At 32.8% G+C, this 112596-nt stretch overlaps 5 protein-coding genes across 6 annotated transcripts; 3 read left to right on the forward strand and 2 right to left on the reverse strand.

Annotated features, from left to right (window-relative positions):
* Positions 1–6052: 6052 nt before the first annotated feature.
* LOC114347513 (inactive selenide, water dikinase-like protein) lies at positions 6053–22206 on the reverse strand. Its single transcript, XM_028298210.2, has 2 exons — positions 21789–22206; positions 6053–7334 (listed from the first exon to the last, which is right to left on the reverse strand). Exons 1-2 carry the CDS (start codon positions 22089–22091, stop codon positions 6417–6419), a joined length of 1221 nt encoding a protein of 406 aa, XP_028154011.1. The 5' UTR covers positions 22092–22206; the 3' UTR covers positions 6053–6416.
* Positions 22207–22795: 589 nt separating this feature from the next.
* On the forward strand, positions 22796–67637 carry LOC114347497 (mitotic spindle assembly checkpoint protein MAD1). Of its 2 annotated transcripts, none has more exons than XM_028298201.2 (7): positions 22796–23460; positions 24589–24805; positions 35756–35892; positions 39504–39686; positions 40589–40780; positions 48915–49248; positions 66833–67637. In XM_028298201.2, exons 1-7 carry the CDS (start codon positions 23017–23019, stop codon positions 67528–67530), a joined length of 2205 nt encoding a protein of 734 aa, XP_028154002.1. In that variant the 5' UTR covers positions 22796–23016; the 3' UTR covers positions 67531–67637. The 2 variants fall into 2 exon arrangements, with proteins under 2 accessions (XP_028154002.1, XP_028153995.1); XM_028298194.2 differs by having other exon boundaries at positions 22798–23460; positions 66830–67637.
* A 6331-nt stretch (positions 67638–73968) lies between these two features.
* Positions 73969–77310, forward strand: LOC126883831 (uncharacterized). The gene has a single exon (XM_050649506.1). It carries the CDS (start codon positions 73969–73971, stop codon positions 77308–77310), a length of 3342 nt encoding a protein of 1113 aa, XP_050505463.1.
* Positions 77311–78226: 916 nt separating this feature from the next.
* On the reverse strand, positions 78227–79747 carry LOC126883832 (matrix metalloproteinase-18-like). The gene has a single exon (XM_050649507.1). It carries the CDS (start codon positions 79745–79747, stop codon positions 78227–78229), a length of 1521 nt encoding a protein of 506 aa, XP_050505464.1.
* A 6953-nt stretch (positions 79748–86700) lies between these two features.
* Positions 86701–87957, forward strand: LOC126883833 (uncharacterized). Its single transcript, XM_050649508.1, has one exon. The coding sequence runs from the start codon at positions 86701–86703 to the stop codon at positions 87955–87957; it is 1257 nt and encodes a 418-aa protein (XP_050505465.1).
* Positions 87958–112596: the final 24639 nt, after the last annotated feature.

Genomic DNA, 112596 nt, shown 5'->3' on the forward strand with positions numbered 1-112596 from the left:
GTGTGACACTATATGAATTTTGCAAAGTAGAATAGGGAAATTGCTAAATTTGTTTTAGCACTTATAGTTTATGGAAACAATATGTTTTTTGTAAACATGTGGACGACGACCATGGATGTAGATGCATATTTCATATGCATCTGTAGATGTAATAATAGGATTTCGATTTTAAATTCAGCAAAATATGTTTAAGCAAGGCGAAAACCTCGCGTTTCTTGGGAAAAATATTCCCATGAGATCTTTTTGCGTAATCAGTTTCATGAGATACCGCAGAATAAGATAAGACCCAAAAGGTTATAATAAAGATATTAAAAATGACTGTTAACAGAAAAAAATACTGAAAACTATTTCACACCAAAACTAGTTCGTCTCTGTCTTGCTAAGAGAGCCGTCGATTTATTGCATTTCGATTTAATGTACATGATTCAGCTCCATAGCAAAGCACACTGTGTACATAACATTTAATTAGCCTTATTCTGAGGGCCAGTATCAGATCTTTGTTGCATAAAATCTTTTTTATTTTCACGAAGTCGGCACGTGCTTTTTCAATTCTCTCTCTTATTTCTGCAGTCTAATCGTTATTTTCTGTGATTATCGTTCACAAGTAAGTATATTTTTTACTCTCTCAGACTGCTGGCCGTCTATAGTTAATATTTCATTTGTATTGTTTTTCTTGCTATTTTTCATAAATTTGGGTTTTTTGATGTTAAGAGAGAGTCCGTATTCTCCACTACATATATCTTAATATTTTGTTCATTATTATTTCTAAGTCTTCCAAGTTGTCTGATATTATGACTGTATCGTCGGCATGCCTAATGTTATTAATTAAATTTCCATTCACTTTTATGCCGACTGTCTCGTTTACCAAAGCTTCTTGTGTGATTTCTTCAGAATAAGCACTAAACAATAACGGCGACAGTATGTAACCTTGCCTGGCCCCTCTCCTTATCTCCATTTCTTCTGACACTTCTGTTCCAAATTACACATTTGATCGTTGGCTGTAGTATAAATGGTATAGTTTATTACTAACGTTATTATTATGGTATCGTTTATTACTAACGAGGAAGTTATAAATGCTAAATCAAATGAAAAATGGAAAATATAGAGACGACGGAATAACAAAAGAGATGATTAGAGATGGAGGTCAAACTACCTTGGAGGCAGTTAAAATCCTTGGCAAAATTGTTTTGTTGCGAAGATTGAACACATTGTTTGAAAAACGTTAATATGTATCTATACACTTGACAAAACGTATGTTTGGTCGTACGTTTTGCATGACACACAAAACGTACAATAAGACGTAGCGTGAAAACGACCCTTTTTAGACATACATTTTTCCATAAACCTCTCGAAAGCAGAATTGGTATTTACTGCATCATCGTTGATTTGTATCGGGCACACTGAAAAATCGCATGACTTGTTTTGAATTCTCTCAGAACTTAAATTTAATCCAAGATCAGTAGGTCTCATAGTATGATCTATCTGATAAGATGTACCTTGTACATATTTATTATCATCATTACTATTAATATTATCACCCAAATTACGTTGATTTAAAAAAAATAATCAATTATATTGCGACATTTCAATTTTTTACTTTTTAAGTTCTCGGTAGAAGCTTCTGATTCCTTTCGTTTATCGTTTCTTTGACATCTTATAACTCTTCGTAAATCACAAACTATATTAATATAAAAAAAGAAGAATAAACTCAAAATACTATTAATCACGCTAACAATGTACAGCTGGTTCCAAAAAAAACTGATACGACTCTTAAAGCGTATATAGGGCTTTTCATTCACAGTCATTTGTTTCGAGCTTCTGTCATGTGTCACATAATATTAATATATCTACGTCATACGTTATTGGTGTATACAATAATACAAATCCCAGACGTATGGCGTAGATATATTAATATTATGTGACACATGACAGAAGCTCGAAACAAATGACAATCGATGAAAAGTCCTATTGTAGAAAATTGAGCAGTGTACTTTCTTCTTCTTTTTGTTTTTGGTCTCGATGCAAGGCAGTTACCAGCACGATTTATAGGCGATCTTGATGTAGTCTGGCTCTAAGCCATATCAAAATCGCTAACTATGTTCTTGTAAAAAGGTTTTGATGAGGTGTGATATAATAATTATGAGTTTAGTTATATTTAATTTATTATATTTTGATGGATAAATACTTATTATTTACATACTGTCACTGTCAATGCCAAATCTTAAAATTTGTCAGATAACTTCAACCTCAAAAAATGGCTGTTTGTTTGTTTATTTTATTATTTGTCTGTCATAATAAATATAATATAATGTCAGACCAATCATACACTGCTCAAAGTAATCAAATCTTACTAAGTATCTAAGAATCTTACAAAGAGTCGTATCAGTTTTTTTAGGAACCAGCTGTACAAACTAAGATCTGCACGAATCAGTATTAGAGATGTTATTTGCATCGATAACCAAAATACACTCCAATCAGTTATCTGCAAACAATTTTATAATAATTATACGTGGAGATGCTTAGTATGCGTTCACAGAATATAGGATTACATATATTTTTTTTAAATATGCTTATTGTGATTATTTTTATTTCTTAATTTATAAGGATTATAAATTACTCATTTCAAAATACACTGGCGTCACTGGCCCGTTTTGGCCAAGTCCCATACTAATAAAATATATTTATATGTAATTCATAATTCATATAATATTGTAATTTTAAAACATGTATAATTATCCATTTGACAAAATAAATGAATGTTTTTATAATCTTTATATTATAATAAAAAAATGTGTGTGTACTTTGTACGCACGTAAGAAGTTATACTTCTAAATATGATTTCAATGAAATAAATATACTTTCGGACAGTTTATTTGCATTTTATTTAAAGATTAAATTAATTTTTACTTACTACTTTCCAAACAGTTTTATTAAAACAATACCAAAAATTAAAAAAAGATTAGAAAACACCAGGATTCGAACCGGGGTCCTCTTGATCTCCAGTCGAACGCTCTACCGCTGAGCTATACCCTTTTAATTATCCAGGCTACAAGATTTCTCAGACATAGTGACAAACAGACATATTACTTATTATCTTATTCCCGAGGTAGACAAGTCCAAATACACAAAAATTGTAATAATAGTTATTTATGATATAAATGTTAAAAGTACAATTTTAAGGCACGTATGTGAAAGTTTCGTGTGAAAGATTCGCTTCGCTCATTCTGCAATTCACATGAGTGCCTTAAAAATGTACTTTTTAACACGTACCTATATCATACAATACTTTTTCTACAAACGTCTTATATATGAACAATTATAATTTATTCATTCTCAATTACAGGACAATACCTACAAAAACTTTTACTTGAACTTGACTGACATTCCATTTTTATATTTTTCTTGACATTACATCAAAACTGCCTATACTGTCAATACGTAAATCAGAATAACATCTACTTTTATTTTTGTATATTCTAACAAATTTTAATAGTTTTTTTCTACAAACGTGTTAAAAATGCAATACAGTTTAAATTAAATTTTAAAAAGCCTTTTAAACCACCCACCTTTTTCAAATTGCGCAAGTTGTATTATTAATATCTATTAATGTTAATAATGAAATATAAATATTTTGACGTTTCACAATTTGACAATTCACTTTTAACTGCAGTGCCTTAAAATTTTTAAAGCACCGGTGCTTTAAAGTAGCATTTTTAACGCTCCTATGGAGTGCTATAAATTGTATTTTTAACACGTTTGTAGAAAAATATATTTAAAAACACTAATATATTCTTTCCACACCTTTTCTGGACTGATAAATACATAAATTAAAACATTTAGTAACGAACTCCATACTGCCTGTGTGCGCATACGCGCAGATTAATAAAATTTCACCCTCAATGAAATCGCGCCTAAAGAAGTATAACTTCAAAAATAAATCACTTGGGTTGAGAGTTGGGGCCGATCGCCCCCCTGGATCCGCCACTGATAGGACACGTGCCACGACAAAACAACTAAAGGTGGACGAGAAACATTTTAGATTGGAGACCACGCGAGCATAGTCGTAGCAGAGGAAGACCACAAAAACGATGGCTAGATGACTCCAAAGCAAAAGTGGGGAGAAACTGGTACCAAATAGCACAAAACAGAGAAGAGTGAAGAACTCATGGGAGGCCTTTGTCCAGGAGTGGATGCAAACAGGCTAAAGAAGAAGTTATTGTTTTCTTTAGGGACATTTACTTAACAAGCTACATGTTTTTATGGATTCGGCTGCCTCTAGAGATGAATATTCTCGGGATGAATACAGTCACTTAACTTCCACAATATTATTGTCACCTACTGACCCGTCCGGAGAAGCTCATAAAAACCCATAACCTTTTTTAAACACAGAAACAATCCACACTGCTTTATTTACTATAATTTTTATTTTGATAGCAATTTCTGGCTCTTCTTCGTTTCTTATCAGATAAAACAATTGTTCCAGATATCGTTATCGCGTTTCCTCTTTTTACTTTTTTTATCGATGATTATTCTGCCGCGCCGTTTTCATTTTCTAATATTCCATACTCTTTCTCTTCCTGCTCTTAAAGAAACTGTTTATTAGATTTTTTTCTTTCTCATTTAATTTATACCGATCCAGATTAGCTCCATATATAAGTTCTAAGTTCTACTTCCATCAGACTAATCAATACGTTTATTTAACATACCTATTATTAAGTGACAACACATTTTTTCTTTTGTCTTCGCTAATATTTATTTATTTCTGTTGTTTTTGTACAGAGAATAAATCAATATAGATGTAAGATTTTTAAAATTGATTGTTACCTATTATTCCTTGTATATTGATCCTTTTTTTATTTTTAATGTGAAGGTGAAAATATTTTTAACCTCTCCTCAATTAATTTTAGAAGTGGTTATTTACGCTTACTTCATATCTATTTACATATCGTCCAATTGTTTTCTCCTAAATTTAGCTCACCACAAATGCAAAAAGTAATGAACAATGAAAATTTTAAAAATAAAGTAATAATTTCAATTAAAATCTTTAATAAACATAAAAGTGCGACAAAAGAGAAATACCATGGATGGTAGTTATTAGAAACACTATTTGACAAATGAAGACTATGCTCCAATTCCAATTTAAAATATAGTCAAATACAAAGCTTCAGAGATACGTGAAGAAATACAAAGAAAAAAGACAACTTTATGGTACTTAAAAACATTAAAATGCCAATTGCCAACTCGGGTTTAATCGAAACAGAAAGTACCGGCCCTAAATATATCAAAATCTAATACGGCCAAGGGGACTGAAAATATTTCAACAAAAGTAGTTAAATTAATTTCAGAAGGTCACGTTGATGCGTTATAAATAGACGTTATAGTAGTAGGCTTATATTACCTACTAACATTAAAACATTTTGTTGTACAAAGTAATTGATATGGCAACGCTGTTAGTGTGTGACGCGATTGAAGCAGAAGGCACTGCTATCTATCGAACAAAAATATTACCGATGGTGTAGATGGCGCAATGTCATGGCGGCACAAATTCTTAGCGGCAATTCAAGATATAATTCTTGTTTAACGAGATTTTTCATATGTTTAGGAAAAAATATTCAACATTTTATTGGAAATATTTTCCATTGTTACAGTTTTATATATGTTGTTATTGAAATGTTATCCAATTTCTTACCGGTAGCTTTATTATAAGCCGAAACATATTATTTTTTCCTACTGTGGCAAAACTGTATATTCAAAAATTTTAAAAAAATTCATAAGTATTTCCTAGGATTATATCTTTATGCTGTAAGAAAATTAACAAAATTGTATGTTTAGTTTTCCCGCTTTATACTTGAAAAAAGGAGTTTTTTTGAGTTTTTTCGAAAACGAAAACATGAAGTTTGCTCAAAATTTGTCAAAATACTTCTAGTGATCACATATACCTTCTCAATTTTTTTCAAATTTTTTGAATGTGTAGTTTATTTTTGGGGGGGTTCAGATCAACCTTAACTGTAAGAGTACACTGTATGATTAAAAAGTAACAAAAAAACACAAATTTCTATACTTATATTATATTGGAAAATTATTATACAAAATACCATTAAACATTTCATCTATTACACTAAAATAAAACTCAAAATGCAGATGTCGTAACTCACCAAAGAAACACATGTTCACGAAATTTAAAATACCTATTATAATGAGAAAGACACAAAAAAAGGTTTCATGTTTCATGTGTGATAAACATGATCAAAACAAATAAAATTCTGACATAAACAATACAAAGGATCATTTCAATAAAATGCACAAAGTAATAACGTATTAGATCTACAAAGCTGTTGGGGAATCATACTTAGACTTGTAACTGCCCACAGTATGTCAAAAAATACTTAAAGTTGATTACATATGTATTATTAAATCTACTCTTTAGCTGGGACCTCGATAACTCGAGGTTTGTCAATGATACGAGCAGTTCTGTTGCCTTTCTCGACAATACCAATAATCCATGCTTGATAACCTTCTTGTTTCTCTATATCTTTACAATAGGCAGCAGCTTGCTCACGGGGTAAACATATTAAGAGTCCTCCAGAAGTTTCAGCAGAATGCCCTTGCAATAACTGGAACATATTTCCACATGCTTTAGCTACAGCAGCCATTTTTGCGATGACAGGTAAATTGTGAATGACAAAAGATACTTCGTTTTTCTGGTGAGAGGCCAATGTTTGAGCATGGCCAAGTAGACCAAAACCTGTAATATCAGTAGCTCCGTGAGCGTTGTATTTATGCATCAGTCTACTGGCAATACGGTTGAGGCGAGCCATAGAATCCATAGCACGGTGATAGGCTTTTCTTACATCTTCTTCACTAACAACTAATTTTATTCTATTCCAACGTTCTGGCTGATCCAACCATTGATGGGCGTTGACTGCCACTTGTGTCCCCAAAGGTTTTGTAAGGACCAAAACGTCTCCAACTACTGCATTATCTGGGACAATGTATTCATTTGGCTGACAAACGGTAGTTGCTACTCCACCAATAGTACACCAGGGATTAACAACAGTTTGACCTCCAGTGACAGTTGTGCCTGCTTCAAGAGCTGAGTCTTTAAATCCTCTCATGATCAGAGGAATGACAACATCTCTTTCTTTTTCTGTCATTTTTGTGCTAACTCCCAGTAACATAAGCATATTATCACATTCAGTGACTCCCATCGCATAAAGATCACTTAAAACATTAGCACAAGCAATTTTTCCCATCATGTAGGGGTCATCCACCAATGGATAGAAGAAGTCAGTGGTTTGTACCAAACACAGTCCTCCATGGCGAAGGGGTGTAACCTAAAAAGAACAGATCTCATTAATTTTATTTCAATATTTTCATATCTGACATATTTATTCAGATATTAGAAAAAAGGCATAAGGATTGATTATCAGAAGAAATTTGCTCAATAATTGTCATTTCAGCTGTCACTGGGTACATATTTATTCAGATATTAGAAAAAAGGCATAAGGATTGATTATCAGAAGAAATTTGCTCAATAATTGTCATTTCAGCTGTCACTGGGTACATGTATGTCAGATAAAATTTCATCTGTTATTTTTTAATTGTTGTTGTATACAATATTTTTACGTTGAACTTACGTTTTAACATTGAATGTGTCTCAATAAATTCGATCAACTCATTTTTTGGACGGCTAATACTGAACCACCATATTTTACGCCATTTTTTGCTCCTTTAATCTTACTTCTTAGTTACTTCTAAGTTTATTCTTATTTTTTTTTTCTTTTAGTTTTGGTTGTTCAAATTTGCAGTGTTTGAGTAAATTGTCAAGGACATAGCCCAAAAAAAGAATAAGAAGAATTTGCAGTGTTGCTGGTGCAAATTCTTCTCGTATACATATAACATTTTGAAAGACATTCAAAAATATACATTTGGATTTGTATACGAAATTTTTCATTTGAGTTAACTCATATACGAAAAAATTCAATTGAGTCCAAAAATACGACCCCTGACAAGTACTCCTGGACAGTTAAATCCATGAGGTATAAGAAGCACACACACTCTTGATAAGTTTGTCAGTTCACCATGAATTCTCCAGATTCTCCAGAAGATGATCCGTTTTCTCTCCTAATTTGTTGTAACTTTTGCAAAACTTACAAATGGAAAAAATGCAAACAATGGTGTACACAATGGTTGTCGAAAAGAAATAAATTTGCTAATATCTATTTCCTTAATGAATTAAGATAAGAACCATCGGAGTCAAATATAATGTTTATATGGGATTAAGACACAATAGGGAGCTTGCACATTTTTTTTTATTACATAATAATGTTCAGTTTTGTATAAAAATGAGATTTACAAAATTTCACGCTTCAAAAACTCATAAACTTTAAGAAGTACAAATTTAAAGTCTTTATCTTAAAATAGTTCAAACGACCCGTGACGTCACAGAGTTTAACTATGTGGTTCTGTTTATGGTTATATTTACATATATTCTTCTTCTTCTTTAGTTTATTGGCCTCCACCTACTTGGGTATTTGGCCAGCTCGTCATCGGGAATAAAGGAAAAATATTTATATTCTAATGACATTTATCGTATGTCGTCATAATAATATATACCAGTTTGTTGAGATTGGAGTTTGATACAGTTTTTGAAGGAAAGGAAAGAAGGTTTACTATTGAACATAAAACCATTTTGTAAAAGTACAAATTTTCTATGAATAGTTCAAACAATCAAAGACACTTTTAACGTCACATAACTGTATTTTTTACTGACGTTTATAATGTCTAATTAAAAATTATATATACAGGGTGTTAGTAAATAAGTATGAAAAATTTTAAGGGCTAATTCTACATGAAAAATTAATGCCAGTTTGCTCTATAAACATATGTCCGCAAATGCTTAGTTTCGGAGATACGGGGTGTTGAAATTTTTATTTCAAACTGCCAATTTATTTATTGCTCTAAGACCAGTTGAGCTATGAGAATGAAATTTGGTAAGTTTTAAGAGGTAGTTATTACGAATTTTATGACATACAATTAAGAATTTTGTATTCATCATTGGCGCGCCTACGGGCAATGGTCTGAATTAGTTTAAAGAAAAAAATAGTATGCCACTGAGATATTTCGAATTAGAAATTATTTTTAAATTCCACATCTAATTTATGATAAAAAACCTTTCTTGCCTTTTTTTCATATGATGCACCGTTTTTATGCAGAAAAATAAAACATCTTGGCGCATATTTTTCATTTCTTAATACATCATCAAGAACTATCCAATATAATAATACTAAACTAGAACAATAACAGAAAATATTACTAATACCATTTCAACTAGGTGCAAAGCTGCAAGAAATGTTTAAAATGATCTCCTTTACAGGTAAGAGAAGAATTTTATATTCATCATTGGCGCGCGTACGGGTAATGGTCTGAATTTTTTGAAGAAAAAAATAGTATGCCACTGAGATATGTCAAACTAAAAATCATTTTTGAATTCTTCGTTCAATTGACGACAAAAAATCTTTCTTGCCTTTTTTCATATGCGGCGCCGTTTTTATGCAAAAAAATTAAACATCTTAACGTTTACAAAGTATTTGAACTAAGTTTCTATGCATATGGAAATTACCTCAAATACTTGGTAAGCGTTAAGATGTTTTATTTTTTGTGTAAAAACGGCGCCTCGCATGAAAAAAAGGAAAGAAAGATTTTTTGTCGTAAATTGAACGAGGAATTCAAAAATGATTTTTAGTTTGACATATCTCAGTGGCATACTATTTTTTTCTTAAAAAAATTCAGACCATTACCCGTACGCGCGCCAATGATGAATATAAAATTATTCTGTTATCTGTAAAGGAGATCATTTTAAACATTTCTTGCAGCTTTGCACCTAGTTGAAATCTTATTAGTAATATTTTCTGTTATTGTTCTAGTTTAGTATTATTCTATTGGATAGTTCTTGATGATGTATTAAGAAATGAAAAATACGCGCCAAGATGTTTTATTTTTCTGTATAAAAACGGTGCATCATATGAAAAAAGGCAAGAAAGGTTTTTTATCATAAATTAGACGTGGAATTTAAAAATAATTTTTAATTCGAAATATCTCAGTGGCGTACTATTTTTTTCTTTAAAAAAATTCAGACCATTGCCCGTAGGCGCGCCAATGATGAATACAAAATTCTAAATTGTATGTCAAACAATTCTTAATAACTACCTGCTAAAAGTCACCAAATTTCATTTTCATAGCTCAACTGGTCTTAGAGCAATAAATAAATTGGCAGTTTGAAATAAAAATTTCAACACCCCGTATCTCCGAAACTAAGCATTTGCGGACATATGTTTATAGAGCAAACTGGTATTAATTTTTCATGTAGAATTAGCCCTTAAAATTTTTCATACTTATTTACTAACACCCTGTATATGGATGGCGTTATGCATAACTCGACCAAGCGCCAAAACATAGTTGAGATAAATGGCTTCAAAGTTTTTCGTTTTTTGGTTGCTTAATGGTCGCTTAATGGTAAGTGGATTAATGTCGCTTGGTTTAATTTTGTTTTTCTTAGTAACTGTTAATGTGACAATAACAGGGATTTTTTCCAAGATAGTTTTAGCTATGTGTCACCAGAATCTACTGTTATCTCGATATTAAAGAAATGGCGCTTGGTCGAGTTATGCATAACGCCGTCCATATATACAATTGGTGTAGAATGTAAACATACAACGGCGTGACGTCACGACGCGTTTAGGGGTGGCTGGTATAAGTTTATTTATTTATTTATTTATTTATTTATTTATTCACGGGCAAGCCCTATTCAGATATAAATTTTACAGTGTTCTAAATTATATAACATAATTATACAATTATATAACATTAATGTTAACCAATTATATAACATAAATTATCGTAATATAACATAACAAAGTGGTTTGTGGAAAAATAATTCTATGAGTAATACAGTTACAAAAAAGAATAAGATAACATTAGGTCAGTACAATTACAAACAAAAGATATCACCTAAACCAATTCGGAAATGTTCCAAGGTATAACGGTTTTAAGTTATCTAATACATACAGGTCATGAAACACTAATCACAATACAAAAGCTCTGGCCGAAAATATTAAAAAGTTAGGGAAGAAATTAGGTTTTTAAAGCGGGAAACTGATATATTAAAAATTTCGAGGTTATTTAATGAGTTAGCTAATCGAAGAGTTCTATGAATAAATGTGTTGTAAGAATAATTGAATCTATGAAAAGAGACATAAAAGGTTTGCACCTGCCTAGTCGAACGACTGGGGACAAATAGAGATATTTTGGAGAGAAGTTCGGGGCAGTTACACAGCCCGTTGATAATTTTAAATAAAATAATTAAGTCTCTTTGTTTTCTGCGTACCTCAAGAGGAGGTAAGTTCAGTATGCGGTCTAATACAGAATAGTCATAGTATACATGCATCTTAGTGGCAGTATATCTCAGAAAATTGTGTTGGATAGCCTCAATTTTCAGTTTATGAGTAAAGTAATAGGGGGACCAAATTGTGGAACAGTAATCGAAATGAGATCTAACCAGGGAGAAATAAAGAGATCTAATAGCTGAGATGTTTGTAAAGTCTCTAGTGGTTCTTTTTATAAAGCCAAGCATCTTCATAGACTTCTGTATTGTACTGGAAATGTGTGATTTATAGCTAAGGGCGGAGTCAAGGATCACACCTAGATCCCTAGTTTCAGAGGCAGAATGTAAGGTCAGATTATTTATACTATATTCGAAGATGATTGGATGATGAGTTCGGTGGAAACGAAGAATATGGCATTTGGATGCATTCAAACACATACCATTTTGCACACACCAGTTAGATAGGCGATCAATATCACCTTGTAGACTAAGTGAATCAGCCTCACATGTGATTATTTTAAAACATTTTAAATCATCAGCGAATAACAAAATCATCAGCGAATAACAAAGTTTCACTTACTTGGAAACAGGGTATTAGATCATTGATAAATATATTAAACAACAGAGATGGTATGAGAATAGTGATGATTAACCCTGACAATTTGCGATCTTTGCGTAAGATAGCTCTTGAGCCACTTCAATATAAGGCCATCAACTCCGTATAAATAAAGTTTATGAATCAAGAGCTCATGATTAACTTTGTCGAAAGCTTTGGAAAAGTCAGTATACACAGAGTCAACTTGTAAACCCCTCAAGAGCATCTGTCAAAAAATCAACATATGTTATGAGACCCAATTCTGCTGATTTTTTGGATGTAAATCCAAATTGTTGGGCCCCTATAATTGGCGAGAAGTCATAACTTAAATAATCAGAAATAATGCTCTCAAAAACTTAAGGAATAGCACTAAGAATACAAATGGGACGATAGTTACCTATATCCGATTTTCGACCTGATTTATATATTGGAGTGACATAAGAGTTTTTCCAGTAGTCTGGAAATTCCCCTGTTGATATAGACTTATTAAATATATAAAAAAGTGGGCGCGATAGAATGAAGCTGAATGTTTTAAGGAAAGTGGGGGGAATTCCATCAGGACCAGGACCTTTGTTGGTATTGAGTTCAGACAGTTTTTCGTAGATTTTTGAAATTTCAATGTGATAATTAGACACATTAACCAAAGGTGAAATCTGGGTTACATGCGGATGTAAGGATTGGTTAGTATAGACGGAAGAGAATTGGTTAGCAAAAAGATTAGCAATATCAGTTCCATTGAAGGCAGTACGATCTCCAAGAGTCATTGTATTAGGTATAGCGTTATTTTCCCTTTTACTACTTACAAATTTCCAAAAGGATTTAACGTTATTAACAATAGAATATTCGGTACGTTGAATGTAATCAGCATAACACTGTCTTGATAAAAATTTACATCTAGTTCTTAAGTTACTAAATGCTGGATAACTTTCTGGACACCTTGTGCTCTTATATATCTTGTGCACTGATTTCTTCTCGTGAAGCAACTTCTTCAGCTAAGAGGAGTACCAGCATGGATATTTCTTATCACAGATTTTTTTTAGCGGAACAAAATGATCGATGATGGAATAAAAAATGTCGTAAAATACAGAAACCATGTCAGAGAGCTCTTTTCCTTGAAGTGCACCATCCCAATTAATTGCTTCAAGGGATGAACGAATTGCTGCATAGTCAGCATGAACAAAGTCATAATAATACTCTTCACCAGATGAATGATCATTTGTGATTTTGAGTGGCAAACTGCATTCAAGCGTAGGATGATGTGTGTCCACTGGAATTAAAGTGTCGATAGCCTTCAATACATCAATACCCAATGGAGATAAAATGAGATCAAGCGTAACCCCTCTATCGTTGGTTATTTCGTTGGTCTGGAAGAGATTGAAAAAAGCACAGATATTGGATATAGTTTCAATAGAATCAGCTTCAGATTGTGTAGCTGTAGGCTGAGGAGAAGCAACGGAACAATAATCATCGACATCCCAAACTGCAGATGGAAGATTAAAATCACCCAATAGAAAAAGGTTTGCTCTATCGTATTGCTCGCTTATAGTGATAAGCTGTTCAAAGTACGATTGGCATAAAGTAGCTATGTATTCCTCCTCAATGAAGTATCAGCAGATTGCTTATGTATAAATGAACACTGGCTAGTATCTGAGGAACTATTTTCAATTAAAATTAAGAACTACAGAATTATTTCTGGCTTTGCAAGGACTGTGGGCTCTCATGGGGGTGTAAGTATATATATTAAAGAAACCTTTGATTCTGTTTCATTAAATCTTGAAAGTTTGTCTCTTGAAAAACATTGTGAAATAACAGGTGTACATTTGGTAAAATTTGATATTCAACTTGTCACTGTGTATCGTACCCCAGATGGTGATTTAAATCAATTCTTCAATACAATGTCAAAAGTTTTCAAAAAGTTAAATACAAATAAACCTCTTATTATAACAGGGGATTTCAATGTGCACTTCAATGAAAGGGATATTGCAGCCCTGGATCTGTGCAATTTCTTTAGATCCTATAACCTCAAAAAATCAATAAAATTTAACACCCGTTATAATAGATGTCTTGATAACATATTTACAAATATTAATAGTACCATGTTGCAATCCGAAGCTGTTGATCTTTCACACACTTCAGACCACAAAGGCATATTGTTTAAATGTGAAGTGTCCCAAACTACTTCTAAATCTAGAATAAGCTACAGGCCCATTACAGAGATGGGACTGGCCTCTTTAAATAACAATCTTTGCTTACAAAATTTTGAATTTATTGATAATGAATGTATTGATGTGGACTCAAGGTTTAAAATGTTTATCGATATTTTAACGCAGGCAATAAATCTGTCTTTTCCTGAAAAATCTAGGCTTGTTGAGCAAGGTAAACAATGTAAAAAAAATTCTGGGTTTAATGATGATTTGAAACTTATGAGGGAGAAACTACAATTTTTGACATCTTTAAATAAAAGTGACCCCGTTTTAGTGACAAAGAAAACACTCTCAGAATATAGGAAAAAATACAGACATGCTATACATAAGGCAAAGATTAAATCTAATGATGATTTTATATTAAACTCTAACAACCGTCAACAGGCTATGTGGTCCCTAATAAACTCAAGATGTAAGAATTTACCAATAAAAAATTCATCACTCAATGCAAATAGTTTTAATGATTTCTTCTGTGGTATTGCTGAAAATGTAATAAATACACTTAATCATACTGACCAATCATTCAATACATACCTTAGTTTTATACCACATGCTCCTTCATTCGCCTCTAATCATTGCTCCTTCAGATTTGAGCCAACAAATTTGGAGGAAGTTGTAAAAGCAATTGAAGAATTAAAAAATAGTCAGAGCAAGGACCCGGATGGAATGAACACAAAAATAATCAAGGCAATTAAACACAACATTAGCTTACCTTTAACTAAACTAATAAACTACTCAATTTCATCCTGCATTTTTCCTTCAGTGTTTAAAACTGCGAAAGTCATACCTCTCTTTAAACGTAAAGGTTCGGCTGATGATCATAATAACTTTCGTCCAATTTCTCTTTTGCCAATTCTTTCCAAAGTGTTTGAGAGAATCCTAAAGAAGCAGATCAATGACTATTTTGAATCTAATCGGCTTTTTGCAGTGCAGCAATTTGGATTTAGAAAAAACAAAACAACAACACTTGCTATCGATCATTTTACAGGCAGTATTTTGGAAGGATTTGAAAACTTTCTTGATACCCTTGCCTCGTTCCTTGATCTTACTAAAGCTTTTGATTGTGTCACTCATAGTATTCTTCTTAAAAAATTACATGCCTATAATTTTCATCCTATGTCTATTCAATTGATTGAGTCTTATCTATCAGATAGATTTCAATATGTGTTTTTTAACCAGCTTAAATCTGATAAAAAACCTTTGATGTATGGAGTGCCTCAAGGGTCAGTTCTAGGTCCAATATTATTTCTCATTTATACAAATGACTTGGGATTTTCACAAGAGGGCCCGGTAAGCACAGTCCTATTTGCTGATGATACTACATGCTATCAAAGTTACCACCCTTCCCAAATCAGTGATATTGATCTTGAGACCACAGAGAGCAATTTGTTCCAATGGTTTTTGGCAAATCGTCTCTCTCTCAATAACTCAAAATCACAAACAGTGAACTTTACCCTAAGACATAACACCATTACACATCCCATTTTAACAGATTGTTCACAGGAAGCTAAATTTCTTGGTGTTTATCTTGATCAGGGACTCACTTGGGAACGGCACATACTGAAACTTTCCCAAAAGCTCTCAAGCCAACTCTTTTTATTTAGAAACCTATCTAAGGTTACCTCCGTTCAAACCCTTCTTACATCATATCACAGCAACTTTCACTCACGACTAACTTACGCAATCCTTTCCTGGGGACACTCTTGCCATATAGATAAGGTGTTTGGTCAGCAGAGAAAGTGTATTCGCATAATCACAGGTCAGGGTTATCGGGACGATTGTAGGCAGTCTTTCAGAAACCTGAGGATTCTCACACTACCTTCTGTGTACATTATGCAGTGCCTGTTGTATGTTCATCAAAATGTAGATCTGTATAAAACACAACAGCATACTTATCAGACTAGAAATCATGATGCCCTTGTACCAGACTTCAGTCGACTTGAGAGGACCAGAAATGGAACCAGATACCTAGCATTGAAATTTTATAACTGTATACCAATATCTATTAAAAGTCTTGATTTTAACCAATTTAAGAGACAAATTAAAAATTATCTTCTGATGGGTGCTTTCTACTCATTTGAGGAGTACTTCAGATCTAAATTTTGTTTTGTCCTGTAATTTAATTAGTGTTTAGTTTTTAAATTTTAGTAATAGGTTTTTTTTACTGAAGTACTGTCAACTTTTAATGTAATTTTAGACAATTTTAATTATTGCTGACCTGTAAAAGTACATTTGTACATTATTACCAATAAATACTCTACTCTATAGATTTAGGTGGAAAATATACTGTACCGATTATAGATTTGTTATTAAAGAGAACAAACAACTGTTCAATCGAAGGTTCAGACTGAATTTGATAAGAAGGAATCGAGTTCTTAATGGCAATCAACACTCCCCCACCTCTACTGAAGACACTGGAGTCCTTAGAGCGGTCAGTTCTGTAGATGTTGTAGTTGAGAAGCCCAAGTTCAGCATCCGTAATTTCAGGTGTGAGCCAGGTTTCAGTTAAGATAATGATATCATAGGAACAGTTGCTGACATTCAAGCTGAGGTCAGACAGTTTAGTTCTTAGTCCTCTAACATTTTGGTAATAAAGTATAGGGCTGCCCGGTTTTAGTTTTTTTTTACAGATTTTCGGTGTATTGTTGAAGTACTTAATAGTTAAATTTTGCTCACCAGCCTGTTGACACACTCTAAGTTCGTTTTTCACTGAATCGAGTTGCTTTTACTGATAGGGAGTTTGATCAGATAGGAAAAATATTTTATTTGCCTGGCCTAATTTAACTTTGTTTCTTAAGATTTGATGCACTTCACGAGCCGAGGAAAGAACGACTTTAATTGGTCTATGTCCGTTTTTATTCTTCTTCCCAAAACGAAAGATATGTTTACTGTTGACACTTATCGCACCTTCACTCGCTCCAGATAAAAGTGTTTTTATTTGATTAATATCCTCAGTTAAAGTTGATGGCTCTGGGAGATTGAAGATAAGTAAATTATTTGACCTTTTTTGGCGTTCGTGTAGCTCATTTATGATGTCATCGGTTACTGGAAAGTTATTCTTGTTATCTTTTAGTATCTGGATTTCAGCTTTGAGTAAGGTGACTTCGCACTTCAGGTTTTCAACTTCTCTTAGAATTTTGGGCACACTTTTGAATGACAGTCGGCAATCAGAACAAAAGTAGAACAGCGTTCTCTTCTGGATTACAACAGCTCGAAGTTCAGAAGCACTTAAGCCAGTACATCCTTCGGTCGGATGAAGAATAATATGACAGCTGTCACAAGCCACTGATTTATCACTGATATCTTCATTGCACTTTGAACACTTATTTGCAGCCATAATGCCAATTTCACTGGGCTAATATAATGTGAGTAGATCAGTGCTAATATTCCTGGACTAATAAACCTATCACCTCAATTAAGTTCTTATCAGTGGGCACTTTTTTGGCTTAATTAGTATCTTTTTATAAGGAGTATACACAATAGATGAAATAATATTATCAAATATTGATTGGACTTGCAAACAAAAACAAGAAAATTAATCACTTCAATGAATGTAGATACATTTGAAGAACAATACCCAAAAAGAACGAAAATTTTGGATAAGTTTAAACCACTTTAAATCCAATAATTCGAGCAGAGATCAAAAAACACTGTTTAACTTGACTAACGACTTCAATGTTGAATTGTTAGTCGTCTTTAGGGGCCAAGCGAAAGACAAACCAAACTTTTTTATCTTTGATACAGGTTCTAAATTATATTCTGTTGTGATTTATACCAATTTTTAATCGAATTTAAAATTGTATGCAAGTTTCCTATTGATTGTAATTGTAATTACATTTTTCATTATTGTTTGACATTTTGATGTCCACTCCAGAAATTGTTTTTAACACATTGAAGGACAGTGCGTCAAATGTATAAGCTACATCAATGGAAATTAGATGTCTATAGACGTTCCACCCGTCAATGTGTTAAAAGAAAAATCATGTTTACAGAACTTTTTAAAATATTGTACAACAGTGTACAAGTTGCTATCACTTGAATCTCTCTTGATTAAAAAGAAAGATCGACAAGTGGGAGCAACTATATCATCTTAAGAAGTCTTAAGAGCAAATACTGAGAGAGAATTTTTGTATTGCATTGTATAATATTACAGATTAACTTTTTGTATAGATAACTTTTTGTATTGCATTTGTTATAGATAACTTTTTGTATTGCTTTGTATAATAATACAGATTATCTTTTTGTATTGTAGATAGTCATAAATTGTTATAAATTTATAGTTCAATATTATTGTAATTGAAAGTGAAACCTCGTATCTCATTTTTTTTTTCGAAAATGACATTTTGGTGTTTTTAGTTTAAAAACCTTGTATCTCACGATTTACAACTGTTAGAAAAAATCCAAATACACTAGACTATTTTCTACAGCCGAAAAAAGAAACCACATATATCAACTGCTCTCTTGATTTAGTGTGAATACCACGTATATTTATAACCAAGACTTTGGTACTAGTTTGGAGTATTTGTTTGAGAGATTCGATTTGGAGAAATGTTTTTTGTGAACAGTCAAAGGTAGTCCTGCGTACAGAAACATTTTATGAACCTTAAATCAAAAGATTTGTACTGTATCAACCTAATATTTGGAGGTGTGCAATATGTTCTGAAAAATGAAAACCTCGTAAATAATAATGAACACAATCTCATTTAAGATCAAAAACACGTATATCAAGATATACGAGGTTATCATGGTTACTTGGGCAAGGGCTCTATATACTGCAAGGATATTTACGTGTTTTTCATAGTTAATATTTGTATTTCCAATTTAATAGCAACATTTAACACTTTTAGCTCTAGGCCAATATCAGATATTTGTCTCAATGTGCTCGAATTAAAAATATGTAGCGGTAATTTTTGTTTTTAGGTTATATTATGCAGAAAATCAGTTTTTTGCCTCCTGTAAAATTGTAGTTTAATGAGATACGAGGTTTTCACACTAAGCCATCGTTTTATATTTCCCCGATTTAAGTTGATATAGGCAACTCAAATTACATGGCTTGTCAAATTTTCCTGCCCATTCTCTGTCTCTCTCTAGGACCTCTCTCTTGTATCGTGGCCACATTAATTTTCTTCGTGCCTATTCCATCCGTATTGACAGTTCATTGGGCTGGCCTAATATTCTGTGGATCATGGGTGCAAAGCCCAAAAAACATAAATAGTTAAATAATAACAATAAAAAAATATAATAATAAAAAAATAGTTTGCAATCCAACACTCTTATAGCGCATGTAAGGAATGCAAGAAGAACAACAAGAAGAAAGAGTTGTAGGTCAGGCCCCTATTCAGGGAGCCCACCTTGTATTCAATGACATTATTATTCTAAGGTACCTAAATGATATAATTTTGAAACAGGCATCATCTAATTAACCCATTCGCTGCGGATTGTGCACCAGCATGTGATATGGTTCAGTTAGGTGCTGTGCAGCAGAATGGCTTCTAGTTGAGTTCTATTCTCTTAGATAAACAGCTAATGGGTTAAGAGCCTTTAACCCTTAACTACAGAGATCCGGTATTTTTTACCGGCGGGCATTACCAAAATGTGGGTTTCGTGGTAACCTCACCACTTACAAGTTCATGTGTCTCTGTACCTCTCGGGTTGTTTGTATAACAATGCTAGACAAAGCGTGTAGGGTGTGTTGTCATTATTTTCTTTTCTAGCATACATCAAAAATCTTAACCGGTAAAAATTACCGGATGTCTGTTTTAAGTAAGTATTTTTATATGAGTACTATATTTGTAAATCTGAAATGTTTATATTATTTTTTTGTGTTTTTAGGGAAAAAAGTAAAGAAATGAACTGTGGAAGTCATCCTGGACCTTCAATGAAGGTTAAATTTGAAGATAAAAATTTTGAGGCCACTTTGCAAAAATGGAATTGCCATTTAATTCTGTGATAATTTTACCCCTTGCATATTTTTTCTCATGCATGTAAAAATTTTCGTAAATGCTATTTTATGTTTCCTTTGACATTCTATGTTACATTTATTTGTTAAAAAAAAGTCTAAATTTTTGTCCCTAGCATTTACGGCCGTTTGTTTCAATAGACCAAAAATGTCACCAAAATTTTCGTTTCAACAGATTATTCTTTAAAAAATCTTGTATTATATCATTAAAATCACTCATTTTACCATTTTTCCCATATCTAGAGACTCCAGAAAAACACATAATGCATATTTTTTTGTTTTTTATTATTAACTTTATATTTTGACTCATAATGACCCATAAAAAATACCAAAAATACCGGGGATCTGTAGTTAGGTGGTAATATTGGGATGTCTGTAGTTAAGGAGGGGGTATGGTTTGAAATCAACATATCAAGCACATTTTTGTGAATTTTTTTCGAAACTATGGTAGAATTATTTTATTTTTAAATTAAATAAACACATTAAGTACAATTCAAAGAATATTTAAGAACAAATTCTATCCAAAATATTGAAAAATAAGCCATTGGCGACAAATTTTGGCAGGCAGCTCAAAAAAAATGGATTTTGCGGTGGACATCAGAACTCATCACTGGATTATACGAAACAAAAAATTCAAAAAGATTTTATTAGGTTATGAGTTTCACGAGGTAACAACGTCGAGTTTTTTTATTTTTAATGATTTTTGAATTTTTGGTATCGCTCAAAAATCAAAAATACGAAATTTTTGATAAAAATTTTGTGAAAACCAACAGATTTAATATTGTTGAACAAAAAATAAGCACAAAACGAAAAATATCTCGACGTTGTTACGTCACGAAATGTCTAAAGAAAATCTGTGCAAAATATCAGGTAGATCGGCCAAGTAGTTTTTCAGTTACAATGTCCACCGCATTTGAAAAAGCAGTTTTGAGAAAAATGCGTTTAAAGTTTTGACAACTGCATCTTCATCTTCTTATTTGTCTGCCAAATCGTAAAGTGATGAACATTGGAATGTTTTTTAAATTGGGGAGTAATCTACAAAAGAGAAGGCGAACAGTTGTTTAACGTTTCTCACTACACTCCGGCGTGCTGGCGCGAAGCCGCGGCAAAGCGAGTCGAAGGTAGGGATATTCAACACCCTGTATCTCTGGTAATTTTACTCCGATTATTTTGAAATTTTCAGAGAGTATTCTTGAAAGTATGCACTTTTATTTGAAATAATAAAAAAAATTAAATAATTCAAATCATACCCCCTCCTTAAGGGTTAATGTTTGTAGTGGAAAATCAAACAAAAAATCAAAAATCTAAACATTTTGACACATATATCAAAATTGTAATATTACAATATGCAATATGGCATTCAAATCATAAAAAAATATATACATTACACTTCTTAAACAAAAATTCTGAAACTATAGAAACGAGTTGATAAAATAAGAGCCAATCAAAACAATGCACTCGTTGTGATAGATGTTGAGCGAGATATTTTTATAAAAATGGAAGCTTATCATGTTGTAAACCATGTAATAATTATATTTCAAGTAAAAAGATCATACTGCATCTGTACAATCATATGTTACTTTGTACTTACTACTCAAGAGACGCAAACATAAATATTGTGTTAGTACAATGACAATGTATTCTTACCGAACAATCAAGGCCGATTCCAATTCGCGGAATTGCCATATGCATAAAGTGAGCATGTTCATGTTCTGCCGAATTATAATCCTGTTGGAGCCCCTCTACAAGTTTGTTAAGTACTTCTTGGGGTACTTTGCATCCACGGCCCTTCAAATCGGCGAATCGCGTCAATCTGAAACTAGCTTCCAAATCATGGGCCAAAGGGTCGAACGGCCGGCGTAATGCTAGAGTGTTGGGATTTCCTCCTAACTCTAGCTGGACAGCCCCAAGAGCATCTTGTTGAACTTGTGTTACTTGATAATCGCCCATACCGGCTTTTCGAATTTTAACGAAAATGCACCCGTACTACCGTGTTAAAAACACTGGCTCACAAGAGCGTTTCTCAAACAATCGCAAGACGCTTATAAAATGGCGACCGCGAAGCTGCTGTACTAAAATCATGGCGCATGACTACACGCGACCAATTTCTTGATTGGTTGAAATTTTGTCTGTTATTATGCAGGAGGTTGTCAAAATTTTTGGTCTCCTCACTATAAAATTACAATATTTCTTTTATTATCAAACATTCAGCTATCAAAATTGATTTCAAATCTAACAAAATTACCATTTGATGTATCTACATAGTTTTGAAGGACAAAATCAAGCGATATTACTTTTAAATATTTATTGATTTTTTCAATGTTTGAATATACTTCAGAAACCCGGGAACATTTACGACTAAACGGATAGTAGTTACAGTGTTGCCAGAATAAATTTTGAATGCTTGGTATGTTTAATTTCTTTCCTAAACCGCCGACATCTTATAGAATTATAAATTTCAGTAATATAATTTAGTAAATAACGTCAGGTAAATGTGACAGTTTTTTGTTTAATAGACATTTTAAGCTCCTATTAAATAAATATTGTGGGTGTACAAAATACGGCAATGGTGCATTTAGTAACTTTTGTTTTATGTGCCTTGTGATTGGTGACAGTGATTTTTTTATTTATCTCTTTCTAACTCTATTTTTATTCTTCTATTTTATTATTTTTGTTGAGAGTTTGTGAATTTTCGAGTTTAGAATTTTTGGCGTATCGAAATCAAACTTGTGTATTGTATTATTTTGTACAATACATGCCAATACTTAAAATTTATTTATATAAGGTAATAAAGCAGTCCTGAATTAACATTTTAGCTTTACGCAAGCAAAAAGCTTGAATAAGTTATATTCCGGTAATCTGTAACAACCTCATTATGAGTGAATATATAGACGATACTATATTAAATATGGTAAAAAACCTTAAATCCACTCGTGACAAATCAAGAAATAATTATGAATTTGCCTCCCTTAAACGCTCACTCAGCTCATCAAACTCGAATGAGAGCAGTATTGAAGAAGCAACCCCAATCAAGAAGATGAAACAAGACCGTAAGTTTGATCTATCCTATGTAGGTTCGCCAAGGGAAATGAACAGATTGAGAGTAGATTTATTAGAAGCCAGAAATATTATTAAGAGCTTAGAGACCCGAGTCACCCACATGCACACTGTAAGACAACAAATGCAGATGATGTTTGAAGATGAAAACAAAACCTTAAAACGCCAATGCGAATATGATAAGAAAACGATTGAGGAATTGGAAAATCAACTACAAACAGTACGAAAAAGAGAAATCGATTTAAAACATGAACTTTCTGAGGTAAGTACATAATACCTAATTTTTAAACACTAATGTAATGCATATTGTTTCATTCTAATATGCTATGCAGAATATATATAAAATATTTATGTATGGTATACACTCTAACGAACACAGGTATTACTAGGTTTCGCAAGAAGTACATTGGGTGTCCCATGAAAATCCTATTGAACTATAACACCTCTATAACAAGGCATATTTGCTTATAATGAGGGAAAGTGAGATTGAAGAACATGTTTCTTTGCCCATTTTGGAGTGCTGATGGCTACAAATATATACCCCAGCTGGCTGTATACAGAGAAGTGCCAGTGAAACAATATTTAGCATCTTATATTGCTCGGAAAGGCTTCAATAAGTCACGTAATGTTTTAGAAAACTAGACTATATTCGTATGTATGCACAATGTTATTGTTGTCTGATATGACAAGATCAGCTTATAACAAGGTAATTAGTCTGCCATTTCAGTTCTCGTTATAGAGGGGGTCTACTGTACTTATATTTTCTTATCTCTCTACTGTACTATTGTCTTCTCTGTCAACCATTTTCCATCTACTTTTTATCGGTTAAAAATGAAGTAACCCTCATCTAAAGCATCATAAAATTGTAGGGTAGGTTGTCCTTTTTTTATTTTATGAAGAATAAAGTGCAATGCATTTCCTTCTTTGTGGCATTGTTCCTTCTAAGAATGTGAGAAAGGCCAATAAAATTATCCCTTCTGTATACAGTTCTGTGACCTTGACAACTGTGTACAGTTCTTTGATTTCATCAGTGCCATCCTAACAGTCAAATTTTCTGTTTCAGAACAGTCTGTTTAAGAAATTTTTGCTACCGTAAAATTGTGTTCGGCTCGTTTTGTTTTTAGATTTTAATTTAGTAATTAGCTTTTTATTTTTTAATACGGCCAGATGTAGTACTAAAAGGAAGTACTACATACTTTCATTTTTGTCTATCTCCTTTATAACGTCACTCTGATATAGCGTCATTTTTTTACTGGACCCTTCAATGACGCTATAAGCAAGTTCCACTGTATTCCTTTACTTACTTCAAAATAGCTAACAATAAGCAAGAAGTTCATTGATGCGCTGCTGGTACATTGATTTCTAATATATTACATACTTTTAATTTTAGAAGAATAAAAAATATGATATGTTGAAAATCACAACAAGTGAAGAAGTTCAGAAACTTGAAAGTAGTCTACTGGATGTAAAAGAAGAGTCAAGGCAAATGGAATCTGAAGAAAATGGTATTGTTCCAACTTTGGAGAGAAAAATTCGGGAATTAGAAACAATGTTGGAGGCAGCAGAAGAAGATGCTGAAGCTCATAAAAAGCTAGCAGATGAATTAGGTAATATTTAAATTTTCTAAATGATTTATAAATAAATCTTCCAGCACTGTACTTTACTATAATATACAGAGTGGGCCAAAGAAAACAGTCCAAATCGATATTTGCAATATTTATTAGATTTTAAGGAAATGAGGAAACAGGTCGATTTTTGATCTAAGGGAGACACATTTTTTACGGTACATACATTTGTCAACTCCCCCTCTTCCATTTCCCCCACCCCTTATTTTTAAATAGGGAATAGGGGTCGTGTGCTAGCTCATTTAAAAGGTTCAATTCTCTATTTATTAATATAAACATTAACATCATTATTTATACAGGGTGTCCAAGAAAAAATATTTTAATTAAATTAATTGACGTAAAAAGTCTAAAAAATTGACTGTCACAAAAGAGAAAAAAATGTTTTTTGATAAATAAACATTGCTTTTCGCTTAATTTCAATGTTCCAGCTGCCACCCATCTGCCTCTTGGTAGGTTGAATATTGAATTTAAGCGAAAAACAATATTTATTTGTCAAATAAACATTTTTCTCTGTTTTCTGTCAGTAGTAGAATGTATTTTCAGTTAAATAAATTGCATACATTCTTCTTTTTGTGTCAATTAATTTAATTCAAAATAATTTTTCTTGGACACCGAGTATAAATAATTATGTCAATGTTAATATTACTGGATAGAGAATTGAATAACCTTTCAAATGAGGTAGCACACGACCCCTATTCCCTATTTAAAAATAAGGAGTGGGGGGAAATGGAAGGTAGGGGGTTGACAAATGACAGATGTATGTACCGTAAAAATATGTCCCCTATTAGATCAAAAATTGACCTGTTTCTTCATTTCCTTAAAATCTAATAAATACTGCCAAATATCGAGGTGGACTGTTTTCTTTGGCCCACTCTGTATATAAGTAAATTACCAGCGAATGGTTCTAATAAGGAAGTTTCAGATTTAAATTAGTGTATATTATTTTTAATAATGTATTCTGTATCTAGGACTATCCTATTTCCTTTTCATTATACAGTGCGTCCATAAAGTAACGCATAAATTCATTATTAGCTAATTTAACAACATTATAAGAAATTCCCGAAACAGGTCGTTTTTCATTTTTAAATTACGATTTTTTTTTATTTTGTTTTTAATTTTTTTTGTTTGATTTAATTTTATTTTTTTTTATTTTGATGTATTTAGGAGAAGGTTTTAAAACAAAATACATAAATTTTTTTTCTTAATTATTTTTGATTTTTTAGAAAATTGCCGTTACATATATGTAACCCTAGGAAGATATAGGAGCAAACATATTTAAAATATTTCCGATTATAAATTTCAAAATAAAAAAACAAATACAACTAGATAAATGAAAAATCATAATCAAGTTATTGTAGATAAAAATCTATGTTGCACTTGATGCACACTCCCACATTGCACTTGCAACCCATGGTATGCACATATGAACTACAGCATTCATCTGCAAAACGTCTCCTTTTTCTTATCAAGAATATAGGTCAGGAGATGATCAATCTGTCATATCTTATATCTACGACTACTTTGGACGAATATGGCCTGCCTGCATCTTTTGGTTTGGTACCATATTTCGTAAGATACGATGTTACTAGATACCTTCGAAATTCTAGTTGTGGCATAGGATCATAGGATCTATTATGTCCAGTTATGTCCAGCTTCAATGTAAATAGACCATTATGTCCATAGTTATGTCCAGCATCAATGTAAATATACACCACCATCATTTTTTAGAGCAAATTCCTACTTGGTATCTAGCTACATTCTGGTCCATAAGATCAACTTCAACTTTCCTTTCACTAGTTTTTTAGCTTTTGCTGATGATCTGGAAGGCTGAGCCTTGTCAATATTATTATATATTTCGAAATCTCTTTCACTATTTCGTAAAACAGGTTCAACAGGTGCTCTTAGCATTCTTTTGGACAGCCTGTGAAAATCATTATATTCTTCATCACCAAACTCCTCGTCTGTAAGCACATTCAATTCTGGGGTTTCAGCACTTATATATAGCATCAACTTCTTAAGTTTCAACTCATCGTCTCCAGTGTTTTTGAAGAGAAAATTCTTTTCTGGAACAAACCATACGTTACAATTCGAAAAGTTCCGATTTTTGCTCCCATATATTCTTAGCGTTACATATATGTAACACCAAAAATTAAAGGTATTTTTACAAAACCAGGATAAAGTTTCTAAAAATTTATATTATCAATAAGAAAAGACACTAATTTATTCTTAATTGAAAACACTTTAAACAAAATATAATAACAAAAGAATAGTAAAAATATACTTAACTTGAGATCCATTTTTACCATAAATAATAAACAACGTCACATAAAACACTCAACTAAATAAACAGGTTAGATCAAATCCTCCAACCAACTCCCGAAAACTAGTAAACAAATGTCCCTTGAAAGACTTGCATCATCATCTAGTTAAAATTAGAATCACTTCCCGAATTTAAGGCTTAAGATTTTAGCGGTTTCTGCGTTACATATGTAACGCTAGGAGCTTAAGGGTTAATTCTCTATTCAGTAATATAAACATTAACATAATTATTTATACAGGGTGTCCAAAAAACATTTTTGTAAATTAAATTAATTTACACAAAAAGAAGAATATATGTAATCTATTTAATTCCAAATACATTTTTAATTCCAAATACATTTTACTACTGTCAGAAAATAGAAAAAAAAAATTCTTTAAAAAATAAACATTGATTTTCGATTAAATGAAATGTTCAAACAGGTGGATGGCAGCTTTAACATTGAATTTAAAGTTGGATTTATAGTTTGACGTAGCGTAGACGTAGACGCAACGGAGACGCACTGGAAAAGATCAACACCGAATTTTGTGTACTCGTGTTTATAGATGAACGCAAGCGCCTGACGGAACGTAAGAGAAACGTAACGTAACATAAGAGATGACCAACTTTCATCTTTTACAGTGCGTTTCTTCCGTCTGGCCAATCATAAGGCAGAATTTTGTTCTGTCACTCAAAGTGGACCCGCCCCGCCCCCTCATTCCTTGTGTTGTGTAAAAAGTTGATTGTCAACATATTCGAATTTTGTTAATTATTTGTTAATACAATGGATGTTAAGTTATTAATTTAATAAAAATATATCATAGAGTCATTTCAATATTTCAGATAAATATGAGTTGTTTATTAGCCTAATTCGTGGTTATCCACACATATTATACGATAGGTAAATCCAATAAACATTTAAAGACCAGGAAATGAAACAAAATAGTTGGAAATCCCACGGCATGCGGCACCAAAGAGCATACTTTCGTTTATTTCCTAATCCATGTAACACACAAAACAGATAAATATTATAATAAATAATAGTATAAGTATAAATAAATAAACACAAAGTTTGTTTACTGTTCGTATAATTTATAGGCTATGTTGTTGAATTAGAATTAAGTCATTGTTTACTCTTTCTACTCATGCGCAAAAATTCCGCTACGTCGATCTATAAATTGACATAATATTTTCTTCCGTCTCCAGTCCGTTTCTTACGTCTACGTCTACGCTACGTCAAACTATAAATCCAACTTTAGGCTATGGGTACATAATTCGCAAATATTTTATGTGTATCCCTACTTTTTTTGTCTTTACACGGCAAATTACGTGTAGTAAAATTCACACTGGTATGGATATATAAACATTACTAGAATGTCATTCCACTTGAAAATGTCATCATTAATTTAAAGAGATGGGTTTTGAATGTTCTTGGATAACTGTTATTTTTATAATTGCAAATTATTAATTCAGTTAATAAATGTGATAATTTTTTCACTAACTATGTATTCAGTGATTGTAATAATTTATTTGTACAACAAAGACTAATACTTAATCGAGAAAAGAGGAAAAGTGTTAAAGTGATTTTTTAATAATATATTGTTATGGAACGCTTACAATTTTGAACATCTTTAACAACAAAATACTTGGATCACAGAATGTATTATCCTGATGTATTCTCTGCTTGGATCTTCCACAAATAATACACAATAAATAACTTTTTATTAAGTTCACGTCTCAAATCAATTATTTATCAAATACACTATATATCAATAATATTTAATCAATAACTCAACATATTCCCGATGCAATGTCAAATATTTAAAATTGTCACTGATTGTCAGTGTCTGACTGACAATATATGCTGACAATATTATATTCGGCTGAGTCCGTTGTAAGACAAAGATAGATTTGGAAAATATTACCACAGCATTGTCATCATTTTTTTCGAATCCTGAAAAAACCAATAAATATTTTTGAAAAATTTAAACGCAGAATGAAAGACTAAATTATTACCGAGGGCCGAAAGTCCCTTAGAATAAATAAAAAGTTTATTTTGAATGATATATTTGAAATTAAAAATCACACTAAATTTTCTCTTAGTTTTTCACCCCTGTAACTTATTAAAATAAACATTATAGAAGTTCTCAGGGACTTTCGGCCCTCGCTAATAACGTAATCTTTCATTCTGCGTTTAAATTTTTCAAAAATACTTATTAGTTTTCTCAGGATTCGAAAAAAATGAATCCCCATTTGATTAGCATTGCAGCCGAAAATACGTACCGATTCTCTTAAGCGAAAAATAATGTTGATTTGTCAAATAAGCATGTTTTTACTGTTTTTTGACAACAGTAAAACGTATCTTGAATTAAATAAATTACATACATTCTTCTTTTTGTCTCAATTACTTAAGTTTAAAAAAAAATTTGGACACCCTGTGTAAATAACTATGTTAATGTTTATATTACTGAATAGAGAACTAAATACCCTTTCAAATGAGCTATCTCATGACCCTGTTCTTATTTAAAAAAAATCATCAATTACGTCATCACGCCCAGATGGATTACATCACTAATATGACATATATGCGAAAAAATCGTAATTTAAAAGTAAAAATCGACCTGTTTCGGGAATTTTTAATAATGTTTATTTAGCTAATAATGAATTTATGCGTTACTTTATGGACGCACTGTATAAGTACTTTATAGATAGGGTAACCTCTTGTCTCATGTTCCATTGTGTTCATATGAATCAGTGAGAAGAGAAAGCGGACATATCCATAAATAGGCATTTTTGACATTTTGACAGAAATCCATTAAAAGTATGAAGACGCACCATTTTATAGAGAAACCAGACATATCTTTGAACTACCAAAGCATTGTTTGTTATATGTACATGTACACTTTCTCTTCTCATCGATTCATATATCATATTGGAACAATATTGTAAGATTGTGTAATAAATTTTACCTTTTTGTAACTTAGGTCATCATTATTTTTTTATATATTCTTTTAAAAAATTATCAATTAAATCTATATTTTCAACTTTTTATATGGGTATTTTTATATAATTTTTTATTGTATGTATAAATATTTTTAAATCATCAGCTGAAAGAAGTACATTACCTACCATATAGAAAATTGATGATAAGTTCATTGATAAGTATTTAAAAAACAATGGTGCTAAATGTGATCTTAATTCAGGTGGGACTATGCGTTGTTTTTAAACCAGAAGGAGTAAACTAAATAGATTCACACTCAAGAAAGTCACTAAAAAAAATCACTAAATACATCTTCTTTTTTGGTTGATCATGTCAGCCTTTGAGAGTAATTCATAAATATTATATTATACTGATATGTCGCTAAAGAGTTCTAAAGACAACTGCTTGTGCTTAGTGCTTACTTTCTACTGGCAATGAAAGTTTGAATGTGCATGTTTGATGGATTCGTACCACATGAACTGTTTGAACACTCAGTCTGCCGTGCACTCCATGCCATGCGCAGTGAAAGGGTTAATATATTACCACTTAAACCTGGGCTTTCCTATTGGGACCGTGCAGGTTCGGAAAAGCGACACCGGGTTTCATAGCCCGGCAACATTTTTCGCACTTTTAATTATATTGGCCAATCATATTGGTCCTGGTTACTGGACAATTGTCAAGGCCATAGCCCGAAAAAATTATAAGAAGAAAAAGTAATATTAAGGTTATGTTATTAAAAGGTAAACAATTGTGTGTAGTAAATAAAATTAATTATTAAAATGCACTACTACTAACAAAATACAATTAATTAAATTTACTTTTATATAATACTTTCATATCATATCAATATTGTGGAGTAACATATCATTTTTCTTCTTCATTGACAGTAGATATGAAATATACGTCAATTTGACAATATCCCCTCCAAGTACTTGCACAAGGCGAATGTCTCCAGCTGTTGCAGGTTTTCTTTGCAATGATTTGGATAAGCTATTTACTGCACCAGTTTCATTAAACTTTTTTACTAATGCACTGAGAGTAAACCTTGTTATGGGATTTCTGTATAAGTTGTTTATAAAAAGTATACAGGGTGATTCATTTTCATGTTTATAGTAGAGTAAATAGACTGGCAAAAGGCTTCCAGAATAGATTTTCGTGGGCACTTTGTTGCTAAAATGTAAAACCCATTTTTTTCGTTTCTAATATCTTTCTAATGCAAAATCACTTGGTCGTCCAAAAATCGTTGCGGGAGGGGAGTGGTGGGGAGCCTTACAAAAAAAAGTGCTAATTTTTTTTTCATTTTTCGTTGCTACGATATCCGAAAATTAATTCCTCAAATTTGCGTACCGATCCGGACATTATAAATATTTTTATTTTATTTATAAAAATACGTCAAACCATTGTTGTATACGTAGCGCCTTCATACAAAATCACTTGCCCTGAAAACCCATATTCTTAAAATCGTTTACCTCGCTCTACCTCAAAAAATATTGGGTCTAGCAAAAAATAGCTTTCTATAAACGTTATAGACCAAACATCACAGAACATATCGGTTTTTTTAGAATTTCGATTGGATAAATAGTTTAAGAAAAAATTAAATAAATCGAACTGCATGTTACGACGCACAGTGGCGAACGCAGAGACGCGAGGAAGGGCGAGATTCCCAATCCAAAGTCAACCGCAAATCGACTCTATTGATGGTGATGTTGTTTGGGTCGATTTTACATTGAGACGTGATTGAGACGCTGTTGTGTTGTATATTCTATTGCGAAATGCGAAAGTGCATCATTGTGCATTAGGTATTTACTAAATAGCGCGAAATCCACTGAGCTCAGATTTATATATTATTAAAAGTTTTTAATTATCAAAAGTGATTAATTAACTTATTGGTATGTTAAAAATATTAAGTACCTACTTAATATTAAAGTAAATATTTTTTTGTATCCATCTGGAAATGGATTTAACGAACAGCAGCAGGTCTGACAGTGAACTTGAGTCAAAAATCATATTAAGGCGTGTTTCTTTCCGTAAAGTTTATTTCCATTTCAGTTTGCTGAAAGAAGCGGAAACTGGGGAACACATTTGTTCTAGTTTTCGAAAAATGCTGCCTTACTTTTTCGCATTTGACCATGTGAACTATTCTCTGTGGGGAACATTATATTTGTTGGACATGTACAAACTTGCTGATGAGGCTCCAGAATTTCATGAAGAATTTATGAGAGGAAATTTTGTTGTGAAAAGTTTCAACAGAAACTTTAACCAACTATCTATAAATCAAGCTTTAAACACATGAATACAAACTCAAAAGATGCAGGAGGAATCGTGGGACTGACTAAAAACAGCACAGAACTAGACGAATGGTTTTTGAGCTACAATATAATTGGCATGATGGTAGATGAATTTCGTGCATCATGAGACCTAAGCAACCACTCATCAAGTCAAAACGTAGAAAGTAGAAAAAACGGATGAAAATTGATGAATATTGTTTACAAAACTACATGATCAGTTTTTACGATTTAATGTATTTTTCAAAAGCGTAGATCGTTTTCTCGTAATTTCAACTAATGAGATTGCATCGCCAAATATTCAAACATCCTTACTAAATATATATATCAAAAAATGGAGAAGAGAGCCTAGCAAAATTTCTTGTTACTGTTGGAACTGGAATTCCCAATTTTTATCAGTCTATAAAGAAGAATAATCTTCAACACTTCATCGAGTTCTATATCACTGAGGTTCTCTAATAGAACAGTTTACAGTTACGTCTAAATATCTACCATTACCGTTATAAGACCACAAAACGTGTCACATTTTTGATGGTATGAGTTTGATTCAAGTTGGCAAACCCTCTAACGCCAGATCATTTGGCGACTATGCCAAGTATTTTAAAATCAATAGTGTTCAAGAACCTCTACAGCCCTAAAAGGATCGGTTTTGTTTTTGGCCAGTACGAATAATCTTCGTACTGGTTTGTATAAACTGCCTCCTACTACAGACAGTATATTCCAAACGAAGATATGGGTATGTAGTGTGACACCAAGATTTTCTCTTCCGAATCCGTTACTAAGTGGCTGGAGTAAAGAATATGGAGAGCTGGTACCAGTTTGAAGCACGAAATCCGTGTTTAAGAAGGATACATATATTATACTCCTAATAGGTGTAAATGCAAAAAGATGATGATGATGATGATGATGATGGTGATGTTTGGCATGGAAACTAGTCCATTTGCCACAGATTTTTGCATGTTATAAATGTGAGTACATTTTTACCTTTTTTGTGAAGAAAAATTATTATTTATCTATATTAGATTTTTTCTAATTTTCAGACTGTACAGGGGCTCCAATGCTCGTGTAAAAGGAAACAGATTAAATGCATTGGTTCTTGTAAATATATGGATATGGCCCAAGTAAAATGTTGCAAAAAAGGGTGAAACAATTTTAACCATAGAGGGTGTTAATTCTTCTTTGAATACTGAAGAGTCTGACTTAGAGTAAGATAACTAACACAAGATAGCAATCAAGAAATGGGAGCATGGATTTAATTGTTATTATTATTATCCTTTGTTCTTGAATGCGAAATTTACTGCCAGGGAAAAACCGATGCAATTTTAGATGTGTATATCCCAAGCTTTTGAACTTTAACCACATTACGACGTCCTTAATAAGCTTTATATAAAAACAATCATCATCATCAGGACTTTTCATTCCGGGTGGAATGTTTGCCGCTCTTACTTAAAGCTCTCTGATTCGCTTATTGCGGTGAATCACTCCGCATTCCACTTGTATGTTGTCCAAGTTTGTGGTATGACTTGACTTTCGTTACAATTTTCTTTCACTCATTTCGATATGTCCATAGTTCCCTCCAGTTTCTCACTTCCAGAATTTTGATATCTCTCATGACCTGGTCCTCCCATCTCTCTCTGCGTCTTCCCCTTGGTCTATCAGTTTCTGGTTTCCATCTGGTGATCTTCTTAATCAGCAGGTCGTTTTTCCTTCTCTCTATGTGTCCCAGCCATCTCAGCCTCTGTGCTTTAATAAATCTATATCTTCTCCCTTCATTATGTCTCTTAGTTCATGGTTCATCCTTCTTCTCATTTCTCCGTTGTCTATTCTTATCGGGCCCATAATCCATCTGAGGATTTTCCTTTCGAATATTCTCAATTTTTCTTCATCTTTTTCAGTGAGGCACATTTTCTCAGCTGCGTAAGTAACTACTGGTCTGATTGCAACTCTGTATATTTTCAGTTTTGTATTTCTGGATAAGTTCTTGTCCTTCATAAGCCTATGATATCTCCAGTATGTTTTGTTGACTGTTAGTATTCGTTCCGTTACTTCTTCACTTCTCTTGTTTTGGCCATTCACTATTACTCCCAAATATTTAAGTTGTTGGACTCTTTAAAAAGTGTAGTTTTCTATTTTGATTTCTCTCGTCCTGTTGTCTTCTCTTCTAGAGCAGAGTAGAGTTAGAATATAAAAATAATATTGTAAGAAAGTTTTACGATATGTAAGAAAATTTTTGGGACAAACACCGACGTACCAAGGCCCACAGGTCAATCCTTTTGAAAATGTAGGTGTCTAGGATGAGTGAATTTTCTCCTTAGAAGGAGTGCGAGCTGTCGATTCTTGTTCTTGTGCCGTCTTCTAACGAAGATTGGCGATCACTTCTTTAAACGCTTCTCTATCTTTTGCAACGTGAAATATCTGTTTAACACTGAGATTAGTCCAATCTCTGATATTCCTCAGCTAAGATTTCTCAGTTTCTTTCTTCCTAAGCCTTAAATATGGATAATCATAATACAAAGTGTACAACAACAGGATATACTATAATACCTTTTTTATTATAACGATAAATAATAATATAAATACGTAGTATCATTTAACACTTACAGTAGGTATTCTAAAAGTGTTAATACGTACAACGAAACGAGCCAAAAATGTCTTACCCTATGTATATGTATTCCTCATCCCATCCAAATCGGCATCACAATGTAAAATCGACCCTAACAACATCACCATCAATAGAGTCGATTTGCGGTTGACTTTGGATTGGGAATCTCACCCTTCCTCGCATCTCTGCGTTCGCCACTGTGCGTCGTAACATGCAGTTCGATTTACTTAATTTTTTCTTAAACTATTTATCCAATAGAAATTCTAAAAAAACCGACATGTTCTCTGATGTTTGGTCTATAACGTTTATAGAAAGCTATTTTTTGCTAGATCCAATATTTTTCGAGGTAGAGCGAGGTAAACGATTTTAAAAATATGGGTTTTCAGGGCAAGTGATTTTGTATGAAGGGATGTATACAACAATGGTTTCACGTATTTTTATAAATAAAATAAAAACATTTCTAATGTCCGGATCGGTATGCAAATTTGAGGAATGAATTTTCGGATATCGTAGATTCTAAAAATGATGAAAAAAAAATTAGCACTTTTTTTTGTAAGGCTCCCCACCACTCCCCTCCCGCAACGATTTTTGGACGACCAAGTGATTTTGCATTACAAAGATATTAGAAACGAAAAAAAATAGGTTTTACATTTTAGCAACAAAGTGCTCACGGGATAGCACAATAGGATCCCGTTTAAACTCTACTAAAATTAGAAATACATAATTCTTTGGACATCAAGTTTGTATCAGCATTAGTGTATATTTTTAGGACAAAGAATAAGTAAAGATAATGCCGTTCAAAGAGACCTGGAACTGAAAGAGCAGGAATTATTGAGTGCCAAACTGTATATTAAGGAATTGGAATATGCTAAAGAGAGTTATGGAGAATTCCAGGAATATTCAAAAGTAAGAGATGTTATTTATAAATTTAAGATACTAGTACACTTTTGAAGGCCAAACGTTAACATTTTTTCAAGAATTTTACACATCAATTTAGTTAATGCTTTTGCCATTTTGTTTAGCAGTGTATATAATCCTTCATTTTCTTGTCTAGATGAATAGAGTCATAGAACCGATGTCAGTCACAGCTATATACACCCCTTAACTATTAAAATTTGTGACATTCTAACAAACATAGTGTCTTAATACCAATAAAGGTACTGGTTCGCATAGAATAGCTTGTGTTTAAGAATTGTGCATTTACTTTATGTACACCCCTGTGGCTTATTTTTAATAAATATCTAACTAAGAATCAATCAATTTAAAAGAGCCTTTGTTGAGCTCATGCAAAAAATCTGGTGATAAATATTTGATTTCTAATTATAGTTCCATTACATTTCTGTCTGCTATTCCTAAAATTTTCGAGGTTTTAATGACCTGATTTTTTGGCAATTACTCTGAAGAATGAGGTTGATCAACTGCTTAATATTCCCAATACTGACCTAGGGATGTGAATCTTGGACCCTGAGAAATTCGGAAAGAAGAAAGATATACGCCACTGAAATGTTCTGTTCGAGACGAATGCTACGAATTCCTTGGACCGACCATAGGACAAATAAGTCAATTTTAAGAAAGCTAAAAGTTAGCCAACGACTTTGAAGCCAACGAAAACATGGAAAGACTCATTATACAAGGAAAGGTGGAAGGCTGAAGATCACGAGGAAGATCCTCAACAAGATGGATCGATCAAATTACAGGAATATGCAAAAGACTTATGCATGAGTTAAAAGAAATGACCAGAGACAAAGATCTTTGGAGACGGACAATACACGACATCATGTCGACCACTACACCCCCTCCGGGGGGTTAGGATTGAAGACAGACTCTGAAGAATCGGCTTCATACTGATCACAGAGAAATTCAATGTGACGGTAGCTTTAATAAGAGGTACTAAAAAAGGAGACACGAAAGAGTGCAAGACAAGATGGGAGATAAGAAATTGATAGAAGACTTTCATTCCTTATTTTATTTATACATCTTTTATCTTTACACTGATTTATCAACACTTATTTTCAACTTATTTTATTTTATTTATATACACTCATATTTTCTTTTATTTTTAACCTTTTCCATTATTGAATTACACTCCTTCTCACTGTCGGGCCTACTGACATGGAGTAGAGAAAGGTAAAATTTGCTAAGAACATGTACTGGGTGTAAATGAGGGAGTTTTAGTGCAGAGTAGTCACCTGTTCTCTGCAAGCGTCCACTTGGACACTTGCAGAGAATGCCTCAAACCAGGATATCAAAGTACCTCCTAACTAGTGTAATAGGAGGAAAGAAGAGAATAGGAAGACCAAGGCCAAGATGGAAAGTGGAATTGCAGGAAGATATCAAAAGATTAAAAGTGACCAACTGGGAAAGAAAGGCAAGGAACAGAAACGAATGGAGAAAAATAGTCAACCAAGTTGTGGGCCTCCTAGGCCTGTAGTGCTAATATATTACATATTATTATTAGTCACCTGTTCCCACGATCAATTTCCTTGGCTTCATGAATGTCTGGATCAGGCGAGCGCACTGAATACCACACACCAGGGGAGAGGACAATGCCCCAAGTTCTTGGGCTGCTGCAGTTTACTCTGACAGTCTTATGAGGATTTTCTCCTTAATCCTCCGTTAATCCCCTCGCTATCGGTGTCACACACCGACGACAGAATTATTCATTCGGGATTTACAAAATAACTGGTTTTTTCTATCGCCACTTTCTGTACCTCTTCCTATCAACTAACCTCGTGTTAGTGTACATTCTTACCTACTTGGGTACAGTTGTGCGAGTTTTATAGCTATTTTCGGTGCAAGACTCCGTAGCGACTAACGGCAAGCGACTTCATTGGCATAACTTGCAGTTCAGGTAAAGATTTAGTATCTTATTATTGCATTTTATCAGAGAAGTGTCATTGTATACCGGGTGTAACAATGATAGCGTGTCTTTTCCTCAAAGTTTGGAACATCCTGTGGAATATTGTAGCGTATATAAAATATTGAACTTAAAACTCAACTGTAGCCTTAGGGTTTCGTAACATCTTGCTTTTTGATTCATTCGCTTATGTTGGATAATAAAAAATTTAGGTACTTTAACAACTAGCAACGTTCTTCATCAATACATGGTGTTTCTAAATAAGTGCGAGAAACTGTAAGGGGTAATTCTGCATGAAAAAATAATGACCGTTTGCTTTAGATATTTATTTATTTATCATAATAGATAATACACAAAACAGAAACATTGCACTCCACACCTGTACAAATTACATAAGAATTGTCAAGGCAAGGAGCGCTGTATAATTATCATAAAGTATTACAAAAATTTTTACAAAAATTAAAAACATGAGACTAAACAAATAAAGAAATAAGCATTGTCAAATTAAATTAATCAGAAACATTCAATATATAAATAAAAAAAGAAAAAATAAAATAAAAATAAAAACACTGGAAGTACAACAAACATTGCCAATTGGTTTCTAGATCTTAGGTTTAATATAATGGACTAATAATATCTTAAAGATAGTTGCATTATGGCTATTTTTAATGTGATAAGGTATATTATTGAACTGTACTTTATAAACATATGCTTCGTTTCGTATGCCGAAAATGCTTCGTTTCCGTGGTACGGGATGCTGAATTTTTTCTTACAAACTGACGATTTATGTATTGCTCTAAAACCGGTTGAGATATGCAAATGAAATTTGCTCGGTTTTAAGAGGTAGTTACTGCGCATTTTTTGGCATACAAGTAAGAATTTTATATTAACCATTGACGTGCATACAGGTAATATGACCGGGTAATATGACCCGTACGCACTCCAATGGTGAAAATAAAATTATTAATTGTATGTCAAAAAATGTGCAATAACTACCTCTTAAAACCTACTAAATTTCATTTGCATATCTCAACCGGTTTTAGAGCAATAAATAAATCATCAGTTTGTAAGAAAAAATTCAACATCCCGTATCTCAGAAACGAAGCATTTGCGGACATAATATGTTTATGAAGCAAACGATCATTATTTTTTCATGCAGAATTACCCCTTGAAGTTGGTCGCACTTATTTAGAAACACCCTGTATTCATGAAGAACGTTGCTAGCTGTTAAAGTACCTAAATTTTTTATTGTCCAACATAAGCGAATGAATCAAAAAGCAGAATGTTAAGAAAGCCTAAGGCTACAGTTGAGTTTTAATTTCAATATTTTTTATACACTAGAATATTCCACAGGGTGTTCCAAACTTTGAGGAAAAAACACACTATCATTGTTACACCCGGTATACAATGATACTTATCTGTTTAGCAACAATATTATATCATTGATATTCTTGAAGAACAAAGCTATAACATTAAAAATATCAATAAAATCGGACAACAGGCTTAGGAAATACAAGACATCAACAATGTCCAATTTTTAAGGGGGTGCGTTAATTTTGATGCTTAGTGTAATTTTCGAGGATAATTTTCCATGGCAAATATTTTCTATGTGTACATAAATAGACACATATGCTCAAGTATAATATTAACATTTTTGTAGAGTCAAGCTGAAAAGTTAGAAAGGTATATGGAACTGGAAAAACAAAATGAGCAATTAATTGAGGAGACCGATAGACTCAAAGAACAAGTGAAAAATAAGTTAATACTCGAAGAAGAAGTTTATGATTTGAAAAACCGACTTGTGAAATTCAAGGATTGTGAGAAAAAATTGATTGAGTTACAGGTAATTTTTTACTGTTATTTTACATATATTTAAGTATACTATATTGTAATATTCAAACGAGCGTTCGTATTTATATACGACTTTATTAATTTATTTATACTATACAAGTTTTCTTTACAAATCTCTAGCTTAAACTAAACTCAAATAAAAGCGCGCTTCGCTTAAGTAGTAAATTACGTTATTCTCGATCATTCCAGACTTCGCCACATCTAGCTATTGTGTGACCTTCCACATACCGCACGTCTTTCTCCACCGATTCCACGTATATCGTGCTTCCGCCAGAATGTTCTGGCAATGGAACCGTTTGGAACTGCTACTTGCGGCCGGTGATTCATTCTTTTGCTACAATAATGGGTCTATTGAATAAAAAGAAGTATTTGCTTTTACTTACAAGTATTTAAGTATTTACTTAATAATAATTGAATAAAGTCATTTCTTAAATGCTTTATTTAATGACTATTAAGTAAATACTTAAATACGAATAAGTAAAAGCAAATACTTCTTTTTATTCAATAGACCCATTATATTGTATTATTTATATTAAAAAACAATAAAAAAAAACAAAAAAAAGCAAAAAAAAATCACAAAGAAGGCCTAAACCTCCAAGAGGTTGAAACGGGTTTAGGTCTTAGCGCTGAAAAAAAAATATTTTAATATCAATTAGGGGTTTAGTATAAGTATTTAGTAATAGTGTTTATGTGTCTATTGAAATTGTAAATTGTGTCTATGAAAAAGATAATAAAAAAAAATTGAGCTGGCCAATTGGTTCAAACCAAGGTCATACATCTAAACACACACACATATATTGTATATTATACAATATACATATATTGTATATCAATTATTATTAAATATGTTGTTAAATGAATTTAAAAGTGGTTATATTCGATATAATGTTATAGATACAAGAAACTCAAAATGCTTTGTGTTTGAACGAATGGAGAGCAGTGGCAAGAGGAATATGTGAGTCAACGGAAGCAGATTCAGCTTTGCCACATCTTTTGAGAGTGGTAGTGGATAGGCTTCAACAGCAAGAACTAGTTTTAACATCGGCGAAGGTTGATTTGGAATCGCAATTGAAATCTATGACACATGTAAGTTATCATACAGAAATTTATTTATCTTATCCTATTATACAGTCACAGTGGTTCCAAATGCTGAAATCGTAGTCATGAATTTTAGCCTAATAAAATAAAAACAAATCAAAATGTAATTCCGTACAGGTTGGAATAAATTTTGTATTAAAGTTTAGGTGAATACAAAAGATATTTTCAAAAAAGTATCTAAAACATTTTTTGTACAATATTCATTTTTGCACAATATTTACTTTTTTAACTGCTGAGGTAATTTACATTTTAATGAAGGTCTTTAGGATTTTATTCTACAAAGCTGAAGGACAAATCTTTTTTACCTAAGACTTACTAAATTAAATTTGACCCCCTATTTATTTAAATAATTATATATAAAATTTAAAAATCAAATTTGCAAAAAATTATTATTTGCGTTTTAAACAAGCACTATAAATTATTTTATTTAATAGAAGAAGTTGCGCTATATTACCACTATTAGGCAAAAAACATGTGTTAAAAACTAATGATTTTATCGTTAAGAATGAATAATATACTCTTCAGTCTTAACGATAAAATCATTAGCTTTCGAGATATTTGAAATTAAAAATTAAGCGGCACAAAACATTAATAAAAATAACTGTGCCGTTACATGTTTAACTTCAAATATCTCGAAAACTAATGACTTTATCGTTACGAGTGAAGAGTATATTATTTACATAGAGAGCATTGGAGAATCTAAAAATTGCGCTAAATTGGCAATTTCGCCAGTAATGTAGAATTTGGGAAGGGTCAACAATTTGCTTTCCCCTGTCGTACGCCTCTGATAATAGCCGGAAACCTGTATTTAACATAATTTCTTAGGGTGTATAGTACCTACACTTTCTACTAAGTATGAAAAGGATAATCCTACGCCCTACACCATTGTATGGTAGAAAGGATATGATTATATATATGAAAAGGATACTTCGAATAGTTTTAAAATACTGAGCAAAAATAATTTTTAAATTTATAAATAAAACTCAATTAAGGAGACATTTTTTATTTAAGTGATTAGGGTTAAATTTTAATATTTTGAGGTCTAGAATCGGCAACTCAGAGACTGGACATTCTTAATGAAACCCCCTCTATAAGCAAAACTATATCTTTTACTATAAGAAGAAGAAAAAACGGCAAAAAAAATTTGTTAATTAGTGAAAAATTCCCAGGAACCCGAATATCGGAACAGCATTTCAAAATGTTTAAATCCCGCGACGTTATTAAAAAAAAACATTATAAACAAATTAGAACAATTTTCAAATGTCATTTTAGAGGGTAGTTAAATTAAATAAAAGCCTAGAAACGCTTAATCATCCCAATTCTTTGCCTTAGCTCTGTAACAGTTGCTGGTTTAGTTTTATAAATTCTACTTTTATATTTTATATTATTATAAGTATCCCCAATATAAATAATCATTAGGATTCAAATCGTTAGAACGAGGAGGGCATTCAATATTACCTAATCTAACAATCCATTGTCCGGAAATGTCTGATCTAAATAATGCCGAACATTTACACCAAAATGAGCTGGAGCTTCGTCTTGCTGAAACCATATCTCTTTAAAATTGGCTCCAAACTTGTTTTTCGAGGCGGGTACAATTTCATTTTTAAGTAGCATTTCATAATTATTGCTTGTTCAATTTTCTTTTATAAAAAAAACGGCCCAATTAACGTGTACCCGACCAAACATTTAGTTTTTGTAGTCTTTGAGTATGGTTTTCACGTATCCAGTGCGGATTTCCCTCAATCCAATACTTTAAATTTTGATGATTTACATTCCCACGTAGTGTAAATACAGTGATGAGCGCGCTAATAACCGACAAAATAGCGCAAAAGATGGAAAACATAATACATTGCGAAACAAAAAGAGATGAAACTAGTTTAGATGGAAATGATCGTTATAAACGTATAAATTAACATTACATTACATAGTTTCCCACCTTTAGACGTCTGTGACAGGAGTATTTTATAAAATTCTACTGTCACAGTGACAGTTGTCATACTCCTCTGATACGTCTAAGGGTCAATTTCTCATATCGAGTTCAACTCCAGTTTAACCTGAACTTTTAGTGAACGTCAGTTTAAAGTCAAAATCGTCTTTCTCAATTCACGTTCAACCGATGGCAGTTTAAACGTTCAACTTGAACGATGGAATTCGGCCGTTCAAAGATTTCAGAACCCAGTTCAGATGGTTTCATGGATTAAGCATGCGTTGTATTAACACAAAACGCTGTCATAATATAACCTATTTTGTTATATTAAGCCTAACGATAGACGATAACATTATTTTTGTTTTTATTATATTTATTTATAATTATTAAAATGACTATTTGACTATAAATACTTAAATTTAACTTTATTCAAAAACAGCCTAAAAAAGGGCGTACAAAATGGCGATAGTTTTTTACCTTTTGCCATCTATTGGCATTTCTCGAAAGCTGTAGAACGTGCACTAACAATGAGAAATGCATTCCAAACAAACCGAATTTCACCGATGAACCTCGGTCAACTGAACCATAGATTAACGCAGGTTTGAGAAATCCACCCTAAAGGTGGGAAACAATGTAATGTTAATTTATACGTTTATAACGGTCATTTCCATCTCCACTAGTTTCATCTCATTTTGTTTAGCAATGTATTATGTTTTCCATCTTTTGCGCTATTTTGCCAGTTATTAGCGCGCTCATCACTGTATATTGCTTCGTCAAAAAACATATAGACAAGGCGAAGACGGCAGGTTCGTAGGGGAAAATATTCCCATGAGATTTTTTGCATAATTACATTCGTGAGACATCCCAGAATAAGGTTCAAGAAGTCTCCAACGTGAAAAGTGGGCCAAATTTTTTTTAACAATTTTTTTTAATCGAATTGCAGAAATCAATATTTTTGGCCCGGACAATTCTTTTGTAGGTTTTTTGGACCATTCTGGATAAAAAAGGTCTCTTATAATTTTTGTCTAAAGTTGATCATTTTCTAGTTACAAGCAATTTAAAATTGAAAAAAAAAACGAAAAATGGCGATTTTCAAGGCTTAACAACTCGGTTAAAAGTTATTATTATGAAAGTCAGAAAGTGACTAAATCAAAGTTTAATGCCCCCCCCCCCCCCCTACAAGATCCCGAAGAAATTTTTGTCATTATTTTATTACTAAGCTGTTATTGTTAAGTAATAATATTAAGCGCCATGCACGTGGTAGTCGGCCGTAACTGTGAGTGCAAGTAAGATGCACAATTGGACTGTCGGAGTGGCATCTCTCTCGCATTCAGCATTTACGGTCGGCTACCACGTGCATGGCGCTCAATATTATTACTTAAAAATAACAGCTTAGTAATAAAATAATGACAAAAATTTCTTCGGGATCTTGTAGGGGGGGCATTAAACTTTGATTTAGTCACTTTCTGACTTTCATAATAATAACTTTTAACAGAATTATTAAGCCTTAAAAATCGCCATTTTTCGTTTTTTCAATTTTAAATTGCTTATAACTCGAAAACGATCAACTTTAGAGAAAAATTATAAGAGACCTTTTTTATCCAGAATGGTCCAAAAAACCTACAAAAAAATTGTCCGGGCCAAAAATATTGATTTTTGCAATTTGATTAAAAAAAATTGTTAAAAAAAATTTGGCCCACTTTTCGCGTGGGCGACTTCTTGAACCTTATTCTGGGATGTCTCACGAATGTAATTATGCAAAAAAATCTCATGGGAATATTTTTCCCAAAGAACCCGCCGTTTTCGCCTTGTCTAATATCTTGTTAACGAAGTTCTCGTGAATCACAATTTTATTTATCGTTGCCACTAAATCGGATAAGTAACAAGGAACTTTGGAGAAAAACTGATCAAGAGCCGATAGCCAAAACGATAAATAGACTCAAATGGACGTTTATTGGACACACTTTAAGGGGATCAGAGCAAAATGCAAAATTTTGACGCATGTCAAAATTTTCAATGTGTTTTAAATGTATTCATTTTTTTCGAATCCTGTCAACAACTGTCAGCTTTAGTCATTAATATAATTTATTTTACAAAACTTCAATAAACGTCAAGCCTTAAATATACTGAAACATTAAATATTCAGCACTGAGAAGTTTTATTTATTTAAGAGCCTACAGTAGTAGCGCGTCATCAATATAATTTCGGGAGATATTATCATACCCTTTTTCGAAAGTTCTGCGAAACTTTGGCAACAGTAGCAATATTTGACATTATCTAAGATCAATATTTTGACAATATACTCATAGGCGCGCTAAATGGAAGTAATAGAAAACAATTTTATTATTGGTAAATAAATATTTATAAAAATAAAAAAAACGGTGAAAATTTTATGTTTTTTTTATGTATACCTATGAAACATAGGTATTTGCACGGAATAATAATAAATAGCAATTTCGTTGTGAAGCGAAACAAGAGCCGTCTTATTTTATTTAGTTCATAGAGCGCCAAAAGCACTCTAACTAATTTCAACCCTTTTTTTTTAAATAGAACTTTAAATGAACTTTTCCCATTTTTTAAACTATTGATAATATTTTTAGAATAAAAAATCCTAATAAAATTTTATATACTCACATTAGAATTCGAAATATTTTTACGTAAATATACTTACCTATAAGTAAAATTCACAATTAACAATAATCTATTTTTTTTCAAATAGTCCAACAACTTAGTTCTATTACACAAAATATAATAGATTAATTATACAATAAACACTACTCCCCTATGGATCAACACTAACGAATTCTTAAAATAATACACTACTGCACTAAACATCAATACAGATAACAGGGTTGGCGAATGGATTTATTGTCAGCAGTCATATAAACCCAAATAAACAACAACAGATAACAGGTTTGTCAAAATGACAGTGACTGTTTCTCTATGTTGCGTAATCAGTTATTTAGTTATAATTATGTTCGATTTCTTGTTAGAAATACAAAATTTTAGTAGTTCCAATATGACACAAAATCTAGGCATGGGATAAAAAAAATTATTTGAAGAAAGTGTATTTTTTTGTTCTTCTTAATGGTGGTTCAGGCTCGTTTTTAATATTGTATTTAGTTATAGAGTAATTTCCACATACTAGCATATTTCTCAAATTAGGCTCTGCACCGCCATTCTTTACTATATTACGAATATGTGTGCCAAATATCTCGACAAAATATTCAAAATTAAAGCCGCAATCTTGGAAAGCGTTTTCCGTATTAGTGCGGCCGATATGTGAAACAATTGCACATTTAATGATACAACCATATAATTTGGACCACATATACTACACATATTAAGGTTCAAATTTAGATATAAGGCCATCTCATATTTTGCCTTTTACAAAAATGGCGGGCATTCAAAATGGCAGCTATACATATGTGTTTAATATTACCATAACTTTTAAACGAAAAGTCCGATTTCAACCAAATTTGGTATATAGGTTCTTTTTTTGATTTACAAGATGGATTTGGTGAACCAGAAGAATAGGTTTACCAGAAGTTGTGTTTTTACTGGTTTGCTTATGTAAAAATATGTTTTTTTTTTTCAATTTTTTCCCTCTGTATATATTAATTTTTCAAAAAGGTAATACCGTAATTGAAAAGAGCGTAAAAATACTTTGTAGAAAATATTTTAAACTTTTTAGTTATGTTAATTACCATTTAATAAATGCATAATGTATCTTCACATGTACCTATGTGTGGCAGATTCGTGCAAATATTATAAGAATTATTGTGCATTTAATGGTAGAAGAATTTAATGTAGACCACATATACTACACACATCAAGGTTCAAATTTAGATATAAGGTCATCTCAGATTTTACCTTTTCAAAAAATGGCGGGCATTCATATGTGACGGGCAATGGCGACTATACATTTGTGACTAATAGCACGATAACTTTTGAACGAAAAGTTTGATTTCAACCAAAATTAATATATAGGTTCTTTTTGTGCTGTGTAAGACCAAGGTCTTGAACCGGAAGAATCGATTTACCAGAAATTGTGTTTTTGCTGATTTTTATGTAAAAACATGGTGTTTTTTTACCAATTCTTTCACCCTGTATATATTAATTTTTCAAAAAGGTAATACCGGCGTTGGAAAGAGCGTAAAAATATTTTTTAGGAAATATTTTGAACTCTTCAGTTATTTTAATTACCAATTTATAAATGCATAACGTATCTTCACATGTACCTATGAACCTATGTGCGGCAGATTCTTGCAAATAATATAAGAATTATTGTGCATTTAAAGATAAAAGCATATAATTTGGACCACACACACGACACATACAAATATTCAAATTTAGATATGAGACCATCTCAGATTTTTTCTTCTACAAAAATGGCGGGCATTCAAAATTAATCTGCCACATATAGGTACATGAGAAGATACGTTGTGCATTTATTAAATGGTAATTACCATAAATAAAAAGTTCAAAATCTTTCCTAAAAAATATTTTTACACTCTTTTTAATGGCGGTATTATCTTTTTGAAAAATTAATATATACAGGGTGAAAGAATTGAAAAAAAAAACAACATATTTTTACATAAAAACAGTAAAAACACAACTTCTGGTAAACCGATTCTTCGAGTTCAAGACCTCGACCTTATTCATCAAAAAAAGAACATTGATGCCAAATTTGGCTGAAATCGGACTTTTCGTTAAAAAGTTATCGTGCTATTAGTCACATATGTATAGCCATCATTTTGAATGCTCGCCATTTTTCTAAAAAGCAAAATCTGAGATGGCCTCATATCGAAATTTGAACTTTTGTATGTGTAGTATATGTGGTCCAAATTATATGCTTCTACCATTAAATGAATAATAATTCGTATAATATTTGCACGAATCTGCCACACATAGGTACATGTGAAGATACGTTATGAATTTATTAAATGGTAATTAACATAACTAAAACGTTCAAAATATTTCCTAAAACATATTGTTACGCTCTTTTCAATGGTGGTATTACCATTTTGAACACTTAATATATACAGGGTGAAAAAATTGAAAATAAATTATTTACATAATATAAAATATTTTTACATAAACAACCAGTAAAAACACAACTTCTGGTAAACCGATTCTTCTGGTTCATTACACCCATCTTGTAAATCAAAAAAAGAACCTATATACAGTGGAACCTCGATAACTCGGATTAATCGGGACCGCAGCCGATCTGGGGTATCTAAAATCCGGGTTAGCCGGAGAATATGGTAAAAATTAATAAAATACGGTATACTTACAGATAAACTTCCGCAAACGGAAGCGAACAATACAAGACTCTGTACTACATACAATACAGTCACAACGATGTTATGTTATTCAAGAACAGTGAAAACTAAAGACCATTGTTTATAAAATAATTTTTTAAATAGTCTTTCCTTAACAATGCTAAGACATTTTGAAATAAAAAGGAATACTACAGACAGGTGCCTGTTGTTTCTGCCGGCGTGTGCCATGAGTCATTTTTACTATCGTATAGTTCAAATTACACAAATACACATTATCTCTCAAATATTATATTACATACATTTTTATTGTTGAAGTGTTTGTTTGATAATTAACTATTTTGATGGGAAATAAGCCACAATTAAATTGAAAAATAATTTTATTAACGTTTCGACGCCCAAATCGGGTCGTTGTCAAAATACAAAATGTTGAAAATCAAAATGTTTGTCTAATGAAAATCGGTCCGGGTTAGCCGGACTTCCGGGTTATCGGGGTTCCACTGTACCAAATTTGGTTGAAATCGGACTTTTCGTTCAAAAGTTATGGTAATATTAAACACATGTATAGTCGCCAATTTTGAATGACCGCCATTTTTGTAAAAGGCAAAATCTGAGATGGCCTCATATCTAAATTTGAACCTTTATATGTGCAGTATATGTGGACCAATTTATATGCTTGTATCATCAAATGTGCAATTCTCATAATTTTTGCACGAATCTGCCGCACTATATTGATGAAGCGCTACTGTAACCTCTTAAGACCTTGATTAGATAAAATACCAAGTGTTCTATATGGTTGAACTCGTATTGAAGTGAGGATTCAACGATAATCTACAGGGTGTTGCATTAAAAAACCAACCACATTCTGAAAGTATTTTCTGTTGAAATTATTATAAAATAAATATTATAGGAAGCGAAAGTGGCCAAGTCGGAAGCAGAGAAATGCCAAAAACTTGTAGCGGAATTGAAAGAGACCAGTGCACAGAAACAAAAATTAATCCACAGGATGGAGAAGAAATTAATGTTAGTGATCCGTGAACGAGACAGTTATAGACTACAGTTGGACTCTTACGAACGGGACCTTACTATGTATATATCAGTACCAACTACTGGAGCTGGTAGTACGTCTAGTCAATCGCAGAAAGAAAGAATTGATAATTTGGAGAAGATTGTTGCGGATTATAGAGATCTGGTAACCAAATTGGAAGGGGATTTGGAGGTTGCACAACCCAACCTACATGCAGGTAAATTATTCTTTACTAAATAGGCCTGGATCCCTCGTGCCAAAAAAAGTTTATTAATAGCAAGCTGAAAATTTGTTAATAGCTTAACGGTGTCTAGTCGGACAAACTTTGATGGACGGGAACACTGGAACAGAAGAAGTATTAATTGTGGAACAGATTACAGGTTTCGAACGTCAGACTACAAAATCGTCACATATAATTTGTCGGACAAAACTTCCAATTGATTTGTTACAGTTTCATTAAACTCTCATGCAAAAATCAGACTGTTATTTATCTCCAACATAATTCCTGTCATTTGACATGTTCTACGTGTCGGACTTAAAAAAATGCCCAACATATTTGTCGGACAAATATTTTTTCATAAAGTTTGTTATTGAATAAACCTAAAAACAACCTGCTAGTTTTCACTATCATAATCTTGTCAGGATGACAAGTTCCACAATTAAAACTTCCCACGTTCCAGTGTTCCCATGCATCAAAGTTTGTCCGACTAGACACCGTTAATATTAACAAATTTTCAGCTTGCTATTAATATAATACAATAACTTTTTTTGGTTCGCGGGATCCAGACCTAAAATCTCATAATAGGGGATCCGAATATAGGTCGACCTGCACTTATCTGCTTTCCGGATGAAACATTTTTTTTATTAAATTTCATACGTAGACAAATAGCTATCCTTAAGGGGGGGCGTAGGGGTTGAAATCAACATTTCAAGCACATTTTTTTTTTTTTTTGAAAGTATGGTAGAATTATTTTATTTTTAAATTAGGTACCTAATTTTGCGATGCACATCTAAACTCATCATTAATTGGATCATGGTAAACAAAAAATAATGTGTGTGTACTTTGTACGCAAGTAAGAAGTTACACTTCTATTATATGATTCCAACTAAATTAATATGTACTTTAAACCGTTTATTTATAATTTATTTAAATATTAAACTAATTTTAATACTTATACTTGCCAAAAATTTTTATTAAAACAATACCAAAAATTAAAAAAATAAAATAATAAAACACACAAAAACACATTGAAAAATGCCATAAAGAAGTGATTTCTGAACAATAGTTATTTTGGCAAAAATTTTAACTAAATACGCATTTTCTGAGAAAAAAATTATATAACAAATATACTTACAATCATAAAATGTATAAAAAAATAAAAAATAAATAAAAAAAATAAAAACTTGCAGTGGGATTCGAACCCGCGTTTATTCGGGTGCTTAGGATTTGAAGTCGAAGCCTCTACTCATTTAGCCACTTACACGTACCTGTCATGTGCGAAGATACGCCAACTGAATGTTTTACTGTTTGACAGTTCTGAATTTAATCAAATTAGTATGATTTTTGTGGAATTAAAATATTAAAATACAACAAAACATAGAGTAAGAAAACTATATATTAGATGAAGATTGGTAGAAATTTTGTTGGTAATCAATTTATGTAAATCAAAGCATTACCTATATACATTTTAAAAATAGGTAAGTACCTATGTAATTTTTTATTAAAATACTGAAACATTTACAGTAATTGCGTACCTGTTGCTTTTAAAAACTATTTATAAACTTGCTTTTTTTATAAACTTGCTTTTTTCTCTGTTCTCACAACACTAAAAACTAATATGCACAACATTTGTTTACCCATAACCGACATATTGAACAATTGTTGACAGGTCATTGTAATTAGCCAATCAGAGCACGTTTAACGTTTCAGCTGCGCTCAGGACCAAGACTTTTGATGAATTCGCGCACATATAAATTTACTCCCAACGCGCCTAAAGAAGTATAACTTCCAAAAATTCAAAAAAATTTTATTAGCTCATGAGTTTCTCGAGGTAAAGCTGTCGAGTATTTTCAGTTTTATCGAGTTTGACTTTTTGATATCACTAAGAACTCAAAACAACGAATTTTTTGCAAAAAGGGTGGAAATTAACATATTCACTAATGTTAAACAAAAAATAAGCACAAAACAAAAAATATCTCGACAGCGTTACCTCAAGGAATGTCTAAAGAAAATATATACAAAAGTCCAGGTGGGTCGGTCAAGTAATTTTTGAGTTACAATGTCTACAGCCTTTGAAAAAGCAGTTTTGAGGAAAATGCGTTTAAAGTATTGTCAACTTTTATTTTCAATTTCTTTTTTGTCTGTCAAGTCGTAAAGTGATGCACACCGGAATATGTTTTTGAATCGCGGAGTAATTTAAAAATAGAATGAGAGCAGCTGCGGGAACTTGCTGCATAGTGAGTCGGAAGTAGGGAGATAGTGTTGAATATCCCTACCTTCGACTCGCATTGCAGCAGGTTCGCGCCAAGGCGCTTGAACGTAATGAGAAACTTTCAACAGCTGTTATCATTCTCTTTTGTAAATTACTCCGCAATTCAAAAACATTCCGGTGTGCATTACTTTACGGCTTGACAGACAGAAAAGAAATTGAAAATAAAAGTTTCTGCTAAAACGGCTTTTTTCAAAGGCTGTAGGCATGATAACTCAAAATCTACTTGACCGACCCACCTGAAATTTTCTATATATATTTTTTTAAACATTCCTTGAGGTAATGCTGTGGAGGTATTTTTTGTTGTATCCTTTTTTTTTGTTTAACAATAATACATAATACAGGGTGATTGATTAGTAGGGTAAAGCTCAATAGCTCAGCTATAGTAATATGTAGATAGCAATAAAAGTTAATAACAAAAATTTTAGCCACCTTTAAGCTTCACATTACAAAATTAGTTAGAATGTTACAGGGTGTTCGATACCACAGTGGCAGACCAAACTTATGTTTTTTTTTAATGGAACACCCTATATTTTATTTTAAATTCGAAATCCTGTTAACTTTTCCATCACAAAAATATAAAGGTTTGTTATGTTATACAGCGTATTTACAAAGTTATAACCAATTTTATATGAAAATCGTAACAAGTTCAACTCCCTGTATAAATAAAAATAAGCAAAACAACAATGGTTTATTAATGTCATATTTTTTAACGTATTGTCAAAATTTTCAAGAATGGTCGACATTGCTAATTTTCTTTATATCAAATACATGGTGAGTCAAAACGCAAGTACATTATTTTCTCAGTAATTTTAAATGGAACACCCTGTATTTTATATCACTATTGAAAAGTACCATTACCGTACTTTACTTTTTAGATAACATTCCCTATGTCTAAATTTATTAGTTTTCGAGTTATTTTCATTTTTCAATGGACCAGTAGCGTGGCCACCCAAATCACCAGAATTTAATAAACTGGACTGATTTTTTTGGGGTTACATTAATAATGAAGTTTATAAAATACCTCCAACAACAAGGGATGAGATGAAAAATAGAATACAAAGTGTATTTCTATGTGTTAATTTACAAATGCTCCGTAGAGTAAGTAGCTCATTCAATGATCGTTTTTAGGCGTACATAAATGTGTTAGGAGATAATTTTGACCACCTTATGTAATTAAATATTAAAAATATTTTATTAGAAGTAGCTTCTAATTTTTTCAAACATGTTTTTTTGCAAAATGTATTACTGATAAATTATCTTTCATTCTTTATTTGTTACATTATTACATTTACATACAAAAGTAGTGTTTAATTGTCTTCACAAAATATTGTATTTTGTGTTTGTGTGTGTTTTTTTAAAATCTATTACTAATTTTCTTTGTTTATTTGTTGCATTTACATAAAAAGATAGTTTTTAATTGTTTCAAAAATGTTGCATGTAGTGGTTGTGTTTTTGTTTGTAAAATGTATTACTAATAAATTATTTTTATTTCTTCATTTGCTACAGTGTTACATTGATTACCGGATTGATAATCGGTAATCTTCAATTGTCAATTCAGTCATGGCTTACTTAAAATTTAGATAAATTTAAACACCTAAAATAATTTGCTCTGAAAAATGAAAATATCTTGAAAACTAATAAATTTGGGCATAGGGAATGTTATATAAAAATTAAAGTACGTTAATGTTACTTTTCAATAATGATAAAAAATACCATTAATTCCATTTAACATTACTGAGAAAATAATGTACTTGAGTTTTGACTCACCCTGTATTTGATATAAAGAAAATTAGCAATATCAATAATTCTTAAAAATTTTGACAATAAAAAAAAATATGGCATTAATAAACCATTGCTGTTGTGCTTATTTTTATTTATACAGGGAGTTGAACTTGTTACGATTTTCATACAAAATTGGTTATAAATAATTCTTAAAAATTTTGACAATAAATAAAAAAATATGGCATTAATAAACCATTGCTGTTGTGCTTATTTTTATTTATACAGGGAGTTAAACTTATTACGATTTTCATACAAAATTGGTTATAACTTTGTAAATACCCGGTATAACATTACAAACCTTTATATTTTTGTGATGGAGAAGTTAACATGATTTCGAATTTAAAATAAAATATAGGGTGTTCCATTTAAAAAAACATAAGTTTGGCCTGTCACTGTGTTATCGAACACCCTGTAACATTCTAACTAATTTTGTAATGTGAAGCTCAAAGGTGGCTACAATTTTTGTTATTAACTTTTATTGCTATCTATTACTATAGCGGAGCTATTGAGCTTTACCCTACTAATCAATTACCCTGTATGTTGATTATCACCCTTTTTTGCAAAAAAATCGTTGTTTTGACTTCTCGAGTGATATCAAAAAGTCAAAAGTCGATAAAACTAAAAATACTCGACAGCTTTACCTCGAGAAACTCATTAGCTAATAAAATATTTTTGAATTTTTTGTTTACCGTGATCTAATGACCGGTTCTGATGTCAACCGGAAAATTCATTGTTTTTTGAGGTGTTTAAAAATTTGCCACCGTTTGCTTATTTTTCAATATTTTTCCTTGAATAAGCTATGAATTGTACTGAATTCTTCTGAATACTTTAATTTAAAAATAAAATAATTCTACCATACTTTAAAAAAAGTGCTTCAAATATTGATTTCAACCCCTACGGCCCCCCTTAAGGATAGCTATGACACGATTTTGATAGTCAACCCACGTAAGTTATTTGTCTATGTATGAAATATAATAAAAAAAATGTTTCATCCGGAAAGCAGACGACCTATATTCGGATCTTAGATTATTACTATGATAGTTCCATGTACAAAAAACAACAAAAAAAGTCCTCGAAAGCTCGAATAACTAAAAACTATGAATCAATATTAACTTATTTTTGTTTTCGACCTTATCAGACGATCATCACTAAGTCTAAGTAAGGTAAGTGACAGATAGACGAGATATTAATATTCCTCTTCGTATATTCTATGCTTTTCCCTATTACTGAGGAGATTTTGGTTGCACCATCTGATTGGTTACCATTCCCTTGGTCTTTTCCCTGGAACGTTCCCAGACAAAAATTAATCTCTAAATTATCGTTACCTCTGCGAACCACGTGACTAAGAAACTGTAGAATTGAATGCAGACATATTGTGAGCAGTCTTTTTTTATATAAGTTGGTTAAGAGTGGAAACGTTTGTCCAATGAGCTGTCCAGGGTATATGCCGGTCTATTCAACGTTAGTAGCGCTTGTTTGCGGTCTGTGCAGATTATTATGGTTTTACCGGCTATATCTTTTCGTGTTATCCCTTTTGCGCCTATGGAGATACCAGCCAGTTCAGTCCGGACTATGCTGGCATCTTTGACCATACCCCATTTTATACTAAGGTTAAGTGATCTGGGGCCTGATTCTAATTCATTTCGATGTCGCAATTTAATTTCGACTCCGCCATGACAGATGCAATTTATAGCGATTCTTATTCATTTCGATATTAGTTCCAACTGGGGATATTAACGTTATCATTTTGACACTGCTCAGAATTTGGGTTGGTCCTCCTGTTTATTGGATTTATTGGCTATGCAACCACCGCAACGTTTGTTGATAGTCTGGGCAAATTATCGAAAAAATGTCATTGTGGGAAAAGTTATTTACCAGCTATTATATTGCTAAAATCGAATCTTAAGATTGCTTATATTAGTAATATGGGGTATGACAAGTCCGCAGAAAGTGTGTTATTTTATTTATAAACAAATTAGCACTCCTAAATCTTCTTTTTTTTTCAATTAGTGCTCTGTAACTCCTAAGATTTTTCCTTTAAACCAAAAACACTCGAATAAAAATTCACCGCAATTTAGTTCTGCACAAAGTTATTTTTTTTTTTCGATTTCCTTCAACAAAAATTTTACTCGGAAAATTCGAGTTTTCACAAAAAAATCTGCAATTTTCAATTAAAATTTTAGGAAAGTAATTATTTATCAATAAATAAATTAATAAATTGGTGACATGAAAGATATTTTATAGTAGATTATATATCAGGAGGCCGGCGACATTCTCACCAATAGTTTAGCAATAATTAAAATATTAATTAAAAAATAACTATGATTTTCGTATAAAAGAGCACTATACCTATTCAACGTACTTTACAGAATTGAAATTGGACTATTTGAGCGGTCTCAGGAATGTTATAAAGAAACAATTTTTGGCTTATAAACAAATGGAACCCCTCAGAAAATATCAGATTAAATTAAGTTAACGCTGTTGAAAAGGACACGGCTTCTTCGAAGAAAAAAAAATGGAATTGAGTGGTTCCAGGTATAACCGGTCAAATTTGACCGGCATTTGCGGCAGAATTATAAACAACAAGATTTCAATCTTTGAACCATTACCTTTTTATTCCGGTCCTCTTTGTACATACAAATTTTCATATCTTTAAGACACTCATAACAAAAAAGATTTATGTCACCAAGTTATTTAATTATTGATAAATAATTACTTCCCTAAACCTAAAATTTTACTTGAAAATTAAAGATTTTGTTTGGAAAACCCGAATTTTTCGAGGAAAATTTCCGCCGAAAGAAATCGAAAAAAAAAATATCTATGTGCAGAATTAAATTACAGTGAATTTTTATGTGAGTGTTTTTGGTTTAACGTTAAAATCTTCTGAGTTACAGAGGAATAATTGAAAAAAATATTTCGGAGCGCTAATTTGTTTATAAACCAAATACACACTTTCTACGGACTTTGCATAGCTATATTACTAATATATGAAATCTTACCATTTGATTCCAGTATGTCCAATGTCCAGCAATAAAATAGCTGGTACATAATGTTCCTTGATTTATACTAATTTTCCCAGATTATTACCTTACATCTTTCATTGAGTTGATAATTCACGTTGTGAACATTCTTAATATATTTCTAATATATTCTAATATTTCTAATTTAATACTATTCTAATTCTTCCAAAACCAGCAAATTTCCATAAAACCCAGCCATATTAATACCTTTTGCTTTAGTTTTCCTTGCAAGAAACAACAAAACACATCTCCTAAACTAAACCTAACCTCGCTTTAGGCCATTCATTCATGCCCGTGTCACAATAATTTCGACTCGAAATTATAATATCAACCACTTTTTTGGAGTCGCAATTAATTTCGATAAGTCGCTATTTTGTGACTTCATTTCGTTAGTTCAACTAAAATCCACAAGGCTCGCACAGTCGCATTTCAACGTCGCCATATTGTTTACGACTTGTTTTGAGTTGAATTTTGAATTAGAATCAGGGCCCTGGAGTATATCCCGCATCCTGAGCATTCTTACATTTTGGAGCCATCAATGTATATGCAATACAAATTTACCACCTTTGACTCCATATGTTGTCTTGTTTCCATTTTGTAGGGTATGTCGAAGAAAACTCTCTCAGTTGTCCCATTCCTATATTATCAAGGTTTGCATTCGCTGAGCGCAAGCGCATCATCGTCATCAACCTCACCTCTTTGATATATATGGCTAGAGGGGTGATGCCAATCAGCAACTCCATTGCGACAGTTGGTGTTGTTTTCATGGCACCCTGTTATATTTAAGTAAGCCACCCGCTGAATATGGTTCAGTTTGTTGATCGCTGTTGCCTGTTAATTCAATAAAATTGTGGTTTGACAAGGAAAGTTTTGGGGTAGTTCTGATTTCTTCCATTATATATGTATTTTGGGCTGCTGAATCCGAATATGAGGTTTGCAGACAAAATTTCGTGACGGAATATCGAAAAAATCGTAAAATTTCTGCTTTTTCTCGATTTTTTGCTTACATCTCGAAAAATCTTAACTTTCAGTAAATGGTCTGTTAACAGAAATTAAAGTACTTAAAATTCTCTGCAAATATCAGTATTTACTTTTTTTTTTTCAGACGAACCGTTTGGTCTAAAATGCAAATTGGAAATTGCCAATTTTTAACGGTCTCGGCCAAACCCACTTTTTACATTTCAAAACTTTATTTTTTATTAGAATGCTGTCATTTGATAAATTTCTCCTAGTTTTCTGCACAAATAATAAATGTTAGTTCATATGGTATGTCTCTTGTGACAGCTTCCATGAATCTATTCCATCCTAAGAGGCCGGAAATGTCTGCTTTTCCCTTAGAGCCACAGAAGATCAGGCACAGATGGAGTCATAGTTTCAGTTGGTGTGAACATTTCCTTCAGATCTGTTATCTTGATTTCTGATAAACCTTGAGGTTTTGTCCTTTTAAAATGAATTAGTTGAAAAGCTCCCTGACTTCCATAAACCTCAGGCGCGGGTTTCGTTTTTAACCGAGGAATGGATTGGTTAGGAGCTACTGCATGTTTTGGTGCAATACAAGAAATGCCACCTATGACGTGAAAAGTGTGGTATCCGTCGATTGTATGTAGGTACGTTAAAATCAGCCTTATCGTACACCTGCTGTGTAAAGCACGGCAGGTCAATTTTCTGCGGATCGCCTACGAATACTGACACTTCCAGGCGAACAGCTTCTGTATAGGATAAAGAAAACCCCAAAGAGGAAACTACATCAACCTATTTTCTTGAGCCGTACTTTTTGTAGAGAAAACGGCCAACCCTGCAAGGAATGGTGAGACGAATTATCTGGGCCTTACTGCCGCTACAAGACTTTAAGCATGCGCGTTGCTTGTCTGAAAGTGTCAGCAATCGCAGGCGATCCGCAGAAAATTGACCTGCCGTACTTTACACAACACGTGTACGATAACACTGATTTTAACGTACATACAATCGACGGATACCACACTTTTCACGTCATGGGTGGCATTTCTTGTATTGCACAGATCCGAAGGGAATGTTCACACCAACTGAAACTGTAACTCCATCTGTGCCTGATCTTCTATGGCTCTAAGGGAAAAACAGACATTCCCGGCCTCTTAGGATGGAATGAATTCATGGAAGCTGTCACAAGAGACATATCATAATATGAACTAATATTTATTATTTGTACAGAAAACTAGTTATTACCGCAGTCAACAAACAATCAATTCACCACGTTTCTTTTACAGCAAAATAATTATCCCCTGCAACAAAACGTTCAACTTCAACAACAAATAGAAAAGCAACAGCAAGCAATCCTTGAACTAACCAAGGAAATAAGACATTTGAGAGATCTAGTACAGCAAAACACTAAATCCAACAATTAATGGCTCAAATATTTAAAATAGCTTTATGGAACGCCAATGGGATCATAAATCGGAAGAATGAAATTGAGGCATTTTTAAAATTTCACAATCTAGATATAATTCTAATATCTAAATCTCACAACATCAGAAAATAGTTTTAGAATATCCAACTATTTAATTTACAATGCTGCCCATCCAGACGCAGCAAGAAGAGCCAGTGCTGGAGCAGCTATAATCATTAGAAAGGGTATAAAACACCATATTTTACACAAGATTGAACAACCAGATCTACAAGTAGTCTCCATTGAAATAGAAGATTGGATCGGACCAATCTCGATAGCTGCTGTATACTGCCCACCAAATTATAGAGCTAACAAAAATTCTTTAAGTAATCTCTTTAACCAACTTGGTAACCGTTTCCTGGCAGGTGGAGACTATAACGCCAAACATACTAGTTGGGGTTCAAGACTGTGCGCTCCTGGAAGAGGCAGGGTACTATATCAAATCATATCAGAACAACACTTGGACCATTTGTCTACGTATCAGCCTACATACTGGCCATCAGACCCGCAGAAAGTTCCCGACTCTTTAGATTTCTTTGTTACAAAAGGGTTCTCAAGGGGATATCTAAGTATCGAATCAAATTTTGATATAGAGTCTGATCATACTCCTGTAGTAGCAACTGTACATTCAGGAATTAAAGAAACAGAGCCTCTGTCCAAGTTGCACAATTACAAAACCAACTGGCAAGCTTTCAGAGAAAGGGTTGAAGCAAATATTGAACTAAACGTATCACTAAAGTCACCAGAAGAACTAGAAAAAGAAATCCAAAATTACACAACAACGATTCAGGAAGCTGCATGGAAATCAACACCTTCACCAACAAAAGCAAAACAAAAAATTAATTGTCCAATCAATGTCAGAGAAAAAATAATTGAAAAAAGGTATCTGAGTAGAACTTGGAAGCAAACTAGACATCCAGATGACAAGTTAAGGCTCAATAGAGCAGCACGACAATTGAAGGAACTACTAAAACAATTAAAAAATAACAGCGTTCAAGAATACCTAGAAAATTTAACGCCGTCAGATGCCAGCGATTATGCGTTATGGAAGGCTACAAAAAAATTAAAACAGCAACATCGTCATATCCCACCAATTAGAAAATCCAACGGAACATGGGCCAGAACAAACAATGAAAAGGCAGAAACTTTCGGCGAATACCTAGAAGAAGTTTTCAAACCTATACCAGCTGCTGCAACAAATAACGATCAAGAAATCTACAATTTCCTACAGAACCAAACCCCGACAGGAGAAAACACACTACACGCTTCACCCAAAGAAGTTCAAAACATAATCAACAATAATCTAATAAAAAAGAAAGCACCTGGCTATGACTTAATCACAGGCGAGGTAATTAAAAATCTACCTACCAAAGCAATTAAAATGCTAACTCAATTGTGTAATGCGGTACTAAGGCTAAAACACTTCCCAATGCAATGGAAAATTGCGGAAATTATTCTTATACAAAAATCAGGAAAACCTCCAAATGAGCCCACTTCATATCGACCAATTAGTTTAATGCCAGTAATGTCTAAGATAATGGAAAAAATAATAGAAAAAAGACTTCTACAAATACTAACAGACAGAAATATGATACCCGACCACCAATTTGGCTTTAGGAAAGAGCATGGCACCGTTGAACAAGTTCACAGAGTGGTCAACGTTATAAATAAAACATTTGAAGAAAAAAGTTACTGTTCAGCAGCATTCCTCGATGTTAGCCAGGCTTTTGATAAAGTTTGGCATCAAGGACTGTTGTATAAACTGAAAAAGAACTTACCAGAGGAACTATATACACTCCTTAAGTCGTATTTATCAGAAAGATACTTTCGAGTGAAGTTTGAGTCAGCCTATACAAAACTATATCCCATCAGATCAGGGGTACCGCAAGGAAGTGTTCTGGGACCACAACTGTATCTGATTTACACAGCCGACTTACCCACAAATCGTGATATAACGACCACCACCTTTGCAGACGATACTGCAATCCTAGCAGTACACAAAAATCCCGTCGAAGCTGCTGCAAAACTCCAGAGAATATTAAATCAAATAAATACATGGGCACAAAATTGGAGAATTAAATTGAATGAACAAAAATCAAACCATATTGTTTTTACAAAATGTCACGGTGAATCACCTACAGTAACAATAAATAAGGTAATTCCCTCAGTTACCTCTGTAAAATATCTGGGCATGCACTTGGACAGGGGATTAACCTGGAGAACCCATATATGGAACAAACGGAAACAACTGGGCATAAAATTTAGTAAGCATTATTGGCTTCTAGGGCGTAAGTCTAAGCTCGCGATAAGAAATAAACTGCTAGTCTACAACACAATATTCAAATCAGTCTGGGCATATGGTCTGCAGCTCTGGGGAACAACATCCAAGTCGAATGTATCCATAATTGAGAGATTCCAGTCCAAGGTGTTACGTTCAATAATCGATGCTCCGTGGTTTGTTACTAACTGGGATATTTACAATGATCTGGAAACCAAAACCGTCAGTGAAGTGATAGTGGAGTTAAGTGCAAAATACATCGTACGTCTTGAAAGCCACGCGAATGTGCTTGCAATTAATTTGTTAGACAACAGTCAGGAAACAAAACGGTTAAAGAGACAAACACCATTAGATTTACCGTACAGACATTAATATTGTTACAGTAGCTAAGTTAATATATGTAATACAGTAATTTAATATTATCTCCATAGAGATGTGTGGCGCTGGTCACAATATCTTCATGTCATTATTTCTCAGATAAAATGTGCCTATTGTTATATGTTATTACAGATTGCCTAATAAACATAAAAAAAACTAGGAGAAATTTATCAAATGTAATAAAAAATAAAGTTTTGGAATGTAAAAAGTGGGTTTTGCTGAGACCGTTAAAAATTGGCAATTTTTAACTTGCACTTTAGACCGAACGGTTCGTCTGAAAAAAAGTAAATAGTGATATTTGTAGAGAATTTTAAGTACTTTAATTTCTGTTAACAGACCATTTACTAAAAGTTTAAATTTTTCGAGATTTGAGCAAAAGAGCGGGAAAAGCAGAAATTTTTTCGCGATTTTCAATGTTCCGTCAAGAAATTTTGTCCGCAAACCTCATATTCGGATTCAGCATCCCAAAATACATATATAAAGGAAGAAATCAGAACTACCCCAAAACTTTCCCACTAGGGAGATCGTAGAGTACAAATTAACTGAATTATGTAGCACTTCTGGTACCCAAGCAATAGCTCCGTAAGTTAGCATTGGCCTAATGACAGTAGTGCAGATCCAGGCGATCACCCTGGACGAAAGGCCCCAAGTTCGTCCGACCGTTCGCCAAGACTGTTCATAGGCAATATATGCTCTTTTAGCTCTACTAGCTAAGTGAGAGTTACATGTTAACTTCCTTCAAGGGTAATACCAAGGTATTTCAATTCTTCAAAGAAGTTTAGACTGCAATTTAGAATCCTTAGGGGCATTAAGCTCGTGATCCTTCATTTTGTGGTGTAGAGGACCTCATCTGTCTTTTTTGGATTTATAGACCATGTTTCTATTAATCTGAAAGCAACTTGTAATCTCTCACATACTTTATAAGACGTCTGCATAGGCTATTATGTAGAAACTGTTCTGTGAATTGGTCGACCAGGGTATTAGTATAGTATAGTTGCTCCAAAAGATGGCATAACCCAGACATCCAAAGTGAAAGTTATCCTTCAACACCAAATTGTTCTATATGGTCCACACAATGTCCAGAAAAAAGTCACACCATTTTGGGCTTCGGGTTTGGGGGGGAGAGGGGGGAGAAATTGATAAATTCGTAGTTTTTTAAGTTTTTCGCCAATATTTCTAAAACTATGCGGTTTAGCATGAACAACCCTCTATACAAAATTGTTCTACATTAAATTTGAAATAAAAAAGGCCCTAAGCATAATCTTTCTAAAATGAATGGTTCCAAAGTTACGGAGGTAGTATAGTATAACTGGTCCAAAAAAAGGCCTAACCCAAACATACAAAGTAAAAGTTTTCCTTCAACACCAAAATGTTCTATATGGTCCACATATTGTTCAGTAAAAAGTTACACCATTTTGAGCGTCCGGTTTGGGAGGGGAATGGGAGAGAAGCCGGTAAATTAGTCGTTTTTTTAAGTTTTTCGTCAATATTTCTAAAACTATGCTTTAGCGTAAACAATGTTATATACAAAAATGTTCTACATGAAATTTAAAACAAAAAATGTTGTATACATAATTGTTATAAAATCAACGGTTCCAGAGTTACGGAGGGTTAAAAGTGAGGTTTTCGATACTTTTTATATTTTTTGGGCAATATTTATGATATAACTATACCAAAAACCCAGACATCCAAAGTGAAAGTTATCCTTCAACACCAAATTGTTCTATATGGTCCACATAATGTTCAGAAAAAAGTCACACCATTTTGAGCGTCGGGTTTGGGGGGAGAGGGGGAGAAATCGGTAAATATAAAAAGTATCGAAAACCTCCACTTTTCACCCTCCGTAACTCTGGAACCGTTGATTTTATAACAATTATGTATAGAACCTATTTTGTTTTAAATTTTATGTAGAACATGTTTCTATAGAACATTCCTTACGCTAAAGCATAGTTTTAATAATATTGACGAAAAACATAAAAAAACTACTAATTTACCGACTTCTCCCCCCCCCCTCCAAACCGGACGCTCAAAATGCTGTAACTTTTTACTGAACAATATGTGGACCATATAGAACAATTTGGTGTTGAAGGAAAACTTTTACTTTGGATGTTTGGGTTAGGCCTTTTTTTGGACCAATTATACTATAGTACCTCCATAACTTTGGAACCATTCATTTTAGAAAGATTATGCATAGCGCCTTTTTTATTTCAAATTTAATGTAGAACAATTTTGTATAGAGGGTTGTTCATGCTAAACCGCTTAGTTTTAGAAATATTGACGAAAAACTTAATAAACTATGAATTTGCAGATTTCTCCCTTCTCTCCCCCCCAAATCCGACGCTCAAAATGGTGTGACTTTTTTCTGCACATTATGTGGACCATATAGAACAATTTGGTGTTGGAGGATAACTTTCACTTTGGATGTCTGGGTTTGGGTCTAACTATACCATACTATATCCAAAACTGTGTTCCAGAGGAGTGATGGACATCCCCTTATAACCATATCTCTAACCGAAACGTCTTCTACATTTATGCTTATTGCTCTATTGGAGAGCACTGAATATCCACTCGGCCAGTGGGACATTTCTGACATTGAGCTGTTGGGTGATGGTTGAGAATGTTGTTTTATCAATGTCTATGAGTATACCTAGAGTAGGTCATGTGATAAAACGGATCGGATCAGTAGGATCTAATGGAATGCTTGGAAGGCGCTAGGAGAATAAGGGTTGATGTGTGTGGTAAAGGATGTGTAGAATGTATGAGAAAGAAAATGACCAACGCATGGAGGGAAAACGTGATGGTATCTCTGTATAAAGATAAAGACGACATTCGGCACTGCAAGTATTATAAAAGGATACAGTTGAATGTCTCACACAATCAAGGCTGGTCCATAATGGGTTAAGAGAAAGTCTTAGTATCTTTAAACTTGCTACATAGTGAAAATAAAGAAATTGTTCAATATAAAAGATGTTTTTCTTCAGGGGCCTGATTCTAATTCATTTCGATGTTGCAATTTAATTTTGAGTCCGCCATGACAGTCGCAATTTATAGCGATTCTTATTCATTTCGATATTAGTTCCAACTGGGGATATTAACGTTATCATTTTGACACTGCTCAGAATTTGGGTTGGTCCTCCTGTTTATTGGATTTATTGGCTATGCAACCACCGCAACGTGTGTTGATAGTCTGGGCAAATTATCGAAAAAATGTCATTTTGGGAAAAGTTATTTACCAGCTATTTTATTGCTAAAATCGAATCTTAAGATTGCATATTATGGGGTATGACAATTCCGCAGAAAGTGTGTTATTAATTTTATAAACAAATTAGCACTCCTAAATCTTCTTTTTTTTTTCAATTAGTGCTCTGTAACTCCTAAGATTTTTCCTTTAAACCAAAAACACTGAAATAAAAATTTACCTCAATTTAGTTCTGCACAAAGTTTTTTTTTTCGATTTCCTTCAACAAAAATTTTACTCGGAAAATCCGAGTTTTCCCAAAAAAATCTGCAATTTTCAATTAAAATTTTAGGAAAATAATTATCTATCAATAATTAAATAAATTGGTGACATGAAAGATTTTTTATAGTAGATTATATATCGGGAGGCCGGCGACAATCTAAGCAATAGTTTAGCAATAATTAAAATGTTAATTAAAAAATTTCGGTCGAAATAATAACCAGACAGATTATGATACACCAAAATAACTATGATTTTCGTGTAAAAAAGCACTACATAATATACCTATTCAACGTACTTCACAGAATTGAAATTGGACTATTTGAGCGGTCTCAGGAATGTTATAAAGAAACAATTTTTTGGCTTATAAACAAATAGAACCCCTCAGAAAATATCAAATTAAATTAAGTTAACGCTGTTGAAAAGGGCACGGCTTCTTCTTCGAAGAAAAAAAATCCAATTGAGTGGTTCCAGGTATAACCGGTCAAATTCGACCGCCATTTGCGACAGAGTTATAAACAATAGGATTTCAATCTTTGAACCATTACCTTTTTATTCCGGTCCTCTTTGTACATACAAATTTTCATATCTTCAAGACACTCATAACAAAAAAGATTTATGTCACCAAGTTATTTAATTATTGATAAATAATTACTTCCCTAAAATTTTAGTTGAAAATTAAAGATTGTGTTTGGAAAACCCGAATTTTCCGAGGAAAATTTCCGCCGAAGGAAATCGAAAAAAAAATATCTGTGTCGAATTAAATTACAGTGAATTTTTATGAGACTGTTTTTGGTTTAACGTTAAAATCTCCTGAGTTACAGAGCAATAATTGAAAAAAAGATTTCGGAGCGCTAATTTGTTTATAAACCAAATAGCACACTTTCTGCGGACTTTGTATATCTATATTACTAATATTTGAAATCTTAAGATTTGATTCCAGCATGTCCAGCAATAAAATAGCTGGTACATAATTTTCCTTGTTTTATATTAATTTTCCCAGATTATTACCTTACATCTTTCATTGAGTTGATAATAATTCACGTTTTGAACATTCTCAATTGTTATATTTCTAATTTAATACTATTCTATCTAATTCCTCCAAAACCAGCAAATTTCCATAAAACCCAGCCATATTAATACCTTTTGCTTTAGTTTTCCTTGCAAGAAACAAACAAAACACATCTCCTAAACTAAACCTAACCTCGCTTTCGGCCATTCATTCATGTCCGTGTCACAATAATTGCGACTCGAAATTATAATATGCTTTTTCTCATGAGGATCTTTCAGTGCGTCACAGTTTTTCGATTTCTTTCTAACGCATTAAATTGTATGTGACAAAAAAACGCACGTCGGTGATTACATTTCGTCGGTGACATTTATAACATTTATGCTAGTTGTCAATAGATGGCGCTATAATCGAAAAAAAATTATTTACTAATTATATAATATATCTACGAATATAATCTGTACAATTTATAAGACTATACAAATCAAAGAAAATACCATTTTATAAATGCAATAAACACAATTGATTTGTTTTATGCCAAATTGCAAATAAAATGTGACAACTGTCAGATTTAACTAAAATATCATGTTAGAATAAATGTCATAAATGTGTATTATCACGGACTTACCATTTTTTCTATCATTTGTGACGCACTGAAAAATGCTCATGAAAAGAAACATATCAACCACTTTTTTGGAGTCGCTATTAATTTCGATAAGTCGCTATTTTTATGACATCATTTCGTTAGTTCAACTAAAATCCACAAGGCTCGCACAGTCGCATTTCAACGTCGCCATATTGATTGCATCTTGTTTTGAGTCGAAATTTGAATTAGAATCAGGGCCCAGATCTGTCTAAGTGTTTTCACTTCTTTCGATACTTCTTGTGGAACATTAATTTTACTTGTTTATCAATACTTTAAAATTATGCAGTAATTCGATTAAGTATTATCTTTTTCAGAAGTTTTGCCTATTCGAGCAGAGCAAATGGCAAGGTTAAAAGACGAAGTCCATCACCTTAAATTGGAAAATGATAAGTTACGGCAGCGTAAGGATCAGCTGGAGATACAGCTAGAATCATATATGGAAGGTGAGGATACTAGAAGTGATGGAAAAATACTCCACCCATCCAACAATCCTCTTAGCGAATGTCTAGTACAGCGAGGAAAACAAGTGGAGAAACTACAACAAGAAATCGGAAATTTGAAGAGAAAAATAAAAAATATGGAAGAAGGAATCGAATGCAGTAAACTGGGCGACATCACCCTAACGGGAAAAGAGATTACCCAATTGAAGGAACAGTTGCAATCGCAAGAGAACCAGAATCAACTCTTAAAAGAATATTTTAAATCCCAAATGCAGGAATTCAGAAATGTTATATATATGCTGCTCGGTTACAAGATCGATAGGACGCAAAATTCTTTGTATAAATTGACAAGTCTGTACGCTGAACAAGCAGATGATCTACTTTGTTTCCAAGTGAACAAAGATGGAGATTTAAATCTGTTGGAGAATGAATTCAGTGCTACGCTCGACAAAATGATTAATTTGCATTTGAGGCATCAGAAATCAATTCCTGTTTTCCTTAGTGCTCTTACAATGGACTTGTTCCAAAACAAAACGATGACAACTAAGAGTTATGAGACAGAATTAGACGAATAGTTAGTGAAATAAGGACATTTTCAATTTTTAAGCTTTAGTAAATATAATTATCGAATAGGTTATTTACATTGTCAAGTTTTTGTATCAATATACTGATGATAATTGTATTACAACTTGTTTTAGTTTCTTTCCTTCATTTTTCTTTTTTTTACAATCAAATGGCGAGTGGCATGGCTCATGTTATCTGATGCGATCTAGTCACCAGATACTCTGGGCTAATTAGCAAAATACAAGGAAAAGTTATTTACCAGCAATTTTATTGCTGGAATGGAACCTTATGATTGTATATATTAATAATATAGGTATGCAAAGTCCGCAGATAGTGTGCTAATTTTTTTTAAAAACAAAATGGCGCCCGAAAATCATGTTTTTTTTTTCAATTTTTGCTCTATAACTCCAAAGATTTTAACTTTACACCAAAAACACTGATATAAAAATTCACCGTAATTAAATTCTGCATAGAGACGTGTTTTTCCCGATTTACTTCGACGAAAATTTTCCCCGGAACATGCTGGTTTTTCCAACAAAATCTTCAATTTTCTACTAAAATTTTAGATAAGTAATTGTTTATCAATAATTAAATACTTTGGTAATATAAAAGCTCTTTTGGTATAGATTATAATTCCAGAAGCCGATGGAAATTGAATGAAAAGTTTAACAACAATTGAATTATTAATTAAAAATTTACGGTCGCTATAATAACAACAAAAATTATGATACAGAAGATTAACTGTGATTTTTGTATTACTTATCTAATGTACTTTACAGAATTTAAATTGGACTATTTAAGCCTCAGGAATATTTTAAAATTATAAACAATTTGTTGGCTTATAAACAATTAGAATATCTCGGGAAATATTAAATTAAATTAAATCATGAAAACGGTATTTGAAAAAACGCAACAGAACGCTTCTTTTAAAAGAAAAAACGTTTAATTGTAATGAGTGGTTCCTAAGATACAACCGGTCTGACCGGCATTTACGGCAAAGATATAAACAATAGGATCATAATTTTCGAACCATCACCTTTATATTTTTGTCCTCTATCTCCACACCAATTTTCGTATCTTTAAAATACTCATAACATTATATTATTATAATAAAAACTATCGATATTACGAGTGAAAATTGCCAAAAATAGCAAAATTCCAATCAAAAATTAGGTTGGAGAAAATGTAATCTCAAAGTTCAAAATCGGTATACGTCTAAAAAAATACATTTTCTCAGCTTCCCATGGAGCAATTTTTGAAGTTATACTTCTTTACGATCGAGGGTGAAATTTTATACTTGCCTGGCGCATGCGCAGACAGACAGTATATAGTTCATTGCTAATCTTTCAAATTATGTATGTATCAGCGCAAATAAATAATTAAAAGAATATATTAGTGTTTTTAGTAAATATATTATTTATTATAATTTTTGTGTCTTTGGATTTGTCTTCCTCGGGAATAAAATATTTTATAATAATAGTAAGTATATTTACTTTAAATTTAAAGTATTTTTAGACCTCACTTCTTGGCCTATTAAATTATTTGTCAGTATGTATGAGAAATCTTGTAAGCTGTCAAAGCAAAGGTAGTTTAGCTCGGTGGTAGCACGTTCGACCGGAGATCGAGAAGTCGCCGGTTCGATTCCGTGTGTTATCTAACTTTTTTTTATTTTATTATTGTTTTAATAAAAATTTTTGGAAAGTAGTAAGTAAAAATTAGTTTAATCTTTAAATACAAATAACCTGTTGAAAGTATATTTATTTCGTTGAAATCATATAATAGAAGTATAACTTCTTACGTGCGTACAAAGTACACACACATTCTTTTTTTGTTCCCAAGTAACTCGAGTAGAGCCATCTAACTAATGCATTATTAAATGTCAAAGTGGCTTTTGTTTTGTTATAATAAATTAATTTATTAAGTATAACAAAAATTTTTAATTTGTTTAAAAAAGTTTGTTTTAATAATGATACAGCTTTTAAATGAGAATATTTGTGTTTTTAACGTTAAAAGGTACACTTGTAATAAATTTATCTAAAAAAAAGTACAACTGGAAAAATATGTAGTTCTCTTTTCTTATAAATAAATTAATCTATTATAACAAAATAAAAGCAAGTTTGACATTTAATAATGCGTTAGTTAGATGGCTCTACTCGAGTTACTTGGGAACAAAAAAAGAATGAAGAAAATTGCTCCATGGGAAGCCGAGAAAATGCATTTTTTTAACGTATACCGATTTTGAACTTTGAGATTACATTTTTTTCGACCTAATTTTTGATTGAAATTTTGCCATTTTTGGCAATTTTCGCACGTAATATCGATAGTTTTTATTATAATAATACTTATATCGTTGACTGATAAATATACTGGAAGATACGAAACTAAATGAGCATTTATGTACGACACCAGTGGTTTTAGAAATAGATGGCGTTAGCAGCTTTCTAGGTACGAGATTGAATTTACCTGAGACAACGATGAGACGTATTCAGGTAGCTTTGGTTATCGGAATTTGGGGTCGGTCGGGTCGAATGGATTATAATAAAAATTATTTATTTCTTTTGATGCATTTAAATTTGAGTTCTCATTCAACGATAACAATGGCAATCTTTAATATAATTATTCGAGTGTACCTATGTATTACTTTCTAAAAACTCGTTTTTAAATTAGCAAGAATAATTGTGGTTGTAATTTGTCTTTTAATTTGAATTCTTGAAACAAATCATTGAATATTCTAAAGTTTATTTAATAATTTTATATAATATATATAATAATATTATTTATTTAATAAAAAATTTATTTAACGAGAAAAATATTCACTGGGTGATTTTAGATATTGTAAATTTCTTATTTGCCTCATAATCTCGATACAAAATTAGGTAGTTATTTTCGTTAATTACAGTCTCTTCTGATGATTGTATATTTTGTTTGGAGATATTGCAACCGTATTTACTTAAATGAAATTGACTTACTAACCCGCTCGGCCACTTTAAACTCTTCGAGAGAAAAATGGTAAGGACTCGTAAATTGTTGCAATCGCTATTTCCTACATTTCTTCCAAATTTTTTCGTGCGGTCGATATTTTCCGAGTTAGGGGGAAAATAGTGACTAATATAAGAGTAGTAGAGATATGGGAATCTGAGATCCAAGATCCAAGATGGCGGCCAGCTTGATGGCTAGGATGGCGTTGAGGCCGTAGCCTCTGGTGCAAGAAGTACACCCTGTCGTTATAAAAGAACCCTGTCGTTAAGAAGTACACCCTGTCGTCATAGGGGGTGAGAAGTAGACGTGTTGGCGGCCAGCGGCGTTGAGGCCTCTGAAGAAGAACCCTATAAAAGAACCCTAAGAAGTACACCCTGTCGTCATAGGGGTGAGAAGTAGACGTGTTGGCGGCCAGCGGCGTTGGGGCCTCTGAAGAAGAACCCTATCGTTATAAAAGAACCCTAAGAAGTACACCCTGTCGCACCCTGTAGGGGGTGAGAATTCGTGTTGGCGGCCAGCGGCGTTGAGGCCTCTGAAGAAGAATCCCATAGGGTGGGGCCTCCGGGGGCGGTAAAAATGGCGTTATGTAACAAAATTAGGCAATGTAGATACGGTGTCGGCAAAAAGCAACGATTTTTTAGTATTATAATTTCATACAAACGAATGCACCCCGCCTGCATTCTACAATGTGCTTTTAGAATTCAAAGAAAAATACGTGAGTACCTCCAAGTAATAAAAATATATTGCAATGTGGACGCAACGGCAACTATATATGTCGTTCCCACGAGTGAACCGGATACATCCACATTCCAATGATGTCATACGTTAATGCACGTGTGGCGAAATGAGTGAACCGCGGGAAATACGCTGACAGTAACTATAAATATTATATGTCGTTCCCACGAGTGAACCGGATACATCCACATTCCAATGATGTCATACGTTAATGCACCAACTATAAATATTATATGTCGTTCCCACGAGTGAACCGGATACATCCACATTCCAATGATGTCATACGTTAATGCACCAACTATAAATATTATATGTCGTTCCCACGAGTGAACCGGATACATCCACATTCCAATGGTTTGCAAATTACTAGTTAAAGGATGTACAAATTCTATAAATATTATGCACATGTCGTTCCCACGAATTAAGTGCAAATGTTTTTTAATCGTTTGCAAATTACTAGTTAAAAGATGCAATTAAAACGTGAATGTGTTCACGAGGCATTTCCGGAGTAGCTACTATTTAAACTGAAATCGGGGATAGCCATTTCATAGAGTTTCTGTCAGTCACGAACTACACCAAGTAATCGTTTTGTGAGTGTGATCAATACAACTAAAAAAGTAAGTAAATATTTTTAGTATTTAATTATTTGCTACTTCAGAAGTCTTCCGTCTTCTTTTGTGTTTTACTGTTGCAATTTTACCTTAAAGACCTGGAGCCTATTTACCTGTAAATGCTTTTTGTTTCAAGTCTTCTTGCGTATATTCTTATGTAATTTTTTGTAAGTTATGAGTGTGGTTTGCGTCCTGGTCCACGTTTATCTTCTATTACGAGCTGTAGAAACTAGTAATGAGTTCCGTTTGCGTCCTGGTCCACGTTTACCTTCTATTATGAGTTGTAGAAACATCCTATTGTATAACTATGATTTTGTAGTTTCCGCTTTTCTACCGGTAAATGCTGTTTGTGTTTCAAGCCCTCATGTGTGTATATTTAGTTATGAGTTGCGTGTGCCTCCTGGTCCACGTTTATTACGAGTTGTAGAAAGGCGTACGTAATGCATCCCATTAGTATAGAATAATGATCTTGTAGTTTCTGCTTTTTCATCATTTCAATGTTTTACTGCTGCGATTTTACCTTAAAGACCTGAAATCTACATAATAGCCGGTAAATCATTTTTTTTCAAAACCTTCATGTGTATATTCTTAAGGTATGAGTGTCGTTTGCGTCCTGGTCCACGTTTATCTTCTATTACGAGCTGTAGAAACTCGTAATGAGTTGCGTTTGCGTCCTGGTCCACGTTTACCTTCTATTACGAGCTGTAGAAACTCGTACGTAATGCATCCTTAAAATCTTTGTAAAATTTCCCCAGAATCTGGGAGAAAATTGATTTTCTATCTTACGCTAATACACAGGCTCTTATGGGAGGCGCTGTTGCCAGATGTTGTGAAAGGCCCAGTTTTTCAGTAGATCTGGGGAAATTTTATTTTTGTGTGCTCGTTCCCGTATAGCCCTTATACTGTGATTATGTAGTTTCTGTATGTTTACCAGTTTAATGTTTTGTAATATTTTATATTTTACTGTTACAATTTTACCTCAGTTTTAGTTTTTTATCATTTCAATGTCATCTTTTATGATTTACTGTTGCAATTTTCCTCAGACCTGCAAGAGACAGCGTAGCGTGGTATTCGTGTGTACATTCTTAAGTTATGACTTTCGTTTGTATCCTAGTCCACGTTTACCGTCTATTATGAGTTGTTAAAACTCGTATGTAATGTATCCTATTATATAGACATGATTTTGTAGCCGTAGCTTTTTATTACGTCAATGTCTTTTTTCATATTTTCACTGTTGCAATTTTATTATAATTTACTTCAAAATCATGTAATTTTTAATAATAGAATCTGCAATGTAGCAAATGAACTTACATTCGCAATTATTTCAGATGGATCTAAACAAACTAAACAAAGTTTCTGTTGTTAAGAAAGAAGACAAACCGATTACAAAACTACAGCAACTGGAAGTTGACAAACCATATAAAATAATAAACAGTAAAATCGTCAACACTGCATTTGGCCAATCGGTGCTTCTAGAATTAGAGGAAAGTGTGGTGTTCCTACCGAAGCGGGTTACCGAGGACTACGCCCCCTATATAGATCAGTTGAGGACAGAAAAGTACGCTGTCGTATTCAGAGGCCTGGTGAGCACGTCGAGCAAGCTAAATCCTGCAGCGTCATTCGAAATAATTGAAATTTAAAAAACTGTAAGTAGATTTTTCATATCCAAAATTTTGAAAAATGAATTCTGAGGAAATCGCCATTCTTAGTAGTGAGATAATTAAAAAATTTGATGAAACTGAAAAATTACTTTTTTTAAAAAAGCGTTGTTCGGATAGAGAAACAAAAAATTGGATAAAACAAGTTAAAAAACATATATGTTTATGCAATTTAGCTATTAAGGATGGCGATTTAAGTATAGGGACGCTACGAAAACTTCAAACCAATGTAGGGATCCTTAAAAGATTTTTAATTATACTTCAAAATTTAAATTCCGTTGCAGGCGGTGGGTTAAATAATATACGTAGAAGTAAAGCAAAGGTTGTATGGAGAAATATAGTATCAATTTTTCAAAGTAGAGTACAAACAGGAATAATTATTAACAAAGAGCATAAAGATATTTTACAGTTTTTTGCCGATGCTTTTAAACTATTTCAAAAGAAAATTGAATACAACTTAAAAAGAATGGGCATGTTAAAAGTAAATACTACATTTTGTGGGGAATTTATCAAAAAAGCTGAGGAGGTGGAAAATTTAGAAAGAAAATATTTTAATACTAAAAATGAAGTTATTGATGTGACTACCGATTTAAATTATTGGTTTGAAGTTTACGTTAAAAATATTGTTTTGACCGATTTATCTGAATTTGAGGAATCTCAGAGTGGTTGGGCACTGAATCAAATTATATCTTTAGAAATAAACATTAATAAATTTGAAATGGCTAAAGGAGCCTCATCGTATATTCAATTGCATCCTAAAGTTACCAAAAAACGAGCTTGTATCAATGTTAAGAATAACGACCAGGCTTGTTTTGCTTGGGCCATTGTATCAGCCCTATATTCAGTTAACATAAACACTAACAAAACTACTTCATATCCTCATTACACCACTGTCCTTAATTTAAAAGGTCTTACATTTCCAGTAACTCTAAATCAAATTTCCCTCTTTGAAAAAAATAATGAAAATATTTCCGTTAATGTTTTCGAGTTAAATGTTAAAGATGAGCTTTTCAATTTTTCGGTACTTCCTGTGAGATTAACTAAACAAAAACGGGAAAAACATGTCAATCTGTTGATAGTTCAAAATAAATATTATTTTAATAATGAAGTGGACAACGTCGGACCATGGAGTGGTGGACGTGATGAAGATCTAATACATTTTCACTATATTTGGATAAAAGATTTAGGCAAACTTGTCAAGTCACAACTTTCTAAACACAATGGAAAGAAATATATATGTGACAGATGTCTTAATTATTTTTATACAAAAGAAAAGTTGGATGCTCATATCATCTACTGTGAAAAGATAGATGACTGCAAAATAAGTTTCACCAAAGAACCATATGTCAAATTTAAAAACTTTGTTTACAAAGAAAAATTGCCATTCCTAGTATACGCAGATTTTGAATCACTGCTCGTTCCTCTTCGCGCATCCCACTCAACACCATCAACTACGTCAACGCATCCATATCAAAGACACACAGCGTACAGTGCCGGATTATATTTTAAGTGTAATTATGATGATAATTTTTCATTCTACAAAAGTCATGTGGGTTTGGACTGTATGTCATGGTTTTCACATGAAATTGACAATTTAGCTCAATTTATTCATTCAAAATTAATAAATATTCAACCCATGAACGTTGAAGTAAGTTTAAAAGATGCTACTGAGAGATGTCACATTTGTAATAGAAAATTTTTGGAGAAGGATCGAATTGTAAGAGACCATTGTCATTTGACTGGCAATTTTAGAGGTTTTGCACACAATGGGTGCAATTTAAATTATAAAAAAGCATTTGTGGTTCCAATAGCCTTCCACAATATGAGTGGTTACGACTCGCATTTCATAATAAAGGATTTAGCGAAAATGTACGACATTTCCATTTTACCAGTCAACAAAGAAAAATATATTAGTTTCACAGTTTACCATAAAAAGACAAATATTAGATTCCGGTTCATTGATACTTTTAGATTTATGGGGAGTTCATTAGATAACTTAGTTTCAACTTTGAAGCCAGAAAATTTTGGAATTTTAAGAAAACAATTTCCAAATTTAGATGATGAAACGTTCAAGTTGTTAACTAAAAAAGGAGTATTCTTTTATGATTATTTAGATAAAATTGAACGGTTGGATGAAACAAAGTTGCCAAATAAAGAAAAATTCTACAATAAACTGAACGATGAGCATATATCAGATTCAAATTATGCTCACGCTAAATTAGTGTGGGAGAAATTTAACATGAAGACTCTTTGGGATTACAGTAATTTATACATGAAGACAGATATACTTCTTTTGGCTGTAGTTTTCGAAACTTTTCGAGACACATGCTTCAAGACATATGGATTAGATCCAGGACACTACTATACCATCCCAGGTTTTACATGGGATGCAATGCTCAAGTATACAGGATGTCACTTGGAAACTATACAAGATGTTGATATGCTTTTATTCTATGAACGAGGTATACGTGGAGGTATATCACAGTGTTGTAACCGGATGGGGGAGGCTAACAACAAATACATGATGAATTACGATCCATCTAAACCTTCTAAATATCTCATGTACCTTGATGTTAACAATCTATATGGTTGGGCGATGAGTGAACCTCTCCCTTATGGAGGTTTCCATTGGGATGATACAAATATCGATGTTATGTCAATACCTGACGATGCAAAAGAGGGATACATTCTTGAAGTTGATCTCTCTTATCCAGAAAACTTACATGACTACCATAAAGATTTACCGTTTTGTGTAGAGCATTGCAAACCTCCTGGTTCCAAACAATCTAAACTCTTGTCCACTCTGTACAATAAAACTAACTACGTTATTCACTACAGGAACCTAAAACAGGCTATATCACATGGATTAGTTCTTACTAAAATTCATAAGGTATTGAGATTCAAGCAAATGACTTGGTTAAAAGGTTACATTGCTCTTAATACACAATTGAGGGCTCAAGCTAAAACAAGCTTTGAGAAAAACTTATACAAGCTCATGAACAACGCTGTATTCGGGAAGACCATGGAGAACCAAAGGAAGCATAGGCTGGTGAAACTAGTAAATAAATGGGAGGGACGCGTAGGTGCTCGAAATTTGATTGCTAGCCCGAAGTTTCATAGTCGCGTTATTTTCGATCAATCATTAATGGCAGTAGAATTAAAGAAAGCTGAAATTATTTTTAATAAACCATTGTATGTTGGAATGGCAATTTTAGAACTTTCTAAAACCTGCATATATGAATTTCATTATGACTATATGTTACAAAAATTCCCATTAAATCAAAATAAATTGCTTTATATTGATACTGATGGATTGATTTATGAAACTGAATGTAATGATATATACGAGGAAATGATTAAGCCTGACATTCATAGATTTGATACAAGCGATTATCCCCCAAATAATCCTTGGAATATTCCTTTAGTAAACAAAAAAGTGCCAGGTCTAATGAAAGATGAGAATAACTCAAAAATCATGACTCACTTCGTTGGTCTTCGTTCAAAGCAATATACATATAAAGTGGCTGGGGAGAAAGATGTTAAAAAGTCGAAAGGGGTTAAGATGAATGTTGTAAAGATGAAAATTAACTTTGATGATTATTTGAATTGTTTGAAAAGTTTTCGTGAAACTGCCGAAACAAAATCACTTTTTTATGCAACACAGCGTTGTATACAATCTAAATTACATGAAGTTTACAGTATTGAGCAAACTAAAATAGCCTTAAACCCTTTTGATGACAAACGGCACTTACTCTCCAACACTTTTGATACGTTGCCCTGGGGCCACTACAGTATAACACATAGGTGAATTCATTTTTCAGATGTGGAAGATGGAAAGTCTACAGAATTTATGCATAAGCTCTATTATCGAAAACATACATGAAATTTCAAAATTTATTAGTAAATCGCCTTTACCATGGGTATTAACGGAGGAAATAGTTCAAAAATTTAGTAAAATTAAATGGATGCAAATTAAAACTAATCCCGTTCCTTATGAACATTTTAAAGTTTGTGACTTTGAGAATCATGATCTAGAATTGAATATTTCACCTGAACTTCGTCAGGCAATTATAGAGTGTCAGGATTTTGAAACTTTTGCACTTAATGACTACTATTGCTTATGGTTTAGGTATTATCAAATACCAAAATATAATTTGCTACTCTGTCGACCATGTTACAGGGTATTTAAAATAATTTTCTCTGAAAAACAAAAATGTCTAAAAGCTAAATCTGATAATTTTCATGTTAGTTGTTTAGCTTCAGACTTACATTTGATATTTAGAAAAAAATCATCCTGGTGTCAAAATGGTTTTTGTGAGGTACTCTTTGAACTAAAGGATAGATATGATTGTGAGGAGGACTTACACAGGAATCGTAATAAAAAAGTAAGATTCTCAGATATTTAAGATGCTAATAAAATTTAAACCTTTTGGTAAAGACGATCTGTATATTTGTATCATTTTCGGTAAACATATTTTGTACGTTTATACCTGTAAAATGTAAAAAAACTTTCTTGTAAAGTAATTACTTACCTTTTAGTTGTATTGATCATAATCACAAAACGTTACTTCGATTAAACGAATACGATTTGCGATTACGATTATCGATTACTAATAACGAATAAAAGACTTTCTTGTAAAATATGCTTTATTTTTATTTACCTTTTCCCCATACAAAATCCCCAGATCCCCAGATCCCATTGATGATGGACCCCCAGACATTAATTATTCATAAAATAAATTTACTTTAGATAATAAGGATTTCAGTTGTTTTATTAATCCATTATCAGGACAAGGGATCCCCAACATATTCCAATTAAAAGTACCTTTTTCAATGACACTTCTTGTAAATTCATTAAACTTGTAATAGACGTTGTGCTTTAAGAAATATATATGTCCATCGATGTAATTAAATGCTGATGTAATATCATTTGGTATTCCTGGAAAAACGTCACTTATGCGTCCTCTTGAGATAATGTCTTTATCATTAAATTCAATAAATGAACCATCAAAACAAACAAATTTTTTTCCTGAATTTGTTTGGAATAAACCGTTAATACTTCTTGCGTTATTGATTTCAGGTACCATGTTATCTGTATGAATTCTTAAGCTAGGAAATGCTGCTGCATATATACGATTTCTGCTTACACCAATCATATCTCCATTGGAACTTTGAAAAACATGTGTCACGTTCGTAATTCCCCTTGGAAAGTATCTTATAAATTGTTCAGCATTGGTGGGTATCTTTTCATTATTTAAGTCATATTTCCATACCAGATCCTTACTTACTATATACATTCGGTATGTTGGAAATGATGGAGCATACGCTAAAAATATTAAATCTGGATATTCCAATTCACATACATTCGTTATTATATTTTGCTTTGATTTATTAGTCCTAGCTGCTGTGGTTGTCCTAGATCTTTCTGTTGTAGTTGGTGAACTACTCCTAGGTTGAGTTGGAATAGATGCAGATTTACTTTTATGTCCATATAACTTTTCTAAGCCTCTTTTATCATCATCAGTTATGTGAGAAGGAAAGGTTTCATAAAAGGGATACATTACAGCCTTCTTATCGCTACTGTGTGCTAAACCTAAAGCGTGACCAACTTCATGGAGAAGGACTGCAAAGAAATTTGTTCGACCTTCTGCTGTAGAATTTAAACTGAAATCCCATGTTAGATTGCTATTCATATGAATTTCTATGCACCCAGATGTAGGTGGAAAATAAGAATGTGCTAATATACCACTTGTAAATTTAAAAGGACATTCGTCGTTACCCTGACAATTGTATCGAAAATAGTGCTGTTTTGGAACTACTGTTATAGTTATATCCGGATTTGGATCTGGGATTCTCAGATAAGTAAACTTAAATTTTGATGCTTCTTCCCATATTTCAAATACTCTTTTAGTGACTGTCAAAGCTTGAGGGGTTGCTTGTGGAAAATACCATTTTATATCAAATTTTTTCCATGCTGATTTTACAGCGTAAGCATTGTCTCCTTGTGTACATCGTGGTTTCTGCATTAACTCCATCGTTTCTTTATTTAATTTCCCATCTACCGGTAAATTATATCTTTCTTGAAACTGTTCTAGTGTTTCAGTAATATCAGTACTGGCAGTTTCACTTGTGGTGATGTAACCATATTGTTCTAGCCATGACACTGCATTTGTCTCAGTAAAATTTCCACCTAAGCAAAAACTTATGCTGGTTGCGATGAGCAGAACAACTTTATTGATATGCATCTCGAATGATACTAGTTCAAATAAGAAAACATCACTGTGATATAAATAAACCCCACCAGCCAATACTCCTCTTGTAATTTATTTTCATGAAATAAAACAACAGAGATATATTTTACAAGCTTTATTAAATTCTTTCAAGATCATTAGCGATCCTATTTTTACAGAAAAATATAAGTTGCCCTAACGCTATATGTTGTAAAGTATTTCCTTCCTGTGTAAATGTATACAATTTTTGAATTGCGTCTGAAAACGTATAATTATGACTACTAAAACTATTTCGAACAATATTAAGCGTATTATAATAATAATGTGGAAATTCAATAGTCTCTAGCATGGACATATACGGTGTTAAAAGTTCACTATTTGCTTCCACAAGGGTGTTCACTTGCACTTCTGAGAGACAAAAGTTAATGCCGTGCTTGATTATTTCGAGGAATTTCATGCTGTTGTAGGTTATTTGTCGAATTATGCAATATTCACCACACTGAATTTCAACAGGATCATCAGAGACGGTCACGTTTTCGTGGAAAAAACTTTGCTCATTGAGTTGGGTAATTAATTGTTCCCATTCATAGGCACTGAAAGATATTTTCTGCCATGGCGATTTCCACATAATTACAGCTGGAGTATATGTTCTGGCTGGACTTAGACCACAACCAAGTTGGTATGATCCATTTAACAACTGTGTGTACAGCAGATAATGGGACTCGTTCTTAGCTGCTTCTTCATACTTCTCTAGAAGAGCATCCAGCTCATAATCGTAGTCTTCACATACAGTTGATGTTTCAGATGATGGTGAAAGGGTGACATCATACTCGCTGCCGCTTGAGTATTCAGTATCTTGGGAATACATTTTTACTAGCTAACTGACTGCAACACACTGAGAACGAAAAACGTGTTTCTGCTAATTTTTCAGAATTCCCCCCACCTTTTTAGATGACAGCATCATTATCGATCCAACTATTATGTTTTACATCAAGGCCAAGCCATTTGACGTACATTTTTTTTACCTTTACGACGTAAAACTTTTTCAACTAAGTAAATATCAGGATTGGCTGTTTTCTGTAACTCTTCATCGTAAAAGGCTCCTTTGATCGGTGCACCTTGCATGTCTTCGAGCATGTACGTTGCAGGGTTGGTAATATTGATTTTGGTAACTTTGAATAATTCTGTTGTCCAACTTGGAACATATCCCTTGTCGAATAACATTTTGGTTTTGCTGATGCGTACAATATCGCCGACTTTAAATTTTCGGGGACCTGCGATTTTTAAATGCGTAAATTTGTTTTTTAAAATCTCCTTTTCATTGGTTTTGTTCACTTGTGATGGTTTGTACCCCGTTTTTGAATGCTTTGTATTGTTGTATTCAGCCGTAACTGTGGGCAATATGTCAATCCACTTGTAAGTACCGTGTAAGCTGAAATACTTGTAAAGTTTGGATTTCAACGTTCTAATGACGCGTTCAGCCATGGCTGCTTTCATGGTAGTGAAAACAGAATAGTGATTTATTTTATGTTTTTTCATTAAATTTTGAAACTTGTTATTGTAAAATTCAGTTCCCTGATCCGACTGCAGATTTTTCGGTGTTCGTTTGCTGTGTGCGAGGATATCCGAAAATGCTCGAGTCAGCTCCTCACCCGTCTTTGTCTTTAATGGACGAGTCCACAGATATTTCGAAAAACAATCAATAACAACTAAAATTAATTTAAAATTTCTATTGTTATGAGAATGAGGTCGCATTTCAGCCAAGTCCATCTGCCATAAATCGTCTAAGCCTTTGACTATTGTACGTCGTCTTGGATAATTTTTTCGAGCAGGTTTGTGTAGCTCGTTAACTAGTTGGACCTTTTCCATGGACGACGCCATTTCTACTTTCTAAAGCTTTAACTCTTTGGAGTAAAGGGTGTAAATATGTGTTAAATATAGCAAGTGTATCTTGGATTTCTTTTACTGCTGAAGATAAACGTTCATCCAACTCATACAAAGTCTTTGACAGCTCTGATACTCTACTATCTAGTAAAGATCTCATATCTGATTCATATCGAATGCTTTTCTGCCATTGCTCAAGATCATGAATCCTATTATCATTTATGGTTTGTAGATTTACCTGTAACTCGCTTAGTAATTTATTATGTTTTCTGCCTTTCACCTTTTTTGCATCAGACATCTTCACTCTACCTAAACTGTTTACGTTCTAACGCAATATTCTTTGTACAATAGGTTTTATGCAACTCGTCCATCAATTGACTCTTTAGACAATTTTATTATTTTCGACGTATTCTTCTACTACCTTAAGACGATTTTCTAAATCATGTGAATTAAGATCCGTTGTTTTAATCTTTTTTTCCATTTCCAACGATTTCAACATATTTTGTGCGCTTTGGTGAGCAGCATCTGTAACGTTCTTATTCATTTCACGTTTAAATAAATCTAGGTCATTTCTAAACTCGTGTACTTGTTTCGACAAATCGGATATTTTTGCAGCATTCACTTTGTTCTCATCAAGCAACAAATTAATTTTTTTATTAGAATCACTTTCTACTTTACTTATGGTGTCTGAGATTTTTTGTTCAAGTTGAACATGTTTTGCATTATATTCTTTGCGCAACAAATTAAACTCTTTTCTTACAAAAGACTTGACATGAACAATGCGACTATCTACGAATTTCTTGTTGGAAAGATCTGTATCAGCTACAGGAGGATTCCGTTGCATATCCTTCTTTACTGCATGTATTTGGTTTTGTACATCCAAAATAGATTGTTTTAAGCCTTCACGTAGCTTTTTAACAGCTTGTTCATTAGAACGATAATGATGGCGACCAAACTTGTCAACATTCATATTGGAAATGATGCTACAATAATCTGATCTAACGTTAATATATAATATCTGCTTCACGTAATTCGTTGATAATGGCAACAATTTCGTTATTGAGGGATGCGGTGTTTCCTGCTTTTTGCTCAGCCATCAACAATTTGAGGCGCTCACAAAGTTCGTTTGGGTCATCCCAATACACATATTGCACATGATCATCGCTGTCTTCCCAATGTGTCGGTATTCCTGAGCCAACCTCCTCCCTACCAGATACTGTATTACGACGAAATGATTTATTCAGGTCAGGTTTAAGAAGTGATTTATTAAGATTAGGTTTAATAATTTCATTCCACTTATAGGTTTTGGTTCCCTTTAGTGTACCATTCAGTTTTTTATGAGCATTGGTTAATTCCAGCAATGTAATATATCGTTTCACATCGTCCTCAGTGTAATAATCAGGTTCTTTGTAAAATATTAATTCATATAGCCCGCGAGTTCCAACAACATAGTCTCCTTTCGCCACAATCCAACCATTATGGGCGAAATCAATAACAGTTTTTCCAAGTTTCCATTTAGAGGTTACGGGATCATGAGTAGGACCGTATACTCTATCTATTTTATCTGAATACTGCCAATGGTCTTTCACATAAGGATGAATTAGATGATGGTATTTTTCTAGGTAATCTTGAAATTCTTGTTCGGATACCTTATCTTGCGATTGGTTTGTTTCTATGCTATCTTCGTATTCTTCATCGGATTTATCGCTGTTTTCAAATACCTCTTCATCGCTGATAAATGATGTATTTTTTATGGTGCTAATATCTTCTTTTTTAATTTCTTCTTCTTTTTCCATTGGTTCTTCTTTTTTAATCGACTCCGTTTTAACGTTAGCATTGTATTGCGATGTTTTTAGAACACTGGTTATGGGTTTAAACATTTTTTTCAAAGTTTCATCCTCCTCCGATTTACCTAGTTTTAACGCTAAATACTTTTTGCGAATAGCTCTAGCTAATTCCGCAACTTTGCGCTTGCGTAGAAGCACTTGTTTGTCCAACATGCTTTTATATAATGCAGGTGTCTCAGCCACGTCTAAACTTTTATAAACTTGTCGAAACCTTTACGATAGCGTCCGTTAGAAATATCAAAATCCTTAACAATAACAAATGTACCATACTTGTCCTTCCAACATTCAGAACAAAATTGTTTAAATTGCTCAAATGTCATGTCAGGAGAGACGTGATCGTCAAAGACGTGTTTTAAATTGAGCTCATCCTGTTTAAACAATACAATAAGGTTAGCATTATCACGTAGGAGTTGTTTGCCTGCTCGACTGTAGGATTGACATAGGTATGCACAATCGATATTTTTATGTCTCCCCATACAGTAATATTCACGTATTGTTTGTTGCGGATCCGTTGATACATCATCAAATATGAATACAGAATTTGGTTTGGCTTTACCAGGACTTATTACGGCATCATTATCTTTATATGGGAAATAGCCCACCTCCTTCACAGATGCTAACACTTCCTTCAAAAATTGATACTTGGGTTGAAACAACGATTTTGAATAAACGTAAACATTTTGAAATTTAGCGCCATTCGGGTCAAACAATAATGCCAACATAGCATTAGTCTTTCCACATCCGCTTGGGCCGCATATGATAGCACGAAAAGAATGTGGTAGCAATGCACCATGTTTACTGGTTCTTGTCACGTTATCGACAAAATCTAAGTTTTCCACTGCTAGTGTCTTGTCTTGTTGAACAACCTTCATCTTGTGATCGAGATGAATTTTATGCACTTGGTTATATAAAAAGCAATTTTGTGTGAAACGATTCATTTCAATGTTGGTTGTTCAAGGTGAAGGAGTTTTAAATTCTATAATCAATAGTCTACCATTTGAATTGCACGCTCCTGGCTACCACTATCTAGGACCTGGAACTAAATTACAGAAACGTCTAGCACGAGGAGATCCTGGGATAAATCCATTAGATCAGGCTGCGAGAGATCACGATATAGCATACTCTCAAAGTAATTCCTTAAAAGATCGACATAAAGCAGATTGGGTGTTGGAAAATAAAGCGTGGGAACGAGTTAAAGCAAAAGACGCATCTTTGGGTGAAAAAACCACTGCCTGGTTAACTACTACAGCGATGAAAGCCAAACGAAAACTAGGTATGGGTGTGAAACGTGGTAAAGGCGTTAGATCATTTAAGCGACACGTGCTGCAACCAATTATCAGAAGATTGAAACGTACTCCTCCAGCACCAAATCTGCGTAAATCAGCCCTACTTGCACTTGCAGCAGCTAGAACGGCCGTTAAAAACGTAGGTGGGAAAAAAAATGTGCGGGTTCCAAGAATTATTCCATTTGAACCAAAATCAGGTGGTATTTTACCTTTAATCCCTATCTTTGCAGGCTTATCAGCTCTCGGCTCTTTAGCGGGGGGTGCGAGTGCCATTGCCAAGACAGTAATCGACTCAAAGAATGCTCAAAAGAAACTGGAAGAAGATAAACGTCATAATAAAGCAATGGAACATCTAGGCAAAGGTTTATACCTACGAAAAAACGCTAAAGGTGGCTTTGGATTATACTTGAAGAAGTCAAAAAACTCCCGCTGAAGCTACCTAATAGACCTCTAACCAATGTGGACTTGAATAAATTTGCTAAACAATTAAAAATTTCAAATTTTCGTGGAGTTTTTATGCGGGACAATTTACCTCAAGCCCCCCGTAAACACGAATGTGCTATTATTAATCTTGATATTTCCAAGAACCCTGGTACACATTGGGTAGCTTACCGAAAGATAAATAACAACATAGAATACTTTGATTCATATGGTTGCTTGAAGCCACCGCGGGAACTAGCATCATATTTGAGTGGTGGACGAATTTTCTATAATAACGACGCATACCAAACTTATAACCAAATTAACTGTGGACATTTATGCTTAAAGTTTCTCTACAATGGAACCATCTAACGACATCTTGAGGCGTGCCACATGCATTTTTATGGAAAATATAACGAGCGGTGTTTGGTATAAACTACCCCACGATATTCGTCTCGCACTAGGAGATCATTTACCTTGCAAGAAAGATCATAATAAACATGAATGGGGTGATGTTTGCGGCAATATGAAATCTACATGTGTATTGTGCGGTGTCTATGAGAGCGGTATCTATAAGCAAAATGTAAATAAGACAAAACCATGTAACAGTATAATAAGAAAAATAAAGAAATTTTTACCATAATATATTGATATTTAACTTACTACACCCTATATTAAGTATCAGTCATGTCTCGATTGTTAACCTTGACAAGTACTACAAACGAATTTTCGTTTACTCCTCAAGTGCCTCTTGTACTTGATCCACTTCAGCAGTATTATGTAGCAGTGTTGGGATTTCATACATTTAATTCCATCCCAAACATCGATGGTGAAAAATTTTATTTCTATGAGCAAAATGACCGTAAAAAGTTGCGTCATATCGACATTCCATCCGGATGTTATGAAATTACCGATATCGAAGCGTACATTCGAAGTGCATTACACACTAAATACAATTCAGTTCAGCAGTTCACTTTAAGACCGAACAACAATACGCTTAAATGTGAAATTTTCTGTCAAGAGCATACCATTACTTTCGAGAAAAATGATAGTCTTGGTAAATTATTGGGTTTCTCCTCAAATAGAATATTGGCGCCAGGTACACTGCATTCTTCAGATCAACCTGTAAACATTATAAAAGTATCGAGTCTACTTTTTGAATGCAACATTACCGAAGGAGCCTTCTACGAGGACAGACCTGCGCACACTATTCTACATTTTCCACTTAGTGTTGATCCAGGGTTTGCTATTGATGAACGTCCTCATAACCCTATATACATACCAGTAAGCAGCAGCATACGTGAAATTACCAAAATTACCGTTAGTGTAGTCGATCAAGAATTAAGACCAGTCAACTTTAGAGGAGAGAAAAGTACTCTGCATTTGGATTTTAAGGAACGATAGATGGGTTTAGATATAAAACACAACTCTACACATCCATATTCATTAGTCTCACACGGATCCTACATGGGACGTGACGTGTCTGCTGACAATAAAGTTTTTCTTGTTTCCATTGGATTACGGCTGAAGAATGCCAAAACGCCACTATATTCGACGCCAGGTTCATCAGCAGGAACCACATATTTTCGATCTTTACCAAAAACCCCGGTTCGACGATACTATTAGAAAAGAAGAATTTCGTACATATACACCTTATATCAAGTCATTTAATAATAGTGACGTTGTCGAGTTTATCATAAATCAATCAGATGCATTTTTTGCGATACACGACACACTTTTAGAAATTAAAGGAAGTATCAAGAAAGCTGGTAATGGAACTGTTTCTCTTGCACCGAATGCTGGATCCTTCTTGTTTGATACTTGTACCTACATCCAAAGTTCACATGACATGGAAATAGTTCGAGATCCAGGTGTAGTCAGCACTATTCGCAGTTTGTTGTGTTATACACCTGAAGATTCCAAATTTCTCAGTACTGCAGGATGGAACTATCCGAATTATCCACATTTATCAGGGGACGCCTTTAGTTTACTGATTCCAATCAAACATATTTTCAACATTTTCAACGATTACACTAAATTAACCTATGGTCGTCAAGTGTTTCGCTTTGTTCGAGCGCGTAATGATAAAGATTGCATTGTTGTCCAAGAACCTACTGGTTCCACGACGGTAACAACAGTATCATTAACCATCGTCAGCATGGAACTCAAGGTCAAACATGTCTTTCCCAATGATGATGTGAAAATCGAATTAATGACTCCGATTAAGAATAATTCACCGATAACCATACCTTTCCGTAAATGGGAGCTCAATGAACTACCTTCACTTACGGCAGGATCTCGACGAGAGATATGGAGTGTAAAGACAACTTCAGCTGTTGAACGTCCACGCTACGTTATTGTAGCTTTTCAAACTTCTAAACGAGATGATATTCACGCTGATCCGACGCTATTCGATCACATTAGAATGTCCAGCGTACGAGTGGTTATTAATGGTGACTATTGGCCTAACGAGAGAATGCAATTGGATTTCACAAAAAATGATTACGCTATAGCTCACTACAATTATACTGAATTCTTTCCCAGTTATGCTCGTTCGCTAACAAAACATCCCATCTTAGATTACTCTGCATTTAAAAGATATGCTTTGTTTGTTTTTGACTGTTCCAAGCAGGATGATACATCGTTTAGATCCGGAACTGTCGATGTTAAGTTGGAAATCGAAGCAGATGAAGGTTTTCCAGCAGGTACTCGAGCTTACTGTTTAATTGTTCACGACAGCCTACTCGAATACTTTCCACTAACTGAAGTTGTCAAAAATATAATTTAAATAGGACAATCTACAACTATGTCTTTCAGTATTGATCGCAACATCATGAGGATCGCATTAGTTGACATACAAGGATTCACCGTAGATGGGTGGTTTGTACCCAAAGAGCTTACCATTGAAATTGGCCATAAACGATGCCATTACATATTTACGTCTCCACAACCGTTTGCTACATTGAGTAATAAAGATAAGAAGACTGTATCTTACTTGGAGAGACACCTGCACGGTCTTCGGTATTCCAATGGGGATGTTGAATATTCAAAAATAAATGAAATACTAGAATCTAAGTTGTTGTATGCAGCTGATTACATCTACGTTCGCGGCGAACAAAAAGTGGAATTTTTACAAAAGAAATGTCATATTTTTGGAGTTTTTCCCACCATTATTGATGTTTGTAAATTTGATGATACACCCCTTGATACTGGAAACTTTATTCAGAATGCCAATCCTTGTCACACAACTGGACTATTTTCCTGCACCGAGAGAAATGTGGATCACCTCCGCCAATGGTTTTGTGAAAAAATATTACCTATGTAAATTAGGTTTTTGAATAAAAGATTAAACGTATTGTTTTAGTTTTATTTAAAAAAACACTGCCTTCCTTTTTTTACATATTTATTTTAATGCAAGATGATTCACATTTGCGACTTACAAAAAATTTTATAATGATATTAACAGCTAGAAATACATTTATTACTAATATTATTGTTAACAGTATAATCGATGAACCATATTGGACGATGTCATCATCATTATTAGTTTTGCTCCATTTTGAATCACTTTCAGTGTTATTTGGGGATATTAACTTGATCTTGTAGAATGCTCCTCCCGACTTTGGTATCGTTTTGAAAAATACTGGAAGCTGGCCATAATTCACCACTTCATGATCCATTAGAGTCCATTCAGTTCGATTACAATCAGTTTTTACATCGTTAAAACATATCGCTATGTTCTTAACATTGTTTGGAACGTTTGTATAAAGGACATTGTTAACAATAGCTGTGAGAATGATAAACGATGCCGTTAATTGAGACATCTTGCTGGTTGAATTCTTTTTAATGGGTATTGTGTTTTTGGTAGTTTTCTTGTAGACAAATGAAACTCTGCAAATCGTTTTTCAATTGCGGTTCTATCTTCGTACCACTGTATATCCGCTTTCAACTTTTGTATTTTTTCGCAAAACTCTACCAATCTACACTGCACGGAAGACATTGATGAAATGAAGCATCTTTTACTTAAACTAATATATAAATATACATATATATTAATTTTATATTTGTTTGAAATTTTCCTTAGTCCTGACCTGTTCCTAATAAAATATTTATGTGTTAAATAGTATGTGCATCTTAATTGGAATTTCCTATTAGCAAGCGTCATTATATTTTCTGCATCTGTTTATTACTAATTATACAATAAACGCAATCGTGGGAACGACATAATATTTATAGAATTTGCTACCATATTGCGTCAGCGTATTTTCCCACATTGCAAGCCTCGTGAACATAAGTTTTAATTACATCCTTTAGTAATTTGCAAACCATTGGAATGTGGATGTATCCGGTTCACTCGTGGGAACGACATATAATATTTATAGTTGGTGCATTAACGTATGACATCATTGGAATGTGGATGTATCCGGTTCACTCGTGGGAACGACATATAATATTTATAGTTGGTGCATTAACGTATGACATCATTGGAATGTGGATGTATCCGGTTCACTCGTGGGAACGACATATAATATTTATAGTTACTGTCAGCGTATTTCCCGCGGTTCACTCATTTCGCCACACGTGCATTAACGTATGACATCATTGGAATGTGGATGTATCCGGTTCACTCGTGGGAACGACATATATAGTTGCCGTTGCGTCAGCGTCCACATTGCAATATATTTTTATTACTTGGAGGTACTCACGTATTTTTCTTTGAATTCTAAAAGCACATTGTAGAATGCAGGCGGGGTGCATTCGTTTGTATGAAATTATAATACTAAAAAATCGTTGCTTTTTGCCGACACCGTATCTACATTGCCTAATTTTGTTACATAACGCCATTTTTACCGCCCCCGGAGGCCCCACCCTATGGGATTCTTCTTCAGAGGCCTCAACGCCGCTGGCCGCCAACACGAATTCTCACCCCCTACAGGGTGCGACAGGGTGTACTTCTTAGGGTTCTTTTATAACGATAGGGTTCTTCTTCAGAGGCCCCAACGCCGCTGGCCGCCAACACGTCTACTTCTCACCCCTATGACGACAGGGTGTACTTCTTAGGGTTCTTTTATAACGACAGGGTTCTTCTTCAGAGGCCCCAACGCCGCTGGCCGCCAACACGTCTACTTCTCACCCCCTATGACGACAGGGTGTACTTCTTAGGGTTCTTTTATAACGACAGGGTGTACTTCTTGCACCAGAGGCTACGGCCTCAACGCCATCCTAGCCATCAAGCTGGCCGCCATCTTGGATCTTGGATCTCAGATTCCCATATCTCTACTACTTATAAGTATAATTATTGAATTATTTATTATTAACTTTACTTCTTAAAGGCGCCGTGTATTTCTGCGTAGGCGTCCACCGTGCATTGTATTGTCAGTTGAGATATTAGATAGTCACGATTACATTATTCTATTAAGAGTAATTTCATTAATATCATTTGGCGAATATTACCCAGCCATGACATCTTTTTCTAGACCTGTCTTACCCTCTATGTTTCCTTCGAGTTCCAGTTGCCGACAAGTATATCGTTCTCCTCGCAATATGTCCCTAAGTATGTCCATGATATTTTAAGCATGCATTCGGTGCAGGCACCTCATTTCAAAGACTTCAAGCTTGTTAGGAGCTGGCCTTTATTATCCATGCTTTCATTCCATTCAAGAGAACAAGCAAAACGTAACACTTTAGCGTATTGTTTGTATCTCAGGTTGAAACCCAACTTTCAGTAAACAGTCATAAGAGTTTGGAAGTCGGCATCCCATTGTTTATGAGAGATATTTTTCATTAAGTTGAGCCCGTTTGAACTGACAGTCGGAGTGAGTGGATATTGTCTTACCAAGATAGACGATTATCCAGTTTTATTCCCAAGAAGTTAATCAATTCTGAATAATTTATTGTAAACTCTTTAGGAACTACTTATTAATTTTTGCTCTCAGAACGAATTTCGAATAAACAATACGTTCTTCAGACACAAAGATCAACAAAAATATACATTCAAAAATACAAGAGCACACAGATCCGATATTGATTATATATTGAAAAACAGAAACATCCATCATTCTCAAGTACTAGACATAAGATGTTTAAGTGCAGCTAATATCGGAAGTGATCACAACCTAGTACTTGGAAAAATCAGAATACATCTACAAAAAAAAAACAGGAAAAAAGACCCTATTAAATGTGAGACAAGAATAAAGGTAGAACAGCTACAAGATTTGTCAACACGAGATCTATACCAGAAAAGACTGCAAAAAGTACTGAACGAAAACTACATAACACCAGATGAAGACATAGAAGAAAGTTGGAGGAAGATTGGAGATAATATCAAAATGGCAGCAACGGACGCACTTGGAGAACGTAAGATAAGTAAACATATACGAAAGAAAAGGAGAACACCGTGGATCTGTGAAGAAATAAAAATAAAATGCCAAGAAAAAAAGAAAATCTAGCTAGAATACAAATTCAAAAGAACGAGACAAACATCTGAAGATTATCAAAGAGTTTGAAATGAGTTAAACTCAATAGTAAGAAGGAAGAAAACAGAACATTGGTAAGCATTTTCAAAAGAGATGGAACAAGACTTATACGGGATGCAAAACGAAATGTGGAAAATGATAAGAGGTCAAACAGCAGAGATGAAGGAATTGATAGAAGTAAAACATATTGATACAAATAAATGGACAACTTACCTAGAAAACCTGTATCAAACAGCTAATCATGAAGAACTGGAAAACCAGGATTAGAATCGGATGAACAAACAGAAATTAAAGAGGAAGATATAACAAACGCCTTAAAACAGATGAAAAATCGAAAAGCACCAGGGAAAGATTGAATAGCTAATGAACTTTTAAAATACGGAGGAGAGAGACTTCACAAATAACTGAATATCCTGATAAGTAAAATAATAAATACAGGAAGAATTCCAGAAGAATGGAGTACCACTCAGATTATAGCGTTATTTAAGAAAAGTGATAGGGCAGACCCCAGTAGAGCACTATACTGAAACTCACAACAAAAATACTGATGAAGAAAATAATGGCGTGCATAAATATATCGGTTTAACAACAAGGATTTAGAAGTGGAAGATCATAACGATGCAGTTTTTGTGATAAGACAAAGAGCGGAAAAATCATTAGAATATATCAAGCGAGGGTTTTTCTGTTTTATATACCTAGAGAAAGCGTTTGATAGAATACAATTAAAAGATGTGATACACCTACTATATGAAAAAAATTTACCACTGGATATTATAAAACTGATAGAAAACATTTAAGTACGAAATAAAATAGGTATGATAGTCAATGGAATAATAACAGAACCCATATAGAAGCAAACAGAGGAATCAAGCAAGGAGATTCACTAAGCCCTCTACTGTTTAACATAACGCTGGATGCAATAATAGAACAAGTGAAGAAAAAAAGAGGGTAAAAAATAGGCGATAAAGAGATAAAAATACTCTGTTACGCTGATGACACCGTGTTAGTAGCAGAGTGCGAAGACGACCTACAAAGATTACTGCACGAATTCAACATTAACGCAAAAGAAATGAATATGAAAATATCAGCCCAAAAAACAAAAAGCATAGTAATATCCAAAGAACCAATAAGATGCAAATTGGACTTAGACAATAAAAGTAAATACCTGGGAATTAATCTGTCAGCCGACAATAATATCGAAGAAGAGGTTAAAGACTAATAATTAAAGCCAGTAGAACGGCCGGATGCCTAAACGACACAATTTGGAAAAACAAACATCTTAGAGTGGAAACAGAGGACCGAATATATGTCATTTGACTGAAGTTATTAGACCAGTTATGACTTACACTGCCGAAACAAGACCAGATGCAAGCAAAATACAAAGACGTCTGGAGACCAACGAAATGAAGATCTTAAGAAGGATTGCTGGAAAAGGACTACGGGATAGGGTAAGAAGTCAGGAAATCAAATGCATATGTGGGGTAGACAATATAAATACCTGGGTAAAGAATAGAAAAGAAGAGTGGAATGAACACATGAGCAGGATGTCTGAATCAAAGATAGTAATAATAGCCAGGGACAAGTCACCGTTAGGCAGAAGAAGTATAGGACGCCCAAGGAAAAGATGGAATGACAACTTAGGGGCAGAATGAAAGGCACCATTGAAGAAAAACAGGCAGTACTACCTATATAAAAAAAGAAGAAGAAGAAGAAATTCTTTAGGTAGATTTTTGGTAGTATAATGTGCTTCTTTCGAGTTTTACTGAAGCTTATTGTTTTCGTTTTAGTGGGAGAAAATTCTAGGCCAGTAGTGTTCGACCAGTTCTCTAATTTCTAAATGACTAGTGGGTTAAGTGATTTAGCGATGTCATTGATGGCAATAAGGAAAAGTGCAACGAGTAGACCATTGAGGAATGTCGTTTAATTGGATTTTTGAGTCTAAAAGAACGTTATCTATTCGAATAAGTTTCATCTATATAGGAAATTACTAATAAATTTTATATTTCCTGGAATTGACCAACTTAATAGAATTCTTACATTTTATCCCCAAATGGCACGCAATATAAAATATAATAAAAGATAGCCATAAGCCAAACATACTTGATCACATCCAAATGACCCATGAATTACAGATTCAATATCCACTAGGTTGTCTAATGTAGATGTGGACTTTCTAAATCCACTTTGTATAAGGCTAGGTAGCTATAATAACAATAAGTCTAATACTATCTAGTATCTATCAAGTGGATAAACTGATTAAATTGTAGCAAGTTTTGTTCTATTGAGTTTTTTCACTAAGCTAATACTTTTCGAGTTATTTGCGAGTGAATATGTTCGTTTTTTAACAAAAAATAAACACGTTTTTAGACGGTTTTACGCAAATAACACAAAAAGTAAGTATTTTATCGAAAAAAGTTTAATCGTTTATTCAATAAAAATATAGTTTATAAAAAATTTAAAAAAATGTCTGTATCAAGTTTTTATACTCAGTAGAAGCAGAGTTGTAGCTAATGAAAAGTAAGTTCTTATTCGTCAAATTCCAAATCGAATATTTCAACGTGAAATAACCAAAAAATGAAGCACATTTCTGGGAAAACTCATCGCAACTTTTTTAAAGTGTTTAAAAAAGCTTTGTTTTTGTTTTTAAAAAAGTTTCTAGCATTAAAGTAAGCACGTTACGCTGAAAATAAAGTTGGTCCTTCTTTGTAAAAGATAGTTTTAAAAAAGCGTGAAAAAGCATTTTTTTACAAAAAAAAGGGATCAACTTTATTTTATGCGCAACTTGTTTACTTCTGATACTAGAAACTCAAAAAAAATAAAGCTGTTTTAAAACTTTTTAAAAAAGTTATGATGAGTTTTCCCCGAAAAGTTCTTAATTTTTTGGTTATTTCATGTAGAAATATTCAATTTTGAATTTGACAAATAATAAGAACCTACTTTTCATTAGCTACAACTCTGCTTTTACTGGGTCTACGACTTCATATGTCATATTTATATAAAACATATTTTTTCCCTTTTTGATAAGCTGTATTTTTGCTATGAATGTTTTTTTTTGGTGAAATACTTCCTTTTTAAGTTATTTGCGAAAATCCGTCTAAAAACGTACTATTTTTTGAGAAATGAATATATTCACTCGCAAATAACTCGAAAATTATTTACTTGTGAGGTCAAGACTAGTGAAAAAAAACTCTATAGTCAATTTATATTTTCAACATTTTTGCAGAAGCAAAAACAAAAAAAAATTAATACAGATTAATATGATAGTGACTGCTGCGTTAAAATTTTGAGTACGGGCCACGTAAAATAACCGCGTGTTCTTGGCTAGTTCCTTGAGTAGGGAGAATTTTACACTTCCCTCTAAGGCTAGTTCCAACAAATTTAAGCTAGGCGCGCCACTATACGGGCAGGTTTTAAAGACAACAAAATAATGCATAGACTTTCGTATCTTTCCGTATTTATCAATCAACGCCTATATGTTATGAGTATTTTAAAGATATGAAAATTGGTGTGGAAAAACAGGACAAAAATAAAAAGATATTGGTTCGAAAATTATGATCCTATTGTTTATATCTTTGCAGTAAATGCCGGCCAACTTTGACCGGTTGTATCTCAGGAACCACTCATCACAATTAAACGTTTTTTCTTTTAAAAGAAGCGTCCTACCATGTTTTTTCCAATATCGTTCTCGTAATTTAATTTAATTTAATATTTCCCGAGATATTTTATCGTTTATAAGCCAAAAAATTGTTCATAATTTTAAAATATTCCTGAGGCCGCTTAAATAGTCCAATTTCAATTCTGTAAAGTACATTACATAGGTACAGTGTCTTTTTATATTAAAATCATAGTTATTCTTATGTATCTTAATTATTGTGGTTATTATAGCGACCGTAAATTTTTAATTAACAATTCAATTGTTGCTAAAATGTTAATTCAATTTCCATCGGCTTCCGGAATTATAATCTATACGAAAAGAGAATTTATATTACCATGTTATTTAATTATTGATATACAATTACTTATCTAACATTTTAGTTGAAAATTAAAGATTTTGGAAAACCCCGCATTTTCCGCGGAAAATTTTCGTTGAAGTAAATCGGAAAAAACAAGCCACTACACAGAATTTAATCACGGTGAATTTTTATTTGGGTGTTTTTGGTTTAGTTAAAATCTTTGGAGTTATAGAGCAAACATTGAAAAAAACACGATTTCCGGTCGCCATTTTGTTTATAAAAAAAGTAGCACACTATCTGCGGACTTTGCATACCTATATTATTAATATATACAATCATAAGATTCGATTCCAGCAATAAAATTGCTGGTAAATAACTTTTCCTTGTATTTTGCTAATTAGTCCAGAGTATAATTAGTTCTGCGGTAAGGAACAAGAAAAGTGAATATTGTGACGCAGTGAACGGAAAAGAATATAACAAATTAGCTGAAGTAAATGTTAACTCTTCTATGTAGTAAGAAGATAATCCAGATTCAAGAAATTAGTCGTACAAGAATAAGAATATGGTCTAAATAATTTAAAAGAACAGTACATATAGACCTGGATCCCGCGTACCAAAAAAAAGATTAGTAGCAAGCTGAAAATTTGTTAATAGCTTAACGGTGTCTAGTCGAACAAACTTTAATGTATGGGAACACTGGAACAGGGGAAGCTTTAATTGTGGAACATGTTAAAAATTTGGAACGTCAGACTACGAAAACGTTCCATGTATTTTGTCGGACAGAACCTCCAATTGATTTGTTACCCTTTCATTAAACCCTCATGCAAAAATCAGACTGCTCTTACTAATCAACATGATTCCTGTCATTTGACATGTTCTTTGTGTTCCACTCATTAAAATTCCCAGTTGGTGATAAACACCAGTCTGATTTTTGCATGAGAGTTTATGATATGGTGACAAATCAATTGGAAGTGTTTTCCGACAAAATACATGGAACGTTTTCGTAGTCTGACGTTCCAAATTTTTAACCTATTCTACAATTAAAACTTCCCCTGTTCCAGTGTTTCCATACATCAAAGTTTGTCCGACTAGACACCGTTAAGCTATTAACAAATTTTCAGCTTGCTATTAATCAACTTTTTTTGGTACGCGGGATCCAGGTCTAATAGTCAGTCAAGGATCTGATAATATGATCAACAAAAACTGCAAAGGCAAGAGGTTTCAAATCGACACTGCCCATTTAGAGATTCATTAAAAATAAGCCACAGGTTCTACAATAAAGAGAATGGACAATGTCTTAAAAAAGTTAGATATTCTATCTGGATTGCCTTTATTGGTATTTGTGGTAAGACACTGTAAGCATGCTAGAATGTCATAAAATTAATAACAGTTGAGGAGTCAATATGGCTGTGACTGATATCAGGTCTAGAACTTCAGTGGCTAATAAAATTGACATAAACATCGACAATTGAATTCGGCTCATTAAAACAGAATCATTCAACTTTTATTTAATTTCTTTATGTCAGCATCCGTCTTCTCTTTGGCTCTCTTTAGATATTTCATTATCCTTATTCTATTTCCTTCTCCGAGGTAGCGCTGGTTTTTGGGTTTTCCAAGCAGCATTTAAAAACAAAATTAAACATTCAAACATTGAACAAATTAATTTCAGATTTAGTTGATCATATTTTGTTTATTGTGAGTACAATCATTCAAAAGCATAAATATTAAAAACGTGAATTTCAAGGTGCCAATATTTTGATTCCCCAATATAAAATACTTTATACATAGATGCACCGACGCTAGAGCCAACGTGACGAACAAAGGCATCGACACAACGGAAATGTACCGGTACAAGGTTGGTTTTATTGTGCAAAATAGACAAATTTGTACTTTGAAAAATCGAATAAATTAAAAGATATGCAAAAACATCCATAAATAGCATAAATATGTGTCAAACTCTAAAATCTATTACCAACTTCATGAAAATATGTATGTAATATTCAAAAAAAAACAGAAAACATGATAATATACGAAAAAGAAACTAAAAAATTGACAAGATATGTCAGAACATAGGAAAAACATCGTGTGGGATGTATAATGTTGAACTAAATTAAAAATTCAGCAAAACTGACTATACCAATAACATATTAGTTCAAATTATTTATAAATACAGTTTTATTCATGAAATAACCTTACCGAAGTACACTCAAGCGCTTAAAATTGCCGATTTGTGTTGTCCTCGTGACAATTTGACATTAGATGCAGAAATAACAGTTTATTATGGTTTCTTAAATGTGACAGTTGTGACAGTCAAAACTAGGAAACTCGTTGTAATTAAACAGAAACAAAACACTTAAAATTTATCCCCAGTATTATAATGTATAAGTAGATTATTCCCAATATAATAATATGTAATCTGATTGGACAGAATTAAACACGTGACGAAAAATCTTACTGCACAATTGGAAATTAGAATTATTGTGTATCGGCGAATGAGCCTTGAAGGGCCCGTAGCTATATAACTCCAAGTAAAAAAAATAATCAATAAAAAATAACAGTTAACAGAACTTTAAAAACAGAAAGAAAGATAACGTAAATTAATATACCGTGTTCTCCCCCTAATTCTCAATAACAGCAGGCTTAGTATGGCATAACTAGACCAGTGGCGACGCGTGACTTTTTCTGAAGTGTTACCAAAACCAGATGCAAAAAATCTTATTTAAAAAAATGAAGATATGGCTAAATGTATATATACACTCACCGGCACAAAATTCCGCCACCCAAAATGTTTGATTAAGTTTGACAATCTATAACTTTATTATTTGTACTTCGATTTTAAAGAATCTTGCACGAGTTTGTAGGTACATGTATTGATGTCAATTGCTATTATTCCGGTAACAAAAAATGTTTGCTTAGATGGCAATATACGGGGGTGAATGTAAGCGTTGTTTTCTCTCCTAACTTTAAAAAATTCTGCGGAAAAATTGGAGGGCTGATTTTGTTTCATACTCCTTTTGTATTATCCTGGAGGTATCGCTAAGGTCTTGTTTTTTGAATTATCTGAATATCTCTTTTCTTGTAAGAGCTGTAATTAAAACCACTGCTTTGAAGGTTTATTTAATTAAAAATATCAAACGCACTAAAATTAACAAAACAAAACAATTCAATAGCGTTTATGTCCACCTCTTGCAGCCACGACTGCTCGCAATCTGTTTAGCATCTAATAAAGATGTGTTTTCCTTGCCTGGGGAATAGCCCGATATTCCTCTACCAGGGCCATAACCGTACCAAATTTTCTGGAGGCCTAGCATGACGGGAAATAGCTTTTTTTATTCATCCCAAAAATGCTCAATATGATTGAGATCTGGGCTGCATGCGGGCCATTCTAATCTTATCAATCCAACCTCAATTGTATGAGTCAATCAGTATTTTTATTTACAAAAAATGGTACAGCTCCTACAAGAAAAAAGATATTCGGATAATTCAAAAAACAAAATATTGGTGATGCCTCCGGGAAAATATTACAGAACTATGAAACAAAATCAGCTATTCCATTTTTCCACAGAATTTTTTAAAATTAGGAGAAAATACAACGCTTCCTTTCACCCCTGTACAATGACATGCAAGCAAAATTTTTTGTTACCGGAATAATACCAAACAATATGAATACATGTACCTACAAACTGGTGTAAGAATCTTGAAAATCGGAGCACAAATAATAAAGTTATAAATTATCAAACTTAATCAAAAATTTTGGGTGGCGGAATTTTGTGCCGGTGAGTGTAGCTTCAATATCATTTTGTATATATCACTTGAAACTCTCAAAAAAACAGATGTTTCTAGATGTTGACAAAATTTTTGATCTTTTTTGGCAATTAATGTTAACAACTCCCTGTAATTGCCTGGATTGTCAGAGTCGTCGCACTCAAAATGACCACGAAACGCTAGTTCTTGTTTGGCCCAAAAACATACAGTATCTATTATAAGTGTGCTAAGGATATACCTATCTATTTTTTTAACAAACTCATTATGTTTAGCAATATTTGCTTTAAAAGCTTGGTTAAGAGAACTTTTGATTTTTGTTTTGCCAAACTGAATCAAATTGGGTATACATCTTACATGTAGGTTACGGAGAAATTTCATGTCTCCTTTCTAAAAATCTAACACTATTTAAATCGTGAACCTGGTCCACTCATTGTTCTGTAGACACCAGAAGAAATGGCGAACAATACAGTATATTTTTCTTGCAACCATAATATAACCAAGGATTTTCACTGTACCAACTAAATTTAAAATATCGAACTACTTTTGTTGATTCCTTTTTAAATTGTTAAAAATAGGTCTTTCATTTTTAATCTCAATTTTTTCTTCAAAATTATACAAGGAGAATTACTTTTTAAGTCGTTGATCGATTAAGAAGCGACACTCATCCATGGTTAACTGCACGCACCCTTTTTTAGGTTCTGTCACCAATTTTAAATCTGGTAACAGCGCTACTGATACACAGCGTGCTTATGCCGTCGCTTTTTCAAAATTTTCAGTCACTAGCCGGTCCCGAGCGCCAGCGTGAGTATATAACCATTGTAACCAGAAATGAGTCTGGTAACAGAGTATAATAAAGTGCAACTGAGTCACATAAACTCGCCAATATTTTCGTGTCTACGAGTAGTTGGCTATTTACTGAGTTAGGTACTATTGCCACATAATATGATAATATATTTCTATTGGTAAAATAAAATATGTATTTGCAAGATTTTTAACTGTTACCAATGGTAACAGTGGTTACATGGACGCTTCGCCAGTGAACTAGACCCAAACCCAGACATCCAAAGTGAAAGTTATCCTCCAACACCAAATTGTTCTATATGGTCCACATAATGTTCAGAAAAAAGTCAAACCATTTTGAGCGTCGGGTTTGGGGAGAAATCGGTAAATTCGTAGTTTTTTACGTTTTTATTCAATATTTCTAAAACTATGCGGTTTAGCATGAACAACCTTCTATACAAAAATGTTCTACATTAAATTTGAAATAAAAAAGTCTCTATGCATAATCCTTCTAAAATGAACGGTTCCAAAGTTACGGAGGTAGTATATGTAGTATAATATTGGTCCAAAAAAAGGCCTAACCCAAACATCCAAAGTAAAAGTTTTCCTCCAACACCAAATTGTTCTATAAGGTCCACATATTGTTCAGTAAAAAGTTACACCATTTTGAGCGTCCGGTTTGGGGGGGAGATGGGGGACAAGTCGATAAATTAGTAGTTTTATTACGTTTTTCGTCAATATTTCTAAAACTATGCTTTAGCGTAAACAATGTTCTATACAAAAATATTCTACATAAAATTTAAAACAAAAAAGGTCCGATACATAATTGTTATCAAATCAACGGTTCCAGACTTACGGAGGGTGAAAGTGGAGGTTTTCGATACTTTTATATTTTCTAGGCAATTTATAATATCATTACTGATGAAAGAAATTTTTTTAACAGGATTGTGTTTTGTAAATAAAATTTGCTATTTCAGGGGCCGATGGTATGTTAGCGATAAGCCCTTGAAGAAACGTCGACCTCACCACCCAAAATCATCATCAATTGCCCAAATAATATAAAAAGTATCGAAAACCTCCACTTTCACCCTCCGTAACTTTGGAACCGTTGATTTTATAACAATTATGTATAGGACCTTTTTTGTTTTAACATTTTTGTATAGAACATTGTTTGCGCTAAAGCATAGTTTTAGAAATATTGACGAAAAACGTAAAAAAGCTACGAATTTACCGATTTCTCCCCCATCTCCCCCCCAAACCGGTCGCTTAAAATGGTGTAACTTTTTACTGGACAATATGTGGACCATATAGAACAATTTGGTGTTAGAGGAAAACTTTTACTTTGGATGTCTGGGTTAGGCCTTTTTTGGACCAATTATAGTATACTACCTCCGTAACTTTGGTACCGTTAATTTTAGAAGGATTATGCATAGGGCCTTTTTTTATTTCAAATTTAATGTAGAACATTTTTGTATAGAAGGTTGTTCATGCTAAACCGCATAGTTTTAGAAATATTGACGAAAAACGTAAAAAACTACGAATTTACCGATTTCTCCCCCCCCCCCCTCCTCCCTCAAACCTGAGACGCTCAAAATAGTGTGACTTTTTTCTGAACATTATGTGGACCATATAGAACAATTTGGTGTTGGAGGATAACTTTCACTTTGGATGTCTGGGTTAGTGGTTATGCCATCTTTTGGATCAATTGTATCATACTAGCTATTGGATTTTGGTATATGGAGTTTCAGATAGCAGTAACCATAGTTTCTATACCTTGCAGGGAAACAGGAAGAACCTGACGAAGTCTTATTATCAACCGACAATATCCCATAAGTGATCAATAGGATTCATGTGGGGATTGTGAGGGGGCCAATTCAGTACCTATCTTAATATTGACCTCACTTAAATATTGAGGAACGACATGCAATACGTGAAGGAGCCTTGTCTTCTCATGCATTACGATGAAATTATTTTCTATAAAAGGTGCGAAAGGAACAAAGTGTTCAAAGATAGAAAATCTCTGTAATGTACCTTTCGCTATTTAAAGAACCTCCACGTAAAGACACTAAATCCGTTCTTGATGTCAAGAAAATTACCAAAAGATTACAGAGCCTACATTGAACAATCTCGTCTCTTTGTTACGTTGACGCTCACCTGGTTGACGAATAATTTTTATAAGTAGTGTCGATCAGAACTGTTTACGTTGTGTTTTTCTGTTTTTAAAGTTTTGTTAACTGTTATTTTTATTGTTAATTTAGTATTGTTTTCTATTAAAACACATGTTAAAGAATAAAACCGTCTATTTTTTTTTGTTTGTAACGATATCAGAAGAATTCAAAAAACAAAAGGTTCACAAACAAAATGTTTTATTTTTTGTTCACAAAAAAAAACAAAATTCTCAAACTTAACATAAGAAAAATATTTCTTTTTTTCCACCCGTACTTAACATAAGAAATAGCTATTTGTATAACAAGGGAGGAAAGTGCTACTTTTCCTCCCGAGAATGAAGTTTACTGCCCGACGCGTAGCGGAGGGCAGTAATCATTCAAGGGAGGAAAAGGCACTTTACTCCCATGTTATACATATGGTTTTTCCACCTTCCTCAAATTAATAACAAGTCATTTTTCATTTTTACTTAATTTATTTATGTAACTAACCAACAAAATTTATTAAAATTAAAACTAACAAGTAGGTACAATATAACTGTCAACTGTCAAATATAAGTCAAATTATTAATGTAAATATTGTTAAATCAAAATAACAATTTACTGTTTTTTACCATTCTGCAAAATACTGGGTGTTTTATAAATTAACGTTAAAATGTATAGATACTTACGTCATAGAAAATAGATATTGTACAGGGCGTCAATAAGTTATATTTCATGAATGACGTCACTTTTACTTTTCCTCCCTAGGGAGGAAAAGTAAAAGTGACGTAATGGTATTTCATACATGAAATATAACTTATTGACGCCCTGTACAATATCTATTTTCTATTACGTAAGTATCTATACATTTTAACGTTTATTTAAAAACACTCTGTATTTTGCAGAATGGTAAAAAACAGTAAATTGTTATTCTGATTTAACATTAGGTGCGTTCGCGGGTACAGTTGACAAATTGTCGCCGACAATTTCTAACCTCACTTAATATAAATAATACCGTTAATAGATAAATATAAAAGGTATATTTACTTTTAATTAATATTAATAAATAATTATTAAATTATACTAGGCAAATATACCTTGTATATTTATCTATTAAAGATATTATTTATATCATTTTAAAGTGCGCATGCGTTTTGCTGCTAATTTGTCGCCGACTAGTCGCCGACAGGCTCCCGCGAACGCACTTAATGTTTACATTAATAATTTGACTTATATTTGACAGTTATATTGTACCTACTTGTTAGTTTTAGTTCTAATAAATTTTGTTGGTTAGTTACATAAATAAATTAAGTAAAAATGATAAAATGATTTATTATTTGAGGAAGGTGGAAAACCCATATGTATAACATGGGAGTAAAGTGCCTTTTCCTCCCTTGAATGATTACTGCCCTCCGCTACGCGTTGGGCAGTAAACTTCATTCTCGGGAGGAAAAGAAGCACTTTCCTCCCTTGTTATACAAATAGCTATTTCCACCTACCTCTACCGAAAGTATACTTTTCCGGATCAGATTGTAGGGAGCAAAGTTGTACTTTTCCTCCCTAGGGAGGAAAAGTAAAAGTGACGTCATGGTATTTCATTCATGAAATATAACTTATTGACACCCTGTACAATATGTATCTTACATTTTTGTGTAAGTATCTATACATTTTAACGTTTATTTATAAAACACTCTGTATTTTGCAGAATGGTAAAAACAGTAAATTGTTATTTTGATTTAACAATGTTTACATTAATAATTTGACTTATATTTGACAGTTATATTGTACCTACTTGTTAGTTTTAGTTCTAATAAATTTTGTTGGTTAGTTACATAAATAAATTAAGTAAAAATGATAAAATGATTTATTATTTGAGGAAGGTGGAAAAACCATATGTATAACATGGGAGTAAAGTGCCTTTTCCTCCCTTGAATGATTACTGCCCTCCGCTACGCGTCGGGTAGTAAACTTCATTCTCGGGAGGAAAAGTAGCACTTTCCTCCCTTGTTATACAAATAGCTATTTGTTCGCACCGCTTTGTTGAAAAATGAACATTCACTTGCAAATAACTCGAAAAGTATTGACTTAATGAAAAAACTCTGCGGAACAAAAGTTGCTTATAATCAGCCATTTTATTCATTTTCGGAGTTATTTTGAACGTACCTATATTTTTTCACCCCCGAGAAGGGTTGAAACTCGCCCTCAGGGCAGAAGCACACATCGTCACAATATCCCTTTTTTCTTTGGCATGTTAGCTATGTGAATTTCATGTCAATCGGTGCTTTAAAATTTTTACAATATTTTACCGTGAGTGAATGGACTAATAAACGTACGTCAATGTAGTTTAACTTGTCCTAGGTATTGTTGTTTTTTTTTCTATTAAAGGTAATATAGTATATTGTGCAACAAGAGAGAAAAAAGACATATTTCTCACTAGCGCAGAAGTTTGTTGGCACGAGCCGATGCACGAGACGAGTGCCGCAAATCAAGCGAGAGATAAATATGTCATTTTCTCTCGTGTTGTACACTGTACTTTTTCTATGGATGCGTTTTTGTCAAGAGTTCAAACTTCAAAATTAAATACTTTAGGTGCTTTTAGGTATATTATATGCCTAAATTGAAATAAAATACATATATACACATAGGTATTTAATATTCTTAATATTTATATACTTTATTTATTTAAAATTATAATTCACAGTTGAACAGTCTTAAAAGGTAATTTTTGATAAGTTTTGACAAGTTTGAACACATTTTCTTTGACAAAAATAATTGTATTTGTATTGTGCATGTTACCATGGAAATAGCGATCATATATATGTAAACCGGCGGCGAACCCATGAGAAAAAATATTTCTCACTGCAATGGCCGCCTTTTCTCACTGCCTGAGAAATTGTTCGTTTTGAATGTATGTAAGTAGTGAGAGAAGTTGCACATTGTATAGCATCCATAGAAAAAATAACATTCAACTGCCACACAAAAATAGTTTCAGAATCATATTAAGAAAAAACGTAATATAAATATATCAATAAATTATTTAGGTATAAATCAATATTTATTGTGTCAATTATAATTCATAATTTTTTCTTAATATTTTTGCATGCGCGCTAAAGATATTTGTCTACAGCATATATTAATACATTAAAAAATATGTAAAATTTTTAGAATATGTTCAGTATAATTTAAATTTCTAATCAGTGATAACAGTGACCTTTAGAAATATCTGTGTCAAATATTATAGATTGGGACTGGCTCAAATCTTGAGACACATTTTATACGAAGAGTTACTATAAGTACAAAAATTAATATTGTAGTAGGGCGGTCCGATCTGTACTTAGCCTACAACAGAAAAACGAAAATTTTGGAAAAGTGGCGATTTATATCTGAACATAATAGTCTCGTTGTAGCTCGATACACTTGATCCAGCGATGCTCCAACTTATTTAACCCGTCTAAAAAATACATTTTTCTACTACCGTTTAATAATATGCTCATTATTCGCTATTTTTGAATAGATAATAACACCCATTACTTTACCCGTGAGTAATAGTTCATTACTCATGGGTTATTACGCACGGGCTGAAGTTAGGTTCAACTGGCGAATGTCACTTTTAATATTAGTCTTATATAAACTGCAAATAAAATTACTTGAGTACTTAAACTTGTTTATTTAACACAATAATTATTGTAATGTATATCAATAATTAACTTCGAAAAATTTTTAAAGGATTTTTAACTGTAACAATGCGTTAGTATATTTTTTACTTTTATATTAATATTGACGTTTACCATTTTCAATGACGGTGGCATTAGTTTATTTGGTGTGTTTATTGGAATTTAAAACTTATATTGTGTCTATTTTATAAAGTTATCTTGTTTTATATATTCTAAATATATTATAACATATTATAGATAGTTTTATTGTTATATTATATATAGTTAAATATAAATAGTGGTTTTTAATTCCTGGGTTTGCGGTCTGTTATAAATAAAACACTTGATTTTGCCTAGACGTTTCGGCTATTTGACATTTTCAATAAGCACTTTTAATTAAACATTACACTGTTAACAAACATATTTTATATACATTACACGTAATATTTTAAAAAATTTAAAAAATGCACATCGTGTTTCTCTAAGATGTTATGAGAGAGAAAATAAATAAAATGTTATGAGAGATGTTATGAGAGGTTAAATATAAATGTGCATTATAACTTTTTAAAAATACGTCCACGCACCGGTAATAGCCATTTCCTATTTATTACAATGACAGTAGGTACAAAATACTTGTATTTTTCGGAAATGAAAATAATTTGAATTGACTATTTCTTGTTGTGTCTTTTACAATACATAATTAAGACAGCATTGCTAATTAATAGTAAGCAAACAATTATTCATCCGTGTACTATTGGTAAACAAAATTTATTTTTGTAAATTTAATTTTAATCTCGACTAGTTGATAATTATGTTGTTTTACTAATTAAAATAAAAAAGAATGTATGTGTACTTTGTACGCACGTAAGAAGTTATACTTCTATTATATGATTTAAACGAAATTACTATACTTTTTATTTATATTTTATTTAAATATTAAACTAATTTATACTTACTACTTCTCAAACATTTTTATTAAAACAGTGCCAAAAATTAAAATAATAAAAGAATAAAACACACACAAACACATTAAAAATGCCACAAATGATTTCTGAACATTAATTGTCGGAAATTTTTTTAACTAAATACGTATTTTCTGAAAATAAAATTTTATAATAAATATACTTACAATCATAAAATGTATAAAAAAAAAATAATAAAAGTTTCTATTGGGATTCGAACCAGCTTATCAGTGCGGTTGGTATTGGCGTTGTATTGGAGTTCATTGGCCTTAAACGCTTCGCCACGGAGACAATGTATCATTATGTGCGAAGATCGACTAACTAAACGGATTAAACTTTTGAAATTTTTGAATTAAATCAAATTATTTTGATTTTGAATTGAAATGATTTAGAATTGAAAAAATGCAACAAAACATAGAGTAAGAAAACAATATATTAGGTGAATATTGATAGAAATTTTGATGGTAATCAAATTATGTAAATAAAAGTATTACATACTATGTATTTTGGTAGGTTCAAATAGGTAGGTACCTATGATACATTTACAATTATTACGTACCTGTTGCTTTAAAAACTATTTAAAAGTCACTACAATTATAAACTTTTTTGTTTCTGTCCTCACAACAATAAAACTAATATATTATACATTTTTTGTTTACCTTCATATTGAACAATTATTTATTATTGACAGATCATTTCAACACCCAATCAGGGCCCGTATAACGACTAATACCATACTGTCGGTGTGCGCATGCGCGCAGATTAATATAAATTCACCCTCAATCTCAATCGCGCCTAAAGAAGTATAACTTCAAAAAAGGTCGTAGAAAAAGTATAGTATTCTACTTGCATGTAATGGCTATTAGGCGAGTGTCGTAATTCATCAGAGTGAGTAATAGCCATCATTACATGCTCGTTGAATAATATACTATTTTCGACGTGTGTAAAAGGGGCTTCCGGGACGCATCTAAACATTCCGTATATGTATTTGGCACCTAGCACTTTTCTATTGGTTCTTTACAGCACGCGGTCATATTTCAACCAAAAGGCGGCGAGGTGCCAAACGCGTATACGGAATGTTAAAATTTCGTAGACCGAAAAAGACAACTTTTTATTAGAGTCAGTTAAAAGGAGATTGATTAAAATACTTGTTAATGTATTATTAAATAAAAATAAAACAATTCTAGTATTTGGAATGTTATTTGGTGCGAAATTCATATGCAAAATGTTAAATATTCGTAGACTAAATAGACGAATTTATATTAAGTCAGTTAAAGAAGACTGATTTTAAAATATCGATACCTCAAAGCAACAGTGAGATAAGTAGAAAATTTAAAGTTTTTTTAAGTACACTATTTACATATTAGAATGTATTGCACTATGTACTGGTAACAATGGGATATGTATCTCTGATAACTGAGATATACATATCTCAGTGTTACCAGTATAGAGTGCAATACATTCTATGTAAATACTTAAAAAAATTGAAATTTTGGACTTTCTCACTGTTGCTTTGATGTATCAATATGTTAGCGTTATGTGAGCGTTAATTTATGGATAAAACTAATTTATGACCATAATTTAAAAAATGTTATTTTGTTTTTGTTATGTGGCTTGGTTCTTTTTGCATACTATGAATACTTGAATTATAAAATTCGAATACTGGAACCATTCTGATATTTATTCAGTATCGATAAAAAGTAACACTTTGGAAGGCAACATTTTTTATATAAGTATCAAATAAACGACATGTACTATCCCTCAAATTCAAAATATAAGTTAGCATCGTAACCATCAAGATGATCTTAAACATTAGTATCACTTGTCAGAGTAGTGGTGCTTAACGTCTTCAAGAATAAGATGTAGTAAAGATGAGATGTTTTCAACCTTTTTGGGTGATAATATTGGTTTGCTCACGGGAAACAGTTGAAGTTACAGATGGCGAAAAGATATTCCTTGTATTAGATATGTAAAGAAGGTCTGCCTTTTAATTTCTTTGAAATGTCTACTTAAACAACATAGTCTTCCCTGTGTGTTTTTGACACACGCATTTTGACACACAAATGGTCTTTATAAATTTTTATTTTTCTCAAACGAAGCCATCTCCACATGGCTTCATCTCTCCAGACGTATCTACTTTGCGGTTGGTAATAAGCTTTCAGTATCTTTGGTAAGTACCAAATAAATTTTCCATTTGCATTTTCGTAACCTGCGAGGGATTTTTTTACAACAGTTTTTTTATATGTATGTAATCGTCTTCACTGTAGATTATTTGCTGTAACTTTATAATGCCTTTTCCATGTAGGTAATCAAAGGGTACCAATTCCTTTGGTTCCTTATTTATGCAGAATTCCGGAACCGTGTGGAATAACTAGGTATATATGCAATTTGCATAAATCAACCAACCCTTTTGGTACCTTTATGCAGAATTCTGTAACTACGCTTTAGTGTATTCGTAGGTACTATCTCACAGATGGAGCGACTACGCACATAAATAGGTTGGTTCTGTTAATGTATTATTAAAGACCATAAAACAATTATTACCTGTATGGCATGTTATTTGGTGCGAAATTCATAAATGGAATGGTATACATTTGAGAGATATTATTATTTCTTTATTTGACAAAGGTTTCGCTTTCGCAGAATTTTTAATGACTTCCACGTGTTATTTAGTATGTTTAGATATGTTTCAGCTATTCAATTCTGTTGAAGTTTAGGGCTGTGTGGTACCATACGAAAATAATCGTCTTTTTTATCTACGAACATTTAACATTCCGTATATTATGAATTTCCCACCAAATAACATTCCATATGCTATAATTGTTTTATTTTTATTTAATAATCTATCTATTAGCCTTGCGACATCCAATATTGGACATAGGCCTCCCCTTTGCTCCTCCATATTTCTCTATCCGGAGCCATGTGCATCGATTTTGAGCTTGCTTGGTGTTTTAGGTCATCTACCCATCTCATCTGTGGTCTTCCTCTCTTTCGTTTATATGTCCATGGTCTCCACTCTGTAATAATTTTATTCCATCTTTTGTATTTTTGTCTAATCGTATGACCGGCGAATTTCCATTTTAGTTTAGCTGTTTGACGAGTAGCATCTTTAACTTTTGTGATATTTCTTACCCAGGAAGTCCTTTTTCTATCTGACAGTCTTACGTTGATCATTTGTCTTTCCATTGCTCTTTGAGTTTTCGCAATTCTGTCCATATTCGCTTTTGTGAACGTCCATGTTTGACATCCATATGTAAGGACCGGAAGAATACATTGGTCGTAGATTTTCGTTTTTAGATATTGAGGGTATTTTTTATTCTTCAATATGAAGCTGAGCTTACCAAACGAGGCCCACGCTAACTTCGTTCGTCTCTTTATTTCTGCTGTTTGGTTGTCTCTATTCAATTTTATTATTTGTCCCAAGTATATGTATGCATGCACTTCCTCTATTTGGTTTTGTTTAACTACGATTTTTAACTCATCCTCTTGATTTGTTATCACTTTTGTTTTGCTGTAGTTCATATTTAATCCAACTTTACTGGCTTCGTGGTCTAGTTGTTGTATCATTATTTGTAGTTGTTCCTTGTCTGTAGCGATAATGACGATATCGTCAGCGTATCTTAGGTGATTTAAGTATTGGCCGTTAATGATGATTCCATATTCTTCCCATTGTAATCTCTTGAAAATGTCTTCTAGAGCTTGGTTGAAGAGCTTCGGTCAAATCCTATCTCCCTGTCTAACGCCCCTTTTGATAGGTATGGGGTGTGTATTCTGTTTAAGTTGGATCGTAGTTGTGGCCTTACTGTATATATTAGGGATTAGTTCTGTATACCTGTAATCTACTCTTCTATTGTGTAGTGATTGTTTCACTGCCCAGTGTTCTATAGAGTCGAATGCCTTTTCAAAATCTATAAATGCCATATATATGGGTATTTGGTGTTCATTTATTTTCTCAATAAGTAACTTCATTGTCAGTAGGTGATCACATGTACTGTAGCCTTTTCTGAATCCTGCCTGTTCTTTGGTCTGATAATTGTCGAATTTAGGGGTTAGTCTGTTGGTTAATATTTTAGTTAACAATTTATACATAACATTAAGCAAGGTAATCGGTCTATAATTTTTCAGATCTTTTTTGTCTCCTTTTTTAAACAATAATAGGGTGATTGCTTCATTCCAATTACTGGGTATGTTTCGTGTACTTAGTATTTTGTTCAATAATATATTGTTGTGATCTTGATTATTGATATGAGATAATATTCTTATATGTCACTTAATTTAATCAATGTATTAATACTAATCTAATTAATTAACTAGATCACATATCAATATGTTTTCAATCTCAGGGCGAATTATAAATTAATTACTTACTTTCGTGGCTTCAAATATTTCTTAATGGTTCCTAATCGGGATAGAAAAGAAAAGAGTAAAAAAAATACACATATGGGTTACAATTGTAATCAAAATATTGTTTATTTTATTTAAATGGCAATCACTGCTTAATATTTGCTATATCTTATTATTCTTAAACATAACATTTACACATGGGAATCTTATTTCCTTTTGATTTCCAATTGAAAGTTTTTATTAACATTTAACTATTATGATTTATTAGCAATAATTCTATTTAAGTTTGATGAAGCTTTTCTGATATTATTGATTATGTTTCTTCAATTTTAAATGTGGTATTTACTACGAAAAACCCATACATTCATGTCCAAACAAATGAGACTGACCTTTTTCTGGTGAACTGAGAATGTCTTCACACAAGACCCGTTTCCTGCTATCCTTGGCTGCAATCAAAACCTCATCCTGGCTTCCAGTAATGTTCTCCTTTGAAACTAGCTCGTATAGCTCTCGTTTCCTGCTTCTGTCGTGATGCTGTGTTCTACCTTTTTCGAAACTGCAATCAGCTACCGGGAACTCTTGGCTCAAGGAGGTTCTTTTACTCTCAACCTGGCCTACCTCTCGTTCTACGATAGATACTCCACACTCACGGAACTACACCGGCTTTCTCACTCTCCGTACACTACCGTCTACTACTCGACTTCACTTCTCGACAGCTCAAAACATTCTGATCTCTATTTGTCATTCATTCCCCTACTTTCTAAATATCCCTTCCAGATTCACAAATCAAAATTCCACCACCAACTCTCATTCGCAGTATTCCTCAAAACCAATTTTTAAACTTTCTAAATATGCTTAATGGATTTCAAAGAAAATAGTTAATTCCCATTCTAAAATTACTTTCTACTATATACAAATTTTAATGACCTATTCTCTATTTCCACTTAGTCTTATTTAGCATCGGCTAATGATCGATCCTTCCGCGAACAACGATAATGACCTATTAACGATTTCACTTGAGTCTTATTTAATCACTTCTTAAAATTAAATATAACAATTTGTTGTATACAGGTTGTTCTAAATTTATATGCCCGTGGTTGAGAAAATTGAAAATATTTTATATTAAATTGAATTCTGTTTATAATTATCAAATTTTAATTTTCATATCAAATAGAAATATAACAAATCCCCGCCTTGTATTCGATAAAATTTATCTGCATTTTTAAATAAATTTTCTCGAGGCAAAACCAACTCCCTGTATATTTCCTTACTTTAATCTACGTCTTATACCCCTTCTTCTTGTATTACTCTAATTAGTCCCACCTGTAGAGTAATTGTTTCCTTATT

This window comes from Diabrotica virgifera, chromosome 4 (assembly GCF_917563875.1).
Source record: "Diabrotica virgifera virgifera chromosome 4, PGI_DIABVI_V3a".
In the NCBI taxonomy this organism is placed as follows: domain Eukaryota; kingdom Metazoa; phylum Arthropoda; class Insecta; order Coleoptera; family Chrysomelidae; genus Diabrotica; species Diabrotica virgifera.

Excerpts from the sequence above, each read along its gene's own strand:
- LOC114347513 (XM_028298210.2), bottom strand. The coding sequence starts at position 22,091 with ATGGGCGATTATCAAGTAACACAAGTTCAACAAGATGCTCTTGGGGCT. Across the intron at positions 7,335-21,788 it reads GAATCGGCCTTGATTGTTCG|GTTACACCCCTTCGCCATGG; the intron begins GTAAGAATACAT and ends TGTTCTTTTTAG.
- LOC114347497 (XM_028298194.2), top strand. The coding sequence starts at position 23,017 with ATGAGTGAATATATAGACGATACTATATTAAATATGGTAAAAAACCTT. Across the intron at positions 35,893-39,503 it reads AATTCCAGGAATATTCAAAA|AGTCAAGCTGAAAAGTTAGA; the intron begins GTAAGAGATGTT and ends ACATTTTTGTAG. Across the intron at positions 39,687-40,588 it reads AAAAATTGATTGAGTTACAG|ATACAAGAAACTCAAAATGC; the intron begins GTAATTTTTTAC and ends ATAATGTTATAG.
- LOC126883831 (XM_050649506.1), top strand. The coding sequence starts at position 73,969 with ATGGGCATGTTAAAAGTAAATACTACATTTTGTGGGGAATTTATCAAA.
- LOC126883832 (XM_050649507.1), bottom strand. The coding sequence starts at position 79,747 with ATGCATATCAATAAAGTTGTTCTGCTCATCGCAACCAGCATAAGTTTT.
- LOC126883833 (XM_050649508.1), top strand. The coding sequence starts at position 86,701 with ATGCCAAAACGCCACTATATTCGACGCCAGGTTCATCAGCAGGAACCA.